Source organism: Dipteris shenzhenensis, chromosome 12 (assembly GCF_047967505.1).
Source record: "Dipteris shenzhenensis isolate YYH24624 ecotype China chromosome 12, Dip_SZ_1.0, whole genome shotgun sequence".
Lineage (NCBI taxonomy): Eukaryota > Viridiplantae > Streptophyta > Polypodiopsida > Gleicheniales > Dipteridaceae > Dipteris > Dipteris shenzhenensis.
Genome location: NC_141607.1, coordinates 38,578,618 through 38,722,796, shown reverse-complemented (window position 1 = coordinate 38,722,796; position 144,179 = coordinate 38,578,618). Strand labels below are relative to the sequence as shown.

General features: G+C 43.7%; 2 protein-coding genes and 1 pseudogene across 4 annotated transcripts; all 3 read left to right on the top strand.

The window, feature by feature from the left end:
* The first annotated feature begins 12,553 nt into the window (after positions 1-12,553).
* LOC147896192 (pentatricopeptide repeat-containing protein At3g03580-like) lies at positions 12,554-15,439 on the top strand. The gene has a single exon (XM_087382114.1). It carries the CDS (start codon positions 12,856-12,858, stop codon positions 15,256-15,258), a length of 2,403 nt encoding a protein of 800 aa, XP_087238240.1. The 5' UTR covers positions 12,554-12,855; the 3' UTR covers positions 15,259-15,439.
* Positions 15,440-29,301: 13,862 nt separating this feature from the next.
* LOC147896190 (cleavage and polyadenylation specificity factor subunit 3-I-like) lies at positions 29,302-108,150 on the top strand. Of its 3 annotated transcripts, XM_087382732.1 has the most exons (5): positions 29,302-29,552; positions 66,884-66,981; positions 105,509-105,554; positions 105,658-105,807; positions 106,046-108,150. In XM_087382732.1, exons 1-5 carry the CDS (start codon positions 29,406-29,408, stop codon positions 107,678-107,680), a joined length of 2,076 nt encoding a protein of 691 aa, XP_087238858.1. In that variant the 5' UTR covers positions 29,302-29,405; the 3' UTR covers positions 107,681-108,150. The 3 variants fall into 3 exon arrangements, with proteins under 3 accessions (XP_087238858.1, XP_087238859.1, XP_087238860.1); XM_087382733.1 differs by lacking the exons at positions 66,884-66,981; positions 105,509-105,554; XM_087382734.1 differs by lacking the exons at positions 29,302-29,552; positions 105,509-105,554 and having other exon boundaries at positions 66,893-66,981.
* LOC147896191 (uncharacterized) lies at positions 56,215-57,365 on the top strand (annotated as a pseudogene).
* Positions 108,151-144,179: the final 36,029 nt, after the last annotated feature.

The following is a 144,179-nucleotide window of genomic DNA, read 5'->3' as shown; positions in this document are numbered from 1 at the left end:
CCAATAGTAGCATGACCTCAATTGCGTCTTTTTCCTTGAGCATGAACTATTCCAAGACAAGCACAAGCATCATCGCAAAGCCTTCCTCTAAACGGTGTAGGTGAAGCAAGTGGGCCTTACTCTTTCCTCTATGATAGTTGTGGTGGAACCCACCAGGCAGAGCGTCCAATCGTTTCTCACCCATTGCTACTAAGCATCACACATTCTTCCAACTTGGACCACAACTAGACAATCCACACATAGCAAACTACAATAGACAAAAGAACCTACAACTACCTTAATGGAACAAAACACACAATGCCTAGCATCCACTTGAATCTAGGGGTTAAAGATCTCTAAGCTTGCGCCGCGACTCTTGACCTATGGGCCTGAAAAGTGGAGAAATTCCTACCAAAAAGTTTCCAATCATGGATGTTTTTGTATCCTTGTATCATTCGCCCGCGACTCATGCACAAGAACCTTGAAAGGAATAACCAAATAGAAAGAGATGCCGATAACAGCACGTAGCTGTTGTGATGGTGCAAAATTTTCAATGTTACATGGCTCTTCCATCAATGGCTGCTTGCCAAGTGAGTTTCTGTGAATGACAGCTTACCTTCCAATCTCATCCCTTATGTTCCCAACTGCTTGCAGCCTGATCTCGTCATCTCCTTCATCCACGTGAAAGCTATGTGGTCTAGAACCCTGCACTGTCTCGCGTAAGAATGAATGTGATTCTTGCCTATTCTTTGCTCAAAAAGTACATCTCTTCTCCTTCTAGTAGAGTTCCCCTTTCTCATTTTCTTGTGGGTTCCAAGGAGGGGAGAGTAGAGGGGAGTTAGTAGGGCATAGGAGGATGCCGCTAGGAGGTACAACTCTTCTCCTTCAAGTAGCATTCTCTTTTCCCATTTCTTGTAGCTTCCTGTCAAAATAACACTTTCATAGGAACTACTCCTTCAGCATGTGATCTAGATACATGAATCATGTGGGCTCACAAAGGTTTATTATCATCCTTATCTTAAGGGAGATAGCTCTCACCTACATCTATAAAGGGAGAGTAGCCTTGTGGCTTTATACTACTCATATGGGCTAATATTCAATTGGGATGTCACCGTTGGATAATCTTCACGAACCTCTGTGTACACTTTGGGATTGCAGTAGATTCAGATTTCCTTATCCAAATCTTCCTTATTTTCTCAAAGATTTGCCAAAGGCTCCATTTCAATCATTGAGAGCTAATGAAGGTTCTATTTTAGCTATCAATCACTAGTTTGATGTTGTATTACTGTTCTTAGATTCAAATTTTTTGAGGCTTCTCTTATAGCCCTAGATAGATCTCTGTAGCTAGTGAAGTTATTTCACAAGTCTCAGTTTGGAAATGTTCTCAAAACTCGTTTCATCTCCAACGACATCAATGACCTCTTCTTTGCAAAGTATTCAAAGTTTTCTAAACCTTCATTGCTAAGGTTTTTCATAAAGGTTGGTCAACTATATAGTCGACTGCCTTATTTTGCCTCCTTTTCATCAAAAGAGAAGGATAATAAGCAAACTTTTCATTCAACCCATATTTTCAAAATTGTCATGGGCTTTTGTAAGAGATTAGACACTACGGGGTGTCTCATAAACCTTGCCTTCCCATGGCCAAAGAAACTATTGTGGTTGATAAGTTTGATGGAACTAGGCTCCATACATGGCAGATATCAATCTGATAACTACTTATGTCCAAGGGTGTGGTTTTTTGTGAAGGGATCAAGAAAGATCCAATACAATAATGAGGATAAAAAAAGAGGATGATGACAAGGTGCAGTCTATCATTGCCTTACACATCACCAAAGATGTCTCAAAGCTCACAATGTGCGAGGATATGTGAAAGAAACTCGACAAGCTTTATGGCATGATGGGTAAGCATTCCACTCTTAAGATCCAATTTTATGATTTGAATATGCAAGAGGGAGAAACTCTTAGTGCCCATATAGAAAACTTAAAAAGAAGACCGTATTAGTTAAAATGGGAAAATCCCAAGTCCCACTTTTTTCTGTTAACATAATGGTTAACAATACACCACCGTTGGTTAAGTGATGTGATTTGTTGGACAATGGCAAGTCCGTAGAGCCAAGATTGTGTCTTGGAGCTACATGGTCCCAAGAGGATGGTAAAAGAATGAGAAGGGAGAGTGGTATAAAGAGATTAGGGTTGGCCCTCCCTTCAAAAGGTGACCTGTATAAAAGGCCAAATGGTTGACTTTGGTCTTCATTGTTGTTTGCACAAGTTTGAATACAAGCTCCCTCTTCTCTTCCAAGAGAGTGTTTTGGGTGTTCTCTTATTTCCATTATAGTGCCTTTGTGGTTGTCACTCCATCCCCCTTCACCCGCTTCTCCTTCTTCCCTCCCTCCTCCTTCCTTCTCCCTCTTCTTCCTCTCACCTCCCCTCTTTCCCTTCCCTCTTTCTCACGTGAAACCACAATGCAACAATCCGGAGGCCGTTTGAGTGACACTTGCGGATGGCTCGTTCTATGCATTGCTCCCATAAGGAGTAGCCGGGAGTGGAAGCTCCATTGGCATATCTTCAACTACCCCATGACATGTCAGTCACCATTGAGACCCACCACATTTTTCGCGCCGCTGTCGGGGAGAAAAGGTATGATTTTGCATTTGCACTTGTCTCCCTTCGTGATATTCCCATTGCACAAGTTTTCAAGCTTAACTTGGAGCTTGTTAGTGGAGTTGCAGGAGAGGAGAGAGGTGGAAAGAGAGAAAGAGAGAGAAAGGACGGAAATCTGTTTTTTCATGTAGGAATGTCATTTTTGAGCTTGGGAAGCTTGTTTTGGTCGCTTTTTGGTGTTTCAAGTTGATAGGAACGTAGTAAACTTGATTGCAAGGTGTGTGTGTGTAGTCTAATCACCTCAAAAAACAACAAAACTAAGGATTTTTGTCAAGTTTTGAAGTAGTTTCATGTTCTAGAACTTGCCTTTCTGAGTTTTTGCAATTTGACTTCCAAAAAGTGTCTGTTTTCAAGTTTTTTTTCATTGAGTAGGTAGATTAGGTAGTGTAGCACCCCCCCATCACAAAAAAACAGGAACAAAAACTGTAAAATCTTCAAAAATCACAAAATCTCAGTCGATGCAACTGTGTTTGACTATCCCTCGTATCCCACCAACCAGCGCCATAACCATATCCTGCCGTTCAAACTTGCATTGACCCGGTCCCATAGCCCTATCCTGCCGATCATTGCCATAGCCGTATCCCGCCGACCTGCTACCCCGCCGTTCGGTGCCATAACTGTCGGTGAAGGCAGACTCAACCTAGAATTGAGGCCTCAACCATGCCAATGAACACATGATCTTGAGATCAGGAAGAGTCCTACAAGATGACCTTAAGCCATCAGACAGTACCTCAAACACCATCTTGTCGACCTCCATACCTACCTTGGCATCCTTAGGGTCAATAAGCTCAAAAGTCGGTTCTCACTCATTGCAAGAACCACCACCAGCTGAATTATCCAGCTCAGAAGAGTCCATGAGTCAGGAAAAAGACATGGGTGAACCCCCTAATGTTAGAGCCTCAGTAGCTCTAGACTCCATCCCCATTGATCTCCACTCTCCTACCCCATCTACAGTAGCAGCTACATTAAGGGAAACCTTTTCCAATATCATGGGAAGGTTTGGATTAACAATCCCAGTAGAGTGGCTAAACCCATTTGCTGGGCAAGCTAGGGCAATTCCAGAGGCTCAAATGCCGGCCCAACCACTAATGTCAAAAGCCATACTCAGGGAGCCAAGTCCCACGATACCTAATGGCAATCAGCCCTCGTCATACCAATTTTTTGATGATAGACAATCCTATGGGGAGGGAGTTGGACCCACATTCTCACAAGGGTTCCAAAATCTAGAGCAAAGGGGTCTCATTCCAAATTCTTATTCCATAATTTTTTGCTCTCATGTTCAAGTTTGGAATGTGTACTACAACTTGAAGACAAAGTTTTCTGAATTCCATTGAGTAATGCATAAGTTATGGGTCATGCAAGATACCTATATACAGAAAAGTCCCTGAACCTCACCAAAAATGGCTATACAATGACCCAAATGTAAATGGCAGGTACAACAATGTAAGTTCTCTATAATGATTCTCAGGGTCCTTATTGTGGTTGTAGTCGTTCTAATGTATTATCCTTTTTTGTTATTTTTTGTGCAGTTGTTTTGGTACATGGTCTATTCTTGTACTTTGCGATAATGTCATCGCAAAACACTCCACTGTCGTCTAGGTGCATTTTCTCTAGCTGATTCCGCCGTTTCGGTAGTAGAGTGCATTTATCTGATTCACTTGTGTTGATGTACGTAAACTCCCTAGTGCTACTTGTAAGTGGTAGGGAAAGTGCAATATAAACTGCTTGTTGAGCTCTAATGTGTTGTGCATTAAGTATTGCATTTCCCATCCTTAGTACTCTTTCATTTGCAGGAGTTCCCATCTGGATGCACTGTGTTAAGGCATAGTTAACTGCAGTAGTTGTTGCTTTGTCTCTCGAGCTTTGTCTACCTTTTTGTACAATAAGTTGCAGCTCCATGCAGGTTAAGTATGAATTGTACGTCCATATTTTCATGCCATAGTGCTGATATCTGTGTATTGAAGTTGTTCGTGTATATGTCTTTGGGGTGGTGGCACAAGTACACTGTCGGTTGCGTAGTCTTATATCGCAGTGTGCATATGTACTCACTCTCAGTGAGCCCAAGTTCCTGTAAAAATGTTTCAAAGTTTAGATTCAATGTATTAGGTTCTTGTAGAGTCTTTGCAAATTCTTTTAGGTTGACCGTATGTTGAACATCATTATTGACGTTGTTGAGTGGCAGAAAGATATTGCTTTCCCTCATTGGCGGTTTAGGAAAGCCGAACTAACATAGTTTATTTCTCCTTAGATAGCCCTTTCTATGCTTGTGTGTTTGGATTTCTTTTTCAAGAAGATTTAGTAATGTAATGTCCGTTATTACGTACGAATCTATGAACTTTAGTATTTCTTCTGTTGTGGAATTGATTAAAGACGGTGCACCCTTTATCCATAACAATCCATGGTCATGTTGGGTTTCTCTATTTTGAAACTCAGTTACAAAGAAGTAGTCCATTACTTCTCCAATGATGGTGTCGTCCTTTAAAAGGAGTTGTTTTAGTGATTCAAACCGGTGGACATAGTACCATGCTATGGTTACGGGGTCAAAGCGTATCAAGTCTCGTAATTGTGCTGGGCTTTTTGGAGTTTGCATTGTCGATGTTGGGTTATGTAGGTTTTTAGGCATTCGATCAATGGATCCCATAGCCTTTCTACTGCTGCTGATAGTGTGATGAAGAACGTTGGTGCACCCAATTAACGTATCATTGCGAAGAGGTTTTTCTTTAACTTATTTTTTATTCCATTGATGTTCGCAAGCACACAAAGTCTATGTACCCAATGTTTGATTGCAATATTCTCTCAATGTTTGTGTCAGCGACCACATCTTTAACATAGAGACTTCTCCCTTTTAGCTTTCCTTTACGTATTCTTACCCATGTAGAGGACAATACTTGTCTTGTCATTATTTTCATTGCTTTAAAGAATAAGTTCTTGATTGATAGTGCAAATCTCCGATCAATATTTTTTAATTCCCACTATGCAATGCTTTGATATGGTGTGCTCTTTGGAATTTTGTATTTTCTAGGTTGTCCATAAAACAAATTAGGAAAGCCAAGCTTCTCGTACTACTTGTCTTTAAAGAAGCCCAATGGGGAGAAACACTCAGAAGGTGCAACATTGATGACTTTATCTTCGAAATCAATTACTTGCTGGCTTGTGTAAATTCTGTGCACCAAAGTGTCTGTCTCTATGTCAATGTCACTTTCCTCTGGAATGTTGTTGTTGTTGCTGTTGCTATTGTTCCTATAAAAATTCTTTTGCAGCTCAACGTTGTGCTGCAACCAGCTTGAGTTCAACTTTATGTTGTTTTTCTCATACAACGGTGTTGGTAATAGCTCATTTAATGCACGCATTGTCAAGGACGGCCGTATGAGCTCGCACAAATAGTTGTGATTGTACTCTAACTTACGCTTTAAGGAAACCATGACTGTTGCGGTATCGTCTCAATAAAACATGGCAATATTGTTTGTGCCCTATCTACATCTGCAAAGACATTACCAATGCTTCCTCACATTCCATATTGCCCCTCATATGATAACTCGCGTATTTGGGAGAATGGTATCCTGATTGATACAAGGCGAGCTTCGATGTTGTTTTATAATGATACATAATGTGTTTGTGTGGAAATAGTCATGCTCGTTCTATTAAATGTGGGAACTTGTTGTCTTTTAATTCACTTGGAACAAAACCTACACAAATAGTGCCTGCTATTTTTTATTTCATATGAGATGATTTGATGCAATTGTAGGAATTCCCTGTCAGTGCTGTTAATTTTTTTTTGAAAGTAAGTGTTTTACAACAGACACATTCATATTGGGGGCTATCCCTAACTTTAATTTTGTATAGTTCATTTGCAAAGTGTCTTTGCCTCAGTTTCTTTGCACTTTCTCTTCCTAGTATGAGCGATTGTTTGTTTTGTGCTTGTTCTTGAGCTGTTACTAGATCATGTTTTTTCCTTTTGGTTGGCCTGTGCTCAAAGTCCAGATTGTTCATGTACAAAGTCGTCACAATGCCTTTGAGCATGTAGAGTTTATTGATTACTGCTCTGCAATTGTATGGTTGGGTGATTTAAACATTGATAAGAACTTGATAGCTATGTTCCTTACCGAATTTTGTGCAAAACTATGGACCAGTTGGTTTTGTTCTTCTTCATCTTCGGTTGTCCATAGCACATACTTTCTCTTCTTGTTTTTGTTAAAGAGAGGATAGATCATTGTAGGATGGACTGTCTCATCAAGTAAGATCACATGAGACTGCATAAGTGGTGACATCCCAACCTTAAAAAGAGTTTTGTATCATTAGCTAGAAGTATTTTAAATTGAATTCGAAGTTGTTGTGAAAAATGAACAAGTGAATCATGAAGTAAAGAACGAGAAGACGATCCTGTACTAACTAGTAATGCAATATCATGTCATGTTATTGAGTTGGGTTGTAGGTCACAAAGAACTCTACTAAAAATAGGAACCATGGAGACTTTTCCAGCATCGTTGATGTTGCAATTGATGTGCATAACATGTTGAGCAATTATTTGTACTTGTTGTTTGGAACAAATTGTTGAAAACACTTAATGATGTCTGTGTTAAGTTCATTATGGTCATTAAATGCTTTAGTTTTATTAAGATCAAATTTGTGTAGTTGCTTTGCAAATTGTATGCTCATAGCGAACATGATTTTATGCTTGCAACTCCAATATTTATGAAAGTAACACACCAAAGACTTGATGAAAATGAAGGATCTTGCCAAGAAAATTCTTTCTAAAAGTCAACTTAAGGCACTCAAAACTTCTTTATTGCAATAATTGCAAGGCAAGGGCAAGTACATCAAAAGCTTTGCAGGTAAGAAAATCCAAAATGAGGGTGTGAACGCCTCTCTCACACAGTCAAAACTAACAAACTGAAACTACAAAGTTGTTTTTAATGCTATCACTTAGCATAAAAGGCTCTGATGTGACCAGAACTATTTACGGTGAAGTAGCTAGTGGGCTTAAGCTCTAGAAGCATTGAATGGACACGTATAATGTTGAGAGTGCTATGAATGGAATTTCTAGGCATAACACATCATCAACATGCGAGCCTCTAATTTGGCCATCTTCCATAAGAATTGTACCCTTCAGAGATGATGTGCATACAACTACATGTGGTGAATCACATGTGAAGCAAAAAGGCCTGGCTGGATCTTTGTTGACGCCATTGCCAGAGCATATAGAGTAAATGTTATCTACTAGTTGACCATTTAAAGCAGTGAAATGTAAAATACCATGCACTTGTCAAGAAATTAATATGGATTAGGGTGTGAAGCAAAAGAATACAATGGCATTCACAAAAACAAATCAAATATTACCCTTCGACCATATCCTATTCTAGAGACTTGGTTGATGAAGACTTGTTGTAGTTCCTCCCTTTGATTGCCTTTGGGAACATCTCCCAAGATTGTGAAGTCAAAGACACATAATGAATCACCAGCACGTATATATGAGATGTCTCTGAGAGTGTGAATGGCTATGCCATTGTCATGGAATTCTTGAATAAGCTATGCTTGTACACTCCTATGCTCGTTCACAAAGGTCAACTACTCAAGAAATGCATTCTTGCATGTACAAGAAATGAGTGCACAGTTAGCATCTTTTATTACTTTATCTTTACCACTACACAGAACAACAAGCATTAGGGAAAAAAGGAGCTCATTTTGGGGCCATGTAAGAAATTTGCTATTTTCTCTTTTATCTCTCTTCTAAAATGTGGAGAAAGCAATAAAATACGGATATCTGTCAGTTCAAGACTATGGGTGTATCAATCTAGGAAGGAATAAAGAAGTCCTTTCAAATAACTGAGAAGACACTGCATTAAACTCTCCATATAGATTCTCTCTCCATATAGATTCCGCATCTCTTTCAATGGCGTTCCGATGGCCTCATAAAGAACCCATCACTAATCTAATTTTTTTCAAATATTTGAATGGTTACCGCGAAAGATTAATGATGGGTTTTATAAAAAGCAGATGAGATGAAGAACCAACCCTCACGAAATGGCTGCGTGCCACCATACTACTGAAGAAGAACCTTAAAAGAAGCGACTACACCATTTGCACATTGATTTAGAAGAACAATATGCACCACTACAAAAAAGAGGAAAGGTTCCGCTTGTAAATACTGAGCGAAAGGAAAACATGAGAAGAGCAGGCTCCTACATATCGGCTTATGGTGCAACAGATAGACTTATCCAAAATGTTCCGCTTGTAAATACTGAGCGAAAGGAAAACATGAGAAGAGCAGGCTCCCAGCATATCGACTTAAGGTGCAACGGATAGACTTATCCAAAATGTCCATTTGAGAAATTCGAGCCCTCCATTTTGTAATCCGATTGTAATCCGACAACGCTATTGAGGTTTGTGGGTGACAAGAACAATGAAATGTATGGATACATTTCGACTCAACATTCACCTGAAAAAATGTGCAAGACATTATATGTCCGAGAAAGAATGGAGAAGGCACAAGAAATGTCGATAAATTTAGACTTGAAAGAGCAGCTGCAAAGGGAAATCGAAGAGCATTCAAAGACAAAGAATGAGCTACAAAGAGCAAGAATCAAGAGAATGGTTCTTGGAGACAAACAACGAAGCAAGAGAATTCGAAACATTGCAGAGTTGAAAGCTGGCACTGGAGGATGTAAGTGCAGAGTACAAAAAGCAAGGTAAGGGCACATCTTGTTTAGCCATTGTATTTGTATATGTGTGTCTGTCTTGTAAGAAAATCTGTGATACTGCAAAGTGTACTTGTTGCAGGGAAATTTTGAGACCTCAGAAAGAAACGTTAATCCTAATTTAATTCCTGTCAAACAAATGAAGGGTTTAGTCTCCACTGTTGTTGCAAAGGAACATGATGGAAGAAAAAAAGTTTAAGAAGTTAAAACATGAAGTTCTTGAAGACTTTGTATTGGAAAGTAAAGCTGATATCACAAAAATTCAAGAGGCTCTTGATGTGAACGGAGTGAGCAGAAAGGGATATGCTTCAATATTTAAAGTTGTGTCATCAACATTAAAAGATGAAGGGATAAAACATGTGTTGTTACCAACACCAGCACAAGTGTCGAAGGAACGAGGTCATATCAACCAAGAAATTGATAAGTTCATTGGACAGTACTTTCATATCGAAAGTGTATATGAAAGTGAAAAGGGAATCACTACATATAATGCTTGGAATAATATTTTTGTAGATCTTGAATAATTGCAGAGACTTATGGTTGAGTTCTACAATATCACATTTGAAGAATGTAAAGGAGTTTTGAACTTTGCGAATACACATAAACATAACTAAGACATTCTAAAATGACAGTGTTCTCACAATTTAAGTGTACTTCCATCTTGTAAAATATACAATGCCATACATGCTATCCTTCCAATGGAACTCTTTTCATCTTGTGCAAGAGTTGTTGTTGTCGCAGGTCTCTCTTCATCTATTTTGTTGGGAAGGGCCACCAAAGAAGGCTCTCGATTCCTTATGAGCTTATGCTTTCCATAACCCTCCAAGGAGAGGGGATCCTTTACACCACAAGCTAGTGCCCAGGCAGTATATATGTCAAAAAGTAAGCAGCTCTTGAGCCTTGCTTTCCAGCATAACACCCAAAATTAATTAAAGCAAACCACTTCTCTATTAGAATGATCTTATCTGTTTGCCACGATATAGGATGACCACCCAAAACTTTTGATAAACACTTGAAAAAATAAGTAATAGCAACTCAGGTCTTTAATATAATGAGAAAGGCTTGATAGTTTACTAAGCCCAAGAATTCTAATTCCAGTTGCCCTCAAGAGGAATGTTTCATCTTCAACGAACAACTGTCACACACGAAATACACTCAGATTAAAACAGACCATTAAATTGCATATCTAAACTCCAAATTCAAGAAAGATAAATGTTTTACCTCAATATTCTCATCTTTCTCGAGTATATCATCGTTAAACAAGGAGATACCCATCTCCTCCTTCCCCTCGGAGCTCTGACTGATAAATAAGAGGAGATGGCACAGATATCTATGCAAGTCACACTTGTTAGCCACACATGCCAAAAACGGTCTTCAAGGTACTAGTGAGTTAAGTATATAGTGATTGCTTGTGCCTATTTTTAGACCAAGCCGCCAAACTTAATCATCCCCCTTGTCATCTCCATCTCAGGTTTCATCTTCCTCCCTAAAGGCTTGTGCTATCCAACCTCACCAGCTCTATCATACTGACCCAATACAGCTCTAGCTCCATCACCCAGACCCACTATCGCTCTAGCTCAACCCATCAAGCTGCTGACACTCATAAAACTGCCACCCAAAACTTCACCAACTCTATCACACTGATCCACTACAGATCAAGCTCCATCACCCATACCCACTACAACTCTAGCTCAACCCATCAAGCTGACACCCATCAAACTGTCATCCAGACCCACTACAGCTCAAGCTCCATCACCCAAACCTACTATAGCTCTAGCTCAACCCATCAAGTTGACACCCATCAAGCTCATGTTATCTACATACTAATAAGGTTGGTCCTTTTTGTAAATTGGTCTTTCTCTATGCATTCTACACACTCTTGCGTACTAATTTGCTAAAAAATGTGATTTTCCAGTGTTTTCAAGACTATTGCTCCAAATCACGTTTTTTAGCAAATCATGGCACACATAGCATGTTTTGACCATAAACACGTTATGGGGTGTTTTTTTGCTAAGAGGGCCTCAACTCGCATTTTTTGGGAAACACTGTTGTCCTCTATGGAACAAGGACTAGGATCTAAGGAAAAGTGAGGTCTAGACAATCACACATCAAGAAAACACTACTACCCACAAATATAGTAGATTCCAAAGTGGGATATATGAATACCTGGATTTTTTCTATCCATGGCTAGCCCTGGTGACTTGTATGTGGCTCTTGCACATGTACAGGAAGGGGGGGGATGATGGCAGTGACGATGTTATCCAGATGCAGAGAAGGATGTGGTGTTAGAGAAAAGAAAAGAAGATCAAAACTGTTGGAGAGATGAGAAAAAGTGTAGATAAGAGGAGATGACACAGTTATCAATGCAAGTAACATCAGTCATGTCAGCCACACGTGCGAAAAATGGTCTTCTAGGTACGCGTGCATTTAATTGCTAATCATTGCTTGCACAAATTTCGAGACCAAACTGCCACTAAGTAGAGTTACCCTTCTCTTTTCATCTCTATCTCTAGTTTCAATTGCCTCCAACCTGACCAGCTCACCACCTCCATCACAGAGACCCACTGCAGCTCCAGCTCCAACCTCACTAGCTCCATCACCCACCGTAGCTCAAGCTGCAACCTCACCAGCTCCAACTCCAACCTCACCAGCTCCAGCTCTATCCTGAACCATCACCTAGACCTATCTCTCATCAAGAGACACAAACCCAGGTAAGCAATCTGTCACCCATCATTGTTTTTTGCTTGTTGTTAAGGTGAAATGGCCATTCTCTAGCTTTCTCTCAAAGACACTTTATGAGTTGTTTCTGTTAAGCACATCTCATCTGCATTCTAGAGTTTGCTACATCAAATTTAGGAGGATGCTGCATCAAACTTATTGATTAGAGTATGCTCGCTGCAAAGAAATTTGCCCAAAAATGCGATTTCAGCACTTTCTCCATATCTTTGCTCCAAATCGTGTTTTCTAGCAAATGTTTGCATGGAGTATTCTTTTTATGTTTGGATTCATCTTAGCAGCAGAAAACATCTGCATTTTAGAGTTTGATACATCAAAATTAGGAGTATACTCCTGGAGTGAGTTGTTGGAGTATGTTGCAAATTTATTTGCTCAAAAATGCGATTTCAATAGTTTGCCTAAATCTTTGCTCCAAATCGCGTTTTCAAGCAAACTCTAAAAAAGAAGAAGAAGCAGGGCCATAGTGGTGCTACCACCTTGATTCAATGTGTAGTAGCCATATCCTACAGAATTGAAGGTAAGAATGGTATTGATCTAGAATTGATTGATTTATCTGACGAGCATGTAGAGGGTTGTAACAGACAAACCCAAAAGCTCCAGATTTCAGAGACAAACGCATGAATGGACGGCTTGTACATTGTACAAACCAGCTTGGGTTAATGATAAGCTTGAGAAATTGAAGTCTCAGAATCAGAATAAGGGGAGCCAGGGAATCAACGGGGGCAAAGCATCTGGTCAGCATGCAAAGCAATTACAGGCATACTCAAACTCTGGATACCCTGGTATGACAGAGAAGTTAGCACGTCTGGCCCAATGTGCAATGCCTGGATTACATTTGGATGCGCCACCAGCTGCAGAGGGCAGCTCGTGGGAAACACTAAGCTTAGAGGAGACGCTCAATCTTTTGGACCGAATAAGCGAGCTGCCTTCGGTTGAAAATCTTATCTGCATCACGCAGAAGTGCAGGAGGAAAAAAAATCTAGCGCTTGCAAAGCGTGTGCACGCTCACATCTGCAACAATGGACTGGAAGCTCTAAAAGCTTTTGGGAACCACATCGTGCCAATGTTTGTTGAGTGTGGCAGTTTGTCCGATGCTGAGCAACTTTTTGAGAGGGCAATTCACCACAATGAGCATTCATGGACCTCTCTCATATTAGGGTACATCCATTTTGGGCAAGTGCAACATGCTTTTGACCTATACCAGAAAATGCAAGAAGATAGTGTACAGCCTAGTAGCTATACGCTTATGGCTTTACTAAAAGCTTGTATTAGGCTGAAAGATGTGGAACGAGGTAGAGAAATACATGCAGAGATTGCACAAAGAGGATTTGCAAGAGATCTTTTTGTTGGCAGCGCTCTAGTCGACATGTATTGCAAATGTGGCTCACTTTCAGAGGCACGAGAAGTCTTTGATAATTTGCCAGTTCGAAATGTTGTGTCATGGAGTACACTAATTGCAGGATATGCTGAACATGGACCTGGCCAGGAAGCCTTGGCATGTTTTGAACAGATGCAACTCGAAGAAGTTTCACCAGATGCTATCACATTTGCTTGTGTTCTGAAAGCTTGTGGCTGCTTAAAAGCCATTGACAAGGGACGAGAAATACATGCTCAGCTCAAACGAAATGGGCTTGAAAGGGAGCTTTTTGTTGGCAGCACTTTGGTCGACATGTATGCCAAATGTGGCTCACTTGCAGAGGCCCAGGAAGTTTTTGACAAGCTGGCAGTTCGAAACATTGTGTCCTGGAGTGCACTAATTGCAGGATACGTTGAGCATGGACCTTTTCAAGAAGCTGTTAAGTGTTTTGAACAGATGCAACTGGAGGGGGTTTCTCCCACTGCTTTCACAATTGTTGGTGCCTTGAAAGCTTGTGGCAGCATCGGAGATATAGGGAAGGGCCGAGAAATACATGACAAGATTGTTCTAAAGCAATTTGGAAGAGAAGTTTCTGTAGGCAACTCTTTGCTTGACATGTATGTCAAATGTGGCTCTATTTCAGAGGCACGGGAAGTTTTTGACAAGCTGCCAGTTCGAGATGTTGTGTCATGGACTGCCCTAATTGCAGGATATTCTGAATATGGACCTGGTCAGGAAGCACTGAAATGTTTTGAGCAGATGAAACTGGAGAGCGTTTCTCCAGATGCAGTCACGTTTATATGTGTCTTGAAAGCTTGTGGCAGCATCGGAGCCATAGGCAAAGGCCGAGAAATTCATGCAGAGATTGCACAAAAGGGGTTTGGAAGAGATCTCACTATTGGCAACAGTTTGATAGACATGTATGCCAAATGTGGCTCAATCTCAGAGGCACGGAGAGTCTTTGACAATCTACCAGTTCGAGATGTGGTGTCATGGACTGCACTAATTGCAGGGTATGCTGATCATGGACCAAGTCAGGAAGCGCTGAAAGGCTTTGAACAGATGCAGATGGAGGGCGTCTCTCCAAATGCTGTAACACTCATTTGTGTCCTGAAAGTTTGTGGCAGCATGGGAGCCATAGGCAAGGGTCGAGAAATACACGCTGAGATTAGACAAAGGGGATTTGAAAGAGAGGCCTTTGTTAGCAGCATTTTGGTTGACATGTATGCAAAAAATGGCTTACTTTCAGAGGCACAGGAAGTCTTTGACAAGCTGCCAGCTCCAAGCATTGCATCGTGGAACACTATGGTGAAAGGGTTTGCATTGAATTGGGAGGGCTACATGGCTGTACAATGTTTCGAGGACATGCAAGGGCAGGGGGTGAGGCCCAGTGCCGTTACATTCTCATCTCTTCTTAGTGCCTGCAGCCATACCAACCTGGCATTCAAGGGACAGGAGAATTTTGAGGTGATGAGACGAGATTATGGCATTGTACCCACAATAGAGCACTATACCTGCATGGTCGATGTTCTTGTGAGGTCAGGGCATTTGTACGAGGCAGAGGAACTGCTTGAAGCGTTATGGTGTCCTCCAACTGAAGGACCGTGGACAGCTTTGCTCAGTGCTTGCAAAATTCATGGGGAAGCAGAACTAGGACTCAGATGCTTTCAGCAGCTTGTCCAGATATGTCCTGAATCTGCTGCTTCGTATGTGCTCATGGCAAATACCCTCACAACTGCTTGCAGATGGGATGATGCTTCTACAATAGAGAAAGCAAGGAAGGTTGGGAAAGTTGTGGAAGAACAAGAGAGCGCAAACAGTTGTAGGTGAACAACTTCCAAACTACGAAAATGTCAGAAGAATTATTCAGAGATATATTTATGATGCCTCCTGCTGCAACTCCATAGAATTGTGCTCATGCCAGCTCCATGCCTTTACGAATTCATTACAACTTTGCAAAGAAACAACAGGTAGTTCATATGATTGTAATTTTGGTTCCTTAAATTCATAGATAAATTACAGATGCCCAATCTGCTGGTTGCTTGGCAAAAATTCGTGCACAGAGAGTTCTTGGAGTCCTATGTCCCCAAGTTCTCATCAAGCTATGTAATGAAGAGAAGCTTCACATACAAAGTCATCCTTTAAAGAGTGCCTTACCAAGACACTCTCATCACTCCTCTCTTCACTGTAAACACATACTTTACTGGGTTCAAGCTCAACCTCGCACTTCTGCACTTCTCAAAGCACAACCACAACCACAACTGGTCCAGATGCTCAGTTTTTCTTCCAAAGACACTGAAGTCATCTAGGAATACCCACATGAAGGTGGTTAGGTATGGTTCAAAGACCGTCTGTATCCACGACTAAAATGTTGGTGGTGCGTTCGGCATGGTTAACAGAAGAATTGAAGAGGGGGCTTGTGCGCATTTGACACGTGTATTAAGACTAAAGTAATCCCATAAGCATATTGAGACTCTGAATCTCCTTGGATATAAAAGGCTCAATTGAACCCCTCCCAGGACCTTTTGGGGGGCAGGGGGGGGGATGGAGAGGCATGTGTGGCTAGGAGGTGGGGGGATTGGGACCCCCCCCACTCGATGCTCCATCTAACACTTGGTAGCCTATCTTTTTCTACCAACATGGTATCAGAGCAGTTTACTTGATGGTATCTTTTGGCAGTGGCTCCTCATCATTCCTTGACACGAGTAGCTCTCCTCGTGGGCTCTGTTGTCTGACATCTAAAGATCCAGGCGGCGGCAGCTTTGATTTGCATGTTGCTGGCTATTTGGCGTGACGTGAGTTTTGAATGCACTTTGGGGTAGCTTTGATTTGCGCTTACGCCCGTGCGGTTTGCTACACATTAGCCTTGGTTTCCTGTGGTTACAAATGCTCAAGGGTTTGTCCACAGGGGCATGTTGGAGGTGGTGGCCTTCAACCCTCAGCATGTTTAATTGAAGAATTGAAGAGGGGGTCTTGTGTCCATTTGACACGTGTATTAAGACTAAACCAATCCCATATGCATATGGGGACTTTTAATCTCCTTGGATATAAAAGGCTCAATTGAACCCTCTCTCTCATCCGTCTCGATAACTTTTTGGGGGAGAGAGAGGCGTGCATGGCTAGGAGGCATGGGATTGGGAGCTCCTGCACTTGGCACTCCATCTGACACGTGGTAGCCTATCTTTGGCTGCCAACAATCTCCACCACATTTGTCGACTTCACGATGGTCTACCATCATCTCTACCAGCTCGTCAATTTCACCCTTGTCTCATTCTCCATCGTCTCCCACCCTTATCTCCACCACCTTTAACAAGTTCACACTCCTCTACCTCATCTATGCCACCTTAGTTGACTTCACATAACTCCACCCTTGTCTTGTGCTCCATCCTCCTCTTGTTCGACCCTTGTCTCCACCCTTGGGCTATGGCCCACCTTCAGTTGATTCTGTTCTTATTCCTAGCTATCTCCAAAGTAGTGGCACTTCTCTCACACGATTGTAGAGTGGATGAGATGTTAATGGACCTAAATTTAATGGGTAATCTGCCTGGTTCAGTCCATCTGAGAATTGCATTTGAGTCCTACAACAATGGTGTTTGTTTGTGGATTCTATATGTGCCGCATAACCAACTTGAGAGAGTCACAAAAATGACGTTGTGGGAGTTTTTGTGAAATCAAGCGCAACCAAATCGAGATGAAGGTCATTTTTCAAAAAGTTGGGTAGCTCACTAGCTGAGCAGAGTGTCAAGTAAGCATTTTTGGCACCTAGCTCACCAACTAAGCTGAGCTTTGTTGTGTCGACAAAACAACTAGTTGAGCTTTTTATAACAACCTGAGTTTTTTATAACAACTTTTTGTATATAAGTTGAGATTTCTTTATAATAAGAAATTTGATTTTAAGTTCTTCAGGGGGACATATAAGTTGAGCTTTCTTTATAATAGGAATTTTAATTTTAAGTTCTCCAAGGGGACATATTAAGTCGAGCTTTCTTGTATCGACATATTAACAATCAAAATTCAATCAATTTGATCCCTCCCCACCTACATAAATCAATGAGGTTTTTTGAGAAAATAATTTCTATATATTAATATAAGAAAAAAGAAAGTTCATTCTCATAAGACATAGTTACAATGAAGATCTGTATCCATCAATCTTACAACTTATCACCTGCATGCTATATTTTAGCAGCATTGAGAGTCAGTCTCAAGGAAAATTCCATTTCTTGAAAACAACACCCATGACTGGACTTGTAGTAAAAAATCATATTATATCTCCTTCCCCATATGGAATTAATTACCGTCACCCATATGACCTGCCACAGCTTCCATGTCTCTTCGTTTATCCAGGAGCACCCTTATCCCTCAAAAGTGCTACCATTCAAAGAGCATTTGCTGATCTCTTTGTTACCAATGTTTACAAATCCTCTCAAGTCCCCTTTATCCAAATATAACACATCACTTGGCCACTCATGTATAATGTTTCTTAAGGCATCATCTTTGGCATTGTGTGCCCAAGACATTTCTCCTTTGTTTTAGAGGATACCAACATACTTAATGTTACCCTCTTTGCATCTAGCTAATCTAAGATGTGCAGGCTAAATCTTGTGAACACTCAAGACTAGTATTCACCTATATGGCTTGATGTTGCTACCTTTAATGCTCCCACCAAATGTGAGACCACAACTCGTGTTCCTCTCTATGATGGCAATGACTAATTGCGTGCATCTGCAACAACCGCTTCCTGCTACTGCTCTACAAGGATTCTCCTTTCTTCTCATTGTTTCTCCGTCTGCAAACATTACAAAAGTGTCTTCCATTTTTGTTTTGATACCGTGCCATTTCTTTCCTCCTCACTCGTCAATCTGTTCCTTGTGCCTTGACCAACCTTTTTAATCTTTCATATCTTGTAGCCTCTGTCTAGTTCTCTAGCAAGCCATGATGAGTTGCATCTTGCCATTGATTCCATGGAGATGATTAGTGAATCATCATGAGAAAAAAGACCAACTAGCTTGGGAGGCAAGCAAATAATAGAAGATGACTTACCCTAGTAAAGATGATAATGCCAAACCAAAAGAATGAGGTCACATCGAGCTGACTCTTTGCAGGGTAGGTTGCAAGGCGGCAAGAGGAGAATGTACTTGGCAAGGCAGCAGGAGGTTAATGTTCAAAGATTTGGAGGGCAAGAAGTTAAAATTTTTGGAACTATGGGGGGATAGCAAAAGTTTTAGCCGTCGTGATTTTTGCCCTTTGGCGACACACGTCATCAAAATTGGATATACCGATTGCCCTCAAGCACGTTCAATGTGGCCCAAATTGCTTCAAAACACAAATAGGCCAAAGGGCATGCTATTAGGGGCTTGATGCTATATGTTATGAAATGCAATGACCTTTAACATGCTTATGAGCTAAGTTGCATCAATTCACACATTTTTTTAAATTAAAAAAAAACACTTGAATTTGCATTTTTTATGATTTAAAATGCTTGAAGCATTTTTTTCTAATTTATTCGTACAAATAACCTATTCGTATGAATAATTGACTACTCGTATGAATAACTTTATTCATACAAAAAGAACCATTCTCATTTTTGGTATTCGTACGAATACTACCACCTACCTTCCTTGCCACCTCAACTACTTGCTTGCTAGCCCTGTTACTTCATCCTGCTTGCTTATGGTACCTGCTAGGTTTCCTTACCTACCAGGTCACCCACCTTTCATAGGTACCTTCTTTGCCCTTGTTTGGGATTGGCACTCATCTCTCTTGTGAGAGTTGTGTGTTGTCTTTTTTAATTAATTGATGTTTGTTTTGTTTTTAAGACTGGCACTCATCTCTCTTGCAAGAATTGTGTGCTACAGTATTTCTTTATTAATTAATGTTTGTTTTATATTGTGTTTTAGACTGGCACTCATCTCTCGCGAGAGTTGTGTGCTGCAGTTTGTTTTTTTTTGTATTGTAGTCTTTTTTTATTTATTAATGTTTGTTTGATTTATGTTTGAGATTGGCACTCATCTCTCCAACGAGAGTTGTGTGTTGCAGTTTCAATTTCTATATAAACAATTGTTTTTTATCTGAGGCTAGCACTCATCTCTCTTAAGAGAGTTGTGTGTTGCAATCTCAATTTTGATAGACATGTTTGCTTGTAGGATCTCTTGGGTTGGCACTATTAACTAGAAAAGAATTCGAGGCATGATGCTAGATGTGAGGCATGGCGACACTCAAGGGCCATAAAGGAAAAGGAAACGTGAGGGAAGAAGCATTAACATAGGTGGGGAAAAAGGATTAAGAGGGGTGGGAATGAAGAGAGGGACTATGCCACAAGGGGGAAGGGAGAGGGGGAAGAGGAGCATGTACATGATGGGAGGTGGAATGTAGAGATGGAGACATCAAGGGAAGAGACTCATGCTTTATCTGAAAGGAAGGATGGGAAAGGGGAAATCAAAGTACTAGCTAGGTGCCTTTATAAGAATGAGCGTGTCCCATTAAGGAATGGTCCCCTCCTTTTATAGCCAAGAGAGGGGGTCTCTCCCAATAAATGCATGGTGTGTGTGGAAGAGTCTCCCATGTGGGCTAGGTAGGTACGCACTCTCAATTGTGTGCGACAACCCTTTGCCTCATTTTTCCACATAAATCAAACCCCATATCCCAAGTCTAAGATACTCCCTTGGTCTCCTCCTAATTTTATAATTCATTCAAATATCTAGGAGGACAAGTGGAGGGTTGGCACATGGCAAAGTTCCAATGCTTGTTGATGTCATGGAACTAAGCCTTCGTTCCGCACCTTCCACCTTCCACTAACTTGTTCACACATGAGTTGAGAATCTCCTTGCACCTCAAGTTGCTCGATGCAATGTTCTTGCACCTTTTGTAGCCCAAAAATGAGTGCTGAGTACTCAGCTTGGTTGGAAGTACTTGCTCATGTAGACTTGCTATAACAATACACCTCACCCCCTAGTGAAGTGAGCTTCACACCCACATTAGTAGCCTTGGTCTAAGGTTTGTATGCGCCGTCAAATTGGAGGAGTGAAGATGTCATCACACCAATCCAGACATCCCAAGTTTCTCGGTAGTCCAACATAGGTAGAAGAAGAGGGTGGGGAGAATTCGATACTTGAGCAAGATGTTCAGCACCAAATAAACTTGCAATCCTTTGTTGATACTTTATCTTTAGACAAAAAAGAATTACAACTTGATGCACTCTAAGTTTAGAGATGTTTTCATAGACACTTATTCTAGCACTCACCTCTCTCTTGAGAGTTGTGTGATGCAGTCTAAGTTTGATATCATGCGATGTGCTCATAGAAACTTAGTTTGGCACTCAACTGTCCCTTGATAGTTGTGTGTTGTAGTTGAAGCCTAGTGTTAGATGTGAAGACCACGGTTACTCAGAGTTACACACTTAGCATTACACACTCTTTGTCACATAATAACATGATATTTTGTGATTTGATTTTCTATAGTATGTTACATGAGTTGAGCTTAAGTTGAGAGGTTATACCTAGGTCATTTTTGAAATTTCTTGCATGGTTAATTCTTATGGCTTACTCAAATTTTTATCGCACGTGGCACTGAATTCTTTTTTGAATTTTGTGTTGCAGCTTGTTGCATACTAGATGGCTCATGCAAGTGAGAAGAGAAAGTTTCTGCATCCTTATCTCAGTAAGACTCAGAGGAAGGGGCTGAAAAATGAGAATGTGCACTTCTTAATGAATGTCGATCAAGACATCATTGAGACAGCTCTCAATAATGGTGAAAGGGGTGTTCAAAATTTGGCTAGGACCATGGTAGAGCGTGGAGTGAGGACCCTGCATGAACAATTTCCAAATGTATTTCCAGTAGAATAATTGATGCACCACTTCACCTTGGAGAGTCGACGATGCCTTGGTCAAATAGATCGAGACATCACCTCTTGTGACATGAAGTGGTAGAGTCCCACTGTAGAAGCCAGGGTCGCATACATTAAGAATGCATGGCAAGGTTTTAAAGGCAAAGGACCTACCTCGTACTCCCTTCCATCAATTCACCCATGCCCCCAAGCACTACCATAGCCACAAGCATCATTGCATCCACCACGGTCACAAGCATCATTGCATCCATTGGCAGCCACAAGCATCACTGCAGCCACGCCATGCATATGCACCAATGCATCCACCACAACCTGTTTTCTCCCGTATCTCTTTTCCCCAAGTTCTTCCATACCCACAAGCAATTCCTCCACTTGTTCCACATTTCCCATCACATGCACACCCAAATTTTGCAACTTCTTTTGTAGGGACTTGGATGCCGCTGCGGATATTGATACATTTGATTTTGAGGACCTCACTAGTATAGGTTCGCAAGCTGCAGGACCAAGCACTCAGGGAATGGCAGATGTGGGACCTAGTACACAACTCTATAAACTTCATAAATAACTTTGCAATATTCATATATAATGATCCAAATTAAGTGCATAATGTGGATTAATGTAGTTTAAGTGGTTAGAATTGATTAAGTGGAAGTAATTTAAGTGAATTAAGTGGATAATGTGGAGCTAATGTAAAGCATCTAGGAGGAAAAGTGGAGGGTTGGCACAAGGAATCTTGCCACCTCATCCTACTTTCCCATTACTTAACTTGCATTCTTGGACTTTATACACCCCCCCCACATGGGCCTATCCTACATGGAGGGAATAATCCAATATAATATCCATCTCCACCTATTTTATATTACTTCTCCCATGGTCCTTGGGCCATATCTCACTAAATGCAGGCGTGGGACTGCCTAAGTAGAGGGGTGGTGCATGGAGGACCCATGCCACCTTATCATTTTATATTATTACTACCATGGATTATGTACAACACACCTTATGGGTCCTCTTACATGGAAGGGTGGCACATGGTCATGCCCTGCCACCTCAACCCTAGGCCTTATGCACATCATATTTTATTATACTATTGCCACACATACAAGCATACACACATATTTATGCCTTTTACTTTGGTCAAATTTATCCATAATAGCTCCCCCCCCAGGCAGGGAATGCACAGCATTTCCATGCGTGGGACCATCACGCACAAAGAAGGGCTTGAGACAATGCTTGTTGATCACCTTCTTGCCATATGGCTCGGGAACTTCTTATCCATTTGGTTGTCCAATCTGTATCAAAGCATAGCACAACATCCCCCTCAACAAAGTGTTTTTCCCATCCCTTGCGAATTTCAACATCCAAGCGGGCCTTTTCTCGATTCTTTTGGATCTCTGTTTGATGTAGTGCAAGGCGTCGGGTTTCATCTAACTTCTCAAGTTGTACCAACCTGGCCTCTACATGTTCATCTTCTGTCATCCTCTATTCTCGTGCCAATCTCAAGGCCAGAATCTCTATCTCTAGTGGTAAAACTGCCTCAGTACCATACACCAACTCAAAAGGAGTGTGACCTACAGACGTTTTATGAGTGATGTTATAAGCCCACACAACTTCAGTGACCTTTTGATCCCACTAGCTCATGTTCCCTATGGCCATTTTTCCCATGGATTTACAAAGGAGGCCATTGGTCTACTCCGTTTGTCCCATGGATGCTGGATGATAAATGCTAAAGGTGCGGTGATCAATACCCATGTGATCCATGAGCAACTCCACTGCTTCATTTAAGAATGGACTCCTATGGTCAGATACTATTTCCATGGGTGTCCCAAACCTTGTGCAGATACGTTTAAATATGAAATTTGAAACTGCCTTACCATTTGCAGTGAGGAGGGAGATAGCTTCAGCCCACTTAGTGACATACTGAGTGGCTACCAAAAGATACTTCTTTTTGCGGGCAGTCATGGGTAGGGGCCCAACAAAATCTATTCCCCACTTTTGAAACAGATGGATGGACATCACTGGGTGATGTTGCCCAGAATGCAAATCCTTCCTACCAAAGAATTGGTATGGTTCACAAGTTTTGCAATACATAGTGACATCCTTGAACAAGGTCGGCCAATACTACCTAGCAAGTAAGATCTTCTTAGCTGTATAGTCACCGACATAGTGGCCTTCACAAAATCCATCATGATAATGCTTCAATACCTTAGGTACTTCATTTGCATCAATGGCCCATCTTAGTACCCCATCCAGGCTGTGACGGTATAATACCACATCAAAGAGAGTGTAGCGCCTACTATCTCTATTTCTTTCTCTCATAGCCAGTACTTTCTGGAGGAAAGGAGAAAGCGGTCAGAAACCTGTAGATTCCACCATACCATGGATCCCCAACTTCTATGCCCGCTACAAAGGTTACATCAAGGCACTCCTCTAAATCAATCAAAGCATTCTTCAAGTTGAAACAACCCCCTTTTACAATTTTGAATGAAAAATCATATTCTTGTAAAACTGCCAACCATTTGGCCAATCGGCCCATGGCATTTGGTGATTGAAGAACCTGCTTTGCAAGACCATTGCTACGGATTATAATGAAGGACTTTCCAACAACATAATGCTTAAATTTCTCAATGCAAAACACCAAAGACAAAGCATGCTTGTCAGCCTCAGAGTAGCGTCGTTCAGTTTTGAGCAATTATCGAGAAGCAAATCGAACGAGATACATGAACCGATCCTCCCCTTGCTGGAGCGATCCTCCCCTTACTGGAGAAAAATGCCCGCCAGAGTGTGCTCACCAAACCCAAGATTGATATAAAAGGTCTTTGACCAATGAGGATTGCGTAGAATGGGTTCTGAAGCCAGAGCACTCTTGATTTGTACAAACCCATGATCACAATCCTCATCCCAAGAGAAATCAACTCCATCTTTTAATAGCATAGTCATGGGTCGCATCAAAGCAGCATATTGATCAATGAAGTGGCGATAGTATCCTGGTAGATTGACAAATGAGCATACCTGACGTTTGGTTGTTGGCAGGGAGAGCTTGAGGATAGCTTCTACCTTCTCATGGTTAGGCTTGACGCCCTTAGATGAGACAATATGTCCTAGTAACCTCCCTTGAGTGGCTCCAATGGTGCATTTATCAGGGTTGAGGCTTCTATTTGCATCATTGACCCTTTGGAATGCTAACTTAACCTTCATGACATGCTCCTTACATGCCGAGAATACAGAAATCATCTAAAAACACCTCCAAGAAAACCCTCAAATAAGGAGCAAACACCATCTACATAAATCTTTGAAAGGTAGCAGGAGCATTGGTGAGGCAAATGGCATTACTTTGAATGCAAATGTCCCCAAGGTGTGGCAAATGTGGTTTTAAGCACATCCTCCTTAGCAATTCTGATTTGATAAAACCCAGAGTAACCATCACAGAAAGTATACATCTCATGACCACTTACCTTCTCAAGAATGAGGTCTTGAAAGGGAAGAGGATGATGGCTCCTCTTGGTGGCTGCATTGAGTTTCTTATAGTCGATGCAGACCCGCCACTTGTTGTTTTTCTTTGGGGTGACTACCACTAGTGAAACCCATTCAATATTGTGAACCGGAACAATAAACCCAGCTTCTACAAGTTTCTGCAACTCTGAGCATAAAGCATTGGTCTGTAGGGATCCTAATCTCTGATACTTCTGAGCCACAAGCTTCGCATAGGCTTCAGCTCTATCTTGTGCTCTATGGCAGTCACATGGCGAAGGTGGTGGTAGCTGGTTGCGAAGAGGTCAGGGAAATCTTTGAACATTTCTAGGAACTCGTCTTTCTCACTTGGAGTGACGTCTAGGGAAAGCATAGATTCAAGCTGTTGAGGACTAGTTGTTACCTTTTCTGTAGGTGGTGGGGTCAGAGACACCCCCATCATGTAAACTTCCTCCTCTGAGATCTTCTCCCCCCTGTCTGATTCTTCCATTGATTCAAACACCGAGGATGAGAGAGTATCACTGTCTTGCTCCTCTTCTTCTTCTGGTTCAATGGCACCTGGTTGCACCGGGATGTTCTCCTTAGAAGCACCAAAAGGCATGTGTCTTGTCTTTCAATAGCTAACTGCATCACTCTTTCTCAACCATGGTCTCTCGAGTTTGGCTGGGTAACTCTTGCATGTATCTTCGATGTCCACTACATAGAAATTGACAATGGTAGTCAACCCATTGACAGTGATGGGCAAATCCTCAATGACTCCCAGGGTGGCGAGTCGTCGACCATCTGCTACCTTGATTCGAGTGGAGGAACACCTTGTGCATTTCAAATTCAATTTCTTCATGATTCGGGGCACCATCATATTAAATGCATCTCCCCCATCAACACACTTTTGACATGACAATTATCTATGATGACATCTACTGTATGTGGGTGCCGATCAATTTCTTCAGAGATAGAAGAGTGAGGGGGAAGAGGGAGCACTCTGGAAGGGATAAGAGATACCGTATATGGTGGAGCAAAAGCTACTCCAGTTTATTCCTCTATCATATATATATGAGTATACATGGGCACTGTACAAGTGGGAGGGCACACTGCCCTTTACCCCAACAACCTCCCACTTAAAGGCAATGTGCCTTTAAGGGAGTATAGTACACATATAAATACAATCAGCCACAGGCTGAAAAACAAGACGACCAGACCGTCATCCTATGCCCATCAGCATTTTACAATGTGCAAAGTGCATAGAGGATAAGCTGCTAGCAGACATCAGGTTTGCAGAATAGAAAATGACAAGCTATAGATGCCTGTCAACCAAGATCTCATGATAGATCTCACTGGGAGAGTGAACTCTCACCACCACATGCTCTTGTGCTAAGTTCATAGCACCCGAACTATCACTGTGCAAATAAAATGTCTCTGTACCACCTGTGACCATAAGCACATGACCTACAATAGACCTCTATTGGTCTACCCAACCTGCATCACCTGCATGCTGCTCCTGGAAGCATAAGGACCTGATGTCCACAAGTGCTTCCCTACTGCCAAAATTTGCCATAATCATGCTACCAACTCCCACTGCAACGGAAGCAAGACCGGAAGTGTAGCCCCAATGGCAAACATGTGAGAACCAAGTATCAACATAGTCATGGATGCATGAAGTACTATGGCTGCCATATCAACCATAACTTGCTGCTCAACTGATCTGTGATCGTCAAACCTGCTGTGTTTAAGGTATGGAGCCAATACAGGCAATGGAGTACTCAGTAACTTCCCCCTCTCCATATTGAAACAACCAAGTATCTAACAAACATCATCAAGACCATGCAGCTCCCACTGCAAAGCATCCCTGTCCATAAGGAACCATATGGCAAGTAACCTCAGAAGGATAGCAACCTCCTGAATACTGAGACCATAACCTGTCTCACTGCGCATCACATCCTGAGCTCTCATAACGGTATCAAACCTATGAAGCCAAGCTCGAGGGGATTGCTTCTGGCCATGGAGGCACTTACGAAGCAAACATATCAATGATTCTTGCCCATGCGCAATATGACCCGAGACAATAACTGCAAAAACCACATCTGTCTTGGCATAACCAGCCAATGGATCATACTGGGCATCATTAGCCGAGGTATCCTCCTCACCATGCATAGCCTCATCCTCATCTGCAAGAGGCACTCCGCATCCTGGGAGTAAATTATAACTGTCCATAGAAGATGCATCAACAATCTCCATAGGAGTATAAACCTGTGGAATACTAGAGACATCTGACCATCTCTGACCAAAATCAGGAAGTAATCGTGGCTGTCCCAACTTTATAACCTACTCACTGTGGGAAAAACCTCCCACTCCAAGGGATATAGGCTGCCCCTGCAAAGAATTCGGAGGTATCAGTGCACTTACACCCTCCTGGAATACCACTCTCCTGCTATCCACAGTCCTGGGCTGTCTAAACATAGCATCCTCTCTGACATACACATTATGGCTGCATATCTGTCTAGTTGAAGAATCCCATAACCTGTAGTCCCTACTGGACTCTCCAAGGAAGATACACCTCCTCGATGGGGAACCATGAGCCTAAGCCTCGCAGCTAAACACACGTAAATGCTCATAAAATGGTGCCTTGCCTATCAAGAAGTCAAATGGCACTCTACCATTCAGAGATCTCCTGGGTGACCTGTTAAGCAAGTATGCAGCTGTCTCACATGCCTCAGCCCAATAGCATTCGGTAAGACTTGCATATTGGAGCATGCTACCAATCCTGTCCAATAGAATCCGATTTATGCCTTCTGCCAAGGCATCGTGAGCAGAAAGATGAGGAGTGGTCAACACCCTCCTGATACCAAGTGTATCACATAGATGCTAAAATCTAGGAGAGGTAAACTCTGCATCAGCATCAGTCATCAAGCTCAATAGCTTCTTTCTTGACTGATTTTCAGCATTACCCAAGAAACGCTGAAATGAATCATATAAAAAGAGAGTGAAGACATCACAATCACTATGCTCACCAAGAACAATGCTATGTACCGTAATGGGTTGCAATCTTTTGTTTTAGTTTGGTCCGGCAAATAAGTTTCTCTTTTAAAGCCATCACTTCTATACAATGCAAAAATGTGATTCGCTAAATAAGTCAATTTAGGAAATTGCCAACCTCTACCCTCTGGCAAAGAAACACGAAAATTACCCCCTCTTGCACTCTCCTTTAGCTTTCGAAAATGACCAGATGCAACCCACAGTTTTGAATCAAAAGTCGATGCAGAACAAAGGTTGGGAATTTTCCATTCACAATCCATAGTTTTAGTCCATTCTCATCTTGATTGTTTGAGTATCTCCATTCATATGAATTTCATAGCCTCTTGTAAGGTCACACGCTACATGGAGGAAGAAAGAAAACCATGCAAAAAGCACAAACAATTGAAAGGTAGTTATTAATGTATTTGTTCACTTTTGCATCAAGTTAAGCTCCAACTCGATGCAAAACATCAACTTGGAGATTAATTCGATGCAAAAATGAAAATTAAAGTGCTCTCACACCCAAATTTCACTTAAGGACATCCCATCCCATAGCCCTATATCCTCGGAGCCTTCTACATTGAAGGTAAAGCTTTATGAAAGCCGATTCATTTTTGTATTTCATAATGTTTAAAAGTGCATACAAGCAAGAACTCAAACATGTTCTGACACGAGTTGAAGATTGAGCTCGATGTTTGACATCAAGTTAAAGCTTCATCTCCATCTCCATGAAGATTAAACTTATTGAAACAATAACTTATTACCATAGACATTTATAAATAATTAAAAATAAAATATTTTAGAAATATTTTTAAGCATTAAAGAAATGAGTACCTCACCATGTTGAATATTATAAGGGTGTCCTCACTACAATCAAGATCTACGTGTTTCTCTTTGAGTAAATGAGCATGCAAATGAGTCTTCTCCAAAACAATAACCTTGTTCAACCAAAAATAGCAATCATATTAAGGTTTCAATTGTAGGATGTCATAATTTCTCTTCAAATAGTCTTAATTAAAATTATGTTGCATAAAGAGGAGAGTCATTGTCTTCATTTGGAACAAGACAATGTTGTTGTCGATAGTGTAGAAGAAGAAGAAGCTTCTTCTTCTTCATCTGAGATGAAACCAAACCAATGATGGTGATGCTCTAGAAACTAATGACGAGTAATCAATTTTGAAAATGTAGTAAAATACATTTTTTTATAATTTTTGATAACCACTTTTCAATGGTTTGTTTGAATTTAAAATATAGTGTATGATCTTTACTTTAAATAATAGCACAATCACCTTTCTACTTGAGATCCATGATTATGCTGAAATTAGTTTCTTCTAGAAATCATATCATTTCTTGGGAGTTTTTTAAAACTCGTGTTTAAAGAAGTATGGGTTTTTTGGCTCATTCTAGAAAAGCCTTTACTCATGAGTAAAGTACTTCTTTAATTTATTTTACAAAGGCCACTTTTTGTGTATAATCTTTCAAAGATTCCAAATGTTTCTCCTAAGGTGGGAATATCACCCAAAAAATCCACAATAGGAGGGGGCTGAGAGTGCATTTCATTTCATGTTAACAAGTGAATAGCTATAGAATAGAACCTCCTTAAAATGCAAGGCACCTTGAGCCTCTTTCCTTGGGGAATTCCTCACTCGCAGCTATGAGCTCTATCAGCTCTGCCAATCCCTTGAAGCGCAAAGACTCTATCAAAGGAGTAGGTGACAAGCTCGACATCACTCCTCTCGGAGCAGGCAATGAAGTTGGTCGTTCCTGTGTTTACATGACTTACAAAGGCAAAAGTGTACTTGTAATGCTTCTCTCCCTTAGTAGATTTTCGTTTTCATTTCTCAGGAGCTTGTGTAGTCCCGAATCGTATGTGCTTCGCGCACTAGATGCGCTGACTATGGTTCTCTCCTCCATCAGTTAACGTGTACACCCTAATTTGTGAAAGGAGTGTGGACTGCTATATAGATATTGAAATTGGCCTTAAATCCATTTGCGGGAAAGTCGGAGTGCACCACCGAAACCCAATCTGTCTATAGTGTTCCTATGTGCGTGAAAATTTCTTCTTTGGTAACGCTATAATTCGTTAATATTGTGCTATGCTAAATCTATAAGTAAAATATAACGATGGATATGTTAAATCTATAAGTAAAATAACGATTCATAAGAGCAAGCAAACAGTAAAATTTGCCTCCCTTGGTTAGAATAGGCAAGTCCAAGTGTGCCTCGGTGTAAAGGTCGTAGGACAGTCATACAAACTATTTAAAAAAAAACCATAGCTTTGAGTAATAGATGCATACCATATGTCGTGTACTAAAAAAATAGGTAACACTACGTGCATGGGAGTAAAGACAGTTGATCACCTAACACTCAAGACTATTGAACTCCAGAACTGTGAGGCGCCCAATTACAGAAGTCGAGTTTCCACATGAAATCACAATTTGAAAATAAAAAAAGAAACAGTTTCTATATTTCAAAAATAGACCTTCACAAAGGAAACACTTCTTGTTGAGGAGAGATGTACCACCCTGTCACTCCATGCTCTAGCTCCGATATCTCATTCACAATCTCAATCACAATCACAATCACAATCCTAATTTCAATCACAGTTGGAGATGAAATACAAATCTCAATCTCAGTCTTGAACTCAAAATCTATTCTTGAAACCTGGGTCTCAATCTCAAAATCAATCTTGGTTAAGAGTCTTTCTCAATTCGCCTCAAAATCCGCACACATGAAGCTTCTTCCGAATCTACTTTTCCCAAAAACAACCTTGCTTTTCAGAAATAAAGCCATCGCTTTGGTTTGCTGTTTTTTAAATATATAGAATTTTAAATAAACACTAGAAAAACAGCCCAGTTCAGAGAGCCATGTATCTCCCAAATAGTGCGTAATCTGAAAATAATCAATAAGACTACTTCTGACTGTTCTTTGTTTCCTTACAACTTTGGTCTTTATCTCCAAATCTTAGGCCTCAAATCTGCGTTTTAGAATTTTGAGAGAAATCCAAGCAAAAAGGACAAGTCCAAACTGCTTTTTCATGATCTTTGGACCATCCTTTTACCAATACATGCTTTTATTAAAATGAATCATCTTCCCATATATATTTGTCTTAAAAAAATGACCGATGTTAATATTCCGATGATAAAAATACAAAAAATGTATATTCTCAATGCTCATGCATTCTTTGATCATCTTAAAGTCTTTTTCCTTACTCTCAAAGGATTTTTCCTGATCTTTGGACCATCCTTTTACCAATCTCCCAAACAGCCCCTTTTTCTCAGCTCCCTTTTTCTGAGTTCTGAGTTCCAAAAAGCCCCTTCTTCTCAGCTCCAAAACACCCTCTTTATCTACGTTTTCTGCCCCAAAACAGCTTGCTCTCACTGCTCAACCCACTTTTTTAAATTCTCAGGTCCAAAACAGCCTCTTCTTCTCAAGTTCTCAGCTCCAATTTTTCTATTCCTCACTCGTAGGTCACATGGCTCCGGATCCACATTCTGGGAACATGTAGAGAAAGTGGGGAACTACGTAAGGGTCCGGTGGATCTAAATTGCGTATGGCCAGCCTGCATTTGAGAGGTACAGCCAGTGCATGGTGGAGTGCACAAACCAAGATGGTTCAGCTCCTAGGCACTAGAAGGGCTTTAAGAACGTAGGCAGCAGGAAGCTGGAAGGAGGAGGGAGAGTAGATAGGATTAGATGTCACATCAAAAAGGTACCATACAAATCATAAGGGGCTTACTTATATAGTCCCCCTTCTTAATCCTATCTTACCACCAATTTCCCTTCTTTTTCCCCACCTATTTCCCACCTAATTCCCTGCTATTTCCCACCTTCATTACAGCCATCCTTCCCCAAGGAAATTTGCCCTCAAAATTTTATATGCGGGCTGTTAAATAGGTGCAGCAAACAGCAAATAATAATCAGCCCGGCAGGAGATAGGGGTTGTCCTGGACAATGCTCTCTGGCTGCCATGAGTTCTCATCCTCAGGGAGTAGCAAATAATAATCAGCCCGGTAGGAGATAGGGGTTGTCTTGGACAATGCTCTCTGGCTGCCATGAGTTCTCATCCTCAGGGAGTCCCTGCCGCTTGATAAGATACTCGGTGTAGACTTTGTTTCGGAGTACGTGATCCGTGAAACCCATGATGCGCTCCGGAACATAGAGTATGCGGCCCTCCTCATCCATAGGTGGTAGCTCAGGAAGGACTTGGACATGCTGTTCGACATGTGACTTCAGCAAGGACACATGGAAAACATTATGAATCCTGGAGGTCCTGGGTAGCTCCAACTCATATGCCACCTCACCAACTTTGCAGATGATCGTGTAGGGACCGTAATACTTGTGAGCAAGCTTTGTGTTGGTGTTACCTTTCAACGAGGCATAATGGTTCTTATGGAGGCATAAGTTGTCATGTGCACTGATTGGTATCTGACGTGTACTAGGTACACAGAACTAGCTCAGGTTAGCCTGGGGAGGCTTAGAGCTAGGCAGGCTTGATTCTCGGGTTGAGTGGCAAGGGTACGAACTATTTATAGGTCTTCGCTATTTTTGGCGCCAGGGCCCGAGTCTATAAAAGAGGCCCAGGGGGTCCAGTTCTCAATGAGCAGTTGGGAGCAAGTCTTGTTCCCAGGTGCCAGGTCTGATCCTGGATTGAGTCGCGGACGCGCGCCTGCATCTTAGCGTAGCCCAAGGCCCAGTGGCAGATCCAGGGCTTCACAGCGCCACCTGGTGGTATGGGACACCAGGCTGGTTTGGATCTGATTGGGAGTTCGTGCCAGTAGCTCAGCTCGTGGCTCGGAGGGGACATCTCCTGATTCGGGATCACATCCCGTAGATGTCATGGTTGGGGGTGAGCAGCCTGCTCAGATCTGATGTTGTGTGTGGTTGTTTTGCAGATCAGGGGTTTCAGGAGTGTTGGGACGTGTCAGTTGGTATCAGAGCCAGCTCCTGAGGTAGGAACTTCTGATGAGAGAATTTTTTACGGATTTCTCTTCCAGGTATGCCCTAAATTTCGAAATCTGTTGCTGCGTTTTTGCTGGCTACCTGGGATAGAAGGGGTGGAGAGATACCTGGAAAAGAAAGAAGAATAGGAGAGAGAGAAAATCGAGATCCCTGAAGGCCTGTGAGAGAAGTCTAGAGGAAGGGGAGAGAGAGCAGAAAAGCAGGAGAGGGGCGGAAAAGAGCAGCAAGGGAGGCGTGGAAGTGGCGCCAGTGATGGTACGGAGTAGGCAGGGGCAAAGAGAGGCTTGTCAGCCTGCGCAATAGAAGAGTACAGCCTGCGCAAAAGCCTGCGCAATAGGCTGTGTACAGCCTGCGCAACAGGCTGCGAACAGCCTGCGCAGGGGGTGCTTTTTTCGAAAAAAGCACCCCTCCAAAGCTAGAGGGGCTTGGCCTTTTTTGGAAGCTCAGCTTCCAAATAAGGCTGCCCTGCACCCTATATAGGTGGGGGCAGGGTACCAGCCTACTCACAAGCCAGCCTAGAGCTTCGAGCCATCATCTCGATTCAGTGCCAGCCTGCCTCATCCAACCCTGCCTGTGCCAGCGCTGCTCTGCATCGAGCAGACTGCAGCACACGTACCCAGCCTGCGTCAGCCTGCGCAGCCATCGAAGGCTCTGCATCAGCCCCGTACAGACTGTACGGAATATCTGCGCCAGTCCTGCACCTGCTGCTGCGAACCCCGACTGCGCAACTGTACCTGCACACTGTACGGACGCCGTACAGTTACGTCAGCACTGTACGGCCTACGTCAGTATCTGTACGGCTTGCGTAAGCAGCCGTACAGCCACGTCAGCGACCGTACGGCCTGCATCAGCAGACCGTACAGCTACTCCAGCAGCACGCGCATACGGTTGCGGGTTCGGAGAGGTCTCGGGATTCATGGGCTTCCGATTCGCCAGGTTCCAGCATCTCCTACCGTCAGCATCATTCGGGACGGTTTTCTTCTGCTCCATTCTCCTCTGTGCTTTGTTGCAGTCAGTTATTTCTCTCAGTTCGTATTCAAATAAGATTTCAGCCATGTCTGATGCTCCAAATCCCGAGTTCACCATGGGAGAGCAGGACTTGGATTACACTCCTGTGGGAGAGGAGGATCAGGGTCTCTATGACGACCTGATAATTAAAAAAGCCTTCAGTGAATTTACGACTGCTCTTGATGGCAAATTCGAGCAGGTCAATGCTAATCAATCGGGGTTGACACAGCAACTCCAGGGGATACAAGCAACTCTCACCCTTCTGGCTAGCACTGTACAGGCACTCACGCATGTGGATGCCATGGCTTCAGTGCTAGGCCCGAATATAACTCCAGATCTTTTTCCGGGTGACCAAAAGTCAAGAACAAAGGAGGTAGTTGACACTTGGTTGCACAAGTGGCAGGTACACTTCCAATTCCACCCCTATCCAGATGAGAAAAAGATCCAGCTTGCAGCAGGGTTTATGTCAGGTAAAGCCTTGCTATGGTGGAAAGAACTCCAGCCTAAGCCTGATACTTGGACAGATTTTGAGGGCATCTTCAGGAAGGAGTTCCTGAAGAAGGAGGATGATTACGATATCATTGGCAAGCTCAAGGCCCTCGATATGTCAAAATTAAACTTGACCTTTGAAGTTTATCTTCAAAGATTTAGGGATCTGCAAACCAGGGCCACTAAAATGGATCCAGTGACCTTGTTAGGTTTCTTCGTGGATGGTTTGCCAGACTCCTACAAGTTGCAGATAAAGAACAACAAGTGCACAACGTTGCAGGAGGCCATGACATATGCACGCATATATGATGATACCATGGCCGGTATCAAGGCAACCACAGTTACCGATACGAGTGGAAAGAACAAACGCAAGTTCTTTCAGCATACGACTGGTATTGCGGAGACGAAGTCTACGGACAACGCCTCCAGGAAAAGCTTAACTCCAGCAAAGAATGGTAAGGCTCGTTTCCTTCGCACTCTCAGGCTCAAGAAAGAAGGCCGATGTTTCTATTGCGAGGAGCGGGGCCACACAAAGAATGAGTGTCCTAAGCGGAAGAACAAAAAATTGGTGCTAGGACCGAAGCTCCAGGCGGGTCCACGTACCGCAGCCAAGGGAGCAAACCAAGTCGCGATGACAGGTATTTCAGTAAATGTCATTACCTGCCCACTTTCTTGTAATTGTACTTTCAATACTTCGTTGTTTGGTTCCCATGATCTTTTTAGAGTTTATGGAGAAGTTAGGGACCAACAGGTTCACATTCTCTTTGAATCAGGCAGCTCTCACAATTTTGTTAATTACAAATTTGTGCAGAAGATGGGGCTGTCCACAGTACCTAGCGACCACACCTATGAGGTGCAGCTTCCAGCTGGGAAGCAGTTTTGGGATCGCAAGGTTGAAGCGCTTCCTATCCGGATTCAGGCCTACACGGGCGCTCTTACATGTTATGTTATGCATCTGGAGCATGTAGACTTGTTGATCGGGATAGAGTGGTTTAAAACCCACAATATTCAGATCGGATGGACGGAGCATACGCTTTCTTTTGTAGATAAGGACACCCAATTTTATATTCAGTGTGATCAAATCTCCCCTTCTCAGGGGCCTATTGTATCTGCGATGCACTGCGATGCAGCTTCGGAATATATTAAACAATTCTCATTATGATGTCTATCAGTGTGTTTTGATTCCACTTTCTTCATTTGTTGTTTCGGTAATTAACAAGAATGAACTAAGTGTGTTTGAACACCGGGAATTGAGAATGTTGTTAGATAATTTTAAGGACGTATTCCCAGCTCAACTGCCGGAAGGTTTACCTCCAGAACGGGCAGTAGATCATCGCATAGACTTAGTCCCAGGGGCTCAACCTATCAGTGTACCACCTTATAGGATGAGCCAGGTAGAGGAGGATGAGTTAGCTATCCAGCTTCAGGATTACCTGAATATGGGCTATATCCGCCCAAGTAAATCACCTTGGGGTGCACCTGTCCTCTTAAGAAAGAAGAAAGATTCTTTCTGGAGAATGTGTATAGATTATAAACGATTAAATAAAGTCACATAGATTATAAACGATTAAATAAAGTCACAATTAAGAACCGCTATCCTTTACCTCGTTCTGATGATTTGATAGAGCGTTTGGCCGGAGCGAAGTATTTCACTAAGATTGATTTGCGTACGGGTTATCACCAAATCCGTATCTATGCTAAACACATAGATAGGACCGCATTCCGGACTAGGTATGGTCATTACGAGTTTCTCGTATTACCTTTTGGTTTGACCAATGCTCCTGCTACTTTTCAGCAGATGATGAACGATTTGTTCAGGGATTTTCTGGGCAAATTTGTTGTAGTGTTCTTAGATGATATCTTGGTATATAGTAAAACGCTTGAGGATCATATAGGACACCTCCGGGTTGTTTTAGTTGTTCTAAGACAGCATAAGCTTTATGCCAAGATGAGTAAATGTGACTTCTTTATGAAGGAGATCATTTACTTAGGACACAAGATTTCTTCTGAAGGTATTAGCATTGATCTGGATCGTATCAAGAAGGTTTTAGAATGGCCTATCCCTCAGACTGTGAAACAACTTCGTTCTTTCCTAGGATTTACGGTATTTCTTCGGAAGTCAGTGCGTGATTATTCACATATCACGACACCCTTGACCAACATATTGAAAGGTCGTGGACGCAGGTCTAATGAACAAGGCTTTTGAAACCTTGAAGTTTTCTATCAAGGAAGCACCCGTTCTTGCATTACCCGATCCTACCCGGCCTTATGTTTTGGAGGCCGATGCGAGTGATTATGCGATTGGCGCAGCTCTATTCCAAGAGGGCAGACCTGTAGCTTTCGAGAGTAAGAAGCTAGACGACACTCAATATCGTTGGCCCACACTCGAGAAGGAACTTTATGCTGTAGTGTATGCTCTTAAGGTTTGGAGACACTACTTATATGGTTCAAAGTTCCTTGTATTGACTGATCATCAGTCAATTAAGTATGTGTGTGATGGCTCAGAATTGAGAGGAAGGAAAGCTAGATGGGCAGAATTAATGCAGGATTTTGATTTCGAAATACGTTATCGTAAGGGTTCGTTGAATAGTGTGGCGGATGCCTTAAGTCGAGTTAAGTTTGTAAATGCTTTGTCATTTACGGAAATATCCTCAGACCTATTTCAATCCTTGAGAGGGCTATACGCAACTGATAGTCATTTCAGTTCTTATTGGCAGAGAGTCCAGGATGGGAGCTCCATAGTTGACCAGGACTCAGGGATTGTGCCACCTAGGATACAGGCGGCGGGAGGTCAGTGGATGATTAGGAACGGCTTGCTGTTCCGGAATGAAAAGATTTATGTGCCTGATGTTCTGGACCTTAAATCCAAGATTCTCTGGGAGTGTCATGATGCTCCTAGTGCGGGACATCCAGGTATACATAGGACTCTATCTCTTGTGAAGCATACCTTTTATTGGCCTAAGATGCGTGCATTTATAGAGAACTATGTAGTAGGTTGCCGGGTTTGTCAGGTTACTAAGGCTGAACGCCTTAGAAGCGCGGGCTTATTACAGCCATTACAGATTCCAGGTAATAAATGGGAAAGTATTTCCATGGATTTTATTACTGGTTTACCTGGAAGGCGCAAGGGTCATGACTCTATTTGGGTCATAGTCGACCGTTTGACAAAAATGGCTAGATTCTTACCTACAAGAACAACTATTTCAGCTGCTCAGTTGGCTCACGAGTTTGTGGACCACTTGTTCAAGCTGTATGGTTTGCCATCTGACATAGTCAGTGACAGGGACTCAAAGTTTACAAGTAACTTTTGGACACTTGTTTTTGAGAAGTTAGAAACTACTCTAAGTATGAGTTCCTCGGATCATGCACAATCCGATGGCAGTACAGAGAAGGTCAACCAGTTGGTTGAAGACATGCTTCGGGCATATGTATCTAAGAGACAGTCTTCATGGGAAGATTATCTACCTATGATTGAATTTGCTTACAATAGTGCAAAGCATTCTAGTACAGGTTACAGTCCTTTTATGCTTATGTACGGGTTTCAACCTAAGTCACCAGTTATGGTTGGATTAAAAGGGATTCAAAATGATGCTGCTAAGAATTTCTTGCTAGATATGCAGGAAATGTTGCAGTTTGCCAAGGAGTCTATTAGAAGTGCCCAAGATCGGGACAGATTTTATGCTAATAGACATCGTTCACCCAGAGAGTTCTCTGAAGGAACGATGGTATATTTGAGAATTCGTAAGGAATCCAAGAGCCTAAGTACTGGTTTGGTTCCGAAATTATCCCCCAGATACTGTGGCCCATTCAAGGTCATTAAAAGAATTGGACCAGTTGCATATTGACTAGAATTGCCTCCTGATGTTAAAGTACATCCAGTCTTTCATGTCAGTAGACTGAAAGAAGTCTTGGGTACAGATGATCAACTTGTTTCTCCTCATGAGATTATAGAAGTTACAGATTTGACTTTTATTCCTCACGAACCTGAGTGTATTCTTGAATTTCGTGAAAAAATCGTACTATCACAGAATACAAGATTAAGTGGAAGGATCGTGTTGAGGAGGATGCAACATGGGAGACATTACAAAACCTCCAAAGAACATTTCCAGATTTCTTAGCGAACTCAGGAGTGAGTTCTTAGAGGAGGGGGAGTATGTCATGTGCACGGATTGGTATCTGACGTGTACTAGGTACACAGAACTAGCTCAGGTTAGCCTGGGGAGGCTTAGAGCTAGGCAGGCTTGATTCTCGGGTTGAGTGGCAAGGGTACGAACTATTTATAGGTCTTCGCTATTTTTGGCGCCAGGGCCCGAGTCTATAAAAGAGGCCCAGGGGGTTCAGTTCTCAGTGAGCAGTTGGGAGCAAGTCTTGTTCCCAGGTGCCGGGTCTGATCCTGGATTGAGTCGCGGACGCGCGCCTGCATCTTAGCGTAGCCCAAGGCCCAGTGGCAGATCCAGGGCTTCACAGCGCCACCTGGTGGTATGGGACACCAGGTTGGTTTGGATCTGATTGGGAGTTCGTGCCAGTAGCTCAGCTCGTGGCTCGGAGGGGACATCTCCTGATTTGGGATCACATCCCATAGATGTCATGGTTGGGTGGTGAGCAGCCTGCTCAGATCTGATGTTGTGTGTGGTTGTTTTGCAGATCAGGGGTTTCAGGAGTGCTGGGACGTGTCATATGTGCACATAATCCCCTTCTTTAAAAGATAGATACCTCCTGTGTTCATCCGCATACTTCTTTTGCTTGGCTTGGGCATCTTGCATATTCTTTTTAGCCAATTGCAGAAGGGCATCCATACTGTCCAAGTTATTTCTTGCTTGCTGATTTTTCACAGCCATGTTTGCAACTAAAGATGGCATACCCACTGTGCATCCATACATAGCCTTGAATGGGCTTATGCCAATAGAGATGTGCTTGGTATTGTTGTAACAAAATTCAGCAAGTGCCAACCGCTTATCCCAAGACTTCTTTGTGTCATGATAGACATGCCTCAAATACTCCTCCAACCATTTGTTCACCCTTTCTGATTGTCCATCCGTGTGCATCTCTGTTGCTGACAATCTCCCGAAGGAAGCCATGATGCTTAAAAACATGCTTGATGAACTGCCAAGCAACCTGTGATGTTGAATAATGGGTCTTAGTGGGTATGAAATGGGCCTGCTTTGTCATTCTGTCAATCACCACAAAAATGCTATCCCATCCCCGCTCTGTGGATGTTACGCTCTAGCCGAGGTAGCATGACCTTGGAAGAATCAGTCGACATTTTCCTTAAAGGATCTATGTTTGTAATATATCTGTTTGCGCTTCATGTAAATGATCGTGAGGGAATTAATGTCAAGGTCCTAGGTGAGGGCTGATAGCACCAGACTAGGTGGGTCTAAGGCTAAGGGCCTAATGCAAGCAATGTGCCTAGGGGCAATTGGAATTAAAGTATCCCAAGAGAGGGGTGAAAAGATGCATTAGGAAGGCCCTATGATGATGACATGTGGCATCTAGATCCATCTAGGGAGATGGGGCTTGTTGGAGTTAGTGAGAGAAGGAGAAGGAACTTTGATGTGATTGGATTTTGATTTCTCTGTGAGCTCTCACGCTTCAACATGAATTGGCTGGGTGGAACTAAGTTGGTGCTACTCCCGTGATCTGCAGTAGTAGTTTAGGAAATGTACGTAATATTTGGTATCAGAGCGCAGGCTAGGTAAGAGAGGGGATACGTGACGACAAAACAGCCAAGCTCCAGGCTTATAAGCTGTCGTTGGAGCGGAGGGTTCTCGTAAGGCAGGTTGACGAAAAAGACAGTTGAGGAGCACAGGACGACTCTGCTACGCGTGACGCCAAACAGAGGAAAAGAGTCAAGGGGCTCGTGACCTCCACGCGATGGACTGACTTGATGAAATACAGATAGTGAATTAGTTCGTGAATTGTGACGAAGGAATTCGACGGAACAGATGCAGTTGATGGGATGATGAGCGATAAGCGAGGTGTCAAGCGTATAAGTGACCTTATCTACGAAGAAACTCAGCTTGGGAGAAATAGATTGACGAGGAACAGAGAACAGGGTCCCCGTAAGCCAGACGGAAGACATGTGATAGGAGGAGTCGTCAGCGCAGCAGACTCTAGTTGAGGAGCGTATCAATTGGTGGTACCAATCTGTGCACCAAACCAGAGCCAGTTGGTCCAGTTAGTGTAACCAGAGAGTTATCCATCCAATTACTGTGAAAAAAAAAAACAGAGAAGTTTTCTTTGGCCACCAGTTTCCACTTATCTGCTGTCAGTTAATTTCCTGTCAGAAACACAGAGTTTTGCAGAAACCTAGAGACTTGCAAAGGCTTTAGCAGAAGAAGGCTTCGGGACATTTGCGCTACGTGAAGACTCCAGGGGTATTAAATCGGGTGGCAGGAGAAAGACCAGGGAGCACTCTACCCATTTTTCCCTTTGTTGTTGTCATTTCTGTTTTGTTAGAAACAGATTAGGCTTTTGTGGTTGTAGCAGACTTGGGATGGACAGTCTTTGAGACTATGCCTGTGTGCTTCAGTCACAGTTGATTTGCAAGAATTTCCCTAGTATAGGGAGAAGCGATATTTGGATATATGCCTGTGTCAATTACCTAGTCAGTATAGTTGTTAGATTGCAGGTATTCCCTAGTATAGGGAATTGTGTCAGAATTTTGTCGGGTTGTAAATACAATGTTCTAGCGGTGTTAAAAAAAAAAAAAAAAACACCCATTGACCTGAATGGAAGCAGAAGAAGGAGCTTCCAGGAGGGACCCAGGTGAGTCAGGAGTCCGGCTGATCCAGCAGGTGTCGCGCCCAGTAGTTCACACCTTATCTGGCAGGATTGCATTACTTGAGGATGTGATACACAGTATGTCTGCCAGACCTTCTCGAGATGAGAAAGGAAAGGCTCCGATGGAACCAGAGTCTAGTCTCCATACGGTCGAGCCTAGGAGGGCTAAAGTACCTAATATTGCCAATTATAGGCCGGAAAAGTATTCTGGTCGGATGAATGACCGTAGTTCCGATATCATTGAGACCTGGTTGCACAAATGGGATGAGGCGTTTGCCATTTGTGAAATTAGAAATGATATCAAGAAAATCCGCGAGGCCACCCACATGTTTAGTGAGGTAGCGGATCGGTGGTAGATTAAACAACAGAAAGATGGTATTGCATCCACTACCTGGGAGGGGTTTAAAAGGGAATTTAGGAAACACTTCTTACCTCCTGACGAAGCATCCCGAGCTTGGGATCAGTATAGAAACCTTCGTCAGAGAAGTTTGTCAGTGGCAGAATACACTGATAAGTTTCGAGAGAGCGTAATGAAGGTTGATGGACCCCTACCTCAATCAATCCAAGTGAAAGATTTCATATTTGGATTGAATGATCGGATTAAAATGGAAGTTCGGGCTAAGTATGCGAACACCTTGGATGATGCAATAGCCATAGCCCTGAACTATGAAGATGCCAAGGGAAGTAGACCAAGTGGATTTGCGCAGGTCGGAACCCAGTATGGGTACTAGAAGAAATCTGGGTTTAAGAAGAAGTGGATTAGTAAAGGGAGTGGTTCTTAGCCGAGTGGTCAAGCCAAGCAGGCGAAACTAGCTGAAACTTCTAAATCAAGTACCACCATTGGAGTGAAGAGGAAAGTAATACCGATGGCAGCCCGGGCTTGGTCAAAGTCTCCCTTAAACCCAGAGCAAAGAGAAAAAGCGAGGAGAGAAGGCTTGTGTTTTGGTTACCTTCAGCCTCATCAGTGGAGGGATTGTCCACGAAATAAGGATCGTCGGATGGCTGAGATGGTAGTCTCAGAATGCGACGGAAATGGAGGGAAGTCCCAGAGCGGAACAGTTGCAGATTCAGCTAGCGGGATCTTCTCAGAGGTCAGTATCTTGTTTGTTATGTGTGTCTGTTGCTAAGCTAGTAATGAGTGCACCTGATAACATCTTATCTAAGCCCGCAGCAACGAGGTATACAGCCTTTAATGATACGGAGTTAATTAAGATGAAAGGGCAAGCGGCCAATCATGATGTCATTGTGTTGTTTGACTCGGCGTCAACTCACAATGTAATTAACTCCAAGCTCGTGAAGAGGCTGAAGTTAAAGACTAGCCCATTTGACTATGCGTATACAGTCAGGATGGCAGATGGAAGTTCAACTGAAGTATGGGACCAAAGGGTTACCTAGTTGGAGTTTCGTATTCAGGACTATGCTGAGAAGCTTGATTTGAAATGACTAAGCTTGCTCATGCAGATATAGCCCTGGGTATGGCGTGGCATTCTAGGAAGAATCCAGCCATTGATTGGAAAAAGCACGTATATCAATTCAAGATGAATGATGTGCTTTATGTCTTACGAGGTGAAAAAGATATACCTCAGGGACCGTTGGTTTCCGTGATGGAAATCCGAAAAGCTCAAGAAGAGTTTTTATTCCTTTGTACGGCATCGGTAGAGCCGATTGATGATTCTTCAGCTAGCACTGATGTTGTTCAAAGTGGTGAGATGGCCAAGCTGGCTAATCTAATAGTAGAGTTCTCTGAATGTTTTAGGGATGAGTTACCTTATGGATTACCTCCAGAGCGGAATGTTCAGCATAAGATTGAACTGATCCCGGGGGCAGAACCTGTAAATAGACCTCCCTATAGAATGAGTTTTACTGAAGAAGCAGAGGTGCGTAGACAACTGGAAGAATACCTCAAGTTGGGGCAAATTCAACCAAGTTTCTCACCTTTTGCTTCGCCAGTGATATTAAAGAAGAAAAAGGATGATACGTTTCGCCTCTGTATAGATTTACAGAGCATTGAATAATATCACTGTTAAGCACAGGTATGCGATGGCTCGGATTGATGATTTGCTAGATGCATTACATGGAGCCGTGATTTTCAGCAAGATAGATCTTAAGTGTGGCTACCATCAGATCCGGATTAGAGCCGAGGATGTGCATAAAACCGCTTTCAGAAGCATGTTTGGTCATTATGAGTTTTTGGTAATGCCCTTCGGACTCACCAATGCTCCAGCTACATTCGTCATGCTTATGAACGATTTACGGAAAGTTTGTAGTACATTTTATTGACGATATTTTAGTGTTCAGTAAAAGTATTACTGAGCATCGTGAACACTTAAGAATAGTGTTCAGTACTTTGAGGAACGCCAGTCTTTATGTAAATAAAAAGAAAACTATACTGTGTATGGTTAGACTTGAATATTTGGGATTCATAATTACTCCAGAGGAGGTAGAAATGGACCCAAAGAAAGTGGTTGCGATACTGACTTGGCCAATCGCTCAGAGTCTGACCGCTTTGCGATCATTCTTGGGATTTGTCCAATTTTATAGAAGGCATATCAAAGGATATTCTGAAATAGTATCGCTATTGACTGATCTGACCTCAGATAAATTACCTTTTATATGGGGATAGAATCAACAAGAAAGTTTTAACACCATAAAACAAGTTGTGGTCACAGGACCGGTGTTAAAAATAGTTGATCCCCAGAAACCGTTGTTCCTGGAAACTGATGCAAGTGGCATTGCGGTAGGAGCAGTTCTCCTTCAAGAGGGAAGGCCACTAGCCTTCGAAAGCAAGAAGCTTTCTCCCTCCCAAAGGAATTGGCCAACTCATGAATTGGAGTTGTTTGTTGTTATTCATGCTTTGAAAACATGGAGGCATTATTTGTATGGTTCAAAGTTTTATGTGGATGTGGATCATGATACTCTGAAACATTTTTGTAAATAGTCTGACTTGAGGGGCCGCCAAGCTAGGTGGGCAGAGCTCATGCAGGAGTTTAATTTGACGATTCGGTACCGAAGAGGGAAGGATAATAAGGTTGCTGATGCGTTGTCTCGCATTATGCACAATATGAGTTTTACGGTATTAGAGAGTGCTCTAATTACTGAGATTAGAGAAACTCAAAAGGTGGACGAGTTTGTCTAGAGCTTATGGCCTAAAGCTCATGTGTTTAGACCCGGGGAAGAAAAGGATGACCTGGCATCCAGAAAAGGCCAAACATATGCAAGATATGCCATAAGGGATGATATGCTAAAAAGAAATGGCAAGGTAGTAGTACCTAGTCAGAATGATCTCAGGCAGAGAGTCATTCGACAGTGCCATGATAGCCCATGTGCGGGACATCCAGGAGTCGAGAAGACATATGATCTCGTGAAGCGAGATTTCTTTTGGCCAAAGATGAAAAAGCATATTCATGAATATGTGACACGGTGTTTTTCGTGTCAGGTAAGCAAGGCCGAATGGGTGAAGCCACCCGGACTTTTACAGCCCTTGGAGATACCACTAAGTAAGTGGGAGAGCATTTCCATGGACTTTATTGTAGGGCTGCCTACGACATAAGGTGGATATGATTCTATTCTTGTGGTGGTTGATCGTCTAACCAAGATGGCTCACTTCATTCCGACTAGAGAGTCTGTTAGTGCCTCGCAAGTGGCGGATTTGTTTATTAGACATATATTTCGTCTGCATGGATTGCCTAGATCCATAGTGTCAGACAGAGATGTCAGATTTACCGATCATTTTTGGATAGCGGTATTTGAGACACTAAGGACTGTGTTGGGAATGAGTAGTGGGGATCATCCTGAAACGGATGGTTAGATGGAGAGAGTCAACCAGATTAGAGAATATGCTGAGGGCATATGTGTCATTGAGGCAACATACGTGGGACAAGTGGTTGCCATTGTTAGAGTTTGCCTACAATGATAGAAAACATTCCTCTACGAAGTTCAGTCCGTTTGAATTGAGTTATGGTTATAGACTAGCAAATCCAACTACGGTTGGAATACCTCAGAGAGTGCCTAGTGCCGCGAACAGTGTTCCCAGATTTTATCATCGAGGACGCTGATGTCTGAAGAGGGAAGGAATGTTATGCTCTAGCCGAGGTAGCATGACCTCGGAAGAATCAGTCGACATTTCCCTTAAAGGATCTATGTTTGCAATATATGTGTTTGCGCTTCATGTAAATGATCGTGAGGGAATTAATGTCAAGGTCCTAGGTGAGGGCTCATAGCACCAGACTAGGTGGGTCTAAGGCTAAGGGCCTAATGCAAGCAATGTGCCTAGGGGCAATTGGAATTAAAGTATCCCAAGAGAGGGGTGAAAAGATGCATTAGGAAGGCCCTATGATGATGACATGTGGCATCTAGATCCATCTAGGGAGATGGGGCTTGTTGGAGTTAGTGAGAGAAGGAGAAGGAACTTTGATGTGATTGGATTTTGATTTCTCTGTGAGCTCTCACGCTTCAATAGGAATTGGCTGGGTGGAACTAAGTTGGTGCTACTCCCGTGATGTGCAGTAGTAGTTTAGGAAATATACCTAATAGTGGAAGGCAACTCTGTGATGAAATCCATAGCAATGTGAGTCCGTTTGCCTTTTGGAATAGGTAATGGCTGCAAGAAACCCGCGGGTAACCGGCTGCCCACTTTGTTCTGTTGGAAGGGCAAACATTCACTGACAAATTTAACTACATCCCGCTACAAGCCATCCCAGATAAAGCTCTGTTTGACCTTTTCATATGTCTTAGTAATACCCGCATGTCCTGCCATAGGAGATGAGTGCATTTCCTGTAAGACCAATAGTCGGTACTTTGAATCTGGCACCAAATAAAATCTGTCCTTGCACCACAACAGCCCACTATGCAGCTTAAATTCAGCATGCCCCTGGCTCGATGGCCTCTATAACTCCACAAATATGGAAGCCGCCTTAGAATCCTGCATGTATTCTTCTTGAATACCATGAATCCACTGTTGGTAGATGATAGAAATGGCAGACAAACTGCAAGCCCACATACAGAATAAGGCATCTGCAACCACGTTTTCTTTCCCTTTCCTGTACTCAATGTCGAAATCATAAGACTGAACCTTAGCCAGCACCTCTTCTGCTTCATTGACAAGTTGGGCTGCGTAAGGAAATACCCGAGTGTCCTATGATCTGTCTTAACCTAGATTTTGTTAGAATTATAGATATAATTCAGCAGTGACCAATGTAATATAATAAGCTAGTTAGGGGCACTTTTCCCTCTTTAAGAGGTTTTCCCCCCTAACCGCAGTTAGTTCACTAACTATGGTTAGTGACTACTAAGGTTTTGTCACTAGGACAAAACCTTATCTCTCACTCATTGAGTTGTACTCTTTCACACTCTTCTATTGCAACTTAGCTTTCAGCTTCCAAGCTTCTAGCTCTCACTCTCTCTTGCTCTCTCTCACTCACCATTGTCTCACATTTGGTAGCAGAGCATTAGATCCAGCTCCCTACGACTTCCCCGTTGAGCTCCAGCTGCAACTCAGCTTCGCTGCTACACCTCGTCCGTACAGTCCGTACGACTGTACGAAATCCTGGCGTACCTACCTGTCGTACCAAATCGTACCTGCGTTGTAGATCTGCGTCAAACGTTCGTCCGTACTGTACCGTATCTGTCGTACTGTTCGCCGTACTGCTCACGTACTGTACCTACTCGCCGTACTGCTCACATCCCGACGTACTGCTCACGTATCGTACCTGCGCGCCATACAGATCCGCGTCGTACAGATATGCGCCATCCATTCTCCGTACAGCTCCCGCCGTCCGTACTCCGTACAGCGCCGTCGTCCGTACTCTGCACATTCGTACGGTCATCCGTACAACGTACGAATTCCGTACAAGACCGTACACTGACAGTTCCGTACTGTCAGCTCACTGTCCGTACACTTATGTTGCAGGCCTTCTGTGCAGAGTTTTATTTCTGCACGCATTGTTTGCAGATAGCCATTGTTTGGCTCAGTTTTCTGTGAGTACATTTGGGGCATTTTGTTTGTTGCAGACATTGCAATCATTGTGTAGTTTCGGAGCTACACTTGGAGCAAAAATTGCAGATTTGGTCTGAAATTTAGGGCTTTCTGCTGAAGTTGCAAAATTTGGGGCTTTCAGTGCTTGTGCCCCTTTCTGGTTGCAATTTCAAGCTCGAAATTTGGGGCTTTCAGTTATGCAGTATAATTTCTTGAAGAAATTTGGGGATTTTGTGATTACAATGCAATTTTGTAGTAAAATTTGGGGCTTTTGTAGATAAAGCGCAATTCTTGCAACATTTGGGGCTTTTTATCAATTTGCCCCTTTCCGGTTGCAATTTCAGGCCTATTTTGGGGCTTTTGTGTTGGGAGAGCAATTTCCGGAGTTTTCAGTTCATACTGCCTTTCTTGGAGTGTTTTGCAGCACTTTTGGCAGATTCTGGAGAGTTTTTGACACTTGGACAGATTTCTGATAGTGTAAGTACAGAAATCTAAGTTGCATTTACAGCCCGTGCTTGGCTGTGTTTTTTGGGAGTTGTGCATTTCATTCCCAGTAAGGGAATTCAGTTTTGTATCTGCTTCAATCTCTTTCTCAGATATGGCCCATCAAAATCAGAATGACTTCCAGTTCGGTGGTCTTTCACAGGAAGACAAGTTGGATGGTACCAACTACTCCCTCTGGAGTTTCATGGTACGCAATATTCTGATTTCTCGCAATTTATGGGATTATGTCAATGGGGATGAGATCCGACCAGCAGATATTGCACCCGCTACCCCTCCCCAGCAAGGAGGTGGAAGAGGTCGTGCACAGGGTGCAGCTGCAGGACAAGTTGTTGGTGCAGCTACAGTCACTACTCCAGAGCAGAAGAGATGGGATTCACGGGATGCCTTAGCTTTGTCATGCATCTCTCTTTCAGTGAAAAGATTTATCATTCCGCATACATCCAGGGCAGCGTGGGATATTTTGGAAAGCATGTATGCAGCTCGGAATGGTGCAAGGGTATCTTTCTTGAAAAGAGAGTTGAGTAATACACATATGGAAGAGGGTGACTCCATGTCAGTCCACCTCACAAAGCTATAGGATCTCAGAGAGCAATTGTTAAATATAGATGAAATTATTCCTGATTCAGAGATGATTACAACCACTTTGAATTCTCTTCCTGAGTCTTATCTCAGCTTTCATACCTCGCTGAACTTATCATTGAGGGGGGGGGCAAATCCTCTCACTTTTCATGAGTTGATAGGACTTCTGCTTCAGGAAGAGCAGACCAGGAAAAATTTGGCTTCACGTGCAGGTGAACAAGCCATGCTCTCAAAGTTTAAATAAAAAACAAAGGGATAGGCAAAGACATTAGTAAATCAGCCTTCCAGTGGGTCAGGACAGCCTTCCCAAAAGGCTAAAAATGATGCAAGTAAGCCCAAGAAGAAGGGTTTTTGTCACTACTGCAAAAAGCAAGGTCATCACATAGCAGAATGTAGGAAAAGGCTTGCAAAAGAGAAGAAAAACAGCTCCGGTATGGCTGTTTCAGATTCAGCTCCTCATGCATCTGACAGTGGGGATGCTGCAGCCAACTTTGTTGGACAGGATTATGCCTTTTTATCTTGCATTTCAGATTCTAGGTTGGCTGTTCCAGATGCTCGGGATAGTACAGCCACTTGCAGTGATGATACATATGCATTTTTGACTTGCAGTTATGACTCTTCTACGGATGCATCTGCTTTCAGTGTCAATGAAACACTGAACACTTGGTATTTTGATAGCGGTGCATCCAAGCACATCACTTCTAGGAAGTGTCTTTTTACTTCCTTGCATCCACCTCTCGTTGGTAAGAAAGTCACTTGTGCCAACAACTCATCATATTCAGTACGTGGCACAGGAGATGTTGAGCTCACTGCCATTGATGGCTCAATTTTCAGACTTTCAGATGTCTTATATGTGCCTGGCATAACCAAAAATCTTCTTTCAGTGTCCACTCTTAATAGAGGTGGATTTCAGGTCATCTTTGAGGATGACAAATGTGCTGTCCGAGACAGGGAAGATGACTATGCCTTAAGGTTATCTGGTACTCTGCTGCGTGGGCTTTTTCAGCTTGATATTTTTGAGAAAAGAGCAGCCCATGCTCTTGCAGTTTCTACCCCTACAGCTGCCATGTAGAATGGAGAATTATGGCATGCCCGATATGGCCACATGCATTACAACAGCTTGATGACACTTCAGAAGTATTCTATGGTTGATGCATTGCCACCTCTTGAGATACCTCCTCCACATGCCTGTGAAGGGTGCATTTTAGGCAAGATGCATAGATTCCCCTTCAAGAAGGATGGTTCAGTTAAAGCTGTCCGCAAATTACAGCTTATACACAGTGATGTCTGTGGTCCCATGAGGACCCCATCGTTGGGTGGTCATCTCTACTTCGTTACATTTATTGATGATTACTCCAATTTTACTTGGGTTTATGGGCTGAAACACAAATCTGAAGTGTTCACGGTGTTTAAACACTTTTCAGCCATGGTTGAAAATGAAACATGACTCAAGATACAGACATTGCGCACAGATAGAGGTGGGGAATACTTGTCTGCAGAATTTGATGCTTTTCTCAAAGGCAAGGGTATTGTGCATCAGCTCACAGTCAGGCTGACCCCTCAGCAAAATGGCAAAGCTGAGAGGATAAATAGAACCCTCATGGAGATGGACAGATGTATGCTCAAAAGCAGACACATGCCTCACAAATTCTGGCTAGAGGGTTTGATGTGTGCCAATTACATTTTGAATCGGGCTCCCACTAAGGCTTTAAAAACAAAAACTCCTTATGAGGTCTAGAATGACAGGAAGCCTTCAGTGGATCACTTCCGAGTCTTTGGAAGCCTTGCCTATGCTCATGTGCCAGTTGAATTTAGGCACAAATTGTCTGATAAAGCCATTAAGTGCATATTTGTTGGGTACAGTGCAGAAAGCAAGGGGTACCGTCTCTACAATCCTGCTACACGCAAGATCATAGTCAGTAGAGATGTGATTTTTTCTGAAAATTCAGCTCACACTCAGGCTGAATTTCAAATGCCTTCGTCTTTAGAGGATGTCTTTGAGCGGTTGCTACCCATTGCCTTGGGTTCCCCTGATGATTTTTCTCATGCAAATCAGAATTTACAGCAACCTTCAGATGCTTTAGTTCCGCCACAGGATGTCTTGCCCCCTCCACAGGCAGTGGAACAAGTGGTGCAGCAAGAAATTGCAGACATACATGTAGCAAAAACAGTCCCAAACTGGCTGTTATAGACTCTCAGGGAGAGTAAAATTGATGCTCCGTTACCTGGCAGGACTCGCAATGCAGCAAGGCACATGGAAGGTGCTAATTCAGTGGAATCAGCATATGCAGGTACTCTTCTTGATGAGGAGGAGCCTGCCACATTCGAAGAGGCAAAGGATAATGTGCATTGGATGAATGCCATGCACGATGAGTTGCAGTCCATTGCAAAAAATCAGACTTGGGATGTTGTAGACTTGCCACGTAAACATGCCATTGGCACACGATGGGTTTTCAAGGTCAAACGGAAGCCAGATGGCTCCATTGACAGATATAAGGCAAGGCTGGTTGCTAAAGGCTATGCTCAGAAAAAGGGCATAGATTATGAGGAGACATTCGCTCCTACATTCCGGATGACCACCATCCGATCAGTTATTGCAATGGCTGCACATTTTGAGTGGCATGTTCATCAGTTGGACATAAAAACAGCCTTCTTAAATGGGGACTTGCTGGAAGAGGTGTATGTCAAACAACCTCCAGGCTTTGAAATTACAGCAAATGCACTTCAAGTATGCAAGCTCAACAAAGCTTTATATGGGCTGAAACAGGCCCCTCGTGCATGGTATGCCAAGATCCATGCCTTTTTGACCAGCAAGGGGCTGCACAATAGTCCTACTGAGAGCACCCTCTACATCAAGATGGATGGGAGGGAAATTTTAGTCATCCTTCTTTATGTCGATGACTTACTGCTCACAGGGTCCAATGAAGACAAAATTGCAGATTTCAAAGCTGATTTGCAGACCAACTTTGACATGTCAGATCTGGGGCTGCTTCACTTTTATTTGGGGATCCAGTTCTCTCATGAGAGACGTGGCACTGTTATGTCTCAGTCCAAGTATGTTCAGAAACTCTTGGACAGATTTGACATGCATGAGTGTAAGCCCATAGCCACTCCCATGGAGCCGGGGCTGAAACTCACAATGCATGGTGCAGGAGAATTAGTTGATGCCACACTTTACAGTCAGGCTGTTGGATGCCTCATATATCTTTGCAACACTAGACCTGATATTCAGTTTGCAGTATCTCAGGTGAGCAGGTACATGCACAGCCCAAAAACTATGCATTGGCAGGCAGTTAAGCGCATATTCCGTTAAATGCAGGGCACGAAGTCTTTTGGCTTGCTATTTCCCAGGGGGGGTGACTTGCAGATGCATGCCTACAGTGATTCAGATTGGGCTGGTGATTATGACACTAGGCAGTCCACTAGTGGCAATTGTTTCTTTTTGGGTAAATCTTGCATTTCCTGGCTGAGCAAGAAACAATCTACAGTGGCTACCTCATCATGTGAAGCTGAGTACAGGGCAGCTTTCACAGCAATAGTTGAATGTGTCTGGCTGCGACGTCTATTTGCTGATCTTCATCTGTCTTTGGAGGGTCCTTCTCCAATTCTCACTGATAGTCAGAGTGCCATTGCAGTGGCAAAGAATCCAGTGTTTCATGCTCGCACGAAGCACATTGAGGTTCACTATCACTACGTCGGAGAGAAGTTGCATGCAGGAGAGATCAGTATGATCTTTGTGTCCACACATGACAACGTTGCAGATATTTTCACCAAAGCACTACCACGTGAAAAGTTTGAGGCATTTCGCAATGCCCTGAACTTATATCCGTTTGGTGATTGATCAGCCTTGTACAGGACATTGGCACTGCAGGGGGGTGTTAGAATTATAGATATAATTCAGCAGTGACCAATGTAATATAATAAGCTAGTTAGGGGCACTTTTCCCTCTTTAAGAGGTTTTTCCCCCTAACCGCAGTTAGTTCACTAACTATGGTTAGTGACTACTAAGGTTTTGTCAGGTTTTGTCACTAGGACAAAACCTTATCTCTCACTCATTGAGTTGTACTCTTTCACACTCTTCTATTGCAACTCAGCTTTCAGCTTCCAAGCTTCCAGCTCTCACTCTCTCTTGCTCTCTCTCACTCACCATTGTCTCACAGATTTTGCTACCGTACAGGTAGTGGTGCCATTTTTTGAAATTATGGAGGATAGCCAACATCTCCTGATCATACACATGATAATCCAATTCCTTGGCATCCAATTTCTTGCTTTCAAAAGCAATTACCCCGTGTTCCTGCCTTAGCACAGCCCCTAATCCTTTGCCACTGGCATCTGCCTCCACAATGAAAGTACGTGAAAAATCAGGGCATATCAACACAAGAGCATAAGTGAGGGCGAATTTCAGCTCTTCAAAGTTGCGCTGTGCATCTGTAGACCACATAAAAGCATCCTTCTTCAAAAGGTCTGTTAGAGGGGCTGCCCTCTTGGCAAACTTGCGAATAAAGCGCCTGTAGAAGGAAGCAAGACCTAGAAATCCCCTCAATTGAGTAGGGTTGCGTGGTTGCGGCCAATCCTCAATGCATTTCACCTTTGCAGGGTCCACTCAAATGCCATCCTTGCTCACAAGGTGACCAAGATACTCAACCTCCTGTGCCATAAAAGTGCATTTGCTGGCTTTAGCATAAAGCTGATGCAGCCCTAAAATTTCCAGCGCTTGCTTGACATGTCTGATGTGCTCCTGCTTATCCTTGCTGTAAATGAGGATGTCATCAAAAAATACCAGCACATACTTGAAAAGGAGAGGCTGCAAAATCTTGTTCAATGAGTGCCTAGAAGGTAGCTGGTGCATTGGTCAATCCAAAAGGCATCACCTTGAACTCATACAGTCCCCACTCTGTGCGAAAGGCTGTCTTGTGCTCATCCCCAGCTTTCATTCTAATTTGATGATAGCTGGACCTCAAATCAATCTTAGTGAAAACTGAGCACGCTTGAGTTCATCCAACAGATCATCTATCCTGGGGATTGGAAACCTGTTCTTGATGGTGACCTTATTCAAGTCTTTGTAATCAGTGCACATTCGGTAAGAACCGTCCTTCTTCACTAGGAGCACAGGGGATGCAAAAGGAGAAGTGCTATGAGTGATGAAACTCTTCTGAAGTAAGTCCCTCACTTGAGTTGCCACTTCCTCCCGTTCTACCTTAGAGAGTCGGTATGGGGCCTTTGATTGGCTTACTGCCACGTTCCAGGACTATGGCATGATCTACATCTCTTCTCAAAGGCAGGCAAATCGGCAAAATATGCAAACTCTGAGAGCAATCTCTGCATATCACAATCATCAACACGGGGAGTGCCACCCTCCTTAGTTACTAACGCATTTAATGCATATATGGCGCTGCCCCTCTTGAGCTCTCTGGCCAACTTCCTTGCTGAAATGACCTGCAATGTAGGAGCTGCAATACCATGCAATGTAACTGATCCATCCCTGTGGACAAAGCTGAGTGTTAAGGAATTGAAATCCACGCTGATTTTGCCCAGTGATTGCAACCAATCACAGCCCAGGACAACATCTATTGGGCCCGTGTCAAGTGCCAAGAGATCACCTGCAAATGTATAGTCATCAGAGAACTTAATCCTTGCATCTTGGCAACAAGATCTACTTACTGATCATATGCTGTCCGTTGGCCACTTCTACTCTCAGCCCATGGTCTATCTCAGTAGCAATCAGTCCCACCCTCTGTAAGGTCTTGCAGTTGACAAAACTGTGGGTGCTACTGCTGTTCACCAACACATGCACAATCCTGCCATTAATCATCCCTGTTAATTTGATAGTATCAGCACTTTTGGCACCCATCAGGGCATGCATGGAAATAGTATAAAGTGTTGGCTGGGCTTCCCATAAGCCTCCTCCTCGTTCATAGGAGCATTACCACCTGCATCTTCACGTGCATAAAAAGGTATCGCATCGTGATGCTCCACAGAAAAGAGTGTGGGCCTACGGCCTCTCATGCCACCAGTGGGCAGAATCTCATACGAATGCGAAGCATGAGTGTCATGCGCAATAGCACGGCCAGGATCAAAAGGAATGTCAGTGCCCTTTGTGGCTCCAGTGTCAGGAGCCTCATCTGCATCATGTGTATTTGCCATCTCATCCTGAGACGTATCCAAAGAACCTGGGGCATCAAACAATTCCTCGTCATCTGAGAGGTCAATGATCATGCTGAGCTTGGCAGTACCACTATTGCGCATCTTGAACACATTTCTGTGCTCAGGAGTCCATTTCTTGCCACATTTAAAACATAAGTTGGCCTTCTTTCTGCTGTCCATTATTGCCCGTGTATGCTGTTTTATCTCAGCCTGCTCATTTCCAGTAGTAGGCTTGCCTCCAAAGCTTGGCATCAGGATACGTGTAAGGCCTGGCATATGGCATCTTACTACCCAAGACAGTAGAAAAGCGAGGAAATGGTGCTGCTGCAGATTTCTTGTCAGTCCACTCAGCAAACTTAGGCGCCTCGTCGCGCCGCCGCAACCCGTCCAGCCTTGCCAAAAGAACCTTAGTCCTCACATGTTTCCTAGGTTAAGTTAGCTAGGGTTAGTTTGGTTGGGTTTAGTTAGTGGGTTAGGTTTAAGTTTAGTTAGTTGGGGGCTAGGTTAGGCTAGTTCTAACTAAGGTTAAGCAATTGTTTTAAGTTAGACTAAGTCAGTGTCCTAACTGTCTTACCAGTTTTAGGTTAGGAGTCCTACCTGTCCTAGGTGACTTAGGGACCAAAAAAGAAAAAAAAGAAGAAGGGGTAAACAGCTCACTTTTCAGCCTCTTTTTAGGGGCCTTTCATAGCCCGCCGTTTGGAGCCATTTTGGCTCCATTTTGAAGCTTCTTCAACAACCATTCTTCCGAGCCTCTCCATTGACATTTGGCATCACGACAGGCTGCGGCGGCATCACGACGACGCACAGCAAGGGCGAGCAGGTCGTGCCACGGACGGTGTCGCGGGAGAGGTCAGTTGCAGGGGTTGACGATTTGATGAGCAGCTTGTGGGTGAAGGCCTCACGTATGACCTAGGATCCTTGACGAGCAGCTTGTAGGTCAATCGGTCGAACCAGATAGCGGGTTCGTGGTTCGTGACTGGTTGCTGATTCGAAAGTAGATGTAGGACTTGCTGTCGTTTAGGCGTTGCTTGGAGCGTCAGAACTGATCGTCAGGCTTGGATGAAAGCTTGTGGCTGTGCCTTCAATTTTCACCTTTGGATAGCAGCTCAACGACTAAAGGGTGAAAGCGAAGCGCAAAGGTGCGAGAAAAGGGAGCTTTGATACCAATGTAGAGAAGGGGGAAGGGGCAGATTTGGAGATGGGGATAGAATAGCAGAAGGAAGGGAGGAGAAGGGGAAGGAGAGAGAAAGAGGGAGAAGGATAAGGGGATAGAGAGATAGAGAGAGGGAGGAGAGAGAGAGAGTGAGTGTAGGCAGTAGGAAGGAGGGAGAGTAGATAGGATTAGATGTCACATCAAAAAGGTACCATACAAATCATAAGGGGCTGACTTATATAGTCCCCCTTCTTAATCCTATCTTACCACCAATTTCCCTTCTTTTTCCCCTTTTTATAGTCACATAAAAAAGGTACCATACAATGCTCACTTTTTTCGAACAAAGGGCTTTGGTATTGGCCCTTGTTCTCGTGTGCCAAAGGAGGTGTATGATGGCTTGAAGGCCTGGAAAGCTAAAATGCTAGGGATTCCAATTGATAGAGTCAATGCATGGGATGAGCTTGAATTAAATATCTCAGCTATTCCAGCATCAATGAGGGAGGAGAATGACATTTTGCAGATGCCGCAATCTTCAGGCTCCACGCCCATAGCTAAAAGAAGTGCCCTTCCCTTGTTTAAGCGAGGAGATATGAAGGCAGCCATGCAAAAGGCAGCTATGAAGGAGGCAGCTAGAGAGGTAACAAAGTTGTTTGTGCAATGTGCATTGTCTTTCAATATTACTCGAACCGCTCGTTGGAAGTCTACTATGCGAACTATCTCGCGTATTGGTCTGAGTGGGACACCATGTGCTTCTCATAGTTTGGATCTTGCCATTGAGGACACCATGTGCTTCTCATAGTTTGGATCTTGCCATTGAGGACATGGCAAAGTTGCCTTGGGTTTCTCATATATTTTCTAAAGCTTGAGCATGGTAAATTTTGTAACCAAAAGACCCAAGGTCTTGAGCATGTTCAGGGAAAATAGTGACCTCGACCTTTTAAAGCCCTCAAAGACACGGTTTGCTTATATGTTCATAATGTTGGAGAGGGTTGTTTAAGTGCGGCATGGCTTGCTGCGTACAGTTGTTTCCCATGACTGGCTGCAATGGGGGGATAGGAATGAGCCCAAAGCAATTGGTTTCAGCCGCATGGTCATGAGAGATGCATGGTGAGAGGAGGCTGCAGCTCTAGTGAAGACAATGAACCCCATGTACAGCGTTCTCCGATTGACAGATATGGAGGGGAGCACCATTGGGCTTCTCTATGAGTTCATGAACAAAGTGGGGGAAGCCCTTGATGCGTGTACTCACCTATCTGTAGATAGGTATCCCGTACTCATGAGTCATCCTTTGAAGTTTAGCATTTTTCCAATTAGCAAAGTGGCATGCTTAGAATTCCTTTTAAAATATGTTTTCATTTTTTCTAAACATTATTGGTTTTGCCTTTGATTCATAATTTCTTATGAAGGATTGAAGACCTTAAGGAGATATGGAACACGCGTTGAGATTGGTTTAATAGGCCAATCCATACTATTGCTCATATCCTTCATCCTCTATGGAGGAATGAGCAGCAATATCTCGATAGAGAATTAGAGGATGGGTGGTCAGCTTATATGAGCAAGATCGTGGGAGATGATGATGATCTACTTTTGAAGCTGGAGGATGAGCGTCTTCTTTTCCGTTTTTGGATCACGCAATGCACAGAGAGAGGAGACTCAGCTAGCAGCAGTTTCTTGGTGGGAAAAATATGGCATTGAGGCACCCCACTTGGTAATACTTAACCCTAGAGGCAATACTTTCTTATTACTTGAAAACATGTGGGTATAGCTCAGCAATTGGAAGCTGCCACTAAACTGTAAAGTCTGAGAATGTCTCTTGTTTTGTTTCAGAGACGCATAGCGATGCGAGTTCTCTCACAAGATTGTAGCTCTAGACCTTTTGAGAGAAACTGGAGGACATGGGCCTTACTCCATACCAAGAAGAGGAACAGATTGTCCACTGTGCAATTGGAGAGGTTGGTCTTTTGCCACTGCAATCTACGATTGCTCGAGCAAACGAACTACCCCATTGAGCCTCGGTAGGTGAATCCCTACAAAAGCGACATCACAAAGTGCAAGGAGATGCCGGTGATTCCACTTGAGGAGGGGGATATCTATGCCATGTTGTACGGGGAGATCACGGCTTCATCTCACCACACCCAATCCTCCCAGGCAGCTGGTGCCAGTACTTCAATTGCACCTGCATCTCATGTCAATGGCAAGATCCAAACTATGAGAAGCACATGGTGTCCAAACAATAGTGGGAAACTCATCCTCAAGCATCCCTCCCATGGACACACAATTGGAGCCATTATCTGTGATCACCTGCACCACATTTGCTACACCAATCTCAAGAATAGCTGTGTGCAAATGAGACCACATTTATGCACCTGTCACCACTGTCCCTGAAGCTGATGCATCTATAGCACAAAGGAACATAGTTCCTTTGCAAGAGGAAACTAGAATGTTGTAGACATTTCTTTTCCTCACATCTGACCAGCCATCACATAGCAAGGTGCAACCATACTTCTGCCATGTTCCCTTCAGAGGCTCTAGCTCTCTCATCAATGCTTCTTTCTCATGGCGAAGCTCTTTTTTATGCAATGTCTCATAGCTCGGACCCTCCCACTCACACCCAATACGCGAGATAGCTCGCATAGTAGACTTCCAACGAGTGGTTCGAGTAATATTGAAAGACAATGCACATTGCACAAACAACTTTGTTACCTCTCTAGTTGCCTCCTTCATAGCTGCCTTTTGCATGGCTGCCTTCATATCTCCTCGCGTAAACAAGGGAAGGGCACTTCTTTTAGCTGTGGGTGTGGAAAGACTGCGACATCAAAGATCAATCATTCCGCATATCCGGTCGTGTAAGACCTCCAGGGCAGCGTGGGATATTTTGGAAAGCATGTATGCAGCACGGAATGATGCCAGGGTATCTTTCTTAAAAAGAGAGTTGAGCAATACACATATGGAGGAGGGTGACTCCATGTCAGTCCACCTCACAAAGCTACAGGATCTCAGAGAGCAATTGTTAAACATAGATGAAATTATTCCTGATTCAGAGATGATTACAACCACTCTGAATTCTCTTCCTGAGTCTTATCTCAGCTTTCACACTTCGCTGAATTTATCATTGAGGGGGGGTGCAAATCCTCTCACTTTTCATGAGTTGATAGGACTTCTGCTTCAGGAAGAGCAGACCAGGAAAAATTTGGCTTCACGTGCAGGTGAACAAGCCATGCTCTCAAAATTTAAATAAAAAACAAAGGGACAGGCAAAGACAGCAGCAAATCAGCCTTCCAGTGGGTCAGGACAGCCTTCACAAAAGGCTAAAAGTGATGCAAGTAAGCCCAAAAAGAAGGGTTTTTGTCACTACTGCAAAAAGCCAGGTCATCACATAGCAGAATGCAGGAAAAGGATTGCAAAAGAAAAGAAAAACAGCTCAGGAATGGCTGTTTCAGATTCAGCCCCTTGTGCATCTGACAGTGGGGATGCTACAGCCAACTTTGTTGGTCAAGATTATGCCTTTTTATCTTGCATTTCAGATTCTAGGTTGGCTGTTCCAGATACTCGGGATAGTACAGCCTCTTGCAGTGATGATACATATGCATTTTTGACTTGCAGCTTTGACTCTTCTACAGATGCATCTGCTTTCAGTGTTAATGAAACACTGAACACATGGTATTTTGACAGCGGTGCATCCAAGCACATCACTTCTAGGAAGTGTCTTTTTACTTCCTTGCATCCACCTCCTGTTGGTAAGAAAGTCACTTGTGCCAACAACTCCTCATATTCAGTACGTGGCACAGGAGAGGTTGAGCTCACTGCAATTGATGGCTCAATTTTCAGACTTTCAGATGTCTTATATGTGCCTGGCATAACCAAAAATCTTCTTTCAGTGTCCACTCTTAACAGAGGGGGATTTCAGGTCATCTTTGAGGATGACAAATGTGCTGTCCGAGACAGGGAAGCTAACTATGCCTTAAGGTTATCTGGTACTTTGCTGCGTGGGCTTTTTCAGCTTGATATTTTTGAGAAAAGAGCAGCCCATGCTCTGGCAGTTTCTACCCTTACAGCTGCCATGCAAAATGCAGAATTATGGCATGCCAGATATGGCCACATGCATTACAACAGCTTAATGACACTTCAGAAATTTTCAATGGTTGATGCATTGCCACCTCTTGAGATACCTCCTCCACATGCCTGTGAAGGGTGCATTTTAGGTAAAATGCATAGATTCCCCTTCAAGAAGGATGGTTCAGTTAAAGCTGTTCGCAAATTGCAGCTTATACACAGTGATGTCTGTGGTCCCATGAGGACTCCGTCATTGGGTGGTTATCTCTACTTTGTCACATTTATTGATGACTACTCCAATTTTACTTGGGTTTATGGGCTGAAAAAGAAATCTGAAGTGTTCACAGTGTTTAAACACTTTTCAGCCATGGTTGAAAATGAAACCGGACTCAAGATACAGACATTACGCACGGATAGAGGTGGGGAATACCTATCTGCAGAATTTGATGCTTTTCTCAAGCAAAAGGGTATTGTGCATCAGCTCACAGTCAGGCTGACCCCTCAGCAAAATGGCAAAGCTGAGAGAAAAAATAGAACTCTCATGGAGATGGACAGATGTATGCTGAAAAGCAAACACATGCCTCATAAATTCTGGCTAGAGGGTTTGATGTGTGCCAATTACATTTTGAACAGGGCTCCCACTAAGGCTTTAAAAACAAAAACTCCTTTTGAGGTCTGGAATGACAGGAAGCCTTCAGTGGATCACTTCCGAGTCTTTGGATGCCTTGCCTATGCACATGTGCCAGTTGAATTTAGGCACAAATTGTCAGATAAAGCCATCAAATGCATATTTGTTGGATACAGTGCAGAAAGCAAGGGGTATCGTCTCTACAATCCTACTACACACAAAATCATTGTAAGTAGAGATGTGATATTTTCTGAAAATTCAGCTCACACTCAGGCTGAATTTCAAATGCCTTCATCTTCAGAGGATGTCTTTCAAGGGTTGCTACCCATTGCTTTGGGTTCCTCTGCTGATTTTTCTGATCCAAATCAGAATTTACAGCAACCTTCAAATGCTTCAGTTCCGCCACAGGATGTCTTGCCTCCTCCACAGGTAGTGGAACAAGTGGTGCAGCAAGAAATTGCAGACATACATGCAGCAAAAACAGTCCCAAACTGGCTGTTACAGACTCTCAGGGAGAGTAAACTTGATGCTCCGTTACCTGGCAGGACTCGCAGTAGTGCAGCAAGGCACATGGAAGGTGCTAATTCAGTTGAATCAGCATATGCAGGTACTCTCCTTGATGAGGAGGAGCCTGCCACATTTGAAGAGGCAAAAGGTAATGTGCATTGGATGAATGCCATGCACGATGAGTTGCAGTCCATTGCAAAAAATCAGACTTGGGATGTTGTGGACTTGCCACAGGGTAAACATGTTATTCGCACACGATGGGTATTTAAAGTCAAACGGAAGCCAAATGGCTCCATTGACAGATATAAGGCCAGGCTGGTTGCTAAGGGCTATGCTCAGAAAAAGGGCATAGATTATGAGGAGACATTTGCTCCTACATCCCGGATGACCACCATCCGATCAATAATTGCAATGGCTGCACATTTTGAGTGGAATGTTCATCAGTTGGACATAAAAACAGCCTTCTTAAATGGGGATTTGCTGGAAGAGGTGTATGTCAAACCACCTCCGGGCTTTGAAATTACAGCAAATGCACTTCAAGTATGCAAGCTCAATAAAGCTTTATATGGGCTGAAACAGGCCCCTCGTGCATGGTATGCTAAGATACATGCCTTTTTGACCAGCAAGGGGCTGTACAATAGTCCTACTGAGAGCACCCTCTACATCAAGATGGATGGGGGGGAAATCTTAGTCATCCTTCTTTATGTCGATGACTTACTGCTCACAGGGTCCAATGAAGAAAAAATTGCAGATTTCAAAGCTGATTTGCAGACCAACTTTGACATGTCAGATCTGGGGCTGCTTCACTTTTATTTGGGGATCCAGTTCTCTCATGAGAGACGTGGCACTGTTATGTCTCAGTCCAAGTATGTTCAGAAACTCTTGGACAGATTTAACATGCAAGAGTGTAAGCCCATAGCCACTCCTATGGAGTCGGGGCTGAAACTCACAATGCATGATGCAGGAGAATCAGTTGATGCCACACTTTACAGTCAAGCTGTTGGATGCCTCATATATCTCTGCAACACTAGACCTGATTTTCAGTTTGCAGTATCTCAGGTGAGCAGGTACATGCACAGCCCCAAAACTATGCATTGGCAGGCAGTTAAGCGCATCTTCCGTTATTTGCAGGGCACCAAGTCTTTTGGCTTACTATTTCCCAGGGGGGGTGACTTGCAGATGCATGCCTACAGTGATTCAGATTGGGCTGGTGATTGTGACACTAGGCAGTCCACTAGTGGCAATTGTTTCTTTTTGGGTAAATCTTGCATTTCATGGCTGAGCAAGAAACAATCTACAGTGGCTACCTCATCATGTGAAGCTGAGTACAGGGCAGCTTTCACAGCAACAGTTGAATGTGTCTGGCTGAGACGTTTATTTGCTGATCTTCATCTGTCTTTGCAGGGTCCTTCTCCAATTCTCACTGATAGTCAGAGTGCCATTGCAGTGGCAAAGAATCCAGTGTTTCATGCTCGCACGAAGCACATTGAGGTTCACTATCACTACGTCAGAGAGAAGTTGCATGCAGGAGAGATCAGTATGATCTTTGTGTCCACACATGACAACGTTGCAGATATTTTCACCAAAGCGCTACCACGTGAGAAGTTTGAGGCATTTTGCAGTGCCCTGAACTTATATCCGTTTGGTGATTGATCAGCCTTGTACATGACATTGGCACTGCAGGGGGGTGTTAGAATTATAGATATAATTCAGCAGTGACCAATGTAATATAATAAGCTAGTTAGGGGCACTTTTCCCTCTTTAAGAGGTTTTTCCCCCTAACCGCAGTTAGTTCACTAACTATGGTTAGTGACTACTAAAGTTTTGTCACTAGGACAAAACCTTATCTTTCTCACTTTGATTTGTACTCTCTTACTCTATTCTATTGCAACTACGTCTTCAGCTTCCAAGCTTCCTGCTCTCTCAATCTCTCTTGCTCTCACTCACTCCCTTTTCCTTCAAGCCCTTGATCATACTTACCCCAACAAACCCCCCCTCAAGGGGTTGCCTCTTGCAGTGTCAAGGATACATCTAGTCTCATAGTTTCTCATGCCATCTCATGGTGGTCAAGGATTAATCCATGGCTAGGATCTCATGCTAGCAAGGGTTCCCAAAGGTGGGAGGTTCACAGAAATGGGATAGTCAACACACATATCACATGGCCTACATCATATGGTGACTAGAGGTGATTTACATATTCTTTTTGGAGTACTACTCTAGGCAGAGAACCTCAAAATTTGACCAAGTGATTATAAACAAAAAATGACAAAGTGCTTAAAAAGCATAGTCTTTCTTTTCAAAGTTTGATTCTTCATTTGCTGATGGAGTTCTTCCTTTAGCCAGATTTGCTTTGTTGTTGAAGTAGTCCTTCTTCATAAGAAATGCTTGATTCTCTTTGTTGTTCTTCATGGAATAACACATTCCCCTTTCCAATTGTAGGTAAAGGAACAAGATATATTTGAAGCATTTTCCTTGTGCGCCAAATACTGTGAGATGATGATCCTAAGCTTCATGTGAAGTTACAAAGCCATCAATGTGGTGAATGTATAAGCCACATAATCCCATAGCAATGATAAGAAAGAAAGAAAGACAGAAAGTTTATTAAAGTCTTTGGAAGACCGATGGGTCTATGAGACTGTGAAAATCCTGATACAACGAGCTGTGGTAGTGGAGCTACTAAACGAGCGTCCATACCAATGCAAAATGCAAAATGCCAAAAATGCAGAGTGGCAGTACTAAGTCCTAAGTACAACATAGTGATGTCGGTGGTCGACTATATATCAATCTCAGCATCATCATCATCATCCCCAGCAACAGCAAGATATCAGGATGGATGAGGCAGTGGAGGCATGAAGTCGGCAATAGAGTGCTGTCGGCCACTCAGAGGTGCGGTCCTGGCATGTCTCTTGGTCGTAGCTCTACGTCTAACCAGGGCTACTGTGACCCCCGTCGGTCGGGCTCCAACTCTAAACAAGGAGGGGATGTCTCCAAGTGTGATCTGTGTGTCAACCCTCTGTTTGAGCTGTCGGGTCACGGTCATGTCGAGGCCTCGTCTCGTTGGGATCCATGTGGTCTAGCTGAAAGAACTCCGTGATAGAGCTCTGAGAGGGATCAACCGAGGAATAACTCTACTCCTGTCTCCGTGCTCGGAGTATCCTCTCGCGGTGTCTAAGTGCCTCATGAATGAAACTTGCCAAACACCGTTGGTCTGGGTAGGAGAGGAAATGGGCTAAAATCCCATAACTATCTCTGAAGAGGCAGTGGAAACGTCCTCGGATCTCATAGTACACAGGACACGTGAAGATGAAATGCTCCTCTGTCTTAACCTCCTGTATGTCACATAGTGTGCATATGCGCTGCTCCCTGGGTAGTCGCTCTGCTCTGCCGCTCTCGATGCGAAGTCTGTGTGAAGAGACCCGGAACTGCCCAAGAGAGATCCTCATCGAGTGGGCAAGAGCCTTCTTGTCTTTGATCAACCAATTAACTTTTTCTTTTGTAGACTTCTTACCATTCACAACATGCCATATCTTCTTTTTTATAAGCATAAACTCAGCTTTTGTTTGCCAAGTATGGAAACTAGTTCCATCAAACTTTTCTATTTGCTTGGGTTTAGTCATGTTTATAGTTCAAGTACTCATCAAAGAGAATGACATAGTCATCATTCTAAATGCAAAGTATTCCAAGCAAATCCAGGTATAGCAACTTAAAGGAAAGCTGTAGCCATAGTTGTACTGATGCTATTCAACACTTCAAACATCAGAAATGCTAAAGTAGCATCTAATGTAGCATCAAACTCACAACATTGTCAAAACTGTCCAAAACAGAGACCAGAACTTGGAGGGTGCAATTCTCACAGCTCATAGCTCTATTCAAGGGGATTTTTATGCTGGAAGAAAGGCCTTATACCAGAGAAGAGCTACCAGCAAGAAGGGGCGAAATGTTGCGCCAGGTCGCCCTGTAGATGCTTGAGAAAACCGACTGGTTTTTTGTCTGTTGCACCTCCATCTCTTGACCAAATGAGCTCAGATTTCAACAGCAGGTTCCCCTCAGTGTCGTGCAGCTTGGGCTCAGAGGAATTGACAAAAGGATAAGCACAGAGGCAGCATTGCGCGAAAGTTTGTCAGAGAGTGTGAGTGTTGGCGTTGCGCGTACAGTCGAAATTTCTCTGATTGCTTGCAGCTGGAAGTTTGCCCATATGTGAGGAGTTTGCAGCTCAAAGGGTTTGGCCAATGGTCGTTTGTAGGCAGAGAACAGAGCTCTCAAAGATTTGGGGAAGAAGGAGGAAAATGGAGAAGATGAGAAACTAGTGGTTTATGCTCGAGATAGCATCTAATGCTAGACTAGGCTAGATCTAGAACCTAAAGCTCTGATACCATTTGTAGAATCCCGTAGGATAGAATAGATGCATCTTGCAAGAGGTGTGAGAGCACAATGAAAGAAAGATGGTAGATCTCTATTATGATTGTGAGAGAGAGGACTCTCTCTTATAGAAAGGGGGAGAAGGTAATACCTTCCCTACATAGTGGCAATCAGCCCCTACATCAGTGGGAATCAATCCCTACATCAGTGGGATTGCCTTTGTCTTACATCATCACTTAGGTCACACACTAGACACATCATAGCACTTGATGTGCTTTTACAACACACACAAACACACATGTGACTCCCCTAGATGCACACATGCACCATAGAGTAAGCCCTTGATCATACTTACCCCAACAATATGTTCATTTTCATACCATGTGGGAGAGGTGGAAGAGTGGATAAGGCTCAGTGCACGGGACGCACCTCTGGTGCTCCCAAAGGCTGAAATCGAATGCGCCTTTGGTACTCAAGTTGGCACCTCCATTTTGGAGGCTATAGATTTGAGCATTTGTGCTCATTTTTGACTCCAACCAATGAATGATTGACATTTGTCTCTGACCATTGTCTTGAATGCTCCTCCAGCACTGTTCAGCCAATGAAAACAGGCCACCTACAAACTCTATAGATGTGCAGCTCACACAAAGCTTCTTGTAGGTTATCAGATGGTCCCCAGAGCTCATTAAAGACACATTAAAGAAGAGAAGCATTTGGTTCACGTGACAAATGGAGTTTTGGCTTCAAAGTCACACCAGACATGAATAAAAGGCCTCCTAGGCACTGGCTCTAATATGCACAAAAGAGGGGGGGAATATGAGTGGGAGTAGGACGGAAAAAATGTGGAAGGTATGTTCATATTCAAAGTAGAAGGGAGGACCATGGGAGATATGCTCATTTTCAAAGTGTTGACCTCATATTTGGATTCCTTGTCGAATTCAGGTCATTTTGAGTACCAACATGACTATATTCTGATAAACAGGTTGATTTTTTCATGAATTCAGTTTTGGCCTGTTTTGAGCCTATTTTGAGGAAAAACACCCTTCTTTTTTCAAATTTTACCGGAATATGGTCATGTTGGTACTCAAAATGACCGGAATTCGATGAAGAATCCAAATATGATGTCAAAACTTTCAAATCATACACTTTGAAAATGAACTTATTTCCCACATTCTCTCCCTTCCCTTCATATTTGGAAAATGAACATAACTTTCATCATCCTCTCCCTCCTCCTTGCACTCCTTTTGCAAACCTTATATGTTCTCCCTCTCCATTCTCCAATATGATAATGAATATACATTCCAACTCCCCCCCCTTCTCCATGCCACCTTACCCATGCGCCTGTCTCTCCCCCTTTCCTTCATCTCCCCCCTCCCCCCCTTCTTCCCTCCTAAACATAATCCTCTCTCTCTTTCTCTCTCTCCCCCCATCAAGAGAATGAGAAGCTCGCAAAATTCATGAAAATTGGAGAGAAAAAGCTCACCAAAAATCACACCCGATGTTTGTGGGCTTGATAACTAGAAAGTATTGAATTCAAGATGTTTAATTCAATGTAAACAGTTTCAAGATTGAATCGCTGATCCACTCTTATTTTTGAGTTGCTAATGCGACACATATGCTTTTTGAGCACCTTGAATATTCCTACAAAATGAGAATGAGACTAGAATTATTGTACCTATACATGGATGCTTTTGGGGTAGAAAGATGGAAAGGAACCTTGTTAGGTGCATAGACGTTTTTGCAACAAAGAAATGGTGCTTTGCTCGTCTTCTAGTCAGTTGAAAAGTGGCCAAAATCTTCAAGTTAAAATTAGGATGTTCTATTTGAGTGCACGCATGTGGACTCTTACTATTCTTGCAAAGTTTTATTTGTCATTAGGCCCCTTATTGCAACATTACATGTATGTAAATTTCTAGGTCATACTGGTAATTCGTTTTTTATATTGTTTTGTCTCTAACATGTGTATCCTTGTTTTTGTGACGGTGGCCAGTTCGACTGTGGAATTCATCCGGGATATTCTGGGATGGCTGCATTGCCATACTTTGATGAGATAGATCCATCCACCATCGATGTGCTCCTTGTTACTCAGTAAGTATTCACATTTGTAGTTCATGAATTTTAGGCTTGTCGTGGAATCTGGAACTTGAAGTGCGGCCCTGTTTGGGTATTGAAATATAAGCATGGCTTTGATTAAAAAAATAGCTAGAGAATTCCCTTGTGTTCTAGTACAATGGACGTTGTATTATGTGGCTTAAGTTCCACCTTATACACGTTGAGGTTTGGCTTTTGTGATTTTGTTTTGCTTGTTTACATCACCCTCCAAGGGGACTCTTGCACTCCTCGTTCGTTCCGTGCTTGCACCACCATTGGCACCATACTCGTTCCGCGCTATGCTTGCACATCACCTGTACCACAATCACTTGGACCATTACTGCGGATCCATTGCATCGTCGTTTATGATGAAGTTGCCAGTAGTTTTGCACACCTATACTTCCAAGTGTTACACACTTTTTGCAGCTCATACCAGTTGCCTTAGGCCTCCGGTAACACCTTCGGAAGAGATCGGACTTCCCCTCAGTTAGTTTATGGCACTCCCAGTGGGACTCGAACCCACAATTGCATGATTAGAAGTCAAAGGTGAGGACATGTACAACCCAAGTGGTGGCCATCTTCTTATATGCTTAGATCATCTCGAGGTTTGGATGTCTGGTGGAATTGATAGTGACCAAGGCTCCCATTTCTTAAATGACATCATTGCCGAGTTAGTTGTATAGATGCAAATTGTTCATAAAACATCCACTTCCTATTACTCTCATGGCAATGGCCTGGCAGAGAGCAGTAACAAAACTTTGGTGGTATTATGATGAAACTTTGCCTCAATTGCTTGAAAGATTTGGATGTATTACTCCCACTGCTTCATTTGCATATTGGACCGCCTACAAGGCGAATATAGGGTATTTACCCTTTGAGTTGGTGTACGGCTTGGAGGCAGTCATGCCCTATGAGCTCCACATGGAGGCCACTCAGGTGATGGCAGAGATGGATGATGACGTAGAGGCGTGTACCCTTGAAATCTAGAAGCCCTAGAGAAGCATTGGAAGGCCATCTTTGCTGAAGAAGTATGATAGAACAGGGCACAGAGCATGGCATGACTGAAATCTCCGACATAGAGAATTCCCAGTGGGTGATTTGCTCTTGTTGCATTCCAGTAAGTTCCTGAAACACAAGCCTAAGTTTGTCAGTGGTGGCTGGACATCAGGCCCTTTCTTCGTCACAAAGATTATTTCTACTAGCAAGGCTACTTTGGAAAGAAAAATGTTATCTACACTCATGAAGGGTAAAGAAGTATCATGGTCAATAAGAATATCTTTCTCGGTGACCCTTGTATCTACCAAAAAAAAAAAAGGGAGTGCATTTGTCCTGATGTATTACACTAGGTTGTACGCTTTTTTAACTTGGTGGGAGATAAATACAGTATTTCAGTGTTTTTTTGCAAAGATGGAAGTGGACCGTGGCATGTGGTGGTTTGGTTTTACATGATACATGGTGGCTTGGTAACACCTTAGGTTTATGAACACGGAGGTTTGATCTCACATATGACAAGGGACTCGGTATCACCTTAGGTATTAAATATGGATAAGGTGGCTTGGAGTCATCCTCGCTTCAACAAAAGACAAAAGGTGTTTCTTGCGTATCTCTTTCTCTCTGTCCACCCCTTGTCACTCCCTTGTCACCCCCTTGTCCACCCCTTGTCACCCCTTTGTCAACCCTCTGTCACCCCCTTGTCACGCCTTTGTTACCCCCTTGTCACCCCTTGTCCATTTCTCTGTCACCCCCTTGTCACCTCCTTGTCCACACTCTGTCTTGCCGTTCTCACCCCTCTGTCACCCCTTTGTCCACTCTTTGTCACCCCCTTGTCACCCCTTTGTCTACCCCTTGTCCACCCTTGTCCATTCTTTGTCATCCCCTCATCCACCCTCGTCATCTCCTCTGTTACCGTCACCCCTTTGTCACCCCTTTGTCCACCCTCTGTCATCCGTTGTCACCCCCTTGTCACCCCTCTGTCACTCCCATAGTTCCCAGGAGTTTCGGAAACGGGGAAACGGAAACGGGAAGAAACGGTGGAAATGGAGTTTTGGTTTTAAGGTTTTATATATATATATATATATATGTATGTATTTATGTATGTATGTATGTATGTATATATATATTATATAGTTATATAGTTATTATTATTACATATGTCATACATTACAAAGCTGAAAGATAGTACATACATATGCCATACATGGCTGAGAGGGCTGAGAGGTGGAGAGGTGGAGGAGAGGAGAGGCTGAGAGAAAAGGGCTGAGAGGGTGAGAACTTAGAAGGTGGGAGGGGGAGGAGAGGAGAGGCTGAGAGGGCTGAGAGGAGAGGTGAGGGATGAGAGGAGAGGTGAGTGAGCTGTGAGAGGGCTGAGAGGGTCGAGGTCCGAGGAGCAGTGGGAGCAGGAAACGACGCCGGAAAAAACGATGTGGGAGCAAAAAATTTGGGGCAAAAACTGCCTCCCCGGAAACGCTGTTTCTGTTTTTGGAAACGGCACGGAAACACCATTCCGTTTCGGGGCCACAGAAACGGCGTTTCTGGAAACTATGGAACTCACTCCATTGTCACCTCCCCAGTCCGAGATGTATAGAGCTGAAGGAGGTCTATAATCTCATCTCAAGGGATCAACTTGGGTGGTGCGTCCATACTGTACTGGAAGGGGGGCAACTGGTCCATTTGGATACCGTGGCTGGCAAACTATGTGGATCTTGCCCATACCATGTATCAGCTCTGCTCTCTGCTAGCTGCATGGAAGACTCTAGTGCCAGCCTCGGTAGTCTCCAGTGAGGCAAGGCCCATATTGTATGGAGGAATGTCATTGTTTGGAAGATGGCATCAATTTGGAGAGGTGTCATGGCAAACTCTGCTTGTACTATCTGATGTGGGACTAAGGGCTTACTCCGAATCATCCTGGAACCCATAATCACCTGTAGTCGTCCAAATCTCTTCCACTGTTGCCGAAAGGTCGCTCCCCCATAAAGGTATTGCGTACATGGCAGTCTGCCTCACTAGGGTGTTGAAAAGCTAGCCCTTCATCGGCGGGTCTTGAAAGTGCGCTTGAAAGCACTGCCTCTCTAGTCGAGCCAAAGCTCCTTGTCCATGTGTGAGTTGTGCTTTGGGCACATGAACCATCTTGTAAACTAGCCCTGTGAAGACTGCCCCAAGTATGTGTAGGAATGAACCATCTTGTAAATTGGCCCTGTGAAGACTTCCCCCAAGTATGTGTAGGATTGCACTATCTCTACTAGCTCACCTCGGTAAGTGAAACGATGCCGTTGTAGTATAGCACATGAGGTGTTGAAGATCATGACCTTGGTCTTCCCAAGGTTGACTGCCAAGTCTCTCTCCCTGCAAAACATCTCTAGTGCCTCCAGATGCCCTTTGCAGTTCCTTTGTTGAAGATGACATAAGGACTATGTCATCCGCACATACAATATCTATCTCTTAAGTCGACCAACGGTGATCCCTTACCTCCTAGGCGCTCAATAAAGGAAGTGATCTCCTCAATGTATAGCCCGAAGACAGTCGGTGAAAGATGGCATCCTTGCTGCACTCTGATGGTGCTCTCAACCCAATCTGATAGACCTCTCGGGGCCCGAACTCTCCGTCTGACGGACTCTTATAGGCTCATCATTACCCTATCAAAACCTTTGGAGTTCGCATCTCGTGAAGCCTATTGATCATACGGGAGCGTGGGACTATGTCGAAGGCCTTCTGGAAGTCTACAAAGCAAGCATAGACTTTCTGGAAAATCGATCTCACCTCCTCAGTGATGGCCCCCAAAGTGAAGCTGTGGTCAAGGGTGGAGTGTTGTCGCCAGAAACCTGCCTGTCCTAGAGCTCACTGCCCATGTGTTTGTGTGATTGTTGATCTCCCTCTCTAGTATTGACCCATAGATCTTGGCCAGGGTGTGGCCAGTCTTAAGAGTGCAGTAATTCCTAGTGTCCATGGGGTCACCTAATTTGTGTATGGGCACAATGGTGATAGTGCTCCAAGTAGATGGGAAGCCGTGGCATACCACGTGGTTGAGCTTTCTTGCTAAAATCAGAGCTAGGACCTCTTGCCCATGTGCGAAATGCTCAGTCCGTAGTCCCTCGTGATCCTGAGCTCTCTAGTTATGGAGCTAGTGGAGTACACCCCATACAGGTAGTGTATGCATCCGTACATCATAGAGTGAGCTCGCATAATTGTGCCAAACCCCTGCATCCGTGATGACATGTCAGGTAGTGTATGCATCCGTACATCATAGAGTGAGCTCGCATAATTGTGCCAAACCCCTGCATCCGTGATGAGAATAGGCGGCTTCCTTGTAGATAGAAGCCCCCATCCAATGGTAGGGTCTCCTCCTTGAAATGATCGGATCACCTCCTCCATCTTGTGTGGGAGGAAGGCCCCCACCTCCTACAACATGTCAGTCGTCGTGAGATTCGCTGCACCTCATGTGTCGCCAGGTGACCCAAGGCTCGACGCCTGCCCCGGCAAAGGTTAGAGTTTTCTGGGTTACCGAGACAGTGTCTTCGGTGTAGACAGATGGGCCACCTAGCAAGGGATCGCACTAAGGTTACAGTTGGGCCCCTCCCACCCCCCCCTCTCGCCTCCCCCCCACAGGTTGTGGTCATAGGCATCAAAGGACGTCCTAGGTGGATAGGACCCACTAGCCCCCCAGGCGGCAGCAAGAGGCATTCCAGAGCCCTAGGTGGAACCCTATGAAGGTGAGTGGACCAAGGTGGGACAAAAAGAAACCAAGCAAGTGGGCCGCGAAGAGCCAAAGACAACGGGCCAACCACAGGAAGAGAGCGCAGGCAGCTTCCCACTCTTAGGATTAGTTTGGGGATCCCCTTGCAGGTTGCCCTTCACTTCGGAGAGCGCACCCATTGCTCCTCCAGAAGACCCTTCCGAAGTAGGGCGTTCGAGCACCACTCCTCCTAACCCCGCAACAGCAAGTTACAAGTGCTCTGGAGGTTCTAGAGGCTGCTGCTCCTCTCACGCGCTCCCCCATCCTAATAGAGGAGCCTCAGAGGTCCCAGGCACCAGTGCAGCAGCGAGTCCCCTATCCTCTCTCGGACCTCTCTCCCCCCCCCCCCCCCCCCCAAATCTCTCCCCCTCCTCCCCCCGCCTATCCTGCTATCGTTACTCTTGTCACCCGCCCTCTCCCCCCCGCCACGAGAGGCTCCTCCGCTTCCCCCTCCGTGTTGAAAAGGTCACCTCCCCATTTGTAAGCCCCCATATGAGGAGAGCATGGGGGAGGGAGACCTAGGGCAGTACGCCACAGAAAAAGAGAGAAAGGGGCTGCCACATGGGCAGCATCATGGCTGTCATGTGGGCAGCACATCTAGAGAAGGTCTAGGAGCAGATCCGTGGGTATTTGGAGCTCTAGATAGACGCGAGGAGTGGCTGCATGATGATGACACATGGTGGCTGACCTCAGCAGCAGTACGGATCAGTACGGTGCTGCACACGTGGCTGGAGAGAGCCTGGCAGAGGGCAGACCCAGCAGGAGCACATGGCGCAGCATGGCAGGGCAAAGGCGCCTGCAATAAGGGCCCATTGGTGGCAGAACAGTTGCAGCCATCCAGCCCTAGAAGGACCCAAGGGTAGGGCCCTGTATGGGCTGCCCTTAGGGCCTGGCAGCAGCCCAAGAGAGCTGCCTCAGGTCGGCCAATCAAGGGCTGCCTGGAGGTCGGTTTACAGACCACAAAGTCGGGTAGGGAGGGGCAGTCTGGTCGGCCCATATTCCCCTACCAGGTCGGTTTTTTGGATCAGGCCCTGGGCCTATAAAAGGGGGCCATTCAGCCCTCATATCTCATCTTTTGGAGCAGCCTTTCATAAGCAGTTTGGAGCAGTGGAGCAGCTGTTTTGGGGCCTACATTCAGGAGGACCAAGAGGACCTATGTGCTGCAGACAAAGCTTGACAGAGGCTGCCTACCTAGGCTGACATGCAGGGCAACAAGGTTGAGAGGATCATTCTGGTCAGAAAGTCTATAGACGCTCGAGGTGGAGCACGTTGGATCGAGAGTCTAGAGATAGCGGGCAGATAGGAGAAGGACCTTGTGGTAAGATCAGAGGACCACACCATTGGTGGGACTCTGGATCTATCTCTTTTGTATTGTGTCCATAGCTTTGGACGGAAATATATTATTTTGGTAGTTTCTCTATCTGGTTGGTTCATTGTCTGTTGATGAGTTTGCACATCTATTCTATGCACATAAGTTTAAGAAGCTTGTGATTCCACACCCCACACCACACTGTGTGAGCTCCTGGGCAATTCTATCAATCTTCCGCTGTGCGTACCCTTTGTTGGGTCTTTTTCTAACACTCCCCTTGCGCTTCCTCGAGACCTAGCCCCATTCCTCTATCTTTGGGTAACAGCAAGGATGGAGCCTCTTCACCAGCCCTCTTCGTTCCAGCAACTTGCTTTCGCTCTCCTATAGGATATTGCCTCTTCACAGGTACCGGGGGAAGGGGTTTCTTCCTCCAAGCTTTCCGCCCCACAGTTACGTGCTCGGCTCTCTCTGCCAAGGGATTTTTGGAGATTGGGTCCATGGAACTACTTGGAGGTTCCATACTTGTGTCCCATGCCTCTAGAGCTAACAGTCTTCGCTCCAGTAGCTTGTTTCCCCTCCCCTGTAGGATACTGCCTCTTCACAAGTACCGGGGGAAGGGGTTTCTTCCTCCAAGCTTTCCGCCCCATGGTTACGTGCTTGGCTCCCTCTGCCGAGGGATTTTTGGAGATTGGGGCAGTGGAACTACCTGAGATTCCATACTTGTACCCCATGCCTTTGGAGCTGACAGTCTTGATTTTGCAACCCCAAAAAGCGGGCTCAATTAGTGTGGTAGACTCCCACAGGCATCCTTTCTGGGTTCATCAGTTTGTCTCCACCAGGCAGACACAACAATGTTCGACGCCATGATGGAGGTGGACCAGTAGTACCGGATGATGGATGAGTGGATGGGCTTGCAGGGGCAACATTTGTGGGTAGCTTATGTGCCTTCTGCACACTTCCAGCTCGATTTTTCCCCAGAGAGGACAGGCTCAAGTTTGGCAGTGGGAGTGATTTGCATGCCGCCTCAAGTGGCGTTCATGCACCTGCATTACTGAATGCTTTATTAGTGCGCTCAGCTATTTGGGGTGGATATTTCCTTCATGCTACAATGGGCACGGAAGGTTTGCATTGAGCCAATCGTGACCTTGGTATGCCGATGCACAGACACATTACTCTCCTTCCAAACCGTCTTCGAAGTCATAGAGGTCTGATTACGTGCATGGTCTCCACAACCGGTGTGGACAAAATTATAAATAAGTTTTCCACTTGTTGCATGCTGATGGGTAGGCACATAGCTATGCACATAGCTGGTGGGTGGTAGTTTTGGGTTATGGACACTCTCATTACAAGACTTTATACTGATGTAAATATTTTCTTGAGATTGTAAATGCTTTTGCAGAGACTCTTGGGAAATGATGACGGCAGTGTGGGTGCACCAGACATCCCAGAGCATGGTATCTAGTGTGTGACTGTGTGATTGTGTGGGATGACAAATGTTTTCATGGTTGTCCCGAGCCATATGTGGATGAAAGTATGAGCATATTTGATCGTGAGTGACTCATAGATTTCCACTTTGTCAGGATTGGGTTTATATGTGGATAATCAGTAGGTAATGAGGTCTAAGTGCTTGTGGCCTGCATTAGTGTGCACAAAGTCTAAGTGTGGTGCATTAAATGCCTTGGTCTAAGTTTTGTGAGAAAACTTTGGGAGTGGTAAAAAGACAAAAGTGAGGTGGCTAATCAAGGATGACATGGCTGGAATCAAGGAAGGCATGCATGCAACGGATGAAGGGGAGCTTTTGGACGATGGGCTGTAGCTATGTAAAGATGGTGGCTAGGAGCTGATTGGGATGGGGCTGGAAGGATCCTATGTTGCATCTGGGAAGGCTTCTTGAAGAGAAAAAAAAACGACCATAGAGGGGGTGAGGAGTCCGTGAGAGAGGCGTACAAGAGGGAAGCTGCAGTGCTTTGATTGCTGAAGGCAGAAACGGAAGACGAGCTACTGGCTGTGACTGCGTAGCTGGAGAAGATCCTTGGACAAGGGTGCCTCTCAAGGTTCGTTTCTTTCAGGAACCCCTTGGATTCCGTCGTCAAAGTACATGATAGGGTGTGGCCAGGAGACATGCTACAGGCAGAGTTAGAGAGGGACGGCTGAGATGAGGAGGCCTTGGAGAGCGTAGAGTGGCAGTGGATCAAGATAGTGGGCCGCCTGGGCAAGGGGTGGATACAATTCTTTCAGTCCCGAAGGGAGTGGTTTGGCGCTTGTGGCTCCGGGAGGAACAACCTCTTTGGGGAGTTCAATGATGCAAGTCGTGTATGAGAAGAAGGGCACCTCCTCTACCGAACTGGCCAGAACCACTCTCCAAGGCCCCAGGCAACGCCTTTAGCTGGAGGCAGCAGCTTGGATGAGAGAGAGAGAGAGAGAAAGAGAGAGAGAGAGAAGAAAGAAAGAAAGTTTATTAAAGTCTTTGGAAGACCGATGGGTCTATGAGATTGCGAAAAAACCTGAATACAATGAGCTGTGGTAGTGGAGCTACTAAACGAGTGTCCACACCAATGCAGAATGCAATAAAATGCAAAATGGTAGTACTAAGTCCTAAGTACAGCAGCATAGTCATATCCGGACTATATAATTATATCTATCTCAGCATCATCGTCGGCATCACCATCATAACCATCATCATCATCATCGTCAGCAGTAGAACATCAGGATGGATGAGGTTGTGGAAGCGGAGGCATGAGGTCAATAATAGAGCGTTGTTGCCCCCTCAAGGGTGCAGTCCTAGTACGTCGCCTGGTCGTAGCTCTGCATCTAACCAAGGCCACTGTGACCCTCGTCGGTCGGGCTCCGACCCTAAACAAGGAGGGGATGTCCCCAAGTGTGATCTGTGAGTCAACCCTCTGTCTGAGCTGTCGGGTCACAGGCTGTGGGTCGCGGTCATGTCGAGGGGGTCTATGTGATCTGGCTAAACGAACTCTGTGATAGAGCTGTGAGAGGTATCAGTCAAGGGAGAAGTCTGCTCCTGTCTCCGTGCTCGGAGTATCCTATCTCGTCATGAATGAAACCAGCCAAACATCGCCGGTCTGGATAGGAGAGAACAGTAGCCAACATCCCAGAACTATCTCTGAAGAGGCAGTAGAAACGCCCTCGGATCTCATAGTAAACAAAACATTTGAAGATGAAATGCCCCTCTGTCTCAACCTCCTACCCATCACACAGTGTGCATATGTGCCTCTCCCTGGGTAACCGCTCTGCTTGGCTGCTCTCGATACGAAGTCTGTGTGAAGAGACCCGGAACTGCCCAAGGGAGATCCTCAACGAGTGGGGTAGGTGAATCTGCGTGTATCCTGGTGGATCAATGAAACCCTCCACTGTGATATGTAAGAAGTGATCTCTGTAGAAGCCTAGCTTCACTGGAAGATCACTCGGGCCCACTCCGGAATGTGTGTACCTGTAGTAGAGCCTCACAAATAACTTGGTTGACCTCGTGTGATAGGAGGGGAGAGAAAGGAGCGTCCATGCTGTACTGGAAAGGTCCATGTGGAGCCCTAATCGTGCAAACCATCTTTCTGTGTGTGCATACCAACACCTCTGATCTCCCCTTGTTGCAAGTGCCATAGAAGAGGACAGTGCTAGCCATGGTATGCTGCTACGCCCGGATGTGTAATCCCCATACTCCTTGACTCGATACAGATATGTAATGACCTGAAATGCAGCATCTAGCTGTAATGGGGGTGACCCAAACTCCGCCTGAATGATCTAGTGAGAGATGGATGGCTTACCACGGATCATCCGTGATAACATGAGAACCTGTAGCCGCTCCACCCTGGCCCACTCTGTATCCGACAAATTTGGTCCCCAACATGGGCTGCCATACATCCCTGCAGGGCGGACCAAGGAAAATGAGAGCGGAAGCACTGTCTCTCAAGTCTAGCCAATGAAGCATATCCTCTACTTAGTAGGCGTGCCTACATCACGGGTCTCATGGTGAAGGTGGGTCCGGAAAAGACGACCCCCAGATAAGTGTATGATGAAACTACCTCGACAGGGGACCCCTCAAAAGTGAAATGCTCATTGCGCATGACGACTCGAGATGTATTGAAGATCATAACCTTGGTTTTACCCAAGTTGACCTTCAAATCATGAGACTCACAAAAGGACTGTAGTGTGTCAAGGTGTCTCTGGAGCCCCTCTGCTGAGGACGACAAGAGAGCCACATTATCTGCATAAAGTAATATCCGGATCAGCGTGCCCGCGAGAGAGCAACCTACTCCACCTTGTGCCTGCATCACTGTCTCGAGCTCGTCGATGTAGAGGCCAAACAATGTAGGTGACAATGGCCACCCTTGTTTGACCCTGATAGTGCTCATGATCTCGTCTGTCCATCCAGATCTTGTCCGGACTCTGCCTGAAAACTCTGCCTGAAACTCGCTCATAAAGTGCCATGATAACCCAAATGATCTCCTGGTCGTAACCCAAATCTTGTATGCGTCGTAAGAGACGGGCTCTCGGAACAGTGTCAAATGCTTTGCGGAAGTCCACAAAGCAACAGTAAATTCTCTGCTTCCGTGCCCTCGCCTCCTCGATGATACATCTGAGCGCGAGAATGTGGTCCATGGTCCCATGATCCCACTTGAAACCGGCCTGTCCCGCTGCTTTTAGTCCTCGACACTCCGCAAATCTAGTGACCTCAGAATTAAGTACTGATGCATAAATCTTGGACATGACATGTCCAATCATGATGGTCCTGTAGTTCTCCGGGTTCATGGGATCCCGTGCCTTGTGGATGGGTGAGATAGTGTTGATGGTCCAGGTGCGTGGAAACCCAAGTAAACGGCTTCATTAAATAGCTGGGCTAAGATTGGGGCTAGGAGATTAATCCCATATGCAATGAACTCAGTGCATAGTTCCTCATGGTCCTTCGCTCGGCCATTAAGAAGTTTCATTACGGCATCCTTTATCCCCCTCCTAGTGAAGAGGGTGCAGGATGTGGGGCGTGGCATATGTGATAGGTTAGGGGCTGGCTGATTTGGGATATTATAGAGCGTGTGTGCATAATCAGACCACACCTGAGTATCAGTGAGTGGTGGGGGGGACCGTCCCTCTAGAAATCTCCGCCAGAAGTCCTTAGAGTTGTTACTGAACAGAATGTTCAGTAGCTCCTCCTCGTTCCGACGCACGAAGTCAAGTTTCTTCTTGTGTACTAGACAACGGTACTCGTGTAACGTCGCTGATTCGCTTGGAAGGTTGTTTTTTGTTTCGAATCTAAGCTGACGGCGTAAAGCCTTACACTCATCATTGTACCAGCTATTACAGGGTACGGTCCCAGGAGGTGGTGGAGCAGGTGGTGTGGGGGAAGGCGTGAAGAGCAGCCTCGTGTAGTGAGCGAGTGACTAGGGCAGCACGGCTTCTAGTAAGGGTATAAAGTCAATGTATGCAAGAAGAATGTACAGACGACCAGAGTAAGTAGGTGAGTGATCGCGATCAAAGCGTATATCATGGTAAGTGGAGTAAGAGCTCAACGGGGTAGAAAGTGCTGTGCGGTGGGATATAGAAATGCTAAAGAAAAGATAGGTATGGTCAGCCCCTAGAGGGAGAGGTGCTACGGTAAAGGCAGTGATGCGAGATGTGAAGGCAAGGGATCCCATGATGTAGTTCACAACATTGAAGCCTCCCTCATGTGGAAAGCAAGTGAGGCCACCTGATGCGGGCCATCTGTCAAGACCATTATAGATAATGAGATCATGCATCTTGCCGAGGTCTAGTAGGGCTTGCCCATAGGGATGTGAACGGTCCTCGTCTGTCAGCCAAAACTCGTAGCATACTTGCCTCCTCAAGGTCAATGAATCATCCCTGAAGTCGAGGAGTGGTACCTGACGAGCGCCTGTTCTCGCGTTGAAGTCCCCGACTAGGAGGACTTCCCCGCAGCTAGAGAAGTCAACGATGGACTGATAAAGAGCAGCAAATGGGGATGTCTCATCCTGCCCTCGAATATCTCTGGCAAAGCAGGAGGTCTCGGGGTAGAAGTAACAAACTACGATAAACAAATCTCGGCTATCCATGTGTCGGATCCGAATCCAGAGAAACCTGGAGTGTGGATCTCTGTGCTCCACTGAGATGATACCCAATAGTGTAGAGAGAGAGAGAGAGAGAGAGAGAGAGAGAGAGTCATTGGGTTGAGCAGGAGGTTCCCTGTGAGGTCGTCTCCTGTTTTGGGCCTCGTCTCTGGACCAGTTTGAGACCACGGGAGATGTCTTATCTCTTGTGGCTATTAGCTCATGGAGGATTGTCTATTGGCCCTTGGTTAGAGCAGATGCAGATAGACGTCAAGTGCTTCTGCTGTGCAGAAGAAGTTCTAGAGAAGATCTCTCATTGCCTGTGGAGCTGCCTTGTGGCTCAGAGAATATGGATACGGCCTTCAGGATAATGGTTCACAAGGAGCGGGACTTCAATTGGGGGATGGTTGCATGGCTCACGGAGGGAGTTCATGCCTTCTCGATTGATCCAGCTCGCCAGCATACAGGGTCCATGGCCAACAGGTCTTGTGGATAGAGCTGGATGATGCTTCACCGCCTTCTTGTGTTCGCTTGATGCCCTCACTAGAGGATAGTGTTTGGAAGATAGTGGAGCACTACTGCCTGGAACCTCTGGGTCGCACGATGCAGGACAACATCTTTACTTTGCGTGCCATTTGGGAGCGTGGTACTCCAGGATTGAGAGCGACTGTCGAAAGACGGGAGCGTTTCTTGCAATGCTTGGTTTGCAGGCATCTTTTACACCCTGAGACTTATACACCATGCAATGCATGAAAAGCTCAAGAGCCAAAAAAGAAAGGATTGGGGCTGATAGTGCCATCTCAATCCGGTAGAAACCTCCGAGAAAAAGGGAGAACCCCTCCAAACTCGAAGAAATACAGTCCTCCTAGAAGAGGCTGCTCGTGAAGGGCCCTGCATGCTAGCCCATATGGCTATCAAAGTGTGAACCATGTCAGTCCAAATACCCATTGATAAGGAAAAAATGGAAAGACAACCAGAAATTATGTACTTCACGTCAGATGGGTGAGACTTCGTAGGGATCAGCTGCAATGTGGGCTCGTAGATGATGAGCTTATGAACCAGGTTTGAGAGCAGATATCCAGAGCACACAAATAACAAGTCAATCTCCCACACAATCTGACTAGAACACACACAGACTCTTTGAAAGAGGGGAAAGACTACACAGCCCAGCACAAGCCCCTACTGACTGAGCTCAAGCTCACAAAGCATTCAGATTCATACTGCATCCAATCCTACAACTCGTCGGACAACCACCCACAAAGTGACCACGGTCAGAAATCTTATTTTATCTTTTCCATAGATCATCACAAGCACTCGGAATGATGTAACCCGCCATCTCTTGGGGATTCTCAAAGTCAAGATCTCCTCAGCAACACCGAGTACCTGCCTGGCCAAAGCCTCTCTTCTCTCAACACTAGAGTATTGGTGTGCATTCAACAACTAGCCAGCCATAAATATGCTATTCCATCCTCGTTATTCCCTCCTTTATGAGGACCACCTTTGGCTTCACATCTCAAACACCTCATGGAGCTCATGTACCTCCTTCCAAGCCCATTCAGCCTGCAAAATGACGCTGCCTCTCCTTTACATGATCATAGAAGCCTCTTGATTCCTCTCCTGCAAGAGACTCCCAAAGCCCGCAGTCCTCCAAGCCTCCTTCTCTTCTAACCATTGTTGTTCAGAGAGTATTGCGGTGCCTTCTCCTTCACACAGTAATCATAGCCTCACAGCTTCCCTACTCCTCATGGAGCACACGACCTTTGCTGCCGCCCACAAACTCCCATCGAATCACGAGTGTATTTAGGTGAGTTAGGCTTCTTTGATGCAGCTCGCCATCCCCTTCTTCTCTCACAACCCAGTCTTTGAGGCAAGCACTCGACACCCACTTGGCCAATACTTCTCTGCTCTCAATCCATGCAATTTGACGTCTTTGACCCAAAGCTCACGATCAATGCTGCAACCAACTGCCTAGTCACCTCCCGTAGCTGCTCCTACGACTTCCTAGAGCTCGCATGCTCCTCCCGTTGCTAGTCTCTCCTTCGCCTCGTGTTCTTCTTTCTTCTCCCCAAGAAGCCTCTCGTTCCCTTGTCTTCAGCTTTGTGTAGTCGTGATCCGAGCCAAGTCCCGAAACTCCACATCAGTGAAATCGACGACCCCGTGCATACTCAGTCCTCCATGAGCTTCTGCGTTATGATCAACCCGCCTCTCCTTTCCTCACAACAGACGTGCATCACCATGGTCCTCCAAAACTTCACGAAAACAGTCATAGCGACACCCATCCTCCTCCAAACACTCATCTTTGCGACCCCCCCAACTTCAGAAGCTCTCCCCCTGCACTACGACCAACTGCCTACTCACCACGGAGCACACACGGACCTCTGGCCTTCACGGTTCTCCTCCCCTCGCTGCCTTTGAGCTCCCTTCACCTTCTCTGTGAACCCATGATCACCTCTCCAATGCTCCTGCCAGCCCAAGGCCTCTCCTTGCCCACACTGTCGTCATGACCCGTGTTCCTCTTCCTCTAGAACTACAGAAGCTGGTCCTTTTTTGCGTGATCATCCTCCAAGTGCCCACGATCTCCTTCTCGAATTCTCCTGCAAGCTGTCACCTTCATCTACGTCCAGCTCGTCTTTGCATGAGTAGGATGCCTTCCTAATCAGTCCAGCCACCTCAGCGTAATTTGCCACCTCATCAGTGACATTTTACCACTCTCAAGACATTTCCTCCAAATCACCTTAAATGCACATTTTGGACCTTTAGTCACACAATTCCCACACACATTAGCATGCACATTAAGGCTTGCATGCACCCCCGTGCACACACATGAAAAGCTCCTTGACATGGACACCATAAGCCCAGTGCAAAGCAAGATCCCACTCCTTCTCATAGGTTCTCATGATCTTTTCCATGATATTAGTAGACAAACCATTAAATTTTTCATTCATCCCATTACATTGAGGATAATACGGACTTGGATATCTGTGTTTAATCTTCAGCTAACCACATAATAAATCCATCGAAACCTGGACCTCTATCAGAAAGCAACTCCAGTGGTACACCAAATCTACAGCAGATATCCTCATACACAAACTTACATACAGATTTTGCATTGACAGCTCGTACTGCTCGTGCTTCAGCCCATCTCGTCATGTCACACACCGTTCTTTCAGAATCACAATCAAAATTGTAGCAAGATAATAATCACGAATGAACAAGAAGAGAGATTCCAATATGAATCAAACTGATGAGTCTTTACAATAATTTTGGAGAAGAATCACTTCGTGAAGGAGCTCGATACCACCCGTCCACCCCCGAGCTATCTCACTCTCACTCTCACTCGCATGAAGATGTTCAAATCAGATGATCAAATGATCAAATCTCAATCGCACTCACTCTCACTCTCAAAATATCTTGATCTTATCTTCTTCTTTGCGCTGCCTCGATTCGTGTGCTATTGTCACTTTCGCAGTGCCTTGATATGCGTGCCTTCTCTTCGCTCGCGCGACCTTGAGATGCATGCCTTCTCTTCTCTTTCGTACAGCCTCGATATGCGTGCGTTGGATTGTGTGTTCTCCTTCTCACGATCTCCTCTTCTTTTATAGCCTTTCACGACTCCCAAAAGCGGCCAAAAGCCTCCAAAATTGGCCAAAAACAGCTTTTCTCAAAAAGCGTGCGTGTGCTTTACACCTTCTTTTAGCGTGCGCTTTTGATAGCAAACGCGTATGGAATCTCGACGTCTCTCTTTCTCTTTTTTTTTTAAACTTTTAATAATAATTAAAAAGGCATGAAAACGGCCTTGTTCGGAGCATCCGTAGATCCAATGGACAAGCTCAATAGCTCATCTCGAAGATCGGACCCTCTTCTTTCCCTTTGCATTTGACCTTCCATGGCCAACTCTTCCATCTCGACCTCCGTCTAATGCCTGCAACACGGAAATCTAGATGCACTTTTAGCTCAAAACCACTTTGTTAGCAACTTCTGACCTCCATACAGGCATGCAAACGAGTGAACCACTAATTTTTCACTAGAACAAAGTTTTTCTACTCAACAAGATCTAAAACTCTCTCATACAGAGTTTCTTCAAATTATTTCTCTAACCAACTCAAAATCAAGCCGCAAAATCCAGCCGACACCATAATGGACAAAAACCAAAATTTTTCGACCAACACCAAACTTTCCCAAAACCTTCAAAACATCAAAACCATCCTTTTTGAACACTATCTGTGATATATATTCCAAAATATTTCATATACAAAATTGAAGCGTCACACGTCAAATAATCCACAGCTGTCAGCATATAACAATTTCCCCTGGCTGTCATGGGTAGAGGACCGATGGCATCTATTCCCCATTTCTAAAAAATATTATAAGCAAGTATGATATTTCTGAGTTCTGGATGTAAGATCCTCTTACTCATTTGCTGACACTGTAGGCATGACTTGCACCAATGTCTTATGTCTCTCTGGAGGGATGGCCACACATATCCTTCTGTAAGTATTTTTCTCTGCATGATTTTGAAAGCAAAATGTCCTCCACGTACTCCCTCATGATTAGCTTGTAGAATATGAAAAACTTCCTCATGCCAGGGAATTCTTCTGAGCACCAGATCAGTCCCTTTCATGTAAAGAACATCATCTATCAGACAATAAGAAGTACAGCTTTTAATAAATCTGTATTTTCTTTGTTTCGGAACTTCTTCAGGCACTTTACCAGTTAACAGGAAGCTTTCCTCACAAGCTAATGCCTCCCTTCCTTTGTATAAGGGTTCCTGGACTCCTATTGCATCAACATAGGCTGCTGTAATTTCCTGCGCAGCATCATGTGCATTTACATTCTTACCTCTTTCAATATGCTGGAGTGTCCAAGCATCCAATTGATTTAACAGGTTCTTCACCGCACTTATCCATCTCTTCAGATGAACATGCTTAACCTTCCAGACACCTAAAATTTGCTTCACAACCAACAGAGCATCTCCCTTAATCATGAGTCTCTTAATACCTAGACTAATGCATACTTTCAAACCTTCGAAGAGGGCTGCATATTCAGCTTCATTATTACTGTTGGCTTCAAGCTGAATTCCCATTTTCCGAATCTCATTTCCTCCAGGATCATAAATGACAATTCCTCCTGTACTTTTATTTAAACTTTTTTTGTAAGATCCAATCAAAGTGTAAAACAAATGCATCCTCTATTACTTTTTCTTCATTCATGTCAGTGTTCTTCTCCACATCTTCAACTAAAATAGGTCCTTCCTTATAGGTGAGGAGATCAGCCAAGGAAGCTCTGGTAGAGTTCTCAACCAAGAAGGTAAAAGAGTACTCCTGTAACTCTAATATCCATTTAATCATGCTCCTGGAGATTTGCCGAAAAAACAGTGCTAATTATATTACTTCGAAAACAAGATACATGAGGTCAGCTTTGCAACTGACGGGCTGCGTTCACAAATCGGACGCAGCCCAAAAGGTAACAAAAAAGTAAAGCTCTCTCTCACGGAGGGATCAGGCGGGTGTGAATGAACAGCCAGAGAGGTGGTGAGTAGCGCCACTGAAGGCCCTGCGAAGTATGCTCAAAGAAGAGGCCCTGTGTGTCCCAAACACGGAGGAAACGTCTCCGCTTCTCCCGGCCAGCCCGGGAGTCTCCCTGTATCTGGTCCCACTGGCCTCTGAGGGTGTGTATAATCTCACTCCAGATGTCAGTCATGATCTGGGCAGTCGAAAGGGAGGTGCCACCGAGGATTTGCGCGCAGCGCGAGGTCCGAATGTGCCATCCTGCGATGCTGCTAATAATCTCCCAGACTGGCTGCCTCTCCTGAGATCCTGTGCCAGCTTCTGCCAGGTGCGGCGGAATGCTCTCGAGCGGCCCCCACGTCCCCTGTGTGATAAGGAACGTGGGGTCCTGCACCAGCAGAACGCGCCCCAAGTAATCAAACCTAACTCTGGTGCGGCACGAGTAAGGATCCCGAAGGTCCACCTCCACACTTCCTGGGCGCGAGTGCAGCTCCATAGGTAGTGTTTTGGTGACTCCTCGTCCTCATGACAGATCTGACAACGTCCATCCTGACCTATCTGCCGCAACCAGCTCCCCACTGGAAGACCTTTGTGGGCGAGAAGCCAAAGGAAGTAGGAGATCTTCCGCGGCCGCCAGCTCTCCCACAAGGCCTTACAGAAGGCCTGCAAAAATAACCTGGAGATACCCTGAGCATACCAACTGGGCCGCTGGGTGGGAGGGCGGCTCTGGATCCTCCCGAGAACTCGCCTGCCCAATGTCGTGCTGTAGGCAAAGAAAGAGGTCGGCCCCTGACCTGTCACAATCTCTGGCCATCTCCACTCTCTTGGGTCCCAATCAAGCTCTGACAAGGCCCGCCCCTCCCAGAGCCAGAGTCGCCATAACTGCAGCTGATCCTGCTCTATACTGGGATCGGTCCGCCAAACCTTCCCCACGAGGCCTACAACCCGAACCTTCTGCCATGGGAGTAGGGGGTCGATGAGCACATCCTCTCTCCTGGTAAGGAGCAAGGGGGCAACTCTGACGCACTGATCTCTCCAAACGAAATCGCTCTCCCATCCTGCCGCCGATGATGACCCTGCTAGAAGCTGTCCTATATAACGCTGAAATACCCTGAATCCATCCTGCTGGGAAACCTAGTCGCTCCAGAGTACCCTCCAGGAAGGACCAGTCCACTCGATCGTAGGCCTTCTCAAAGTCGAGAAGTAGGATGGCTAAATGTGACCCACTGTGCTGAGCCCACTCCGCCGCCTCTGAGAAGGTGAAGACATCCAGGATACTGCGATCCTGGACAAAGCCTGTCTGAGTGTCATGAATGAGGTCTAGAAGTAGAGGCCGAACTCTGGCGCTGATCATCTTGGCAAGGATTTTGTAGGCAGTGGTGAGGAGGGTGATCGGAAACCACTGACGGATCTCCTGTCGATCTCCTCCCTTCGGGATGAGGCAAATCAGTCCCGAGGAGAGGCTCTCTGGCATATATCTGCTGCTGAAAATCCTCTGGAGGGCTGCTAGGAGGGGCTGATGGATCTGATCCCAGAAGGAGGTGAAGAAAGCTCGAGATAGCCCATCCTCGCCAGGGCATTTCTGCCCGTCGATGGCCATCAAGGCCTCCAACATCTCGTCAGTAGTGAACGGTGCCAACAACGTTGCCTGCATGCTGGGCTGGACCAGGGATGGAATGTGCCTCCACACCTCCTCGCGGGAGCGTCGAGTGCGAGGGGCAAGCTGCTCCTGCTGGAAAAGAGTCCTGTAGAAGTCGGTAGCCAACCCCAAGACCGCACCCGGATCAGTAACGATGTGCCCCTCTGCTGTCCTAAGACTCCGTAGCTGATCACCTGCTGCTCTCTGGCCATGTGTCCTGAAGAACTCCCTGCACATCCGGTCGCCCTTCCGAGCCCAGAAAGAGAGAGGCGTGATAGGAAAACTCTGAACGGCGCTGGAGAGTCTCCTCAAGAAGGGCTCTGGCTCGAAGGGCCTGGATCCGAAGCTCCTCCGAGCCCGGGGCTGCCTGCTGGAGTCGCTGAATGGAAGCGAGGTCCCTACGAAGAGCTCTCTCTCTGCCCCACCACTCCTGTCGAACCTGAAGGGCTGCGAGCTGGCAAATCTGACTGGACTCCTGCAAAGCCTGCGCCACCGAATCAACCAGATCCACGCACTCGCCCCAATCTCTGTCCCATAGGCTACCGATACTGCTGCGCACGTCCTCCCTCAAGAAGATGGAGTCGGGAATCTGGCACGAACGGGGAGGAAGGGACTGAACTGCCGAGTCTAATGATAAGAGCACAGGCGCGTGGTCGGAAAGTGTCGTCCCTGGTACAATACCCGCCTGACCGCCTCTGCTGATGGCCCAATCGCTAACATAAAATCTATCCAGTCTCTCCAGGAGTCTGCCTCCTTCCCTGCGGAAGCCCCACGAGAAGTCCAAGCTCCCATGCCAACGACGGAAGGACGGGTCTCTCCAGCTGTCCCTACCTCCTGTCGCGAAGATAAAGGAGTCCCAAGCGGACTGCTCTGCCTGAGACATACCTGTAAACTCTGGTCCTCTGCCCTGCTGGTCCTCCAAGGTCTCCAGATTGTTGAAGTCACCTCCAACAATTCAGGAATCCATGTCTGGGAGAATCCTTGTGAGTGTCCTCCAGAAGGTGGCTCTGCATCGGAGGTCTGTGGGAGCATAGATGTTGAGGATTCCTATTCTGGAACCCTCCAACTCCAGGCCTATTCAAAGGGCACGGCCTGGGATCAACGTGCCATGACCAAAAACTCCCTTGGCTAACTGCTCGCACACGGAAGTACAGACACCGCCACTCCTCCCTTGTGCGCCAATCGAGGGCTCCCAATAAGTGTGAGCGTCCAGGGAGAATCTTCCCGCAGCTACGGGAATGAGCCACAGAAAGCTTGTGCTCCTGGAGCAGAAGTATATCCAAGCGACCAATCACTGCTGGCTGAAGTTCCTGTCTCAAAATGAGCTTCCTAGGACCACGGGTGCCAGAAGAATGAAACCCGTTCACATTCCAGGAGACAAGGTGTAGGCTCATGGTGAGGACTGGTAGGCTGTGAACAACTGCTCGTGGCAGATGTCGATGAAGAAGCTGACATTTCGGAGTGGAGGCGCTGACGCTTATGAGAAGGTTTGGAGGGGGAGGCGGGGTCGTCCTGCCCATTCTTCAACACCTTTAGCAAAGGCGAGAGGCCTTTGGTGCCATGAACAAATACTTTCTCGAGCCAACTCGAGATCTCTGAAGTAGTCATCCCGTAGAAGGCTCGGAGTTTCTGAGGGGTCCAGGCTCTGACATCCTGGGGGAGGGGCCACAACAGAGGGGGCGTGAGGATCAAAATCAATCTGAAGCGTTTGGCGGCGCAACGCCACCGCAGGCGCACGTCACCCTCGGACCACTGAGTCTCGAGAAGCTGTCCACCGGACGGGCCTATCCAGGAGCAAACCTGAGCGTGCGTCTGCCCTCTGAGAGCCTCCCAGACCGAGTCGTCTGTCCAAGTCTCGGTGCCGTCGCTGAGGAATGTGAAAGCAAAGCTAGGGCCATCCCTCGGGGCCAAGGCTGCGATCTTCCCATCCGCTCCTTTGCGGAGCAGGAAGATACTGATGTCGAGACAAGCAGGGAAGGTCCCAAGGTCGGCCACATCCAAGTAGTCCCATGGGTCAGATCTGTAAAAGTCGCGAGGAAGCTCTCTCTCCTGAAGATGAGGCCCACCAGAGTCTGCAACTGAGGGGCTAGCGGACAGGGAAGACTGCTCCAGTGGTGGTGTAGAATCAGGGTGTCCTGCCTGTGGAGGGGAAGGGGGGGGTGGCTGGGGGGTAGGCAACTCAGACTCCACGGAGGCGACTAGCGGGGGGGGAGGAGGAGGGGGAGTGGGGGCTGCCCGCGGCTGAGGAACCATCGGTACAGCTGACACTGCAGGAGAGCTGAGAGAGGCGGGGGGGGGGGGGATGGGGTTGCACCTAGGACTGGGGCTGAAAAGGAAGAGGAGGAGACTGAAGAGGAAGAGGCGGGGGCTGAAGTTGCGGGTCGGGAGGAGGGGGGGGGTGTGACTGGGGAAGGGGCTGGGACTGAGTGGAAGGGGGCTGGGGAGCGGAAGAGAGGGGGATCTGAGGCTGTGGAGGGCGGGCTACCGTCGAAGAAGAAGCTCTCCCAGGACCCTGGGACGGCTGCCTGTCAGGTCTCTGAGGTGCTGCTGCAGGTTGGGTAACCTCTGCCTCCTTGCCTTTTTTAGAAATCTTATTATTCTTTCCTCTTTTCCTTCTGACCTCAGTCCAACCGCCGCCAGCTAACTCTGGACCGGACTCCGGCTGCCTCTGCTCCTCCTGACGTGGCTGCCTGGAGGGGGGGGAAGGGGGCAGAGGGGGAGGGGGCGGGGGGGCCGAGAGGAACTGGTGAATCGTGGACAAATAGCAGCCAGGTGCCCAAAGCCGTGACACCTCAGGCACTGGCCTGGCTGTCCTGTGACTACCATGCTCTGGGTGATGCTGCCGGCATTTGTCACGATCTCGATCACTGCAGGGAGAGTCGCAGGGTCCGCCACAGCCACACGGACTCGGGGGGCTCCTGCCGTAGTCACCGCGTCGGCGAAAGTGTCATGCATAACCCAGCCAAAGTGGGAGCCCAAGTCCCTGACAATCGGCCGCAGCTCAGCAGCAAGACCTGGAAAAACTAGCGTCACTGGATGGCGAGGTATGCGGAACCGAGCATCAAAATCCGCTGCACTGAATCCACGGTACCAAGGGACTATCATAATGATCTTCCCATCCACAGAAGTGGGGGAACCAGCAATCAGGTTGCTCGCAGCTTTCGCATTGGAGAGTTTGAGCCAGAAGATGCCCCTTCCCATAAGGGCCACCTCCTCAATGTGGCCGTCCTCTAGCATGAGAGTGGACTGGAGCCAGTCCCTGATGGCTGATCTGGAGGGGGAATGTCCAATGACTCTGCCATAGACAGAGGTAAGGGCAAAGTCATTGGCAACCTCCTGGATTGTTGCTCTGTCAAGATAACGCGGTAGGCATCTGGAGAGGGAGGGTCGACTGGGCCTACGGTTCCGGGCAGGGAGCCGCCATACCGCCAAGACAAACTGCGAGACCTCCGATGAAGAAGAGGCTGCCACCCAAAAAGAGGGGGGGATAGATGCGGGGGGTGGAGCCTGGGTGTGATGAAGACGGGTGAGGCGAAACGGGGCGACGTGAGTCGGGCGGGGGAAGTGGAGCCGCAGGCGAGGGCGGAGGCGGAGGGCGGGAAGGTTTGAGGATGGAGGGCGGGTGGGGTGAGGAGGTGAGGGCGGGGGACGGCTGGGGTGGGGCGGGACGGGGCGGGAGGGCGGGGAGGGGCGGGGCGGAAGGGCGGGAGGGGCGAAGGGGCGGGGCGGAGGGGCGGGAGGGGCGGGGGGCAGGCGTAGCGAGGGGGCGGGGTGGGGTGAAGTGGGAGGCGGGGGAGAGCGAGGCGAGGGGGCGGGGGACAGGCGTAGCGAGGGGGCGGGGCGGGGTGAAGCAGGGGGCGGGGGAGAGCGAGGCGAGGGGGCGAGGGGGTGGGGCGGGGTGAAGCGGGGGGCGGGGGAGAGCGAGGCGAGGGGGCGGGGGGCGGGCGAAGCGAGGGGGTGGGGGAGGGCGAAGCGAGGGGGCGGGGTGAGGCGGAGAGGCGAGGGGGGGTGAGGCGTAGCGAGGGGGCGGGGTAAGGCGGAGCGGCGCGGGGGGTGAGGGCGGAGAGGCGAGGGGGTGAGGGCGGGTGAGGGGGGGTGAGGGCGCAGCAAGGCGACGGGGTGAGCGGAGGGGCGAGGGGGCGAGGGCGGAGAGGCAAGGGGGGTGCAGGCGGCCGAGGCGGGGGTGAGGCGGAGGGCGAGGGGGTGAGGGCGGAGAGGCAAGGGGGTGAGGGTGGCCGAGGCGGGGGTGAGCTAGGGGGGTAGAGGCTGCGGGAGGGAGGGAGAGGGCTTGCAGGAGCTTGAGCTGCTAACTTAGTGGACACTATTCATGCTCCTGGAGATGTTTGTACTATTCAACATATGAGGCAGTAGTGAACATGAGATGAGAACCACAAAAGCCCTGGACAATAGATAAGACCGAAATCTCCTACAGGCATACAAGAGGCTAGCCAGGACCAATTCAGCCGCTAAATACTTTCTTTCTACTTCACTCTTCACCCTACTGGCATAGTAGATTGGCCTCATATATCTGGAACCCTCTCCCTGTTGCAAAAGAATAGCACCAATAGCATCTGGTCCCACAGACGGATTCACAAAAAGTCCTAGAATAATCTGGTGGCTTTACACTTGAAATATGAGTCAAGGATTCCTTAACTACGTCAAACACCTCTTCACTCTCTGTCGTCCATTTCAGAGGCTCAGATTTTACCACCTGCTGAAGGGGATACAAAATCTGAGATAACATATGAATAAATCTCGACAGATACTTCACCTTCTGGAGAAAGGTATGCAATTGCTTGGTATTCTCAGGAGAGGACAGCATAACTAAAGCTTTTACTTTACCTGGATCCGGCTCAATCCCATTCTCAGATACAATATGCCCCAATATTTTAATGCTGGTCCGAGCTAACTGAGTTTTCTTAGGATTTAATTGACCACCATTATTATCAATCTCATAGAATACCTGATCCAACTTTCCACAGTGCTCCCTTCTTCCACTGTACACACAGATGTCATCAATAAACACTTTACAAAATTTATCCAAGAAGGGTGATAAAATCAGATTTGAATTCTCCTGATAGTGCAAGGGGCCGTTGGTAACTCCAAAAGGCATTTTCCTGTAACAAAAACAGCCCCAGGGGGTAATGAAGGTGGTCTTGATTTGATCTTCTTGAGCTATGGCTATCTGGAAGTACCCTGAATATCCATCACACAAGCTGTACATTTCATGACCCGCCACTTTATCAAGAATATCATCTAGAAAAGGCAGAGGATAGTGGTTTCTCTTTGTCACTGCATTCAGAGGTTTGTAATCAACATGGACTCTCCATTTGTCTACACCTTTTGGCACTATGACCACATGACTTATCCAATCAGAGTGAACTACAGGATAAATTATTCCTGCCTTGAGAAGCTTATCCACCTCTTCCTTCAGCACATCTCTCTGTTCCGGGCTTAATCTCCTTATTTTCTGAAAAACAGGTTTGGCACCTTCCTTCAGCTCAATCCTCAGAGGCTTCCCTTTAAATCCCCTGATCTCCTCATAAGAAGTGATAAACAAATTGGGGTATTTCTGCAACATCTTCAAATATTCTTCTTTCTCCTCAACATTGAGATCAGGATTCAATGATTGCTTAATCAACAACTGGGTTGATTCTTGAGAACATTTAGACTGCATTAAATCCTCGATAACCTCAAACCTATCCACTTCTTCCTCACTGAACCTTGTTGCTCCCACAAAATCCACCTGTGATTCCTCATCTACCAAATCCACCAATGCTATTGTTCCTTCATCACTTTCTGAAGTCACCGAACTCTCATCCTCACTGCTGGTTTCACTTCTCTCTTCCTCTTCACTTGCTGAATCTGAAACTTCAGCCCTGCTTACCATATCGAAATTCAATTTCTTCCCATTCGTATGTATAGAAAAGATTCCTTTCTGCCAATTCTGAATTGCACCTACCTTCCTCAACCACGGCCTTCCAAGAATCAAAGGATAGGCTCCCAATCCTGCAGGCATTACATGACAATCCACTCGACATGAAACACTGAATGCCTCAACCTCTAGACCACCAGGTACTATCCCTAAAGTCTTCACCTTGGAGTGGTTTGCCATTCTGATGCGATAACTAGAGGAGCGGGATATCTTCAATCCTAATCTTTCCACACAAGCCTGGGTAATCACACAAATCTGTGCACCTCCATCTATATAGGCCTCTCCAAAACCCTTTCCTTTATGCCAGGCTTCTATAGTAGGTAAAAGATCCAGCAACTTTGAGACAGACATCAGCTTAATTGTACCTTTACGAGAGTTCTTCTTTGCTGGATTTACAGCCCGCCTCCATTCTTTTTTAAGCTTTGGGCATAGACCAATCATTTGAGCAAATGTAATGTCCGGTTTCCTCGCTGAAAGGTCTTCCACCAAATCATAATCTCCCTGCTCCTTCCCCATGGGATAATCTGCAGTTCTGTACTTCCTTCTGGGCTTCCTGCTCTTCTTCTTTTGGTAGGTCATCATCTCCTCAGACTGCTTCCCCTTCTTCGCACTTGGGCCAACCTCCTCTTCTCTCTTCCCTAATGGCATGACATCTTTAACTTCCTCCAACTCCAACAAGCCAAATGTAACTGCCTAACCTTTCCCTTTCTCTTCTGGAGTGGCTTTATAGATTCCAGAGGTACTAGGCTGACCTGCATCTTTTACTTCTACACTATGATCATTCATCCTATTATTTAACCCTGTTGGCAATTGATAAACATCACGTCCAGCACGAGGAGGCTTATCACAGTGTGTGCTGTAATGTCCCCACTCTCCACAATTAAAGCACTGGACACGAGGTGCAAATGACCCTTGACCTCGTCCTGCTTGCCACGGGCCTGAATTATTTGAAGAAGGCATGTTGCCTCTACCATAACCACCCGATGGTACCTGGTGGTCTAGAGGTTGAGGCATTCAGTGTTTCATGTCCTAATCTCCGACTTCAGGCCAGCAACAAACCTATCCTTTTTTATAACTTTGGGAGGAACTTCAGGTAATAAGGCCACCTGCCATTTATTCCACAACACAGTGAACTTACCGACATACTCATCCACTAACTGAGTCGGCTGTTGCTGCAATAAACATAGCTCTCTCCAAATGCCATCAGGATCTCTAACACACATAAACCTATCCAGGAAAGCTGTCCTCACCTTTGGATAAGTCGGGTTTCTATGAGCACACTGAACATCACGCATTCTTGCAGAGAAAGTCTGCGGCCAAGTTCTCGCTTCTCCCAATAGACAAAAGGATAGAATCTGAAGAAGGACTTCTGGAGCATTCCTGTCTTTAATAAGAGCTGTGAACTCCAAGCACTCTAAAAATCTCTCTGGGTCTTCATTGGGCAATCCATGAAATCGAGGAAATTCATGAGCCATCTCTCCTCTTAACTGACTTCTCTCAAACACACTTCCAATTTGAAATACCACCCAACCTCTTCTGGGAAGAAAGCAAAAAATAATCACTCTACTGAAGAAAGCTCACCCTGCATCTGACTGGCATTCTTCTTTCTAAGAGCAATCACTTTCAAAGCCTTTTGAACCTTAGCACGGAGACGTATCACCCGATGTTCAACATCAAGGCATCTCTCTCTCCTGTGTCCACACTCCCCACATAACTCACAATGAATCACTCTCATACGAGGCTTTGTCTTCATAGTTTCAATCCCTAACCACACAGAAATTCAAGCAACATTCCCCAGCCAGTTCTTCTGGGCTGTTTTGTCTTGAGTACCCAATCTCAATTCAAAACTCCTCCTATCCCCATCTGGATCGCCAAAAAAGATGATAAGGAAAAAATGGAAAGACAACCAGGAATTATGTACTTCACCACGTCAGATAGGTGAGACTTCATAGGGATCAGCTGTAGTGTGGGCTCGTAGACGATGAGCTTATGAACCAGGTTCCAGAGCAGATATCCAGAGCACACAAATAACAAGTCAATCTCCCACACAATCTGACTAGAACACACACAGACTCTTTGAAAGAGGGGAAAGACTACACAGCCCAACACAAGCCCCTACTGACTGAGCTCAAGCTCACAAAGCATTCAGATTCATACTGCATCCAATCCTACAACTGGTCGGACAACCACCCACAAAGTGACCATGGTCAGAAATCTTATTTTATCTTTCCCATAGATCATCACAAGCACTCGAAATGATGTAACCCGCCATCTCTTGGGGATTCTCAAAGTCAAGATCTCCTCAGCAACACCGAGTACCTGCCTGGCCAAAGCCTCTTCTCTCAATACTAGAGTATTCGTGTGCATTCAACAACTAGCCAGCCATAAATACACTATTTCATCCTCGTTATTTCTTCCTTTATGAGGACCACCTTTGGCTTCACATCTCAAACACCTCATGGAGCTCATGTACCTCCTTCCAAGCCCATTCAGCCTGCAAAATGACAACGCCTCTCCTTTACATGATCATAGAAGCCTCCTGATTCCTCTCTTGCAATAGACTCCCAAAGCCCACAGTCCTCCAAGCCTCCTTCTCTTCTAACCATTGTTGTTCAGAGAGTATCGCGGTGCCTTCTCCTTCACATAGTAATCATAGCCTCACAGCTTCCCTACTCCTCATGGAGCATAGACAAACTCCCATCAAATCACGAGTGTATTTAGGTGAGTTAGGCTTCTTTGATGCAGCTCGCCATCCCCTTCTTCTCTCACAACCCAGTCTTTGAGGCAAGCACTCGACGCCCACTTGGCCAATACCTCTCTGCTCTCAGTCCATGCAATTTCATGTCTAGCTAGCCTATGGGCATGCTGCAGCACCTTTGATCCAAAACTCACGATCAATGCTACGACCAACTGCCTAGTCACCTCCCGCAGCTGCTCCTACGACTTCCTAGAGCTCGCATGCTCCTCCCGTTGCCAGTCTCTCCTTCGCCTCGTGTTCTTCTTTCTTCTCCCCAAGAAGCCTCTCGTTCCCCCGTCTTCAGCTCTGCGTAGTCGGGATCCCAGACAAGTCCCGAAACTGCACATCAGTGAAATCGACGACCCCGTGCATACTTAGTCCTCCATGAGCTTCTGTGTTATGATCAACCCGCCTCTCCTTTCCTCACAACACACCTGCATCGCCATGGTCCTCCAAAACTTCACGAAAATAGTCATAGCGACGCCCATCCTCCTCCAAACACTCATCTTCGCGACCCCCCCAACTTCAGAAGCTCTCCCCCCACGCTACGACCAACTGCCTACTCACCACGGAGCACACACGGACCTCTGGCCTTCACGGTTCTCCTCCCCTCGCTGCCTCTGAGCTCCCTTCACCTTCTCTGTGAACCCATGATCACCTCTCCAATGCTTTTGCCAGCCCAAGGCCTCTCCTTGCCCACACTGTCGTCACGACCCGTGCTCCTCTTCCTCTAGAGCTCCTGAAGCTGGTCCTTTTTTGTGCGATCATCCTCCAGGTGCCCACGATCTCCTTATCGAATTCTCCTGCAAGCTGTCACCTTCATCTACGTCCAGTTCGTCGACTAGAAGCATCCCTTCATCCATCACGTAGCCACGTTTGCATGAGCAGGATGCCTTCCTAATCAGTCCAGCCACCTCAGCCTAATTTACCACCTCATTAGTGACATTTTACCACTCTCAAGACATTTCCCCCAAATCACGTTAAATGCACATTTTGGCCCTTTAGTCACATAATTCCCACACACATTAGCATGCACATTAAAGCTTGCATGCACCCCCGTGCACACACATGAAAAGCCCCTTGACATGGATACCATAACATATCAAATTCCTGTAACATGCAAGTGCACACATTGACTCAGGAAAATATAAAAAAACCCTTCGTGACTTGACTTTACATAACCCCAAAAACATTTTGCTTGATCACACACTAGACACCCTTGCTCTGGAAGTCTGGTACAACCACATTGCATTTCATCATTTCCCATGAAGTCCCGGCAAAACATACTTTATTATCTCAAAAAAATATACATCAGTCCATCATGCTTGTGAAAGAAAAAATCCACATATGCCAAAAGCCCACACCTACCCTAGATGTGTACAACTATATGCCTACCCACAACTATATACAGTGCTCAAAAACTTGATACAGATTTTGTCCTATCACCGTGAACACCTGTGATGGGTGTATCTGGGTGCCATCCAAGGCCTCTGTACATCTGGCTCTCCAAATGTGCCAAGAGGAAATGCTAGCCAAAATCTCCTAAGAGGTGTCCACTGAAGCATTGAGAAGCTCTGAAGGAAGTAAGTGGTACATCGTGAAGAGAGCAGGGCTTTATCACCTGCCGGCGGACCGAGAGTGCCCAAGAAGAAGGCTCACCCTCATAAAACACCCGGGGCCCAGTAAGGGATAACCATGTGACCGAGCCCCAAGTCATGAAGAAAGGGGAAGTATGAAAAATGCTGAGTATTCGAGCAACCCCTTTCCAAACAGTCCTCGCCTGATCGCAGTCCCAAAGGCAATGTTGCACTGACTCCTCTGCAGAATGACAGTGAGGGCAAATGGGATCAGCCCCAAATCGTGATCTCCACAGGTTCACTGCAATCCCTCCATGAATAGAAGGCCAAAAGAAAAGAGTGATTTTTCTATTTCTGAGGGATTTCAAGAGCCTCCTCCAGAAATTCCTACGCGAATCTGCGGTGATGAAAAAGTTGTCCCAATGGGGAGCTCTGGAAGGAATCCAACCCCTATTGCTCAGTTGAAATCTCCAGGCATTACCAACCGTGAAACGAAAGAAGGGAATCCCCCTCTCTCGGTGCCCATGATCTATCCACTCCCACTCTCCTGGGTCCCACTGCAAGCACCTGATAGGTGCACCTCCATATAACCACAAGCTCCAGGATCCCAGGGCCAAGAGCAGAGGGTTGGGGTCTAAGTAGTCCGCTCCATGGTCCACAAAACCAGCAATCCTGACAGGCTAAAAGGCAACCTCTAGAAGAATATCATCCGTGGATCTATAGAGTATACCTCCATCCCCAACGTCAAAGACCAGTGCATCTTCCCCGAGACCTCGAAGAGTGATTACGTATAGAGGAACTGCTGTCCTCGAAAAAGCTCCCATCCAAGTGGTGGAAGTAATAGGCATCTCAAATGTCCATTCCACCGGGATGGCTGCATCTATCTGCTGAATCCTGCATGCTACCCCTCTGAGGTGACTCATAGACTGTAGTCTCTGATCCTCAGGTAGCCTGATAAATGCCTTCCAAGTGCCTCCTGTGTAGGCGGGGCCTCTCTCCCATCTAGACCAGTGCATGTAATGGGAAGTGCCCCTTCGTCTACCATGCTCATCAAGTATACTTTCGTTCCAAATGATCGGTTGCCTATCAATCTCTTCGAGGGTAGAGGGCGGAACCCTTTGAAGAGTGTTCCTAAAGCTCCCCCAAGCTTTCAGGATGGCATTCATGAGAGGAGAGGCAGGAGATCTGAGAGGGGCGGAAATAAAAATCGAGCGAGGGCTGTCTACCCAATCATCTCCCAAGGTAGGTGTGCAAGCCTGAATGCGTCCAAAAAAGAAATCCTTCCAAGGTTCCTGCCCAGGCATGAGTCCCCTCACCACCACCTTACAAAGCAATGCCCTGCACTGCAAGTCCGGGTCAATGATATTAAGGCCCCCTTCACATGTAGGGAGAATAATGGTCTCCCAGGCCACCCTCGCTGCAACATCTGCCGTGCCATCAAGTCCACTCCATAAAAAATTCTTGACTGGTCTAATGAGCTGAGTGATGCAATCCCTAGACCAGCACCAGCAAGAACACACAAACCAGGCGGTGGCCAAAAGAACCTGGTTCACTACCACAACTCTAGATGCAAGGTCGAGTTTGGCTGAGCTCCAAAAAATGAGCTTTTTCCTTATACTCTCCAGTACTGGGGCAAATTGCTGTGCTAGAGAGATGCCCAATCCTACCTGGCATCCAAATATCTGACAGGAACACCCCTCTGAATCGAGGAAAAGCCAATGTCAACTCCCTAGCCTGGAGTGTCCCCATCACTGATCCAAAAGCCAAAGGATTTATGCCAGTTAATGTGTGCCCTTGCAGCTGAGCAAAAGATATCCAAGGCTGTTCGGAAAGAATCAAGTGACTGCGAAGAGGCCTCAATAAAAATAGCAGTGTCATCAGCCAACTCACAGTCAAGAAGCTTGTGTTCCTGTCTCAAGGGCAATCTCAGCCCATAAAGATCAGCCTGAGATCTAAGGAAGATACTCATAGCTTCTGCCACAAAAAGAAAGAGGAAGGGGGCTAAAGGGCATCCCTGACGAACTGACCTGGAAATTTGAAACCTGTCACCCCTTACCCCTCCGATCAAAACCTGGCTGTGGGCTGATCTGTAAAGGGAGGCCACCCCTCTAATCCATGCATCTGAAAATCCAAATCGTAGAAGAGTGCCCTCAAGAAAACGCCAATCTACTCTGTTATAGGCTTTCTCAAAGTCCAAGAGTAGAAATGCTAGCCTCTGCCCGCTCTGGATAGCCCACTCTGTGGTTTCCCAAAAGGAAAAGACATTATCAAATATGCTCCTGCCATGCACAAAGCTTGTCTGAGTATCATGGATGAGGTCTGGAAGAAGGGGCTGCAATCCGATGCTGATCGCCTTGGCAAGGATTTTGTATAGAGTGCCCAAAAGAGTGATGGGTCTCCAATGGGATACAGAATTCCTGTTGCCACCTTCCAGGATAAGGTGTATGAGTCCCTCGGTCAGTGAGTCAGGCATCTCACCCGAGTCCCAAATGCTTTGCAGGGCTGAAGTAATATGATCACCTATCATATCCCAAAAGGCTAGAATTCCTTCAGGTTCGTGAGGAATAAAAGTTAAATCTGTAACTTCTATAATCTCATGAGGAGAAACAAGTTGATCTTCTGCACCCAAGACTTCTTTCAGTCTACTGACATGAAAGACTGGATGTATTTCAACATCAGGAGGCAATTCTAGTCGATATGCAACTGGTCCAATTCTTTTAATGACCTTGAATGGGCCACAGTATCTGGGGGATAATTTCGGAACCAAACCAGTATACTTAGACTCTTGGATTCCTTAGGAATTCTCAAATATACCATCATTCCTTCAGAAAACTCTCTAGGTGAACGATGTCTATTAGTTTAATATCTGTCCCGATCTTGGGCACTCCTAATAGACTCCTTGGCAAACTGCAACATTTCCTGCATATCTAGCAAGAAATTCTTAGCAGCATCATTTTGAATCCCTTTTAATCCAACCATAACTGGTGACTTAGGTTGAAACCCGTACATAAGCATAAAAGGACTGTAACCCGTACTAGAATGCTTTGCACTGTTGTAAGCAAATTCTATCATAGGTAGATAATCTTCCCATGAAGACTGTCTCTTAGATACATATGCCCGAAGCATGTCTTCAACCAACTGGTTGACCTTTTCTGTACTGCCATCGGATTGTGCATGATCCGAGGAACTCATACTTAGAGTAGTTTCCAACTTCTCAAAAACAAGTGTCCAAAAGTTACTTGTAAACTTTGAGTCCCTGTCACTGACTATGTCAGATGGTAAACCATACAGCTTGAACAAGTGGTCCACAAACTCGTGAGCCAACTGAACAGCTGAAATAGTTGTTCTTGTAGGTAAGAATCTAGCCATTTTTGTCAAACGGTCGACTATGACCCAAATAGAGTCATGACCCTTGCGCGTTCGAGGTAAACCAGTAATAAAATCCATGGAAATACTTTCCCATTTATTACCTGGAATCTGTAAAGGCTGTAATAAGCCCGCGCTTCTAAGGCGTTCAGCCTTAGTAACCTGACAAACCCGGCAACCTACTACATAGTTCTCTATAAATGCACGCATCTTAGGCCAATAAAAGGTATGCTTCACAAGAGACAGAGTCCTATGTATACCTGGATGTCCCGCACTAGGAGCATCATGACACTCCCAGAGAATCTTGGATTTAAGGTCCAGAACATCAGGCACACAAATCTTTTCATTCCGGAACAGCAAGCCGTTCCTAATCATCCACTGACCTCCCGCCGCCTGTATCCTAGGTGGCACAATCCCTGAGTCCTGGTCAACCATGGAGCTCCCATCCTGGACTCTCTGCCAATAAGAACTGAAATGACTATCAGTTGCGTATAGCCCTCTCAAGGATTGAAATAGGTCTGAGGATATTTCCGTAAATGACAAAGCATTTACAAACTTAACTCGACTTAAGGCATCCGCCACACTATTCAACGAACCCTTACGATAACGTATTTCGAACTCAAAATCCTGCATTAATTCTGCCCATCTAGCTTTCCTTCCTCTCAATTCTGAGCCATCACACACATACTTAATTGACTGATGATCAGTCAATACAAGGAACTTTGAACCATACAAGTAGTGTCTCCAAACCTTAAGAGCATACACTACAGCATAAAGTTCCTTCTCAAGTGTGGGCCAACGATATTGAGTGTCGTCTAGCTTCTTACTCTCGAAAGCTACAGGTCTGCCCTCTTGGAATAGAGCTGCCCCAATCGCATAATCACTCGCATCGGCCTCTAAAACATAAGGCCGGGTAGGATCGGGTAATGCAAGAACGGGTGCTTCCTTGATAGAAAACTTCAAGGTTTCAAAAGCCTTGTTCATTGCATCATTCCAAGAGATCGGCTGGGTAGACCTGCGTCCACGACCTTTCAATATGTTGGTCAAGGGTGCCGTGATATGTGAATAATCACGCACTGACTTCCGAAGAAATACCGTAAATCCTAGGAAAGAACGAAGTTGTTTCACAGTCTGAGGGATAGGCCATTCTAAAACCTTTTGGATACGATCCAGATCAATGCTAATACCTTCAGAAGAAATCTTGTGTCCTAAGTAAATGATCTCCTTCATAAAGAAGTCACATTTACTCATCTTGGCATAAAGCTTATGCTGTCTTAGAACAACTAAGACAACCCGGAGATGTCCTATGTGATCCTCAAGCGTTTTACTATATACCAAGATATCATCTAAGAACACTACAACAAATTTGCCTTGAAAATCCCTGAACAAATCGGTCATCATCTGCTGAAAAGTAGCAGGAGCATTAGTCAAACCAAAAGGTAATACAAGGAACTCGTAATGACCATACCTAGTCCGGAATGCGGTCCTATCTATGTGTTTAGCATAGATACGGATTTGGTGATAATTCGTACGCAAATCAATCTTAGTGAAATACTTCGCTCCGGCCAAACGGTCTATCAAATCATCGGAACGAGGTAAAGGATAGCGGTTCTTAATTGTAACTTTATTTAGTCGTTTATAATCTATACACATTCTCCAGGAAGAATCTTTCTTCTTTCTTAAGAGGACAGGTGCACCCCAAGGTGATTTACTTGGGCGGATATAGCCCATATTCAGGTAATCCTGAAGCTGGATAGCTAACTCATCCTCCTCTACCTGGCTCATCCTATAAGGTGGTACACTGATAGGTTGAGCCCCTGGGACTAAGTCTATGCGATGATCTACTGCCCGTTCTGGAGGTAAACCTTCCGGCAGTTGAGCTGGGAATACGTCCTTAAAATTATCTAACAACATTCTCAATTCACGGTGTTCAAACACACTTAATTCATTCTTGTTAATTACTGAAACAATAAATGAAGAAAGTGGAATCAAAACACACTGATAGACATCATAATGAGAATTGTTTAATATATTTCGAAGCTGCATCGCAGATACAATAGGCCCCTGAGAAGGGGGAATTTGATCACACTGAATACAAAATTGGGTGTCCTTATCTACAAAAGAAAGCGTATGCTCCGTCCATCCGATCTGAATATTGTGGGTTTTAAACCACTCTATCCCGATCAACAAGTCTACATGCTCCAGATGCATAACATAACATGTGAGAGCTCCCGTTTAGGCCTGAATCCGGATAGGAAGCGCTTCAACCTTGCGATCCCAAAACTGCTTCCCAGCTGGAAGCTGCACCTCATAGGTGTGGTTGCTGGGTACCTGTGGACAGCCCCATCTTCTGTACAAATTTGTAATTAACAAAATTGTGAGAGCTGCCCGGATCAAAGAGAATGTGAACCTGTTGGTCCCTAACTTCTCCATAAACTCGGAAAAGATCATGGGAACCAAACAACGAAGTATTGAAAGTACAATTACAAGAGAGTGGGCAGGTAATGACATTTACTGAAATACCTGTCATCGCGACTTGGTTCGCTCCCTTGGCTGCGGTACGTGGACCCGCCTCGAGCTTCGGTCCTAGCACCAACTTTTGGTTCTTTCGCTTAGGATACTCATTCTTTGTGTGGCCCCGCTCCTCGCAGTAGAAGCATCGTCCTTCTTTCTTGAGCCTCAGAGAGTGCGAAGGAAACGGGCTTTATCATTCTTTGCTGGAGTTAAGCTTTTCCTGGAGGCGGGCGTGAGTGCCTGTACAGTGCTAGCCAGAAGGGTGAGAGTTGCTTGAATCCCCTGGAGTTGCTGTGTCAACCTCGATTGATTTGCATTGACCTGCTCAAATTTGCCATCAAGAGTAGTCGTAAATTCTTTGAAGGCCTTTTTTGTTATCAGGTCGTCATAGAGACCCTGATCCTCCTCTCCCACAGGAGTGTAATCCAAGTCCTGCTCTCCCATGGTGAACTCGGGGTTTGGAGCATCAGACATGGCTGAAATCTGATTTGAATACGAACTGAGAGAAATAACTGACTGAAACGAAGCACAGAGGAGAATGGAGCAGAAGAAAACCGTCCCGAAGGATGCTGATGGAAGGAGATGCTGGAACCTGGCGAATCGGAAGCCCACGAATCCCGAGGCCTCTCCGAACCCGCAACCGGATGCACGCGCTGCTGAAGTGGCTGTACGGTCTGCTGACGTGGCTGTACGGCTGCTGACGGAGGCCGTACAGTGCTGACGTAGCTGTACGGCGTCCGTACAGTCTGCAGGTACAGGTATAGAGACGGGGTTCGCAGCAGCAGATGCAGGGCTGACGCAGGTATTCCGTACAGTCCGTACGGTGCTGATGCAGAGCCTTCGATGGCTGTCGCAGGCTGACGCTGGCAGGGTACGGATGCAGAAGACTGCTCGATGCAGGGCAGCGCTGGCGCAGGCAGGGTCGGATGAGGCAGGCTGGCGCTGAAATCGAGGTGCTGCCTCGAAGCTATAGGCTGGCTTGTGGGTAGGCTGGTACCCTGCCCCCACCTATATAGGGTGCAGGGCAGCCTTATTTGGAAGCTGTGCTTCCAAAAAAGGCCAAGCCCCCCTAGCTTTGGAGGGGTTCTTTTTTCGAAAAAAGCACCCTCTGCGCAGGCTGCACGCAGCCCTATGCGCAGGCTGTACGCAGCCTTCTGCGCAGGCTGTACACAGCCTGTTGCGCAGGCTCACGAGCCTCTCTTTGCCCCAGCCTATTCCGTACCCTCACAGACACCTGTTCCACGCCTCCCTTGCTGCTCTTTTCCGCCCCTCTCTCGTGCTTTTCTGCTCTCTCTCCCCTTCCTCTAGCCTTCTCTCACAGGCCTTCAACGATCTCGATTTTTCTCTCTCCTATTCAGATATCTCTCCACCCCATCTATCCCAGGTAGCCAGCAAAAACGCAGCAACAGATTTCGAAATTTAGGGCATACCTGGAAGAGAAATTCTTCAAAAATTCTCGCATCAGAAGTTCCTACCTCAGGAGTTGGCTCTGATACCAACTGTCACATCCCAGCACTCCTGAAACTCCTGATCTGCAAAACAACCACACAAACATCAGATCTGAGCAGGCTGCTCACCACCCAACCATGACATCTACGGGATGTGATCCCGAATTAGAAGATGTCCCCTCCGAGCCACGAGCTGAGCTACTGGCACGAACTCCCAATCAGATCCAAACCAGCCTGGTGTCCCATACCACCAGGTGGCGCTGTGAAGCCCTGGATCTGTCACTTGGCCTTGGGCTACGCTAAGATGCAGGCGCGCGTCTGCGACTCAATCCAGGATCAGACCTAGCACCTGGGAACGAGACTTGCTCCCAACTGCACACTGAGAACTGAACCCCCTGGGCCTCTTTTATAGACTCGGGCCCCGGCGCCAAAAATAGCGAAGACCTATAAATAGTTCGTACCCTTGCCACTCAACCCGAGAATCAAGCCTGCCTAGCTCTAAGCCTCCCCAGGCTAACCTGAGCTAGTTCTGTGTACCTAGTACACGTCAGATACCAATCCGTGCACATGACAAGCAGGTAGGGAAGGAGGGGAGGGAGGAGGCAGCAAGGAGGGGAGTTGAATGGAGGGCAGCAGGAGGAGCGGGGACCAGCAGCAGTAGATTAACACTTTTTTTCCTGGCCCGATTTTGTTCTCATATGTGCTGAAATTAAGCATAAAAGCAAGAAATTCTCTTAACGATGGGTTGGCTATTCTCTTCCAATCACAAGCTTAGTATGTGGATCACCTCTAAGCTTGAGGTCTACATTTTTCAAGTTTAGCGCTTGAGCAATAGAAAACTCGCCCCATACGATGTTTTCCCCACTAGTGGATCGGCATGGCGAGCTTCGGAAACGTAGAAACTTCTAGATATGGATATATAAATCCTCATTCTTGATAACGTACTTGCTTAAACAGAGTAGCTACTTGAGATGAGATAAAACAATCCTCAAATTGATGGGTAATGTCCAAGGACTTGACCTTTCCGTATGTCCGATTGTTTGACCTATCGATCGCACATAATACAAGACATGAATGTTTCCCTTGATGGTTACCTCATAATTTCTGTTGTCCGCAACTAGAAGTTATGGTTTGGTGGAATAGAGGTATATTTAAATTCATATCTATCTGTACGTTAATTCAGTCCTCATCTTTTTTGTTAGTGTTTCCCTTGCACTACTTCAAGTATATAGGTTATGGTAAATCATGAGGAATGCCTGGTTGAACATGATGTATGAGTCCAGTAAGGTATAATTTTAAGCGTTTCAATACTTTTGCCGTTGTCAAGTTAGTAGTTAGACATGCAAGATTTTAATCCTACACTTGTTGTGACTTGGTTTTTAACCAAATTAAATGGATAATCTCAGATGGTTCTTGACGGAGTAGAGCCTTAGCCCGAGATTTGGTGAGAGCTTGTTACTAAATCTGTTTGTTACCAACTAAATAATGTGTAATCTCAGATGGTTCTTGACGGAGTAGCCTAAGCCCAGGATTTGGCTAGAGCTTGTCACTGATTATGCCCAAGGGTCTTGGTAAATTAGCTTTGACATATTGGAACGAGCCACTTTGGGGAAGAGGTCTTTTCTTTCTGCATCAGCGTAGAGATTGTATTAGTTTTTGGGAAAGTGCGATTAAAAATCTGACATGAAACTTTTTTTTGTTTACCAGCTTTCATTTGGATCATTGTGCTTCTCTTCCTTATTTCATTGAGAAGGTTGGGGTTTCCCTTGTTTAACATATCCCTTGTTTAGTAACTTGCACCGTTCTAGAGTTCTCTCACCTCTAAGTTTAAATATTATGCTCTTTACTTCACGCAGACTACCTTCAAGGGCCGGGTATTCATGACTCATGCTACTAAAGCTATATACAAGCTGCTGCTCTCAGATTTTGTAAAGATAAGCAAAGTATCTGTAGAAGACATGCTCTATGATGAGCAGGATATACTCCGAACAATGGACAAAATTGAGGTAGTAAGAACCTTCTTTTTGTTTTGAATGTGTCTTTTATTCTGTGCAACTGGAACCAATAGTAAATAGGCTTATAAGGTTATATTGATGTAGTCAATGTAAGGATTTTACATATAGTTGTTTCGAAGATGCAGTTTCTAAAGTGGTCTTTAATTAAGATGTGCTTATGTTGGGCTGCTACTCGTTCCTTTGAAATCTTGTATTAAAGCTTGTGTCATTTTTGTTCTGGGATCTATAGGTCATAGATTTTCATCAGACAGTGGAGGTCAATGGCATTAAATTTTGGTGTTACACAGCAGGGCATGTTTTGGGTGCAGCAATGTTTATGGTAGACATTGCTGGTGTCCGAGTTCTGTACACAGGTGATTACTCCCGTGAGGAGGATCGCCATCTTAGAGCTGCTGAGCTGCCTCAATTTTCACCGGATGTCTGTGTTATAGAATCGACATATGGTGTGCAAGTTCATCAGCCACGTTCTGTGCGTGAAAGAAGATTTACAGACACAGTGCATCAAACTGTTGCTCAAGGAGGGCGTGTCCTTATTCCAGCTTTTGCCCTCGGTAGGGCTCAAGAACTTCTTTTAATCCTGGATGAGTATTGGGAGACCCACCCAGAGTTGCACAACGTTCCAATCTATTATGCATCACCCCTTGCCAAGAAATGTATGGCTGTGTACCAAACCTACATCAATGCCATGAATGATCGAATCTGCAGCCAGTTTGAGATATCTAATCCATTTGATTTCAAACATATACAATCTCTTAGAAACATAGAAAACTTTAATGATGTTGGTCCCTCTGTGGTTATGGCTAGCCCGGGAATTCTTCAGAGTGGGATCTCAAGACAACTCTTTGATTTATGGTGCCAGGACAAAAAGAATTCCTGTGTGATACCTGGATATGTAGTGGAGGGTACTCTTGCTAAGACAATCCTGAGTGAACCCAAGGAGGTGACATTAATGAGTGGATTGGTGGTTCCCCTGAATATGAGTGTACACTACATCTCCTTCTCTGCGCATGCAGACTTCAATCAGACAAGTACATTTTTGAATGAGCTGAGGCCTCCTAATATCATTCTAGTTCATGGAGAGGCCAACGAGATGGGTCGCCTGAAAGCAAAGCTGCAAACCCAGTTTGCAGATCAGAATGTAAACGTTTTGTCTCCTAAGAATTGCCAAACAGTGGAGATGTTTTTCAAGGGGGAGAAGACAGCCAAGGCAATTGGCAGATTGGCAGAGAAGACTCCAAAAGAAGGAGACTCAGTGAGCGGTTTATTAGTCAGGAAGGGCTTCACCTACCAGCTTATGGCTCCAGAAGACCTGCATGTTTACACTCAATTGACTACAGGCAGTGTAATGCAGCGCCAGTCAGTTCCATACAAAGGGGCCTTTGCAGTACTTCGGCATAGGCTACAGCAGATGTATGAGACAGTAGAGATGTTGCCAAAAGCAGAAAACACTTCGTTGAAAGTACATGATAAAGTCACCATAATACAAGAAGGTACAGATTTTGTAGTTTTGCAATGGGTCTCAGACCCAGTCAGTGACATGGTGGCAGACTCAATTGTTGCCATGATCTTAAAGTTGAATTCACGTCCAATTTCTGGATCGGAACCTAATGGCAATGGTTTCAAGGAGGCCAAATCGGAGAAAGATGGCATGAAGATAATTCACTCCATATTGGTCTCTTTGTTTGGAGATGTGAAATTGGATAAAGAGACTGAGAAATTCACGGTGACAGTTGATGGAGTTGTTGCAACGGTTGACTATGCCAGCAAAGGTGTTGAGTGTGATAATGAGAGTATGAAAGAACGAATCAAGGTAGCTGTTAGAAGGATAGAAACTGCTCTGTACCCTCTCAGTATTGTAAATTAACTAGCACAAGTTGATTTCCTGTGGGATTGAGATCCACTTTGAGCATGGTATAACATGTATGGATGCTTGAAGGGAGATGCTTATGGATGCTATGAGGGAGCTGTCTCAGGTGCTTCTGACTGGATTTGGTTGAATGAGTGAAACTCTTGAAACTGTCAATAGTTCACATTCGAGTTGTGAGAGCAACTGTTTGTGAAGGTCCATGAGCACGTGTGTCCCCTAAAGGATGGAAATTCATCGGAAATATCCCCTCGATGGAAATATCTCATTGCAAGATGAGAGATTATGGATCTTCCTGTGTAGTAGAAATTTTGAGGAGGTTGCTGAAGTCTGTTCAAGGTCTTGGTTTTTCTGCCTAAAATATGTCTGTTACTGAGGTGCTGCAAATGGGTAGAAATTGTGGACAGTATGGTTGCCTTTCCCTTTTGTTTATTTGTGGTTTTGCTCTTATATATGTGCGCTTATTTGGGAGGGTGTTCGATGATGATAAGTTAATATGCACATAGATTCCATGTTTGATCTTAATGAGTTATGTTATTGTGATTTGGAGATTTGTTATTTGTACCTCCATGCATAGAGATGCTGTGCCCTTCATCTGATTTTCTATTTTCTTGATTTCCTCCCTTGTAGGTAAAATTTTTCAATATGTAACAGTACCAATGTGATTTTCGAATGATTAAAGCTTTAGTGGGGTGGAGTGTTTTGCAAAAAAGGATCGCCTGATGCTTGGAGAGATTTTAATTCTCCTGATTGTTCTGTCTCATTTTTGTGATTCCCCTTGAGATCAACTTCTTACATAACCTGTTTGATATCGAGCGGTATGATCTCTTGTAATTGATTTTGTCATCTCAAGGTTCGAAACAGTTGGATTGAAACCAAATGATGAATGTCCCAAGGAATGCAAGTTCAGCACTATTTTTTAATGGTATATTTAGCATTTGGAAGAGATTCCTTTTTTAATTCATTAACTTATGATTGCAGAGCAAACAGGTAATGTTAGTGCACAAGTGTTGGAAACTCAAAATATAATAATTCTACATGTGTGGATCAATTTATCATATTAGACTGTTTATAAGGGTACTCACTTATCATGAAGAATCAAGATTAAAGTTGTGCGCATGCAGTGACAGAGGCAATGCTTGCACCAGTCAGCTGACACTCACAAGTTTTTTGAAAGTTGTTCTATGCTCTTATAACATCTGTAATTGAAGAAGAACCACTGTAGGAAAAACTATATTGCAAAGTAAAAAGAGCCTTGTTTTTATGGCCTTGTAGATTTAGATGGGATTCCACTGTAGGAAAAACTATATTGCAAGTAAAAAGAGCCTTGTTTTTATGGCCATGTAGATTTAGATGGGATTCGTCCATGATTTTGGTAGAGAATTCATGTTTATAATAAGTCATTTTGAATCTAATTGATATCATCCCACGAAGATGAAAATCATTACCCTAACTTCAATCATTGATTTACTTCACCCTGTTTGCTCGAAGTGTTTTGAAGTACTGAGCAACACAACTTTTGTAGATCTTGAAAGAAATAAGCTTGTTTTTCCATGGATTGACATGCCTTTATTGGGACTCTGTAGAACAAATGCGAATTCGGTAGCCACAACGTGGTTTCGAGGGGAGTTTGCACTATCATAGCCATCACCTCCTCCACTTCTCCGGCGGCCCCCATTTTTTTGCTCTTCCATTAAGCTCCTTTTTGACTTGTCAAGTCCTAGCAGCCCTTTCTTTTTCTCTTGGGATTGTGGTAGACTTGCATTTGTTTTGTTGTAGCTGCCTTGGAGTAGTTCTGATCAAGAGAGCAAGTTACTTGCAATGGATATCACTTGCAATTGGTGAGCCTTCTTGCGTTGACGCTCCTTCCTCCCACTTTGGCAAAATGAGGACAATATGGAAGACTTTGTCAAATTACCATTCTTGGACAAGGACATTGTTTTAGGCCATATAGTGTTGTCTTCAACTTCACAATGGCGCTTGACAAGACCCTCTCAAAAAGGAAATCTATATGAAGATTTAATGGATGTGAGCAAATTGATTGCCTATGTTTCTCATGTCGTTTAGCGACAATTACAAAGGTTCATCATTATTATTGACTTGTAAAAAACATTCCCGTTTGTAAGGCCTTGCTTTATGGTTGCAGATTAAACTTGTTTTTATAATTATTCCAATCAATTGTGTTATAAGCTTTTGATGTTCCAAATTTACCCCATCTAAATTAGATCCATTCTCTTGTGTATCTACCCTTAGCTTCAAAATTTCACTTTATCCATGCATTATTAAAGCTTAATTAAACATTAGTGTTTATTGGTGTTTTTTGAATTATAGATGCCATTTGGTAACACCACCTCTCTTTTCCATCTTCAAATTATCTTGCATGAGGTCGCATTTTGTACCTTGTGTAGATAAATTTTTCCCTCTTGTGGAATCAATGCATTGTTTGCAATCATATACATTGCACCCTCAAATAGTGCACACCCTAGGCCTCTTACCACTATTAGGCACTCAATACATGACACAATTAAACTTCCTTGGAAATTTTATTTAATTATATATGCTAATGTACTCAAGATATTTTAGGCAAGCATGTACCTTTGCAGTGTATAACTAACACATTTTGTCACTATTTTTACGCACCCACGCACACATGCATGCAAGCACACGTCATGTGCATGCGCATGCACGCACGTGTACATGCACACGTGCACACACACAGACACATGCACACACGCACACGTCAGATGTGCATATGCATGCATGCATATGTGTGCATGAACGTACACCCTGAGCGTGCATGTTTGCATGCATGCTTGGAGCATGTGTGCATGAGAGAGAGAGAGAGAGAGAGAGAGAGAGAGAGAGAGATGTACAAGCCACTGTGGGTAGACGCAGAGGGCTTGCTAAGACCTCTGGTCCTAGAACTGGATGAGCTAGGAGAAAGGCCCAAACCCGTGTCCCTCCCAAAATAAGCAATGATATCTTCCTCGGATCTCATAATATATAGGGCAAGTGCACAAGAATTGATTCTATGTCTGCACCTCCAATGTGCATAGTGTACATACTCGATGCTCTTTGGGTGTACAAGTGGCTCTCCCTACCTCAATCCTCAACTAATGAGATGAGACCCACATCCATCCTAGGTGATTCTCAAAGCATGTGAGAGTCGTCTATTCTCTAAGTACTAGGGTATGATAATCACTTTATCCATTGATACTCTTAGGAAGTGATCACAGTAGAACCGGATCTTGGTGGGGAACTCATCCCCCCCCTGCCCCCCTAAAAGCCCATGACGTATGAAGTGGGAGTAGGTCCAATTGTATAATATGGTTGATCTCCTCCGGATATGCGTGCATACCAAGCCATGCTAAACTTGATGCTCTCAGCTCTTCAGATAGATGAGTCTAGTGCCAATCTTGATAATCTCTCTAAATAAAGCCCAGACCCTGTGGAGGTAAATGACTACCTGGAAGATGGCATCAACCTGGAGCGATGTTATGCCGAACTCTACTTGTATGATTTGGTGGGGGCTTGATAATCTCTCTCTAAATAAAGCCCAGACCCTGTGGAGGTAAATGACTGCCTGGAAGATGGCATCAACCTGGAGTGATGTTATGCCGAACTCTACTTGTATGATCTGGTGGGGGACTGAGGGCTTGCTTCAAATCATTCTAGCTCCCATAGTCACCTGCAACCTCTCGAAACATCGCCACTAAATTGTGGATAGGTCATCTCCCCCCAGAAGGTGTTGCGTACATGGTCGTCGTCGGCCTCATTGATGTGTTGAATAGCCATCCCTTCGTCAGGAGGCCCTGGAAGTGTGCCTGAAACTAGCCAAGCTAGAGCTCCCTACCCTCATGTAAGTTGCACCCTGGTTTCATGGATCTTTGTGAAGGCTGGACATGCAAAGATTGCCCCTAGTTAAGTGTACGACTAAACAATCTCCATGGGCTCCCTTGGATAAGTGAAGTGTTGGTGAAGCGTTGTTCGTGAGGGTTAAAGACCAAGGTTGACTGTTAGTTCTCTCTCTTTGCAACACACCTCTAGGGCCTTCAAGCGCCTCTGTAGGCCTGTTGGTGAGGAAGATAGGAGGACTATGTCATTTGCATACAGTAATATCTGCATCATCAAATCAGCCAACAATGATCCCTCGCCCCCTAGACATAGTGATGACAAAACATGGATTGTTTTTAATAAAACAAATTTATGCATCGTTTGTTTAGCTATACATGTTTTCCTTTCTCTTTACATCATCATGTTGCATTAATGGTGAGATTAAGTCAAGTTAATTTTGTAAGTACTTCCATTGGTTGAAGTTGCTATATAAAATATAGATGTAGAGTTGTGATGATGCATAGATAATATGAGAATTAAAAGCTCGAGCAAGTCATGAATATGCTAGTTAACTCTTGTTCCATATTTTTTTCAACATCAATACTTGCCCATTTTTTCTTTGCATTGCCTCTAATTTGAAAAACATGAATATTGCAGAACATGTTCTAAACCTTGGTGGTGATATTTGTTCGTACATAGTGGAAGTTTGAAAAAAGAAAATGTACCTCATAAATAAAATGGTCACTTAACATTAAAGGAAGATAATGTCTACTTTTATATTTTGTTGAATCCTTAAGAAACGAATATATACATGGATGCATTAGTGATTGTATTGCATCTACTACTGTGACATAAAACTAGGGGTTTTGGTTTTGTTCACGTCTCAACCCACAAATTGAAGAAGAGGGAAGAGATTTGGGCATTAGATGAAGCTTAAAGAGACACTCACTCTCTATCTTCTCAGATCAAAACAAAGATATAGATGTCAAAGGTGAGGTTGTACTCTAGCGTTGGAAATAAGAAAGGCTGAGGGGAAGCATTGATTTGAGCTAATCGGTTAGCTCCAAAAGTAAGGGCGAGCCATTGTTGGAAGAACATCTTTTGACTCAACACAATGTGAACTGATGTGAAAGGCGTGAATTCATAGGGTTGATTTGGCTGAATGGGACGGTTGGGACGAAACATAGAGCTTGAAAAGACGAAGATTCTGATATAAGTTTCATTCAAAATGGAGCTCGGAGTAGAAAGTTATGACCATTTTATGGAAGACTGTCAAAACTATCCATACCCGACTGCAGTTATGGCAAGGGCAATGATCTCCTTCAGCAGAGGAGTAGCTTCCCAGATACATGGCAAATTGAGGTCACCTAGGGGAGTAGAGAATACCCTTAAAACAGATCTAGGAATGATTCACTCATGTGGGTACACTAAGCTTTAGAGCGAGGAGAGAGGGGATGGAAGAAGGATGAGGAAAAGAAAGCATGAACTTTATTCAAAACATCAATAGCAAGAAGAGGGGTACAAAGTGAGAGCCTCATGCTCTAGGGAGAAGGGAAAAGATAAGCAAAGCTAGATACAAGTGATGGCATAACTACAAGGAGAAGAACCAGATGCTAGAGAGGAAGGAGAGAGGTCTCTTTTATAGAGCAATTCTCACCCTCCTTTACCTTGTTACATTTTTAGCCAGTAGATTCCTTCACCCCCTGGTGACATAAGGACATGGGTCACCATCAAATGTCCTATTGGGCACATTTTGACAAGTGTCCCATCACAAGATCCTCATGACTCCTTAAAATTGAGAAAGTCAAGAGTCTTGCCCCTTGGAGCTCATAGGGACCCTCTCTTTTCCATATGTCAACATCCTCCATATACCACCTTGGGATTCTAGAAGGATTCCTCTTGACTTTACACTTCCACACTCCTCCACATGCCCTCCATGTGCTTGGCATGTGATCTCCATATTATTTTAGTACATTATGGAAGCCATGCATTCATTTGGCCCACTTTAAATACATGACTCATTTCTATTTTCCCAATTACAAAGCAAATAATATATCTCCCAAACCATTATATCCCTATACCAAGGTATTTATAATTCATACCCGTGGTATTTACAATGATGCACTCCACTCATATCATTTGCAATCATTTTCACTAATTATTCTAATTAGTGTCAAACCCACATTAATGATTACATGAAATAAAGTATTCGACATCAAAAGATTGACAAGCCGCAAAGAGCCGTCTCCCGCCACCACCTTCTCCGTCGCTTCTTGGTTCTTTATCTCCGTGGCTAGCTTTTGTCACCTTGCAGGCCCCACAAATCTCCCACAGGTTTCAAAATAGAATATCATTTTTTATTGTTACATCTTCCCCCCCCCAGCAGATCCCCATGCTTGGCATGGGGGTCTACTAGCCATGGTATCCGTGGATAAAACACTTTTAACCGGTACTCATTGGCACGTCCAGGGACCTCTTGACCATTTGCATCTTCCAAAAGATAAGTGTTATTTTTGAACTTTTTCTTCACCCTAAAGGGACCTTCCTAGCGCCGAAGGAGTTTCTTGTCTAGCCGTTTCTCCACATGACCATCAAACTTCATGACCAAGCTTCCTTCTTTGAGTTCTGGCTTCTTCTTCTTCTCGATCAGAGCATCATACCTTGCTTTGCGACGTTGTTGTGTTGCCTCCAAATGTTGAAGTGCTTGAAGCCACTTCTCATCCAAGGTCTCTAGCTGTACTAGACGTTGGGCATGTGTTTCTTCTTCGTTACACAATCAGGAAAAGACGTGCGAAGGCTTGAGATTTCCAATTCTATTGGCAAGATAGCCTCCACTCCATAAACTAGCTGAAAAGGTGTGAAACCAAGGGAGAGCTTATGAGTGGTTCTATAAGCCCACAAAACCTCTAGTATATGCACATCCCACTTCCTTTTCATGGTGTCTACTAGCTTGGACAAGGACCCACAATGCAAACCATTAGTTTTTTCCACAAGACCATTGCAATGGGGATAATATGGAGTTGATATGACATGATTTATTTTCAATTTGTGCACCAAAGATTCAATTAAGTCATTCCTAAAAGACCTCCCTCCATCTGTAAGGATTTCCAAAGGGCAACCAAAACGGACACATATAAACTCCTTGAGAAATGATGCCACCGTTGTTGCTTTATTGTTGATAGTTGCTTTTGCTTCTACCCATCTAGTTGCATAATCAGTTGCAACTAATATATAATACTTCCCTTGTGAAGAACGAGGAAGGGGGCCAACAAAATCCAAACCCCACCTCTCAAATGGACCATATGTTGAAATGGGATTCAAGGACCTAGGAACCAATTGCTTGTGTCCATATGCTTGGCATACCTCACAACTTCGGCACCACTCATGGACATCTTTGTTGAGTCGGGGCCAATAATACCTTGTGTTAAGGATCTTTCGAGTAGTGCTAGCTGAAGCAAAGTGACCTGAACATTCGTGACATAGCTCCATAATCCTTTTAGATTCTTCCAAGCTCACTACCCTCCTAAGAACCTTATCTTTACCTTGCTTGTATAGAACATCCCCAAGGATTGTATAAGGATGAGCCTTCCTTGTGAGCCTCTGCTTTTGTTGAGGGGTCAATCCATGAGGAAAATGTCCTTCATTCAAGTAATATTGAACATCTTGGAGCTTTGGCCAACTTGTATCTATCAATGCAAGAGTAGCTTCAGTGAAAGAAGTCATAGCTTTAGTAGCCATCTCATCAGCTTGATGATTATCTTTTCTTTGAATATGCACAAACTTGCAAAACTCAAAAGCTTCCTTTAACTCCATCACTCTTTTATAAAAATCTTGTAGATTAGGACTCCGTGCCTTATAAACACCTTTCATTTGCCTAATGACCAGTTGAGAGTTCCCTTTAACCTCTACGTCTTTCACTCCTTCCTTTAGGTAGTCTTCTAATCCACAGATCAATGCATTGTACTCAGCCACATTATTTGATCTTGCTTCAGGAAATTGCCTACCCTTGGCCCATACCTCTTTTCCTTCTGGATCAAATAGAATTATCCCCCCAGCCCCACATTTCCTAGAAGGGCTAAAGGCTCCATCAAAATGCAGCTTGAAACTATTGGTGGGGTCTCCAACTCTTCATCGAAGTCTTCCTTTGCCTTTGTTACTTCTTCTTCCTCCTTACTTGTAAGCAAATCTGCAAGAGAAGCTCTAGTGGTGCTTTCTGTAATAAAAGTGAAAGAGAACTCTAGAAGCTCACAAATCCACTTAGCAAACTTTCCAACAGGATTGGGTTTGCAAACCAAAAATTATAAAGCAGGTTGAGATGTAAGGAAGAAAAAAGGGCGAGGCAGCAAGTATGACCTAAACTTCTTCACTGCAAAGACCAAAGATAAACCTTCTTTCAGCCTCTGTGAGTTGCCGCCTTGCATAATACACTGGTTGCATGCATCCTTGCTCACCTTTCTGAAGTAGTATAGCTCCTATTGAATGAGTTGACACACTTGGATTCACATAGAAATCATCCTCCCACCTAGGAGGTAGCATAATTGGCCTTTGGCTCGTGCATTCCTTAAGTAAAAAAAATGCCTTATCTTGCTCTAGTCCCCATTGGAAAGATACATTTTTCTTTGTCAATAAATTTATAGGATACATCTTTTCAGAAAACATATCAACAAAGCGCTAGTAATACTTTGTTTTTCCCAAAATGCCCCTCACTTCTTTGACATTACTAGGTGGTGGAAGGGCCATGATTGCTTGTACCTTCTCAAGATCCATTTCTATACCTTCCTCCAAGATAACATGTCCTAACAAAGCCACCTTCTTCGTGGCCAAATGGCATTTTGCAAGATTAAGGCAACCTTTTGCATCATCAATACTTTTCAATGCAATCCTCAACTTTTCCAAGTGATCCACACGGCTTGAATAAATGCAAAAATCATCCAAAAATACTCTTATGAACTTTCCCAAGTAGGGTGCAAATACTTGGCTCATGAAACATTGGAAAGTTGCTGGTGCATTAGTTAAACCAAATGGCATCACCCTATATGCATACACCCCCCATGGTGTAACAAATGAAGTCTTCCTTTGATCTTCCTCGCGAGTTCGAATTTGGCAGGATCTAGAGTACCCATCACATACTGAATATATTTCATGGCATGCAACTTGATCCAATATCTCATCCTGAAATGGTAGAGGAAAATAATCCCTCTTTGTGCATGCACCATTTCTTTCCTTTTTTAGGATTGGAGAAACCCACTCTGAATTCTCAACTGGAAAAATAAACCCAGCTTGCTAGTTACCTCCTTCCTGAGCACTTTTGCTTGTACCACTCCCAACTGTCTAAGCTGTTGCACTACTGGCTTGCTTTGAGGCTTCAAGTCAATTTTGTGCTCCACTAAGGTAACTTGGTGCATCTGTGAGCAACTATTTGCAAATAGATTAGGAAACCCATCAAGCATTTCCAGGTATTCATCTCTTTCAGTACCTATTATAGTCTCATAAAGAAGAATCTCATTTTGTTGGCAAAGACTAGTGTGATCCGCCACTTCCTCATACATGGTTGAAGATGATTCTCCTTCTGAAGCTCCATTTCCTTGATTATCCCCCCAATCAACACCAAGGCAAAGACCAAACACCACTCCTTCCACCTCTCCTTCTGAGATGGATTCCTCGGAGGTGCCACTTGTCTCGTGATCGGATGACTCAGACTCTGCTGAGCTCTCGGAAGTTGAAGTTTCCTCCTTTACCACCTTCTTGTAGCAACTCTTGATGTTGTAGCAAACCTTCCTATTCCCTCCTTGGAGAATAAGATCACTTGTCTCCCACTTCTGAATTGCCTTCACTTGACGGAGCCAAGGCCTTCCCAAATCAATGGGTAAGCCCTAGCATCTAGTTTTGTAGGAATAACGTGAAATGTTGTAGGTACAAAAATTCCACACATCCACTGCCAAAATTTTCACAACTCCTAGAGTTTTCACTCTAGTATTATTAGCCAACTTAATGCGATAAGGAGAGTTAAGAGAAGATAACTTCAAATCAGCATCTTTCATTGTCTTTTCACTCATGACATTTATTGATGCACCCCCATCAATGTATGCATTAGAAATAGTCTGGCCATCTATGATAACATCAACAATAGGTACTATTATGGATAAATTTGACCAAAGTAAAAGACATAAATATGTATGTGTGCTTGTATGTGTGGCAATAGTATAATAAAATATGGTGTACATAAGGGCCAGGGTTGAGGTGGCAGGGCATGACCATGTGCCACCCTTCCATGTAAGAGGACCCATAAGGTGTGTTGTACATAATCCATGGTAGTAATAATATAAAATGATAAGGTGGCATGGGTCCTCCATGCACCACCCCTCCACCTAGGGGGTCCCATACCTGCATTTAGTGAGATATGGCCCAAGGACCATGGGAGAAGTAATATAAAATAGGTGGAGATGGATATTATATTGGATTATTCCTTCCATGTAGGATAGGCCCATGTGGGGGGGGGGGTGTAGAAAGTCCAAGAATGCAAGTTAAATAATGAGACATGGGATACTCTTCCACACACATCATGCATGTGGGAGGATGAATTTATTGGGAGAGACCCCCTCTCTTGGCTATAAAAGGAGGGGGCTATTCTTTGATGGAACACGCTCATTCTTGTAAAGCCACCTAGCTAGTACTTTGATTTCCCCCCCCATCTTTCCAATAAAGCATGACTCTCTTCCCTTGATGTCTCCATCTCTACATTCCACCTCTCATCATGTACATGCTCCTCTTCCCCCTTGTGCCATAGTCCCCCTCTTCATTCCCACCCCTCTTAATCTTTTTTCCCCACCTATGTTAGCGCTTCTTTCCTCACGTTTCCTTTTTTTCCATGGCCCTTGAGTGTCGCCATGCCTAGCATCTAGCCTCATGCATTGAATTCTTTTCTAGTTAATAGAGCTGGTGTGGTTGTTGGGATCGAAATCTCCATGGCTAGTAGTGTAAAATTCGTTACTCCTATGGCTGGGTGTAGTTCTGCAGTACCTTCCATGTGCAGTTCTTTGCTTCTGCACCTCCAATCCACGTATCTTCTACTCACAGTTCTCCGTCTCTACGGCTGCAGAACTTCTCAGTTTCTGTGCCTTTAGCCTATGGTTCCTGCGCTCTTCTGGGTTTCTATACCTTTAGCCTGCGGTTCCTGCGCATCTTCTGGGTTCGTGCGCCTTCAGCCTGTGGTTCCTGTGCATCTTCTGGGTTCCTGCGCGTCTTCTGTGCGGCGCCACGCATCTTTTGGTCGACTGCGCTTGCAAAATCGCTCCTACGCATCTGCAACACCTGCATGCCCCCTGGTCATAGGTAGTGCATCTGTGCATCGCAGACAGATCGCGAATCGCGACTATTTTTTGAATTCTTGCATCTTCTAGTGCATCTGCACATCGTGGATAGATTGCGAATATTTTCCTATGTTCTTGCATCTTTTGGCGCACCTGCGCATCGCGGATAGACTTTTTGGGCTCCTGCAAAAGATCTCACGCCCCTATCCTCTTCTTCACCTTCTCTTTCTCTTCTCTTCTCCTCTCCTCTCCTCTCCTTTTATTAAGGAGTGGGAATTGAACCCAAGACCTCCCTATTCACAAAAGGAAGACTTACTAATGGGCCAACAAATAGGAAGTGACAAAAGTGTAATGATATTGCTTATATGGTGAAATCTCATGAACTGTAACTCTTTAACCGTAGGGAGTTTCCTCTTGTTGTAAAAAGCAAAAGTACTTCATTTCATGTGCTCTATTCATATCTGATACTAGATCGTAGATTTTGAACCTTTTCAAGTTCACTCCTTGGAGGCACGGCACACGAGGAGGGTGGATATTTATCACTTCTCGACGAGTTCAAGGATTTGGTGCTCGGTCCTCCGCTCATTACAGCTATCAATTGGCGAGATCTCTTTCTTGATCTTCATGTTGAGCTTCAACAACTGATTGTACAATGCATTGTTCAAGGAGATGATGGGTGGGATGATACACCATGGATGATTCAAGGTGAAGAACTAGTGATACACTGGGAGGACTTTGATTTCAATTCTACTCATTATGCAGTGATCGAGCTACTTGCTGCATCGGAGGTAATTAAAAGGGTGACATTCTTCGAAGGGTGGGATGCTCCCCAAGCTTGGGGGGAGATTTGGCACATCTACTTATTAATTCCTGTGGATAAGCTTGTCTTGAATGATTTCTTCTCGATCTCACTACAAAGGTTTCTAGGGCTCGGCTATGGTTGGTAATGTTTCGACCAAGGAATCCCTTTTGACCTAATCAACCTTTTGTGCCTTATTTTGAGCTTCAAGTTGTAATTCTTTTTGGTCTAAAGATAAACTATCAACAAAGGATTGCAAGTTTATTTGGTGCTGAACCTCTTGCTCAAGTATTGAATTCTCCCCATCCTCTCCTCTCTCTCGGTGTGTGCACCCAAGACTTTCAGCACACCTAGGTAACAAAGATCCATAGTGCACTACTCATGATAACATCGAGATAAAAAACCAATTATGCTTGGCTTTATAGACTATGCTTTTGATTGTACTCGTCCTTACATAGTCCCTTCCTTTCCAAAAAAGAGATTACTTTTCCCTCTTCTCCCTGCTTTTAAAAATAGTTGTTTCTCATAGTTTTTTTCACCTACTATCAAAATGGGGTGAAGGTCTCATAGGTCAATTTCTCATAAGTTGCTCTTTCTTCCCTTCTTCCTCACTCTTTCCTCTACATCCTTCATCTAAAAATTACAAATTTTCATAGTTGTTAAGTCTTAGGTCTCTTGTTGGTGCATATTTTTCTTACACACACACTTACTACTCTACCTCTTCCTTCTCACAATGACCTTTCACACTCATCTCACTTTTACCTCCTCTTTTATACAACCCATTCCACACTTTCTCTCTCTCATTCTTCTTATAAAACTCATCAAAATAGCTTAATCTCAACCCTTAAGGTTCTTTCAATCTTAAACCAAAATGATACTTTAACTTTCCATCTAGTTTAACATTCCATATCCATCATCATTCTGTATTCCTCTATACTCTTCCTATTGCCGTCTGACGCTCAATGAACCTTCATTCTCTACCTATTTTAACTTCTCCTTCAACTCCCACCTCCTCACAAGTTCCCATCTACTAGTCTTTCTCTCCATAATCCAGGTTGCTACTAACAAAACCTCCAGACTCTTCATGTCAGACAATTCTAGCTCTCTCAAGCATCATACAATGTCAGAGCTTTTCTCAAAATGGACTCTAAGGTATTTCTTCATCTCCTTTCTTTATTCTAACTCAAGCCCTCACATCTTCACCTATTTATGATGATGCTTTATCTCTTTAACTTGTCCTCATCTCTTCTATGATGCTTCATCACTCAACTTTGCTTCTTTGTTTCTTCTATGTTGCTTCTCCTTTTTCTCTACTCCTATGTACCTCTTTGTCTCTCAACCCATTAAAGTTACTTCTCTTCCCCTTCTTCCTCATTTTTGCTCCTGCCTTCCTTGTATTCCTCTTCAATGGTTTTTAAGTTATTACTTCTTTAATAAAACCCAACTCTTTGTACTTTTTTACTTTTCCTTCCTTTATGTCTTTTCCTTTCACTCACTCTTTCTCTGTGTGAAACTCAAACAAGCTACAATACCTGCATAATTCCTCCATCCTCTCACTATCCCTACTCTCCTATCTTCTCACCCATTTTACTCACGACTATTCTCTTTACTTATTGCAAAACTTACATAGCTAAAATTTCACTTAAATTACTATTTATTTAAATCTCACTCAACTTATAGAACTAAAATCTCACTCAAATTACAATTTATTCAGCCTCTTATTAACTTTTGAAGAATTATATTACGCAAAAGCTTATTATGCAAAATGACTATATTGTAAAAAATCGATATGTTTATAGTATCTACTTTAAAAATTCACTTCCCTCTTATTTTACGCTACCAAAACATTACATCCAGTGAGCCAAAAAATCATTGAGAGCCCAAAAGATTACGTCTAGCCATTGTTGAGAGTCTGGCTTTTTCATGGTGAGAGCTTTTACAGACAAACATGGTGTATAATTTGGCTCTATAAACATGATATATAATGCGACATGATGTATAATTTGGCTCTATAAAGAATCCCAACTTACAAATTAGCAAGTGAATGATATGCAAGTGGGAAAAACAAAGAGATCTCTTATATATGGACAATTAAATATATGTGGAAAGACTTGCATAATGATAATTGTCTCATTATCATTAGGAAGTTGGATAGGTTCTCTTTAGAATCCCAATCGTTACCATGACAAATAGTTATGGAAGGGGAAAAGCCATGAAAACAAGGAGCCACACCAACCTATTATAACATCCAATCCTATAAAAGACAAAGGCTATAATCGACTAGTCTCAGTGTAAGGTGGAAAATCTTGTAGTGCCTTACAAAGTGTGGAGATTCATGGGGTGGATCAGAGAAGTGATCAATCGGCTGCAAATTCAAGAGCTTGATCAATGCCACTCTACTAGGCAAGTTATGAACATTTCATCACTAATGCTTCGGGTCCTCAAATATTGGCTGTGCTTCTACATCCACGTTGATGTTATGCTTAGGGCCCTCACATATCGGCCGTGCTTCTACATCAAGGTTGATGTAATGTATGCATGTTGTGCAATATCTACTGATAGTTGCCGTTAGTCTCCTCCTACAACAACAACCATAGTCTCCTCCTACAATAGCCGTGAGCTATGTAGCTTTCCACTACCTACTTGCTCGTAGATGTGGTAAGACGATTCTCTAGTTCTACACTCATGTGGCAACCTATTGCATGTACGCATATTCTGGCTATGAATATGCATGCATGAATATTGCAAGGACCTTCCTATAGGGGAATGCACTTTTGCAGTCTCATCTTCAGGTGTCCGGTTGGAGACTAATATTGTAAGAGAGGGAAACTTAGAACTGGGGAGTCAGACATCCAAAGGCATCGCAGACATATTGGCTTCACATATTGAGACCGCTGATTGCATTGGCTCTTGTGGATTGAATGGAACGTCAATCAGCCTGTCTACTGAATTCATATGGGACCATGATCTCTTCGATTGAGTGTATGGTTGGTAGCCTAATATGCTAGTCGAGATCTTTGCATACGCAGAGTTGACACCACAATATAAAGCTAGTAATAGTATCCATGAGTAATCTCTATGTACATAGAGTAGTCAACATGCCCATGCATCTTTTGTATTGGCTCCTTACAAATCTCTATAACATAGAGTGGTTGCCAACCATGGTGATTCTTTGTTTGCATACCACTTCTAGCTTGTACGTCTTGAGAGCTCTTATGTAGGCACTCAAGCTATGTGGGTTTACAGATCGGTTCACTTGTGGTTAAATATCAACGTGGAGTCTCCAAAAGTATAACTAGTTCTTATAGTCCTTTATAGCTACGATACTAAACATATTGTGGTGCCTATACAGCATTCCTACATACATAGTCTCCTGATAAGGGTCAGTAGGGCAAGCATTCCACATGGTCTTTCAATATAAGAAACCACATGGTATGACATATCTTCTATCTTTCTCTCTTTCACACATATATATTTTCTTATATGTTGTTACATATGCATGTCCTTATAGGTACTTACTAGTACATTTTCTTATATGTACATTTAGCTTCCTTATGTACATGCCCATATACACATGGACATGCTTTTTTTCTTTATGAGCACCCTCTTATATGTATATGATGCTCCACACATGGTCTTTTATACTAAGGCACCACGTGGTCTTTTATACATTGCATAACTTTTTATATGATGGAGCCAATGCATGCCATAATGGAAATTTTCTTTAAACCATCCGCCCTTTTTCTGATTTACATGGCCATGCTTATCTCCTATGAGTATATGACCATTCCTATTTACATGACCATTCCTATCTACATTGGTGCAGTCCCTTGGTCTTAGCTCCATAATCGGGATCCTTAATTCAATTAACTCAATCATGTAGGCATGAGTATAGATGTTGGGAATTAATGCCATAATTGCCTTGCTAACCATCATCCCAGTTAATTTTTTGGTGGATGCAATGAATTCTTAGCAAAATTTATGGGATTAGTAATATGATTAATAGTAAAAGGAAGGGAAACACTTCTTCCCCTTCTATGTCATCTTGGAGGTGGCCATCTTGGGATTGACATTTTTATTACTTTGACTTGGCATTCTATGATTAGCGTTTCATATATTTATTTGCATATATGATGGTAATGTGTGTGTGGTGGGATTAGGAAATTTTCCAATCCTTGTTATTTTTTTAATGGATTAATTTTGTACTTTACTTTGGACATCGATAACAAGTCCATAAATGCTATGACACTTGTCTTCCCTTCAAGTTTAAGCTATGTTCCTAACTTAAACATGTTGGATGGTGGTAGGTATCAATGCGGTTAAAGTATAGTACAAAGGTTCTGTCAGTGAAATTTTCTTTATAATCCTAAAAATATTATCTTTTTAGGGTGCAACCATATTTTTGTCTCTAGTAATACCTTCTCTCATATATCATTTGATGTTAAAATGTTGTTCATATATTCTTGGACCTTCATGAGGGGTTCTAATATAAATCTTAAGCACACACACAAATATTGCTATCAGGGTTTGGTCATCTTGATTCCTTGAATATGTGACTAACACTACATCTTATGGTTATTCTTCAGATGGCTCTACAGTGGCATACTGATCTTGTGGACCTAGGATACTCCAATAATCTTCCTATTTCTAGTCCATAGTACAAGCTACTCTGACCCTTATCGATAATAAGGAGATACTCAAAAAGATCATTGAGCCCTCATTGAGCATGACTGGGTGGCCAAGGAAGTAGGTAATAACACATTGTTACATACTCTTGGCATTGAAGAATGATCATTAGTCCTTGATACAAGATGAAAGAGTAAACTAAAGCCCATGCACTACTTTCTGAAATGGAAACTATGATCGATGAAATCATGTCTAATGATGATGTTAATGTGCATCATCATGAAGAAATGCTTCCTAGAATTGAAAAGGCTCTATCTTCCACCATTATACCTGAGGTCACTACAGAACTTCCTTGTTCAAAAAAATTGCTCTTTCTTCATCTAAGCAAGAAAAGTGGATACTTTCTCCAACTTACTCACTACTTTAGTAGAACAGGAAGCTAAGGATAACCTCACCACACCATAAGGATCGTCATGCATTCCTACATTGCTTATTCGGGAGGTGGAATTTGATGTGTCTCAAGAGACTCATCAAAATAAGATGTGGACTATTAATAATTTGAATCTATTAGCTTCTTTGAGCATAGATATCTTAAAATTTTGGGGCTCACTATCTAATGTGGAGGTGGAAAAATGCAAACAGGCTGCTCTCAAAGGAATCTCATTAATAGCTTTCAAAAAGGTAAGCATTCCTTGTGCACATGCACTATCTACAATGAATGCTAGGAAGTGTTCTAACTCCAAAATTCTATTACCTATTCGGGGTGGCTTTAACTCCAATACAGAAAGGGTTGCAAATTACAAATCCCTATGGTGGAGCTGGTTACAACCATTCCTCAGGTGTGCATGTGTTGCTGACAAATGTGGTGGCTCTCTCATTTGGGTAGACCATGCTATATGGTACATGGCAAATCACTTGGATTTCTTTCACCCGGATATGAGTTTAGCAACATCCTTTATTGCATTCCTCATATGGTTGAATGGACTGGCAAAACCCATATTTGAAACTCTAATCACTTTTATCTTTGTGAGAGAGTTTATGATTCAAGGGCTCTTGGAATATGTAGAAAATACAAAGGCCAAACTTTTATCTTCAATGGATAATGAGCAAGGACTCACTATGATTGAAAAATTAATCCAACCCCCTTCCTTTTCAAGGCAAAGTGCCAACCTTATGAAGCCAAAATATGGTGGCAGAGGCAATGTAAGAGGCAATTAGGTTCCTTATCCAGGTGGGGCCAGATCTAGAAGAAGTTTCACAAGAGGGGGATGTCATAATAGTGGCCGTGGATCTACTTTTCCTCGCCAAGACATTGTGGATGTATCCACACCACCCTCTAATACTCCTAGAAATGCGGTTCTAGTAATTGCGGATAATACTCCGACTTCAGTCTCCAGCTCTAATAAGGGCAAAAAGCCTATGACCTACAATAACAATAATGCTCCTACCTTGGCAAAAAAGCTCAAATGGTCTTCTATGTGACATCAGTTCTAGATCTCTGATGGAGTCTTGTGGAAGATTGGTTTTGGTAAAAAATTCTCTTAATAAAGAAACCGCTGGCATCTTGCATCTTTATTACCCCTCTTGAGTTTTGGAGAGGATATATCTTAGGAATAATCTAGTAACTAGCTTTAATAAATTCTATTCCAGTTCAACTATTATACTTTCCAATCTCATTTTTGGATGGAAGTATGATAAACCAATAAGTTGGATACTTCTTAACTCAAAAGAGATATTCCATACTTTTTCATGGGAAAAGGAGGAAGATAAGTGTAAATGCTCTACTTTTTAATGATTTAAAATGTAAACTATGGAATTGGGTGTGATTTTTTGGTGAGCTTTTTGTCACGAGCTTTTTTTCAATTTTCATGAATATTGCGAGCTTTTCATTCACCTAAGAGAGAGAGAGGGGGGGGGGGGGTCATGGAGCGGGGTGGGTTAAAAGTTTGGGTTGTGGTTGCGGTTAAGAGGAGAGAGGGGGGGGAGGGGAGATAAAGGAAAGGGAGAGGGACAGGCGCATGGGTAAGGTGGCATGGAGAAGGAGGAGAGGGGAGTTGGAACATATATTCGTTATCATAGTGGAGAACGTAGAGGGGGAACTTATAAGGTATGCAAAGAGGAGTGCAAGGAGGAGAGAGAGGATGAGGAATGTGAAAGTTATGTTCATCTACTAAATGCAAAGGGGAAGGGAGAGCATGTGGGAAATTTGTTCATTTTCAAAGTGTATAATTTGAAAGGTTTGACCTCATATTTGGATTCCTCGTCGAATTCCGGTCATTTTGAGTACCAGCATTACCATATTCCGATAAAAATTGAAAAAATGGTGTTTTTGTCATTTTGGCCTGTTTTGGGCCTATTCTAGCGCAGCCAAAATGACAAAAACACCATTTTTTCAATTTTTATCAGAATATGGTAATGCTGGTACTCAAAATGATTGGAATTCGACGAGGAATCCAAATATGAGGTCAAAAGTTTCAAATTATACACTTTTAAAATGAACAGATCTCCCATAGTTCCTCCCTTCTACTTTGAATATGGACATATCTTCCACAATTTTTTGCCTCCTACTACCACTCATATCCGCCCCCCCCTTGTGCATAGTATACACTCTTCCACCCCTCCCACATGCTATGAAAATGAACATATCCCATATCCTCTCCCCCTCTTTCTAACCTCCCCATCTTTCTTATAACAAAAACACGTATGGATTTTTAAAAAAAGCTCGCAAAAACAAAGGAAATGGTAAAAATGCTCACATTAAAAAGCTCACCAAAAGATTTTCCCTGGAATTGAATGGGGGAATGGGATCACATGTTCAAACGTTAGATATTAAAATCTTTTGAAGTAAAATTATATGACAAACACATTACGAGGGCTTAAATCACATCCCTTGTAAATCTTGTCTTTTTGCTCCAGTCCTTAAGTCCCTCAGTAATTTCTGGATGGATTTATTGGCAAAATGCAACTTGGTCAATAAACAATCAGCTATGTCATCTTTCTTAAAGGGCCGTGCTGACCAACTTAAAACTTTCAATACTAAAAAAATAAAAAATAATAAAATTTGGTTAGACAACAAGGATGTTTTGGATGAAATTGAATGGATCAAATCACATTTGTACATTTCAAGATCATAAAAGTGCTCTAATACTATGGTATTTGAATGCATTTACTAGATACATGATATGGCTAGCCGTAGACTTAATGGGCCGGACTTTAACCCATGCATGGATGGAAATACATGGACCATCCCAAAACAAGTTGCCTCTAATCTCTTTAAGGATTTAATTCACCTTTTACCTAGTGTGACACCATCTCATGATAATCTACCTTTCTTGTGTTCAATATTTAAACCACACAAGGGATCTCATAGATGGATTACCAATGTGCATAACTACATCTATTCTTCCCTTGCCAAACTTCTTATGAGAGTTTATACACTTGTATTGAATGTTTCAAGGGAATGGGCACATAACAAAACCTTGATTGCTAAAACGTTTTTAAAAGCGGATACATCTTTATAATGGATAGTCAACTCTATATTTGAGGTTTCTCTTAATTTACCAACAAAATTCAACTCTATCTTTTTTGCAGACATAGCTAAATGCTATGAATCTTTACCTCTATATGGGGAGGATGGATTAGTTACCATACTTGCTAAAGTAGTTACTCTAACCTTTAAGAAAAAATCCATGCATCCCTTCATCTTGACACATTTTAATGAGTCAAAAGGGACATGGGGTAAACCAAAGTGGTCTAAATCTATGACAAATACACAAGGTTCTATTTACCTGGACCAAGATAAATTAATCTTATTACAAACATGGCTTATCACTCATTGTTTTATACAATGTGGTGATAGAGTTTGGAAACATGTTAAAGGGATTCCAATGGGTTTTTCGTGCTCCCCATAATGGTGCAATTTATATTTCTTTTATATTTCTTTTGGTATGAGTCTTATTTCATTTTAAGGCTCATGAGACTTGGCAGATCGACTTGTTACCACTCTTTAAACACATGTTTAGATACATTGATGATATTCTATGTATTGACAACAATTGTATATATAAAATATTTTCTTCATCCAAATGCTATCAAAGATCCAAATAATCCTTTTAAGATTTATCTACTACCTATTATTGAGATTAAGGAAACCATTCACAAATCCATTTGTGTGTTAGATAAAGTAATAACTCTATCCACAAATTTTATGAATCTCTCTATTGAAATTATGGGAGATGGTAGCTTTACAGTGGATAAGTTTGATTAAACAAAAGCACTTCCTTTTCTTATATCTAGATTTATCCACTTTTAATCTAATAGACCTATTGGCCAAGCCTATAAAATGATCCTTTCCCAGATCTTTCCTATTCCCTACTTATGCAACAGGAGTGTCAAAGCTGTTACGGCTATTTTAGAAATGGTCAGTTTTATGACCAACAATGGTTTCAAAAAGCAAAAATTATTACACCTCATACGACATTTCCTAATGTCCTCAGAGCTTCCTGGCGCGCTACTTAAAGCACCAGAACTAGTTGAACTCCTTAAAGGTATGATTCTATTTGAAGAACTTTATATGGTTGTGGAGAATGGTAGGCACTTCCCATATTGGGGTGTCTACCATCACTCCAATTATGGTGTTGTGCCCACCATGGGATAAGGGTAGGTATACACACACACACACACACACACACACACACACACATACACATTCCTGACAATCAAATGCAAGAATTAATGTACTATAAATGCTATCTTTTTGCATAACATTTAACAAGTCGAAAAGCTCGTGGCTTGTTATGATCAAAGACTGATTCTCTTTATAGCCAGTTCCAACAAAATGTATTTTTTGGCGTTTAATGAGTCATAAAGCTAAGAAAAAAATGGGGTAAAAGCACAACTCCTTCACAGTGTGGGGCCTGATCATCCATGCAACACTGGTGTGAGAAGAAAGGACAAAAATAGTCTAATGAATGTTGACATTAGGCTAGAAGCACAGCTAATATGTGAGGGCCTTAAGCATTACATCAATGTGGATGTAGAAGCACGGCCAATATGTGAGGACCTAAAGCATTCGTGATGAAATGTTCATACCTTGCACAGTAGAAAGGTGTTGATCTAGCTCTTGAATTTGCAACCGATTGATCGCTTCTCTGATCCACCCCGTAAATCTCCACACTTTGTGAGGCACTACAAGATTTTCCACCTTACGCTGAGACTAGTTGATTATAGCCTTTGTCTTTTATAGGACTTGATGTTATAGTAGGTTGGTGTGGCTCCTTGTTTTCATGGCTTTTCCCCTTCCATAACTATTTGTCATGGTAACGATTGGGATTCAAAAGAGAACCTATCCAACTTCCTAATGATAATGAGACAATTATCATTATGCAAGTCTTTCGACATATATTTAATTGTCCATATCCAAGAGATCTCATTGTTTTTCCCACTCGTAGATCATTCACTTGCCGATGTGTACGTTAGGATTCTTTATAGAGTCAAATTATACACCATGTTTGTGTGTAAAAGCTCTCACCATGACAAAGATAATTCTGAATTTTCCTGCTTAAGTGCTTGGAAAATGAAGGGTCCTTTGGTCTTTTCACTGCCCTTTCAAAAATCAAGGGACATTTGCTAATCATATTTGACCTTAATAGTCAGCAATATAACTAGCAATGGGCTCTTTGACTCATTAAATGCTATGCAAGAGGTTGGGTTATAAAGTGCATCCATTCTTGAACGTAATTTAATTGACCAAAATGAGTGTCAAGAGTTTTTCGACGGGGAAAAGCCCAGAGGTAGACGCTAGTAGACCTCCTCTCTAGCGCTAGTAGAGCCCTTCTCTCAGGCCTCCACTCCATCCACTCCAACTCTCTAGTGCCTCTACTCCTGTACTGTCCCTCCACTGCCTCTCTTGAACTACTCCTCCACCACCTCTCACAAAAATATCTTCGAACATATGTTCTAGGCCTTTGTGCTCAACCATGGCAGCTAATGCCCCTATGACTGCTATTGCTTTCAATCAAGTTGAGAAGCTGAAGATTCTTAGCTTAGACTGGCGGATTGAGCAGCAACCTGACTATGTTGAGCAGCTTGGTGTGTAGCTCCTCTGGCCTGATGAAACAATTGTTTTGCAACATTATTCGTCCCTGGTTTGGAAGCACGAATAGCTGCAATGACAAACAAAGGTAAATATTAGCATAAAAGCTAATACAAGTAGGGGGTAGACAACTTTTCCAAAATCTGTGTTAGTTGGAGTGCTCATTTCCTTCAACAGTGGAGAGCTAGTTCATTGGCTTCTTTCTAGTGTTGCTTTCAAATATGGTGTACTCCAAGGGCTTTTTTCTATCTACAAGAAGTGGATGTTAAAAGAGTTGCAGCTATGTGAAAGGACAACGAACAACCTCTAGCTCTGAGGTATGATTTCTCTAGAATGCGGCATCACTATCTTTTTCATTAAATTGCCTGATTCTAAGAATTCCTATGCATACAATACTTTGTGCATCTCTTATTGGCAGAATGGCCCATAGAATTTGAATTCAAGAACCCTCGGTTAGAGAAATAGATAGCTCTATGTTGCACTGGGAGATTGAGCGTGATAACCGACCATGCTCCTCTATGATTCGTTTTGCTCACATACCATGGGATAGAGTGTCTGACTTTGTTATTGGAGAGGAAAGAAGAAGGGATGCCCCAACTAACTTCAAGAAGCAAGCTATTCAAGAACGGGACAATGTCCTCACTCAAGCCAATGAAAAGAGCTGGAAGACTTGCATTGTGTACGTGTGTTCTTGCTTTTCATAATTTGCATTCTATAATTACTTTAGTGTCTTGTTAGTGACGATGCTTCTCATAATGGTGCAGATTTTGGTGTGTTTATGGGCCAAAAGATAAACGTATTACTCATGTCCCTTTGATAGATTCCCAAAACAAACCAAAACAAGGCAAGGGGAGTAGACCTAAAGCAAGGAGTGGCACACACATGAATGGTTGCACTTGCCATTTTGTTGTGAAGAGGCTTTATTGCATCCCAAATATTGCATGTGTAACATACACACAACCTAATCATGTTGACAAAAATGATGAGATTTGTCATGGTATGTGTTATGATGGTGATGCACGAATCAACACAAGTTTTGCACCATGGCTTTCTACAGAGATGAGAGGTTGGGTTCGCAACATGCTCTTAAAAGGTTTCACACCACAACAGGTGTGGGATCAACATGTGCAAGCCATTAAGAGACGGGCTAAGGAGGATCCATGCCATGCAATGGGTCGAGATGACTTCTTAACTTTTAGAGATGTTCTAAATACATAAAAAAAGCTTGCACAAGAGACATTCCAACTACATGAGAATGATGCTGATAGTGTGAGGTTATGGGTAATACAAAACATGAAAAACACTTTCATATATCAACCACAAGATGAAGAGAAAGGCCAGCCCTTTATTCTAGGAGTTCAAACCGAATGGCAATTACTCAACAAATATGGCCACAATGGACTTTTGGCAATAAATGCTACTTTTGCTGCTAACAAGTACAAGGTACAATTCAATCTCTTTACAAATTCAGCGCTTGTTTTATCATTATGTTTTAATTTTAGCATTGATATAAGGCTTTTTGTATTTATGCATGATAGTTTCATTTGTACACCATTTTGGTGTTTGATTCACATCGAAATGGTGTCCCTGTCGCTTGGGTCATCATATCAAACTTAACTATAGTCAATTATACCATGTGGTTGAAAGCTTTTAGGAACCGGATCTTGGATCTTAACCCCTCATGGGAGCCTAATGCATTCATGGTGGATGATGCTACAGTTGAGTTAGAGGGCTTTGAGGCAAGTTTATCCGCTTGAAGCCGTAGTTTCTTTCTTAGTCATAATATAAACTATGTGATGCTTTAATGTTGTTCAACGTATTTGCAGGGAAGTATTTTATGTGCCCATTCTTTTACGAATATGGCATGTTAGGAGAGCATGGCTGAAAAACTTAGTAAAAAAGGTACTTGATTGGCCTACACGAGCAAGCATGTTCAGAGCTTTAGGAGATATTATGAACATGCATGGCATGACAGTCATTTCAAGAAAGAGAGGATGAGGTGAAAGACAAGGTGGCTGAGTTCTATATGGTATTTAAAGAACAAGCCTCATTCATACAATACTTCAAGCAATAATGGGATTCTCGGATTGGTAAATTATTTTATCTTCATGATATACTTTTTTTTAATATTTCAATCATGGTTTATATGTTTGGATTTATGACTAAGTTTTAAAAGTCTCCTTGATAGGTATGTGGGTGTCTAGAGTAGAGAGACATTCTTCTCCAAGTCTACGACATCACCTGCACCAAGACAAATCCCAAAGCCCAAATTAGGAATCACATGGAAGACATTTCAAGAGGATGTACAAGTAAGAGAGATCTTTTTAAGAACTTACCTTTGCTTTCAATGCCATTGTTCTATGATGGTGGAGGATTAAGAAAAGTCTGGGATAGTTTCTAAATAACTTCAAACATAATTGAGCGTGGACATCTACATAGGAATGAGCTTCTAGGTTTGCAACACGAGATATGCCTAGTGGAAGACTTAGGTGGTGTGACCAAGTCAATCGAAACCTTAGACAAGGAGCTTGCACTGCTTGTGATAAAGGTATCAAGGACATGTGAGAGACGTCCCTCACAAACATACCACCTTTATCACATTGTGAGAAATATACATGTAATAAATATGACTCACCTGAATGTGTTAATGTTTGACACTTGGCTCTTTACCTTGGTCCTTGGCTTGAAAATGAGCCTCCAATGTTTGGCACTTGAGGTTGAAGACCTTCATATACTTTTCCATGCCATTCGCCACAAAGCCCATCGCAAAGGCCTTCCTCTCACGATACATTCTCTCAGGCGACCTGTGTTTTGAAGGGCTGCCATTGTGAGTTTTCTTCCACTCCATCAAAGCTTGTTGTATGAGATGATGCCTCTTCTTTGAAACTCTTGCGGAATTTCGTTTCATCATCTGCAAGTCTCGCCCTGTGGAACTTCTGAACCAGATGTGATTTTCACTAACTCATTCCCAATGCGAATCCCAAGTCTCTGTCTAAGAGCGGGGATGGGCCCCAAGCCATGGTGCTTTCACGATGCAAATCAAGCTGGGTATTTGTTTTGAATACATGAGAATCATTACGGGAGCCACTACAATCTCCCACTTTGCAAATGAAAGAACGCCTATGGTCTTGAGAAATCCACTCCTCAAACTACAACATAAAAAGGAAAAAGATGACTAGAATAAATTAAACGTAAAACAACATGTTTTTCATCCTGATTAGTGACACTAAAATTGTTGAGAGCATTTGCAGTCTATAATTATGGCCATAACATTAAGCAGGAGAGCACACATCACAAACATAGAAAACATAAATTACAAAGACAAATTTGTTACAACCTGTTCTATGGTTGCCCTGTTTCGACATCCTTGTAGTTCGACAACAATAAGCATTGTACTTCTAAAACAGTCAATTGCTATTACATGACCTCAAGCTCATGTAAATCTACAAGCGACTGGTTCACAGTAGGCTGTGACGCTCGCTCATGGCAAGATCTGTAGGGGCAGGGAAGAACCCCGGGTGCAGCTGTGGAGAAATGCTAGCATTGCTTAACGTGAATGTTTTTTTTGGCTTCGTGGCAGTTTTGCGTAACGCAGAGGGAGTCGAGGGAGAACAAAAACAAAAGAGTTTGGGACTTCAACATTCGGAATGGATGGAACGCTCCATGCATAATGCAAAGGCGTACGCACAAATGGTGAACCAAAAATGGAAATACAAATGCAAGTACCTCCAAAGTGTGTCACCCGAGTTTGTATTCGTAGGGTTCATCGCTGCTATCAGAGGCGGCGTCCTCCCCATTTGGATTCTGAAAGATAGCCATCCTCCAATACCTTGCTTCGAAGATAGGTCCATGCTTTTCTACAGGGAGCAGCAAGTGTCCTCTTAAGAGGCTCCTATCTTCAGGTTGGCGTGAGAAGAAAGAACAAAAACAGCCTGATGAACGTTAACGCTAGGCGTGCTTCTAAGTCCACGTTGACGTAAAGTATGCATGTTGTGCAATATCTACAACAGCCGTGAGCTATGTAGCTTTCCACTACCTACTTGCTCGTAGATGTGGTAAGACGGTTCTTTAGTTCTACACTCCATTGGTGGCAACCTATTGCACGTTTGAATATTCTAGCTATGAATATGCACACATGAATATTGCGAGGAGCTTCCTGTAGGGGAATGCGCTGTTGCAGTCTCATCTTCAGGTGTCCGCTACGTGCTGTTGGAGACTAATATTGTAAGAGAGGGTAACTTAGAACTGGAGTGTCAGACATCCAAAGGCATTGCAGACATATTGGCTTCACGTATTGAGACCGCTGATTGCATTGGCTCTTATGGATTGAAGAGAACGTCAACGTGTCTACTAATTTCATATGGGACCATGATGTTTTTGCTTGCGTGTATGGTTGGTAGCATAATGTGGTAGTCGGGATCTTTGTATCCGCAAAATTGATGCCACAATATAAAACCAGTAATAGCATCCATAAGTAATCTCTATGTACATAGAGTAGTCAACATGCCCATGCATCTCTTGTACTAGCTCCTTACAAATCTCTATAACATAGAGTGGTCATGGTGATTCTGTGTTTGCATACCACTCCCAGCTTGTATGTCCTGAGAACTCTTATGTAGGCACTCAGGCTATGTGGGTTTACGGATCGGTTCACTTGTGGTTAAATATCAACGTTGAGTCTCCAAAAATATAATTCCTTTGTAGCTAGGATACTAAACATCTTGTGGTGCCTATAGAGCATTCCTACATACATAGTCTCTTGATAAGGGTCAGTAGGGAAAGCATTCCACATGGTCTTTCAATATAAGAAACCACATGGTATGACATATCTTCTATCTTTCTCTCTTTCACAAATATATATTTTCTTATATGTTGTTACATATGCATGTTCGTATAGGTACTTACTAGTACATTTTCTTATATGTACATTTAGCTTCCTTATGTACATGCCGGGACATGCTTTTTTTCTTTATGAGCACCCTCTTATATGTATATGATGCTCCACACATGGTCTTTTATACACTTGGCATTCTGGGATTAGCCTTTCATATATTTATTTGCATATATGATGGTAATGCGTGTGTGGTGGGATTAGGAAATTTTCCAATCCTTGTTATTTTTTTCATGGATAAATTTTGTACTTTACTTTGGACATCAGTAACAAGTCCATCAATGCTATGACACATGTCTTCCCTTCGGGTTTAAGCTATGTTCCTAACTTAAGCGTGTTGGATGGTGGCAAGTATCAGCATTGCTGGTGTTCTGTCAGTGATTTTTTTTTAATAATCCTAAAAATATTATCTTTTTAGGATGCAACCATATTTTTGTCTCTAGTAATACCTTCTCTCATATATCATTTGATGTTAAAATGTTGTTCATATATTTTTAGACCTTCTTGAGGGGTACTAATCTAGATCTTACACACACACACACACACACACACATTTCTCAAAAAAATTTCACATGCACACACACACACATCTCCTTGATTGTAACCACCACATTATCCCTTTTACTTGCTTCTCCAATTGTTCCACCCCCCCACACACACATACACACACTTCCCATAAATACACACTCTTAAGCCCACACAAATTGCCCGAGGTTCCCCCCCCCCCACACACACACACACTAATAGACTTCCATACTTCCCACTTCTCTAGCATATTTTTCTCTTTGATTTAGTCATATGTATTTTTCCCCCACACATACACATTTACACACTCCCCCTCCGAGTCCCTTTCTCATGTTTACACACACACCCTGTTTCCCTTTTCTCCTCCAGCAATATTCATAGCTAACCCTTACTATGCTGCTTGATGCCCTTTTTTTCATTACCTTACAAACCCCCTTGCCCTAGCCTTCTAAGACTTTAAAACTTAACATTGTTTCCCCGCAACCCCTAACTTAACATTTCTAACTTAACACTCTCCAGGCGACTTCAACCCCCTCTATTCTTTGATGACTCATTGCGCTCTAGAACTACTTTGCCTTGCTTTGTCTCTCACCTTCCTCAGACCTTCCATAGCTTTTTCAAGCTTTTAAGGCTTCTCTCGTGTTGCTTTTATGTTGAGTTCTCCCTTCTTGCTAGTGATTGTCTCCTCTTGTAGACCCTGGCTCTCTTTACATAGATTGGCTCTTGTAGTGCTTGCCTGGGGAGCTGTGTTTGTGGCTCTATTCAACATAAAATGATACTTGTTGGGAAATTAAATTACTTCCCTTGCTCCTACATTGTCGCTCTACTACCACATGTCCTTCCCTCATCATGTCTTAGCATTTTATTAGTGCAATTTTTGCTTTTATATTTCATGTGTATATTTACACAGGTCTTATATTTTATTTCAAATCGGTTCTTTCTTCAGGTCTTTTTTATTAAACAAACTTTTTCCTTTACTTAAATTACTAATTTTCTTTAGGATGTTTGACAATATGTATGTATTTATTTATTACCTTATAATGATGAAAATGTACCTATATTGATATATATCTCTCTATATATAAACAATTATATATAGAAATTTTTTTATATGTTTCTAGCTTTTATTTTTTTCAAAAGTCTTGTCTAGATGAAAATCTTTGCTATGTTTCTAACTTTTAATTTTAAAAGTCTTTTGACTAGCATACCCGTTCTGGATTAAAGTATTTTAATGCTTTCGTTGTATTATAATTTATTTTCTCCTGATCATTTAATCTTTTCTTATTCTAGGTTTCTCTTTTTCTTGCCTTTATTTTAGATTCTCTCTAGCCCTTTTTATGCTCTCTTACGCTCCCTTTTTTTCAAACATAGGACCATTTATTGCTTGATTTTTTAAATAAAAGCTTTATCTAAACCCCTTTTTGGTTTCCTTATTACTTCTTCAAAGTTCATTCAAATCTTGATGAAATTTATGATCAGTTAATTAGTTTCTTTTGTCATGTAAGTTTGGTAATGTATATGTAAATTGACTTTACCTAACACATTTATCCCCCTCACATCCATTGGGTTTTAGACTAGTGATTTAGTTCTTTTTCCTCTTTGGTTTATCACCCTATTTTGTTGAGATGGTCTAACCTAAGGGTGTGGATTACCCCCCATTTGATTGTTTTCTTGTAATGGTGAGGACTACCCCCCTTATTGTCCCACACACTTTAGTCAACATATGGCATGGTATTTTCAAAAATGTACTTGTGAATCTAGATGGTTGTCTATGTTCCTAGGTAAAGCAATAATATGCCAAGGAATACAGGCATTACCTGTCTACCCAATTGAGACTATGATGTTCTAACACCTAGTTTTTCTTAGATGGTGGTAGGTAAGCAGACCCTGACCTCGGAGCCTGGACTATCAAAATTCTTTTATATGTTTCTAGCTTTTATTTTTTTGAAAAGTCTTGTCTAGATGAAAATCTTTGCTATGTTTCTAACTTTTAATTTTAGAAGTCTTTTGACTAGCATACCCATTCTGGATTAAAGTATTTTAGTGCTTTTGTTGTATTATAATTTAGTTTTTCCCGATCATTTATTTTTTTCTTATTCTAGGTTTCTCTTTTTCTTGCCTTTATTTTAGGTTCTCCCTAGCCCTTTTTATGCTCTCTTACCCTCTCTTTTTTTAAAACATAGGACCATTTATTGGCTTGATTTTTAAAATAAAGGCTTTATCTAACCCCCTTTTTGGTTTCCTTATTACTTCTTCGGAGTTCATTTAAATTTTGATGAAAGTTATGATCAGTAAATTAGTTTCTTTTGTCATGTAAGTTTGGTAATGTATATGTAAATTGACTTTACCTAACACATTTAGCCCCCTCACATCCATTGGGTTTTAGACTTAGTCGTTTAGTTCTTTTTCCTCTTTGGTTTATCACCCTATTTTGTTGAGATGGTCTAACCTAAGGGTGTGGATTACCCCCCATTTGATTGTTTTCTTGTAATGGTGAGGACTACCCCCCTTATTGTCTCACACACTTTAGTCAACATATGGCATGGTATTTTCAAAAATGTTCTTGTGAATCTAGATGGTTGTCTATGTTCGTAGGTAAAGCAATAACATGCCAGGGAATACAGGCATTTCCTGTCTACCTAATTGAGACTATGATGTTCTAACACTTAGTTTTTCTTGGATGGTGGCAAGTAAGTAGACCTTGACCTCGGAGCCTGGACTACTGGATGGATTCGACTTTTTTGTACTAATTCTAGTCAGCAAACTCATTATAAAGAAAAATTCTTTTGCCAGCTCGCCTATTTTCTTTTTTATAAAAGTTTTGATTGCAATATTGTCAAAAGGTACTTTAATGTAGTTGTATTTATTTATATTTTTCAACCAGGGCTTTTTTATCCAAATGATTGAATTAATTGTATGGTTCATTTATTGATGGGATTATTAAAACACACACACTGATCTCCCAACTAGCCTTTGGTCAGGCTAGTACCATACAATTAATTCATTTTCATTGGATAATTTTAAGCATGTTAATTCTTCATCTTTAGAAAAATTCTTTTGCCATTCCTCTTATTTTTCTTTTTTAAATAAAAGTTTTGTATTGCAATATTGTACTTCAATTTAGTTTTATTTATTTATTTATATTTTTCCAAAGCAATGCTTTTTTATCCAATTGGTGGAATTAATTGTATGGCTTATTTATTGATGGGACTATTAAATCTAAAAACACACACTGATTTCTCCATTACCAGGCTATTGCCATACAATTAATTCACATTGATTGGATAACTCTTTATTATGTATAATTCGTAGTCATGTTATCATTGGACAATTTTTGGCTTCAAATAAATAATTTTCAATAGGTAATGTTTTGATTCCATTTAATTTGAGTACTAATTATTACTTTTTATGTGCAGAAACATGGGTACCACCCTACCGTGGAATTGGGATACACTTATACATGTGACATCACTTTTTGACACTTATCATATTCATCCATTTTTCCTCTACACACTACTTGGTAGGGAGTAAGTTCCACATGGTGGACTTACTCCCCACCATGTGGTCTTACCCTTTGGGTCGGGGGTGGGACACACACACACACACATTTTTGTCAAAAACATCTCACATGCACACACACACACACACATCTCCCTGACCTTAACCACCACATTATTCCTTTTACTTTCTTCCCCCCCCCCCCCCCCACACACACACACATACACACTTCCCATAAATACACACTCTTAAGCCCACATAAATTGCCCAAGGTTCCCCCCCCCCCCCTCCACACACTCATACACTTCCATACTTCCCCCTTCTCTAGCATATTTTTGTCTTTGATTTAGTCATATATATTTTTCACCCCCACATACACATTTACACACTCCCCCTCCGAGTCCCTTTCTCATGTTCACACACACCCCAATTCCCTTTTCTCTTCTAGCAATCTTCATAGCTAACCCTTACTATGCTACTTGATGCCCTTTTTTTCATTACCTTACAAACCCCCTTGCCCTAGCCTTCTAACAGTTTAAAACTTAACACTGTTTCCCCACAACCTCTAGCTTAACATTTCTAACTTAACTCTTCCTCCTACAATAAACCCAAACCCCCAAAAAAAACTGCCAACCCACATGTAGCTTTCTTCCTCTTGTAACTGCCCTTTATGCACCTCTTGACTCATACACCCCTGATTCTATATACACAATGCTCTCACCCCTCGTGCACCACCTAAACCCTTTATGGGCCTTATCTTTTGCTTAATTTCTCACCACCCCTCCCTACGTACGTGTAAACTTCTGGCGGTGCCTTACCTTGGTGGTAGTTTTGGATCACGACTGCTCTTCTTCTCTAGATATTCCTTTACGCCTTCTACCAGTTCGTGGTCTTCTGTCTCTTCGGTTTGCTCTTAGATCTCTTCCTTTAAGCAGTGAGCCATACCTTCTCTACCTTCTCTTTCTTCCCTTGGTTTGCAGGCTATGCGAGCATCTACAACTACGACTCTTCTTAAGCACTTGCTTGACTGTCTTCCCTCTGAGGTGATCCTCTGCCCTCAACCCTTTCTCCAGTACGTTCTTCATTGGAGGCTGCGTCTTCATGCTGGCCGTGGGTCATCATTATTTACTCCTCTTGTAGGGTACGTCTTTGGTGCACAGTCCCTCTTCTCTTTGAGTGCTATTAAGCCGTTTAGTTTTTATTGTTTTGTTTACGGTACCCTGCTACACTTTCGTTGGGCTTGACTTCTTTACGGATGGTGTTTCTATGAGTCTTCCCCTCCCTTTTCTTGCGTTGGCTGGTTAGCAGCAGAACCTTTGCTTATCCATATCTAGCGATTTGCTTCATCACCTCCCCGTGATATAATTTGTCGGTGACGATAGTCTCTCAGTCTCTTTACTTATTTCAAATCTCATTAGAGCTTAAGTTACACAGTTGTGTATTCGCTTTTACCATTGAACTATTGCTTTATGCATGGTTTCTTCTTACAGGCTTGCATGGCTTTCTCAGATTTGTACTCCTCCTTTCCTCAAGCTACGTACTCTGCACTGCCATCTACTTGTTCTCTTTCTTTCTTCCCCTTCACGGCCCGATGCAGTTACCTTTTGTAGATGCTCTTAGTTCTCAACACCTACATACGTGAGTGCCTCCTTACTCTCAACTAGACAGCCAAGCTTTTGGTTGTGTTGTTGCTCATGGGCCTTGGCTTTTTCCTTCGATGGAACCTTTTCTTGGCTCTCTAGGCGACTTCAACCCCCTCTATTCTTTGACGACTCCTTGCGCTCTAGAACTACTTTGCCTTGCTTTGTCTCTTGCCTTCCTCAGACCTTCCATAGCTTTTTCAGGCTTTTAAAGCTTCTCTCATGGTTGCTTTTATGCTGAGTTCTCCCTTCGTGCTAGTGATTGTCTCCTCTCGTAGACCCTGGCTCTCTTTACGTAGATTGGCTCTTGTAGTGCTTGCCTGCGGAGCTGTGTTCGTGGCTCTGTTCAACATAAAATGATACTTGTTGGGAAACTAAATAACTTCGCTTGCTCCTACGTTGTCACTCTACTACCACATGTCCTTCCCTCGTCATGTCTGAGCATTTTATTAGTGCATTTTTTGCTTTTATATTTCATGTATATTTACACAGGTCTTATATTTTATTTCAAATTGGTTCTTTCTTTAGATTTTTTTAATTAAACAAACTTTTTCCTTTACTTAAATTACTAATTTTCTTTAGGATGTTTGACAATATGTATGTATTTATTTATTACCTTATAATGATGAAAATGTACCTATATTGATATATATATCTCTTTATATATAAACAATTATATATAGAAATTCTTTTATATGTTTCTAGCTTTTATTTTTTTCAAAAGTCCTATCTGGATGAAAATTTTTGCTATGTTTCTAACTTTTAATTTGAAAAGTCATTTGACTAGCATATCGGTTCTGGATTAAAGTATTTTGATGCTTTCGTTGTATTATAATTTATTTTTTCTTGATCATTTAATTTTTTCTTATTCTAGGTTTCTCTTTTTCTTGCCTTTATTTTAGGTTCTCTCTAGCCCTTTTTATGCTCTCTTACCCTCTCTTTTTTTAAAACATAGGACCATTTATTGGCTTGATTTTTTAAATAAAAGCTTTATCTAACCCCATTTTTGGTTTCCTTATTACTTCTTCGGAGTTCATTCAAATTTTGATGAAATTAATGATGAATTAATTAGTTTCTTTTGTCATGTAAGTTTGGTAATGTATATGTAAATTGACTTTACCTAACACATTCATCCCCCTCACATCCATTGGGTTTTAGACTTAGTCGTTTAGTTCTTTTTCTTCTTTGGTTTATCACCCTATTTTGTTGAGATGGTCTAACCTAAGGGTGTGGATTACCCCCCATTTGATTGTTTTCTTGCAATGGTGGGGACTACCCCCCTTATTGTCTCACACACTTTAGTCAACATAAGGCATGGTATTTTCAAAAATATTCTTGTGAATCTAGATGGTTGTCTATGTTCCTAGGTAAGGCAATAATACGCTAAGGAATACAGGCATTACCTTGCTATCCAATTGAGACTATGATGTTCTAACACCTAGTTTTTCTTGGATGGCAGGTAAGTAGACCCTGACCTCGGAGCATGGACTACTGGATGGATTCGACTTTTTTGTACTAAATCTAGTTAGCAAACTCATTATAAAGAAAAATTCTTTTGCCAGCTCGCCTATTTTCTTTTTTATAAAAGTTTTGGATTGCAATATTGTCAAAAGGTACTTCAATTTAGTTATATTTATTTATATTTTCCAACTAGGGCTTTTTTATCCAAATGATTGAATTGATTGTATGGTTCATTTATTGATGGGATTATCAAATCTAAACACACACTAATCTCCCAACTAGCCTTTGGTTGGGCTAGTACCATACAATTAATTCATTTTCATTGGATAATTTTAAGCATGTTAATTCTTCGTCTTTAGAAAAATTCTTTTGCCATTCCTCCTATTTTCCTAGTTTTGTATTGTAATATTGTACTTCAATTTAGTTTTATTTATTTAGTTATATTTTTCAAAACCAATGCTTTTTTATCCAATTGGTGGAATTAATTGTATGGCTTATTTATTGATAGGACTGTTAAATCTACACACACACACACACACACACACACACACACACATACACATTGATGGACATGAGAGACTCTAAAATTACAAAATATTCCGTCCCATGTCTCTTGATCTGGAGTAGCTGGTGCAACAAGATGCAACTGCATGTGTCAGTGACATGAATCCACCTATAGAAATAGAAGATCCTAGCCTAGAAGTAGTAGCTCCACCTACAGAGGTAGTGACAATGGAAGGAGAAGCTGGACAAAGCTTAGTACCACTCACTACAGACGTAGTGATAGTAGTGACAATGGAAGGAGAAGCTGGCCAAAGCTCAACACGAATTACTACAACCCACACTGCTTTAGCAACAAGCACATGGTGCATCATATATGACCACGATGGGCAGTTGGTCCCATCAATCTTATCCTCTAATGCAAGCATGCCAAAAACTTGTATTTTTACCATTCTAACACCAGAGAGATGCAGCTACACATAAAGTCTCCTCTCCAATCACTAACCACAAAATTGATTACGAAATGTCCAACAAAACTTCAAATACAAACTACCCAATCTCTAAGGGGATAGAAGTTATGAAAATTTAATCTTTGATAAGTCAATCATAACCTCAAACTATGCAACCAAAACTTCACTACTGCTATAATAGCAATCAGGTTAAATTTGATGTGCTTAGAATAGCTTTAGAGCAACAATTCAATGTGGAGACATTGTTTATAGCAGGGCACAATCCCTAGGATGAGTGGCCAAAGTATGGGATGCAGGCCACACAATTGCTTCTCATTTTTGTTTGTTGAGGCTAGGAAACTTCTCTTGTGGAGGGATATGAGAAATTGCCCACAATATGTTGTTTTAAACTATAGACAGCTATTACAAATAAGCTTGAAGGAAACGACACTATGGCAAGTGGTAAAAATCTAACACGAGCTATTCCCAAGAGTGGTGACTTGTTTTTAGGACATGGGGAAGCAATCAAGAAGATACAACTATAGAAAAACCAAGAAAACTACCCCAAATTCAAAACACAATGTTGTGGCAAGACAAATTAATGGCTAGAAGTGCAACCAAACTATCCCACGATTAAATGTTGCTTCCTCGTTGCCTTGGGCAATCCTCATGTTGAGTTGTATGATTCGTGGTACTAGGGCACGTTCGGGACTCTGGGGCTTGTTTGTTTTGCGGTCAGTTCATCAGTATGTTCTTGTGGTATTGCATCCAAGGTCGACACAGGTTCTTGTGTTGCTACCTTCGGAACCCCTGTGGCTTGTTTGTTTTGCGGTCGGTTCGTCAGTATGTTCTTGTGGTATTACATCCAAGG

Bases quoted from the DNA above. Each gene is read 5' to 3' on its own strand.
- LOC147896192 (XM_087382114.1), top strand. From the start codon at position 12,856: ATGACAGAGAAGTTAGCACGTCTGGCCCAATGTGCAATGCCTGGATTA.
- LOC147896190 (XM_087382732.1), top strand. From the start codon at position 29,406: ATGAGCTCTATCAGCTCTGCCAATCCCTTGAAGCGCAAAGACTCTATC. The intron at 29,553-66,883 runs GTAATGCTTCTC...GACGGTGGCCAG, and splicing joins ACAAAGGCAAAAGTGTACTT to TTCGACTGTGGAATTCATCC. The intron at 105,808-106,045 runs GTAGTAAGAACC...TGGGATCTATAG, and splicing joins GAACAATGGACAAAATTGAG to GTCATAGATTTTCATCAGAC.